At 47.3% G+C, this 119,999-nt stretch overlaps 1 protein-coding gene across 1 annotated transcript; it reads left to right on the plus strand.

Annotated features, from left to right (window-relative positions):
• Positions 1 to 53,128: 53,128 nt before the first annotated feature.
• LOC119397173 (protein argonaute-2-like) lies at positions 53,129 to 115,344 on the plus strand. Its single transcript, XM_037664612.2, has 9 exons — positions 53,129 to 53,451; positions 53,545 to 53,838; positions 74,224 to 74,574; positions 74,689 to 74,772; positions 79,858 to 79,993; positions 80,099 to 80,839; positions 93,448 to 93,873; positions 109,708 to 109,895; positions 115,260 to 115,344. Exons 1-9 carry the CDS (start codon positions 53,291 to 53,293, stop codon positions 115,342 to 115,344), a joined length of 2,466 nt encoding a protein of 821 aa, XP_037520540.1. The 5' UTR covers positions 53,129 to 53,290.
• The last annotated feature ends 4,655 nt before the right edge of the window (positions 115,345 to 119,999 follow it).

Raw genomic sequence — 119,999 nt, forward strand, 5'->3', positions numbered from 1 at the left:
GCTTGGGTGCTGGTACACTTTATCCTCTGCACCAAAGAGAACCAATGTCAAGGCGGACGATTAATACACAAAATTTGGCCAGGAGTTGTTCTCATGAACCTCTCTGATTTCTATGCTACAGCACATGATTTACGATCCTGTGGCTAGAAATGTTCCATCTTAGTGCGTGCAATTGCGATTATTGAATGAGCACTTTTCAATCTACATGACAGAAAGGCCCGCACGACATGTGTTCTTTGGCGTAGGTAAGCGTTTCTAACGTTTCGTCGAGAGCACGTTCTTTCTCGACTTGTCATTTTGTGACGATAATGGGGTAGCGTTATGACACCCGCACTTTTTTTTTCGCGCGGCAACCTGGGTGTCGTGAATAATCGGCCCACGTTCGTTAAAGCCAGGTCGTTACCTGGACACGTGCGCTCGTCGTAATGCTTCTGAAATACTCGCCAGAAAACAATTGACAATAATGTTACCAAAAACGAGCGCCCTTTCGGCGTATCGCTAGTGGCGGCGGCTCGCGCCGAAGCGAACTTACGCCATGCCACGCTTCCAGATGTGCAACAGGCTTATTTTTATTTTATCATCGGTGTTGTTTCTACGCCGATTTTGAGCTCACACCTCGTACTTCTGTTCCTTATCCTGTGCAAGGATCAGAGGCCACAAGCTACGACGGCGACACGATAAACACAGCATCGGTGTGTGCTCCTGTCGTTCCGTGAACATTGTATTGCAACGTGCCAAGCGGAACCAAATGGTCTGTTAGGGATTAGAGTTACGTTTGAACTTGAATATCACGGCACGGAAACCCGGGAGCCATCTTAAACACTAATGCGCGCACCTATCGCGCAGCCGGACAATGGCTACGTCTTCGCTCGTCTCCATTTACGTTTCTCCGATTATACTTCGACAGTTGTCCTAAATGTTAACGCTCTTTTATAGTGATTATTCCAAGAACCTCACCCGCCAGCTATAACAAGCATACAAAACAATTACCAATTTACACATGCTGCTTATGAACTGCATTGGCATTATTCTCATCGTCGGCGCTGCTGCGGAACGTCTCGTGGGCCGCCGCTGCTTGCTGTTTCAGCCATTTTGAAGCTGAAAGCTTAGCGATTATTTGTCAGCGCCTTTACACTCGAAAAGCGTTGCCCTGTTTTTTCCCGTGTACCGCGAAGAACAGCAATATCTTGTGAACCGAGCCATACGCTGCATACACCGCCGCGGAACCCCACACACCGGAAGGGCGGCGAAACGTCGCAGACGATAGACGGCGCTGCGGCGGTGGAGTGCTTTAAAAATGGCAGCCTCCTTGTGAATTGGTGTATAGATTGTGAGCAAAAAATGTCAGCAATAATAGATAAAGAAGCTTTCATTTTCATTTTAGCAGATATTCGCACCATACAGCCCCTGGGCCTTTATTCTGTGTAAAATATGTATGATTCCATTCATAATAAAGAGTAAATTGTTTGCAAACTTAGCAAATGAGCCCCCTTAATCGCGCTTAGGTAGCTTCGCACCATAAATTGTATGTGTTCAGGTACACATACTGCTGCTGCTGACATGTATACAAATACTTTAAACGATTATTTGTGTATTTGGAATGCCGAGCTTACGAGAAATTTAATAAGGCTTTAGACTTTGTCGTTTCCGTAGGCATAAGGAAAGGATTCGTTTTCCTAAAAGAGTCTACGTCTGCCTCAAGCGCATAACACACGCACAGGCCGTCAGCTTACATGAATTACATGCTTCCTTGTAAAATTTAGGCAACAACAGCAAATAGAAGCTGCCCAAGCTTCAAAAAAGAAAAGAAAAGAGAAAGCTCGCTTGCGTGCCTTATTTCCGACGTATCCGCGCACCACAATCGCTTTGTGTATAGCGCGTTTTCGCATGCTGCCAAGCTGCGCCGAGATTCGCAATGGCGGCCGTTGTAGCAGAGACACGCGCCTGTCCTCACCCTCAGCGGAGCGCGCGGGCATCAAGGCACCCTAACCGCTCGGGTCCCCTTTTTCGGAGGTGCACGGAGGTACGGGGGCGGAGTCACCTTTCTTTTTGTTGTTGTTCGTTTCCTGACGTCACTTCCGTTTCTTTTTTTTTCTTTTTCGCGTAGAGCGGCCAGGAGCGGCTGCATGTTTTCAAAAGTCTTTTTTTTCTTTTTGCGCGGGTAGGAACAACACTGTGCAGAGACCTTTAATCGCGATTTGGCTAACCTCAGAGCCAAACTCGATCCGTGTCGGCCCTGAGCGCGATCAAAAGTGAGTGTTCGTACGACACCGGTATTGGACGCGAGGCCCACCACTGGATACGCGGGCGCTGCAATCGCTGTGACGTGCAGAGTTGGATCACGTGGCCTCGCCTCGCTCTAGCGAAGGGAAGCGGACGGTTGAATTCGTTTGTTATAACAGCGATTTCGCGGCGTTTTCGCTTTTGAACAGCGTTGTTTTGCTTTCACTTCTTGTGTGTGGACCCCAAGAGACTACACAATCCAGAAAAGTGCAGTAAATATTGTCGGCGGCCTGGTACTCTTCTGCTCGGTGCCACAGTGCACTACGTACGCGAAGGGGCCAGGCGTGAGCTTTCACTTTGATCGCTACCCTGTTTTTCACGAGCATGATGCCGCTGTCACCTGTCTTTCTGTTTTGTTATTTCAAGTCTATGGTGTTAAAATGGACACCGACCACGAATATTCATAAAAGCAAGACGTCCCGGCTCCCGCACGGAGCCTTGTTCACAGTTACTAAATGAATGCGCAAGCAGTCCGGTTACGTATGTTTTAAATTTGACGTAAGCAACGTACGGACACGTCAGGAAGTTGTCGTCATGACGGTTAAGCGTGTGTGCCGTTGTCTAGATTGTCGGAGATTCAAGATAAAGCCGAGAAGTCCAGTTCTTTTGTCTTTCCGTTATCATTGCCTTATCCCGGTCTATTTCGTGGCCAGTTGCTTCTTGCGTGTTCGGCCAGTGCGTTCGATGAACCATTTCTTACGTCATACATGTGCTGCTTGAGTCTTTGCTGAAAGTTACCTGTCTCGCCGATGCAACTTCCACCACAGTTTGCGCCCCCCCCCCCCCCCCCTGCCCTCGTGTTCATTTTATTGTCCTCACGTCTTTTCCCGACCACACGCGCTTCCGTCAGACTCTCGACTTCAGCCCATGGTTTCCTTGCTTATAGATTATTTCTGTAAAATGAGCCCATAACCAGTGGCACTTATTCCTCTCTATAGATGTTCTTTTCACGCTACAGGCGAAAACATGGCCAGCTTCAAACACTGATTCACTTTCTCACAGTAGCCGCGAAGTGTCATACTGCTTACCAATGAAGCTTTATGAATGCTGGAAGCTGGTGTTTTCACTGCAACATAAAATTTCCATTTAGACCACGGTAAGCTACACCTTGCAGCATGGCCATTCAAGTGCGCAAGTAATACGGCTGGCCGCACACGGTGCATTTGCTATCGCAATCGAGCCCGATCGGGCCGGTATTTTTTATCGCGATTTTCCCCCTTTGTGCAAGCTGTGTAACGGAGTCAATTGTGGAAAATTTTCACTCCCGATGTGGCTCGGTGGCGATCGAACATGCACCGATACGTGTGACAAACCTTAGAAAATTCGTGCAATGAGAAGCAACAAATAGATTATTGAAATAATGCCGCAGACAAACCTCATGTGGAATGTTATCTAGCCACAACACTGAATGAGGCGCGCGCGTACATATGGCTCTCGTGCGTTGTCTCCAATCATACGAGAAAGGTTGCAGCTGCATGAATCTCTAATCATGCTGGATTGCTTCCCACAAAGCGGAGAAACCGTTGTCGTCGTGCGTCATAGGGCTATGTGCACTAAACAGGAATGTAAATTTGCCCATGGTTGTCGTGTCAACCGCGGCCCCTTTTTAAATGCAAACTTACCAATGAGTGAAGTTGCATGGTTACACGCATTTCTTGCAGCGAAAATATGTGTCATTGTCACAAGCACGCGCTAACAGGCCATTCGACGCAACGTTACCTTTTACAAAATCAGCGTGCGCGGCCCCTCGTAGCTTCCATATCGGTGGCCACAGCAGACGACGCCGGCAGTCAGGACGCTGTCTAAGGCATTATGAGGACGTAATATTTTTTTGTGAGCACTTATTTGGCATTTCGTATAGTCAGTGACGAAGCCGCGAGCAGTATTTTACGGTCTTCCTCAAAGTGAGGTACAACAACAATAATAAACAAGTAGACGCGGAAAGCGGCTGCGCGCTGAGCGGGAGGGGGCTGGCGGAGCAATCCAACCTTGCACGTCACAGGGATGCATCCGCATGACGGCGCCACGGTATGTCCTCGCGCCCAATATGACACGGTATGAAGCACGCTTGACGGCTCGCAGAAGTTCGAGCCATCGTGGTGTCCGCTGTTGTGACGGTGGATACGCAGGTCGTTGAAGGCGCACGTAATATTTCCAAGGTTATGTCGTGATCGACTGAAACATAAGCCTCCTGTGTTACCGAAGAATCTGACCTGGAAACTGGACTCGCTTGAGCGCTGGCCAGACGGTCGGCTGAGTTCTAGTAACGAACTCTGGAATATAAAACTGCTGAACGAGTTGGCTGGGTGAGTGGAGCATAGTTAATGCGCGCTAAATATGTTAATACTTTAATGAGGACGCGTCCAATGTCGACCGCATCCTGGATTATACGTTGCCGTCGTTCCAGTACCAAACAGCTACTGGTGGCCCGTGGGCTGGCCGTATGTCGTATCCAATCTTTACTCGCGCGTCGCAGGCGCACGAGTAATAAATAGAGCAATGTTGCAGGAACAAAAGCAACAAACCGTGTATCATTTTATCACCATAGAGAGAGGTATCACTGCCACCGTCATAACAGCCGACACCACGATGGCTCGAACTTCTGCGTGCCGTCGAGCTTGCTTTCACACCGTGCCATAATACCGGTGTCGCACGGACACTTTTGATCGCGATCGACAGCCAACGTATCCAGGATGCGGTCGACAGTTCGGTATTATTGAACTCAGCTGACGTCTGGCCAGCGCTCAAACGAGTCCAGTTTCCAGCTCAGATTCTTCGGGAACACAGGAGGCTTATGTTCAAGTCGATCACGACACCACCGTCATAACAGCGGTCACCACGATGGCTCGAACTTGTGCGAGCCGTCAAGCTTGCTTTCACACCGTGTCATATACCGGTGTCGTACGGACACTTTTTGATCGCAATCATGGCTGACACGGATCGAGTTTGGCTCTGAGGTTAGCCAAATCGCGATTAAACGATGAAACCATGCAGCCGACCTTGATGCAGCGATCAAATGTGCCCGTGTCAGCAGAGAACATCGTGTCAGCCTGTCGGCGCTGTCGGGTTAGTCGGCTCCATGCTCTGCAGTGTTGTCCCTCCTACCCGCACAAAAAAAAAACAAAAAGATAATGACTTCAGAAAACACACAGCCGCTCCACGCAAAAAAGAAAAAAGGGAAGTGACGTCAGGAAACGAACACAACAAAAAGGAAAAGTGACTCCGCCCCCGTACCTCAATGCACCCCCGTACCTCAATGCACCGCTCTAGAGTCACTAGAAAAATTTCAGAGTATCGCATCTGTTTTCCGCGCGCCGCCGCCGACGCGATTGGCTTACTCGCATCACGTGACCTCTCGCCGCCATATTCCTTCCAAGCGCTTTGGGTGCAGGCGCGTTGGATGCACAGCGCGGCCGGACATTTAGCAGTACGTACGGTCGCTAGAAGTACTTCGTCGCTTTTTTTAAACTCGTCATGCAGATGCCAGAGAGTAGCTCACCAGTAACCGAACGTTGCTGGTGAGCTACTCCGGGAATTTCGTATATTTTTGCATTCCGTGTGGGAAACGTTAACGTCAAAGAGGCGTCGTTGTATGTGGCTGCATAGTTGGTCGCGGAATGAATTCGCCCTGCTCGAAGAACACTCCTTTCTGCAGTGAACTACACAAAACATTTGCTGGAAAAGCTCTCATGCAACAGGATACTGTGAGTGAGTGAGAAATGGTCACAGCAAAAAAAAAAAAAAAGGCTTATCCTCCCACGCATTGAGGGAATCGATTTCATGCGAGCCCTAGATCTATACATACTGTGGTTGCAGTAGCATGCGCGTTAAAAAATTTTCAGGATGTGCTATTTCTGATGAAACAACTGAGGGTGACGTCAATCATTTTTGATGGCCTATTTTCTACGTATCTGTTAGGAAATGACAACGTATTGTCAAAATAAGATGCACCTTACCTACCGCACCGCTGATTCGCCCGTGCGTTCGGCTGCTGGCGTTTCCGAACCGAGGACAAATACTTCACGCACTAACTTCCACTTACCGTACACACACCACTTCTATTACCGATAACACCCAGCTGAACAGCAAGCATGGTGCGCAAATAAGGTATGCGTTAGCTATCAGTCGAAGGACGCAATGCTGAATGTTCTCGATGTTCGATAATGTTCTCGAATGCGCTATGAAGTGAACCTGAACACCGACTGCAAAGCTAGCGCAAACAGTCACACTCACCAAGTGTCGAAGTAAAGGGCATCTCGTATGGTCATTGCGCTAATGCAACTATAGAGCTCCGGACCTTCCAAACACATCCGGCCGTGAAACGAAAAGAGACCGATGAAGCCACGAAGAGAGTTCGTGAGCGCATGACAACATTCGCCCACGTTTCATTAGCTACACCGCTTACCGCGTAGTCGATTCATGACTGTCGATGACTCGAAATCACTTCTGATATCCTTTTGAAGAAACACACCCACACATATTGCGGTTACGCCGAGCGTAACACGGCATCGAGGCGAAAAGATCGGTTCGCATCTCAACACACGCTACCAACGCGCTGGACGGTCCTGAAGGGAATGGCCGCTGCTGCCCAATGTTGCCCGCGTGCAGCCTACCTTTGCGGTACTCTGAAATTTTCCTGTGATTCTAACCCGCCCCGGCCGTTGCGGAGGCTAGCGCGCGCAGGGAGCGCTTGGCTTCAGACTTACCGTGCCCTTTTCTGAAGTTACTCTGTATGATATGCATGGTACCAGTGCGATAGAAACGTGGTAGCAAGTATATATGTGACGACTCTGGTAAATTCAGCTTTTCAAAAGGGGTTGCGCGCACCGGTCATACGCCCGCTTCCGTTGCTCGGCAGAGCATCCACGCGGTTATAACAAAGCCCTTTTTTAGATTGCGAAGTATCTAAGGCGGAGCTCATATCGGTGGTGGTGGCGGTGGTGGTGGCGTGCGGCGTGACCACCCTTACTGCGCATGCGCATACCCTCCCCCACACACCTCTCCACTCCCCCTCACCATTCCCATGTCCTCTCTATCCCTTCCCCTCTCCCCCTTTCCCATACCCCTCTCCACGTTCCCTCTCCCTCCCTCTCTCTCATACCCCTCTCCACTTCCCTCTCCCCTCCCCTTTCCACTCTTCCTCTGAAAACGCGGGTTAGACATGCCGAAATTCTCTCCTGCGCAACGCCGCGATGAGCTCGAGCGCATGCGCGTCCCCTCCCCTTCTCTCTCCTCTCCTACGCTGCCCTCCTCTCGCCCGCCTGTCGACCGCGTTCCCCGCTCGCCCTGTGAGAATTACGGCCAGGCTAGATGGAAGATACGACGCGCGTAGCGTCCTCTTCGCGTTCCACGACGCAGAGGTCGGTAGACATGCCCAACGAACGCCAACGGAACGCGATCGTGCAAGTGCTCCGGCTCGCATCGCCTCAGGGTCCTCTTTAGCGGGAGATGGTGTAATTTTAGTTTTCTGTAACTTCGAGGAATAAGTAAGAGGATGAATATTCCATTTGGCTCGCACTCAGTAGGCGCGGCCGTATCCGTCACCGACCGGCTTAAGAAATGACGCAAAACTTATTCTTCGGGTAAAAATGGTTTAGGAAACGTTTATTTGAAATGCCGACCGTCGCTGTACTTGAAAATAACAAAGGAGGGATAATAATAAATAATAATAAACAATAATAATAATAATACAATAACAACAACAACAACAATAATAATAACAACAACAATAACAACTAATAATAATAATAATAATAATCAATCAATCATTTATTTAACGTGCCCAGGAACAACCGTGAGGTCTTTGTGAAGGCGCACGCAAAAAAAGAACAGTAACAATAAACAATACAATACAGACAGTCTTCAGAAATAAAAAGAGCAAAAACACGTAGACAAAAAAAATGAACACAAAAGGGGAGGAGTAAAATAAGACAATATGAGAAATATTGAAGGGGAATAAAAAATTAGATTGCACATATACAACTATGCGGAAAGACGAAGAAGGGAAGACTTCGTACATTGTGCCATACTATGTCAAAACAGTGCAAAGCTCGGATAAAAACAATGATTGTGAACTATGACAAACGTCAAAATCAAGAAAATTAATATTATAAGACTGTATTCTGTGAACGGTAGCTGTTGGCAGAAGCAGGCGGGTACATGAAACGGTCTGTTCTCTCTGGTCAACTTACGCAGAATTCGAAAATTAACACAATTGAGAAGTACAGGGCAGGATATGATACCGTGGCTAGCTTGTAAAGAAATAAGAGATCAGAACGATTTCGTCGGCAGTGAAGTGATAGGCAGTGATAATGATTCAGCAGTATTTGAACGAGATCCAGAGTCATTTTTAGCAAAGCGATGGTAGATATGCTGAGGAATTTTTTCTGGACCCGTTCAATGGTGTTACCGCTGGATTGAGCAATGCCATTCCATATCACGGACGCATACTCAAGTTGCGGAAGACATATTGCCGTGTACAATTTGTGTAGGGCCATGGGAGACCTGAATTCTCGAGATATTCTACAAACACATCCGAGAGAACGAAGGCCCCGCATAGCAGCACGCTTAACGTGAGAAGAAATGTTTAACGCGCTGTCAACAACAACACCAGGATCACTGATTTCATAAACCTTGCATAACGGCACAGAATTGACAGAGTATTGAAAGGACACGCTAGATGTTTTGCGAGTGATAGACATGGAGTTTGTCTTTGAGGTATTCAGAGAAAGGTTATTGCCGTTGCACAATTCGGAAAAACACAAATCTGACTGCAGTAAGCGACAGTCGTTAACTGAATGAATTTCCTTAAATATCTTGATGTCATCGGCATATAAGAGGAAAGAAGAATTACGAATGGCAAAAGAAACATCATTAACGAAAATAAAAATAGGAGTGGGCCTAATACCGACCCTTGAGGAACCCCACTAGTCACTTTACACAAAGAAGAGTTTGGCCATTTACGGCAACATAACAAGATCTATTGAGCAGATGACTGTGCAAGAGATTCACAATCGACAAGTCAACGTCAAAGTTCGCAAGTTTAACCATAATCAGTGTGTGGCTGACTACGTCATAAGCCTTGCTCAGGTCACAGTAGATTACGTCAACCTGTCCTCTCTGAGAAATAGGTGTGGAGGTCTGCGTCATGAAACTAGCAAGATTTGTGGTAGTTGAGCGGCCAGCAAGAAAACCATGTTGATTTGGTATCAATGAGTTTTTCACACTAAAAGACAATATTCTGTGAAGAGCCAGTTTGAAGATCTTTGATGTGGCACATAGTAGAGAAATCGGGCGATAATTAGAAACATCTGTCTTAGAGCCCGACTTAAATACTGGAAAAAAATCACGCCATATCCACGAAGTGAATGATGATGAGTGGGCGAAGCTCCGGAGGTAATCTGGTAAACCGCCAATCCCCGTAAATTTTGCCCACTCGACCATCATACAAAGACCTGACACACAAGCGCGGGGGTCCTCATATATGACGTTAAGCTCAGGGGAACGTTTATTGTCGGCGTTGCCGTTTTGCCTTTCGAGGGCGAGAGCGCCTTCACGATTGTTTTCATCCATGGCAGAAAGAGAATGTGTGGTCTGCAACACACTTATACTTCATGGTCATCAGCGTCATCGTTATCATGTGTAGTGGGTACATTCTACTATACTGGAACGCGCTTATTCTTCATGGTCATCAGTTGTCATCGTCATGGAACGCGCTTATACTTCATGGTCATCAGCGTCATCGTCATCGTTATCACGTGTAGTGGGTACATTTCACTATACTGGAACGCGCTTATTCTTCATGGTCATCAGTGGTCATCGTCATCTTTATCACATGGAGTGAATTCATCCCACTATGCGTGGCTACATACTAGATACTACAAAGGAGGGACAGGTCCACACCCTGAGGAGCTTCGCCCCTAAAACACGAGCAGTTTTCCACATGCTAGGAAATGTGGAAGTGTCCAGGCAGTTATTAAATATCGTAGTCAGTATTGGGACAAATATACTAGCATAAGCTTTTAGTATGGCGGAAGGGATGCAATCTGGGCCACATGATAAGGATGGTTTTAAGCGCTTAATGCATTCGCTGATAAGATTTTCATCCAGTGACAAAGCACTGGATGAGCTAACTGCTTTGGGCTGTTGTCTGATATCAGTGCTAGAGTCTGAGGCCTTATAAACGGATGAGAAATGTGTGGCAAAACAGTCAGCGACGGCATGCACTTCTACCCCATTTGAGTCTAGTAGTCTGAAGGACTGTCCACTTTTGCTAGACCGTTTACGCACATACTTCCAAAACTCAGCCGGCCTGTCAGAGGCGTTTTTTTTCTAAGAATTCAATATACGAACTATGATCCTGTTTATATCGGCGTTTAGAGAGAGTTCGAAAAAAGCTGAACTCTTCCTTCCACTCGCTGGAAGGAAGAGTTCCTGTGTGCGTGATCTTTATGCTTCAGTGCACTGATAAGTTCAGATGAGAACCAGCGGGGATATTTACGTTGTTTAGGTGTATGCTGGGGAATAAAATTAAGCATGCTGCTCAGTACAAGCTCCGTAAACCGATCAACCTGGTCATCAACATTAGGTTTGTCGGTAACCGGTGACCACTCAACGGTGGACAAGTGATAGAGGCCCGTGTAATCACCTCGCTTGAACGCAAATCTTGGAGATTTGTTTACGTAACTGCTGTAGCTCGTTGTTTCGGCTGATGCAGATAATCTTACGTTAAGTGGTGGGCGGAATTTGTCCGGACGTACAAGAGAGTTGGAGCGGAAAACTTCAAGGGGTTGATCGTTTGACACACACAGGTCTAAGACGTTGCCACTGGAATTGACGACTGAATTATTTTGCAGTAGGGAATTAAACGCCAGAAAGTCCAAGAGCAGGCTGCACTTTTTCTCTGTGAAATGATTGTGATGAGAAAAGGTAAGCGTGCTCCAGTCAATTCCAGGTGCATTGAAATCGCCAAGAACAATAATTCTGTGCCCATTATGAGAAGATATCACAGTTCAATAGAAGACATGACATCGTGAAACGAGGCAGGGGAAATACTGGGCGGTAAATAGAAGCATCCAATCAACAATTTTTCACGGCGCTCAAGGTTGATTTCTAGCCAGATCGATTCTTCGATAGTTTCTAGGTCTTTCCGTCTAACGGATTTCAGTGAATTGTCAATGGCAATCAGCACGCCATCGCCTTTCTGTTTGGTTTCACTGAATCTCGGTCACGGCGGAAGGTGGTGTAGGTTGTAGGTCGGGGGAAAAAAGTCCGATGAGGGAATTTCAGTGCCGAGCCAGGTTTCAGAAATAGCAATAATAGGAAAAAAAGACGAAAGAACATTAGAGAAAAACTCGAGTGTCTTGGTACGTGTTGTAGGCAAAAAAAGAAAAAAAGTAACTAAATACGTTACTCGTTACACTATAAAAAAGGAACGCGTTACCGCCCTACGTTACCTACACAAAAAATGTAACGCGTTACCGTTACCGTTACCGAAAAAAAGTAGCGGACGTTACCTCTGCCGTTACTCCGCAATCATAAATTTTAATCGATGTATCTTTGCTGCAGGAACCCACAATCACAATAATTTAAATCTGAAAAATTTTGTTTCACATAAAACTTCTAACCCAAACAACGAACATACCCGAAATGCTGATTTAACGAGTATTACTTGCACAAATGTACCGGACCTTAGCAATGGTATAGTGGCTTAAGGTTGCCTTTCGAGTTACGTGTGATGGCTTCTGACTCTGACACATGGTGAAGTCATTTTTCTCAATGTGACATTATGCAGAATATGAGATTGAATCATCAACGCTATTCGCAAAGAAAGCATCAATGAAATCTCAAGAAATTTGCAATAATTTGATGGTGTGGTGCTGATGGTGTGCTTCTGCTAGCAAAATAGATGCGCGAATTTTGTAGTAGTAAAGAAATGCTTAAATGGGCAAGTCACGTAAGAAATATCTGTGCATAAACATTTTTTGTTCACTTTAACCTGTATAATTGCCGCAAAAATTGCGAGCGTTTATGTGAGGGTGTTCAAGATCAGCCTCACTCACTCAGGAGTTCAATAACCAGAAACTTCGCTGCAGTTGCAGATAGAAAAAGCAAAATTTATTTTTAAAACAAAGTTGATAAGCCTTATCAACTTTGTAGCCTTGTACTTTGTAGTACTATAAAATGTCTACTATAAAATGTCATATTTAGACAAAACAGTTTTCAAAACAGTTTCCTTACAAGTAAACAATACTTCACTCTTTGTTGCGCACTTCATACACAAAATATCTTCTTTGTTGCGCAACACAAATATCTTCTTTGAACGATATATTTGTGTTTTACAACGTCGTGAACTTTCGAGAACGACAGGTAATGAAATTGGTCCCTCGGGATTGAATATGTTTGACATTTTTCCCTCGTAAATTATGCAGTTAATAAGGAAATTAAGTTCCTTTTCGGGCTACGGGCATGTGACATGCATAAAATATAAAATACTCAATCAAATCCAAAATATCTATTTTCGGATCCGTGTCGATCTCTCGTGGAATCACCCGTTCGCAATAACCTCGATTAGTATAATGTCTACCTGTAACCGTGATTAGCCGTAACCGTAGATTTTTTTTTTTTTTGCGTTACAAGAAAAAAATTCTACGTTTCGCGTCCCGCTCGCATTCTTTTTCAGGGTTTTCTTCCAGCCGGGGGTCACGCCCATTCTCCACAATAGGGCAGACTCTCGATCGGCAGCGCACCTGTAGACCGGTTGACGTTACCGGCTGTCGCTTGGATGGGCCAGAATTCCGCAGAAAGCCGCTTAAGACGACGGCGGGAGTTGTCGAATTCGATGCGGTGGTCGTTTACCATGCTATGCTCAGCCAGTGTGCTCCTTTGTCACGCGAACTTGCGGATATCGTTTTTTTGTTGTTGTTGTGTCGCCTCTCGGGGGAGCTTTGTTTCCCCCACTTTGTTTCCCCACAAAATTTCACGATTTCAGCACGTAGCACGTGGCGCTCTCTCTTTGGGCCTGTCCTTGGGCACGAAAAGGCGCAGGTGCCAGCAATCCAGCCCTTGCGCTCTCTCTTCTGGCGGCCTGTCCTTTGGGCAAAAAGGCGCAGGTGCCAGCAATCCACCTGCTGCAGTTTCTCACGAGGCTTTCATTAAGCTTTGTACAGTTGGCAAAACCTCCACACAAGAAGTCGGCGCGTGGCGAATTAAGAAATTGGTCCCCACAATTCACAAAAAAAAAAGCGATCCGCCTTTTCTTGGTCAGTGCTTTGTGTGGCGATGGCCCTCCAGTTGCCCCGAAGAAATTGGTCGAAAGAATTGTCCCACAATTCCACAAAAAAAAAAAGGGGCGAGCTTGCCTGCGCTTTCTTGGTCAACCCCAAGTGCCTGGCAGGCGGCCTGCCAGAGCCCCGTAACGAAAGAATGACACCACACGTCGAAAAATGTTAACGTAGCTCTGAGAAAACCGTTAACCCCAAGGTTGAAAAAGTAACAAATTGTAACGTGACACCACACGTTACTAAGAAAAATGTTAACCGAAAAAAGTAACGCCCGTTACGTTTCTAAATTGTTACGCCGTTATGTAAACTACCGCCAACACTCTTGGTACCAGACCCCGAGCATAACGGTAGGATATGTATACGTTACACGCACTTTCGACCGCCAGGCACTAGCTTGGTACGAGGGACCCCGAAGATTTTGTCATTGCGCAGTTCCCCATATGTCTACGTTACACGGCTTGACTTTCGATTCCAGGGCATCCGAGGGGCGACATCAGACAAGGGTCATGAAGCAGGGGTTGTAGCGCAGTTCCCCATGAAATGGCTTGAAGAGGCTTCGATATAGAGGGGCGACATAAGGGTCTGGAAATCTTGTTTGAAGTCGCCGGCAGGAAATGGGAGACATATCCAATGAAGCAATCATGTTTTTTGATATAGAATGAAGAATATGACAGGAATCTTGTTTGAAGTCGCCGGCAGGAAATGGGAGACATATCCAATGTAACAAAATGCAATATGTTTTTTGATGTCGTTGTGGCCGCAGTGGTGTCCGGGCTCAGCTACAGATAACAAAAATAGTGGTGTCTTTGGGCGTTGTGGCCGTTGTGGCCGCTGAATGCTCCAAACGATATAGTGGATGTCGGGTTTTTTTTTCTTACACCCTCAGCTCCAAACGAGGCGGGTTTTTTCTTTCTTACACCCTCAGTTACCGAGGCTGTCGCAGAAGAGGCTGTCGCAGGCATCACACTGACACGCTCGGACATGTCTACGTCACCTGGCGGCGAATTCGAAGAGATGAAAGAATGTTGGACAGAGGTTGTTCAGAGTACGCAGGTTGCTTGGAGGTCACAGATCGGCCAACGGTCACCTGCTCTGGACGGGTCACAGGTGCCTTTACTGACACGGCGGCCGTGCGGCGCGTGCGGCGGCCGTGCGGACCTCTGCACGAAGGGAGGCGACCACACGGGCTTGTTGTTCAACACCGCGGGAATGATCCTTACGGAGGCGCTCGTTTTCTTCGCGTAGTCGGGATACCTCGTCGCTGAGGAACGAGATTCCCTCCAACGCGTCGAGGAGGAGGCGGCGCAGCCCGGCGAGATCACCACCTGGAGGGGCGCACGTGGAGAGGGAACCGGTTTGACAGCTGCAGTGCTCACACGTTTAGAGCAACTTTCACAGCGGAAAAAGGGAAAAACTGCTGCTTACCGAAAAACGGGCAGGAGCATAGCAAGCATGCATCCCGACTGCGAGCCATAGTGCGGGACTCTAATGAACTGCACCGATTGCGGCGCGATCGAAACCCTGTGCCACCTATTGTTTGACTGTCCTTCTCTCAACACTGCGCGGAAGCGGCTCGCCATGAAGTACCGCCTCGTCGGACTGCCGTGTGCGACCCTACAGGACTTGCTCCATCCCACCGGCCACGTGCACCGTCGCCGATCAGCACCTTGCGGCCCTACTCGCTTTTCTCGAGGATGCCGGCCTAGTCGAACGAATTTTCTAGCCGCTCACCACGGTGACTCGGACGCCCGTTCTCCTGCCCCCCCCACCCCTCACTGTTTTTTCCACTCATACCTTTCTTTTTCTTCTTTTACCATACTCTTTTCACTCTCACTGTCCCTTTAATCCCCAATCCCCCGTGAGTGTATCGGTTGAGGTGTCCTCACTTGAGCGACAGTTATCGTGCACTCCACACCCAATTTCGATTTTCATTTCCTTCTTCCTTTTAAAAATCACCCCCCCCCCCCCCCATTGCTGCAAGCCGCCGAGTTGTCTTCGCTAGGCTTACCAGAACAACTGCTCAGATCACATAAATTGCAGCAAAATGAGCGCGATCCAGACTTCAGAAGTTGCAGCTCTTCATCAGGCCAGGTTACACACTTCGCATGAACACGTTTAGAGCAACTTTCACAGTGGAAAAACTGCTGCTTACCGAAAAACGGGCAGGAGCATAGCAAGCATGCATCCCGACTGCGAGCCATGGTGCGGGACTATATAATAATAATAATAATAATAATAATAATAATAATAATAATAATAATAATAATAATAATAATAATAATAATAATATAATAATAATAATAATTTTAATAATAATAATAATAATAATAATTTCGTCGGCTTGCCTAAAGGAGCAGAGTCTCGAGCTTTGGGTTCTTTGCGTGGTTTCTTTGCAAGGGGCACCGGGTACTATGAGAGGGACTTTAGGTACGACGGGTATCCTTCAAATACGGTTGTCACTAGGCCAGGAGCAAGTTTTCGAATTTTGCATCCTCTGACAAAGTCACTCAAAAGAAAATGCTTGCTGCGAACGACAGTGGAGGGAGACTTGACATTAATCACGTCATTTTCCCGTGAAACGATTTTCTGCCACTTCGCGTATAGTTCCTCATCAGCAGGGAATTGGTGAAATGACATGCCAGCAGTCTTTCCAGACCGCGACTTGCAAAATGGCACACAACAGTAATCCACGTGTGCGCTGTGCGAACGCTGCACCAGAAGACCAAGCACACACGAAGGTCACTTCACAAAAGCAGGCGCACGAACACGAAATATACATCGGGGAAACTCGCTGTGACACGTATATCTAAGTGCGGTGCGTACGGCAGCATGCTACTTTCCCAAATGACGCGACCGGTCGACGATACCAGGCTTCATGAAGTAACTTCGTGCATCAGTCATTTGGCATCCCCAACGCATAACCCTAACTAATCTACTGGAAGCCGTTCATAATAAAGCATCACGATTCATCTTATCATCATATTCGCGATTTCAAAGCGCTTCATCTTTGAAAGGAACGCTGAAGATGCCGCCGCTTGCTGTGCGCAAAAAATTCTCCAGATTATCTTTTTTCCACACCCTGTATCATAGTAACGCATCATTTGCCCGATCGCATATTTTACTGTCATGTCATACTTCTAGTCGCACCGATCATGCATGAAAAGTCACCACCATCCCAGTGGCTGGCCATAAGGATGATATTGCCCGTCCCATTGTAGAAACTGAGCACAAGGACGCACTCGGTGATATGTGCATCAGCATGGTCATCCAAAACCACGATATAGATATGAACGATGCCGTAGAGGTGCTGTCCGGAAATTTCGACCACCTGGGGTTCTCTAGCGTGCACCTAAATCTAAGCACACGGGCATCAAGCATTTTCGCCTCCATCGAATATAAGGCTATAAGGCCGTCAGGTCTTAAAAAAATATTGTTGTTGCTAGTATAGCGCTGCGTGTGCGTCTTCTTTTGCCAAGTGCCGAGAAAGGAAGACTGTACCCACACGCACCTGTGCTTCCTTCACCGCTTCCTACAACCGAAAGAAGTAATTAGCACGAGAAATTGGCCGGGCACAGCTGGTTTACAATACGAAACGCATGCGGCGCAATGGGCTTTGGGGGGTTAAAGTTCCTGGATACCCCTGGAAACGCGCGCGTTATCTGCGTGACATAGCATTCTTGATAGGAAAGTGGCGCGACCGGGTTATAGAGCCGGCGCCCGCACGGTGGTCGTTTGGGAGAGGAGATAGGTACGGTTTGGACACTTGAGAGAAGATATGAAGGAGAGTGTCGCTACTTTCTATATATCAAGGGACTTTATGGGGGGTTGGCTCGCAACGCCCTCACGCGGAGAACGCCGTCGTGAGTTTATAGAAAAAGTTCCACTGTTCCGTCGTGAGTTTATAGAAAAAGTGCGAGGCGGTAAATGCACGAGAACGATCCTCAGGTCAAGTGGGCATAAAGTCACGTGATCAAAGCGATAGCTCATCTAGGTACATCTTCACCTATAGTCGGGTACAACTTTAGAAAAAAGCGGCATTTGCACCTCAAAGGCGGATGCACACGCGCTTCCACCAATGGGCGCGCGCTCTAGACTGACGTCACGAGCCGGACGGCCGGTGACTCCGCTCAAGGAGAAGATGGCCGCCTGCGCTTCGAACTCGGCCGAGTCGCGTCAGCGGGATTATTTCTTTGCCGCGGAGGCAATCGGCTGCCGCGCTTCGGTCATATGGGCGGGGCCTCTCCTTTTTTCTAAAGTTGTACCCGACTATAGGAGCAGAGAGTGTGTCTAGGGACGGTTTAGGTACAACCACCGAACACGCGGAACACGTAGTACAATCGCGTGGTGCGTGATGGGTGTGTGTGAGAGGCATGAACGGGGTGGGCGTGTGTCCACAGCTTCCGAGCTAGTAAAGTTGCGTTAATTCGTTACCACTTAAAACGTGGCAGGCCGTTTCAAGCACGTCTTCATTAGCACTGAAACCGACTCTTGGGAAAAGAAATACAGGCAAGTGAGGTGTGAAAACGCAATGTGAAGTGCTAAATGTTGAGAAAGCGCCTATGACCAAATGTACTGGCAACAGCTAGGTTGAGGCATTTTCATTGGTGTCATGTGTGCTGACTCTACGTAGTTTCCGTGAATGGTTTGAGAAGTGTTTTGCGTTTTTTTTCCTTCATGGGGGGGGGGTATTGCATGAAGCTGCACACATTTTAAGTGTCCCGTAGAAATGCTTGTACGCAAGAAGAGTAGCTTGGGCTTGTTCGTGTACATACATAACGCAAGCGGAATAGCTCACACCGAGGCAGGGACGGTGTAAGCAAGTCGACACGAGAGCATGTGTTGTCTTGCTTGCTCCGTCGCTGTCTCAGTATGTGCTATTCCGCTTGCTCGTGCTAGGTCTAAGAGGTGCTAGCGCGCGCCCCGGCGCTTTCGCTGCCGTCCATCGAGAGCGTCCGACAGGAGAAAGAATCGCTCTCCGATAAGTCGGGAGACGGGAACGCGAGGCTCACTTGTTGCGGGATCGGCAGGAACTGTAGGTAAACTGGGAAAACTTGGCATCGCCTCATGGGGAATAATCGAGCTCTTGATTTCTCTCGTGGTTGACGCTGCACCGTTCCTAGAATTCCCAAGAAAGCGATGTTATACGGAGCGGTGACGTCTGCATCGAACTAGCCAATGAGAGCGAGGATCACCCTCCTGGAGTTACCGCTTCGCAGAAAAAGTTCCCTGCGGCTGCACAGGCCGTAAGGAAGGGAGCGAGCACGCGCCTCCAGACCGGCCGTACCCGCGCATTCTGCGAAAGGCAGCTGCGCACGTCTACCAGCCACCAGAGTAGTCTGGTCTCGCTCTCCGTTCTCCTTCTCCGTTTGAGCGGGGGACGTCACTAAGCTCTGCCTTTATCCGACGTATGAATGCCCTTTAGTCACAGCCGACACCCTCGCTTTCCCCCTAAAGCTTTCCCTTTCCCAAAGCTATTCACGCAGGCAGAAGTACCCGAGACATCGTGCGGATAGGTCAGCGCGAGCTTTTTCTCCTACATCCATTCCATGGTCGCCGTTTGAGACAGGCAACTTCGTGCACACAACCGACGGAACGAGGATGTACCTGGTCAGCGTGAGTACGCTTGTGCTGTTTAGCATGTTTCAACAACGGGGATGAGATTAATCTAGGTGATGCGAACCACGCAGATGAAGAAAGAAAAACGGAGAGCACGTTGTAAGCCTAATGTAAACAACGTTAGGCTTACTCACGGGACGGCTCCGCGCAAGGAGTAGAGACAAACGCTTAAGTTACCACAGATAATCTCCGTGGATCTCAACGAGGGCTTGGCTTGGCGTAGGAGAAGGAGACGCACCAGAGGCACAGCCAGTGTGTCGAGTCGATCGGCAACCTCGTAGGTGGCTGGGCCGGTGAAGATCAAGATGAGCGTTAGACGCGACGACTCGAGCACCATCAATCGAGGGAAGTCGAGAGGCGGTCGCATGGATGCCATCGCGTGTCCCAGGAGTATGCCATTCACTTGAGGTCTTTTCCTTGGGCAATGGCTATCGCGTTCTCAGTAGGCAGTGATGCAAGCTTCGTAGTGCTGTCGACACTGGCTTGTTCGCCTGAGCTACATTTCCGAGCGCCCTTGTCCGAACCGCAGGCTGGGGAGGCTTCCCATTTTTTTTTCAATTTCGCGTGTGCGCATATATGCGCACACATACACAATGTCCGCATAGCTCGTGCGCAGCTATCTCATTTGCGGCCGATAGCAGGATTGCTAGCAGGTAATGGTGTTTTCGTAGTGGTGTATTAATACAAGCCTTCGCAATTTCAAACGTGCGAATTTTTAGTAGATGCCTATTTTTGCTTTTGGATTGTAAGCCAAGTTCTCCAGTACGTATTGAATGTATGCAGTTCATTTCATGGTGTTATCTAAACAATATTGTGCAATCACTACATCGCATTGCTTCAAGGCTATGATTTTTTTTTAGTATGCTGTCATAAGGTGCACGTGGTGAATTTTTCGAAGGCAGGTTTGCCTCTTTACAGCAGTACGTAAAGTGAAGCGAGCATGAAAAAACCCGCGGAATGATGTGTAAACCTGGAAACATTCTCGCGAAGGCACGGTACTGCACCGCAAAGGTTTGCAAAAATCTGCAATTCACCCCTATTCAAAGGGGATGCTCCTAACATCCATCCTCGTTCGCCCTGCCTAAGCTTAAGCTGAGAGGCGACAATGAGGCGTGACACTCCCAAAAAGAATTAGATGTGTTCGCGGAAGTTCCCTAGATCTACAGGGGGTAAAAACACAAAGAGCGAGAAAGTGCTTGGCTGACCAAAAGAAAGAAAAGATCGGGGCAGCAATAGTTGGTACGTTGTTCCTCCTCACCCTCACTTGTCTCCCTGGGCGCCGCCATAATCCTCTCTGCGGGCAGTGGGCCAAATAGGCGTGAGCCCTCAAAAATGCACTGCCGAGGCTGTGACGTCAGCCTTTGTACTCCCGTGCAAGTGTTTTTTCTCTCGATGAGCTGTCGACACGTGCTTCTTGCCTCCATGCAAACTGAACTCTCGAAAATATTGTCCGCGCCAGCGCAATGTTGCTTTTTCTGTCCGCCAGGCTCTGCGTTCTGGCGCTTCAGTCGCACTGGAAAACTTCACAGCCCGGTGCCGATTGTTACACGGGCACGCTAACCTCAGGTTCGACGAACCTCAGTTGCAGCAAACAGCGGTCACATCCAGTTAGACGGAAAGCCTAACTGCAGTTATGCAACTAACCGTGGTTGCCCCAAACTGAGGTTGACATCAGTTAACGAAGCTAACAAAATCGCGGTATCCATGTTGGCGGTCCTAGGGAAAAATCTAGGGACTTTAGGCGGTCCTAGCCTAGGCAGCATGGTTCTAACGGATGCCGAAACGTCGTCCTAAAAGCGCGTCAACTGATCTGTCTCAACGCTAAAGTTGCTGATACATGAAACAGTACGGCAAAACAAATCATGCATCGCACATGGATAGACACGGTGATAGTAATATTCTAGGGACCGTAGCTATAGTAAACATACCAGGCAACGGATTGTCTTGGCTTTCGCGCCGACCGCAAGGTGACTTCGCCCATAGTTGCGAGCACCAGCCTAAACTTCTGCCAAACATTGCCAAATCACGTGTTGCAATAGGCTCGGAGACTGCAGGTGTAAACTAGAGTCACTGGAAAAATTTTCCAGAGACTAGTGTAAACGGGGAGTTGGCGCCACCTAATCAGCCTGTCAGCGTCTTTAGGCCTGTCACGTTTGCGGATTGGGGATTCTAGGTCGCTCTAGCCTCGGTAATCCGGCTGAAATAAGGTGATCGTAAGTGGCGCTCGCACTTCGGCTTATTTTGACTCGGCGGCTGGAGTCTCCGCGAAGCGGATATATCGCAAGTAGCCACGAACGAAGGTGGGTTTGCGAGATAGGGCCGTAAACGTAAAGCCTATCCAGCGAGTAGCTTACGTTCCGTAAAAATTCGCGCATGCGCAGATTGTATCCGGTATTCGGTAACACGGTAACGTAAATAAGTATACGTTACAAGCTAAAACTCCCTATTGCCACACCCCTTCGCTTACACCGGGATACTGCACACGCTAAATACCTGTCATGATTTTGCCGCAACGTATTTCAATAAAATCTAAATTAAACGTAGTTTAAATGCTGTTATCATCACCATTTAGTTTGCGCAAACATAAAGGTCTACGTACGTACGTAAAGGTTTACGTTTGGGGAGCTAAAAAGCTTTACTAAAACTCGAGTTCCGGTGAAACAGTAAACGTAATCCGGTAACGTAAAGAAGTATACGTTACAAGCTAAAACTCCCTAATACCGGGTTACCGGGCGATGGTGTCGACATCTTGTGACGCTTCGTGCAACCACAGTCATGAACACGTTTGTTTTCGCTTAGTGTTCTTGAGGGGAAAAATGATTAAAAGGGCAACTCATTCATAATTATGCCGCTGCAAGGCATTTACATTAGAAGTAGGATGTCCGATGTTTCTGCAATAACAATTTTGTGCTTACCTTGTGCACCTTGGCCCCGCTAGATGGCGCCACCTATCCAGCCTGTCAGCATCTTTAGGCCTCTCACGTTTGCGGATTCGTATTCTACTAGGCCACTCTAGCCTCGGTAATCCGGCTGAAATAAGGTGATCGTAAGTGGCGCTCGCACTTCGGCTTATTTTGACTCGGCGGCTGGAGTCTCCGCGAAGCGGATATCGCGATTAGCCACGAACTAAGGTGAATTTGCGAGATAGGGCTGTGAACGTAAAGCCTATCCGGCGAGTAGTTTAAATTCCATAAAGGTTCGCGCATGCGCAGATTCTATTCGGTATCCGGTAACATAAAGAAGTATATGTTCAAGGTAAAACTCCCTAATATGACGAACAAGAATCTCCACTGCTTCCATTAGGACGTACATCTCCAATAAAAGGCGATACGCGTATAGTTCTGGGTATTCGCCGTGGTAAACCGTCAGTGCATGTTCGGCAATGCTAAAACACGCTGGTAGCCATAGGCGTACCTACCGGGGGGCAAGGGGGGCGCTAGCCCCCCCCCACTGAGAAAAGTTAGGGTGGCGGAGCCCCCCCCACTTTCGACAGTGGTCACTGTCGGCTGGGCACTGGGAAACCATGAACTGAAGCGAACATTTACTTCTACACAGCAGTCACATAATTATACAGCGAAATATGTCCTGCACTTCTAATGTGGAGAATGTCTCCCGTGTGGTAGAGAACCTACGCACTGTAGGTTCTCTACACGTGCCTCAAACATTTTCACCGCTATCGAAAGTGCTGCCGCCGCCGCCGGGATTCGATCCCGCAATCTGGGTTTTCTGGACTAAGGAGGCTGAAGTGACAACTGGGCTAGTTGGTCTTGAGTCATTTCGAATTGACTTCTACAAGGCAAAATACAACTCGAACAGCAAAAAAGCACACACACGCAGCGCTGTTTATTTCTCTCCCTCTCTCTCAGCAAGGATGAGTTCACAGAGTTGCACACGCGCACTAACAGCTCAACATCGTTATACTACAAATGAAAATATTTATTATACTCATATGAATACATCTTGCCAGCTGCTATAAGTAGCCGCTGCCAATGTGATTGGCGGGTAGCCTTTTTGAATGGCATTCAGAATGAGACGCTGTCCGGCTATTCCAAAAAATGTTTAGGTATTGTTCAGCGTAGTAATGCGCTGTTTAGTGTGCGCACATAGTTTTAACACCACGAGATTTCACAGATTCGTAACGTCGCGTAACATGCACGCGATTTTAAGGCATAGCGAACATTTCTGACGAACGGCGAGGAAGCAATGACCAAACATATGCCGTATTGAATATATTTTTTTATGTAGTCATGCATGAGTGGCCATTACGCAATGCAAAATTTTCGGGTCCTTTGTTGCATCGCGTTACGAGCAGCTGCCATGTGTATGGCCCAGGAAATTCTGACCAATCATAAACAGCTAACGACCAATGCGGAAGGGAAAAAATGCGATGTATTTTAAAGTTATAGTCACCCACATTCTTTCCAAAGAAATCTTGTGCTTGCACAGTTTGCATAGGCGTACTTTTAGAGGGCGCAGGGCCTTCCAAGCAAAGTAGAAAAAAGCGAAGTACAATGAAGAAAAAGGCCAAACAGGACTAGCGCTGTTCAGCACTGGGTTTTGTTTTTTGCTTTGTCCTGTTTCGTCTTCCTTGTCTGCTGTTATTGCGCTATTTTCTACTTAAAGTTCGCACGTTCCAAGCAAAGTTGGAAATTACAATACGATGAGTATAAAGAGTGTACTGCGGCCCTAATACCACAAATTTTTACATAAAAAGAACTTGTGCTTGACACGTTAACAGTAATTGTTATATAATAATAGTAATAATACCAATGAGCCAGAAACACTACTTCGACTAGGAGCAAACAAGCAAAATATAAGATACGCAAACCTAAATATCTGCAAAAAAAATGTGTAGTACTAATTACGGAAAAGAAAATGTGCAGTCATTGTTGCCTACATTAAAAATACGCAATTATTAGTGAGCAGCTTCTAGACCTTCTCGACGAGACAAGCACTGGCGCTGTGCTTGTCTCATCTATTCTTTGTGGTCCGTCCTGGTTTGCGCTGAAGTTTTCATCAAGCATAAAACTGTGTGGGTAACGTATAAAACGCGTTGCTTGCAATAATATTACACGCAGAGCACGTATATGTATGGTTGTCCCAGTGCATGCTACGTAGAACTGACGATACTTTTTCTGTAATGATATTGAACACTACTAAACAAATTCTATCTCTGCATATGAAGAATCGCATCAGATTGAGTGCGAATGAAGTTCTCTCTCTCTCTCTCTCTCTCTCTATATATATATATATATATATATATATATATATATATATATATATATATATAATGTCCGCCTCCCCCCCCCCCCTACTCGCGAACCAGTTGGTACGCTACTGCTGGTAGCTCATGCGTAGTCTCACCTTTCAGCCAGCAAATCACGCACGTTTTTTTTTTGTGCACGCAGCACAAACACTGTGATCTACGCACTCACAGATCATCGCGTCAAAAAAAGTCATATCCTGATGTTCCGTCGACAACCGGTCACTGCAAGTGGCCCTGTTAGAGACACAACGTGCGCCAATGTTTTCGCAAACGAGATGCATCGTTATTCACACAGCACACACAATGTTGCCAGTTTCAACGTCCGCAAAGGTGAATCGATATCATCGCAGCCTTTCAACGCACACTACACGCCACAGTACACGTAGCACATTTTCGAAGACGATGCCGCTGTTCCTCGCACAGACCACCACGTGGGTTCACTTCTCCAGGATAAACAGCCAGCAGCGTGGCAAATTTTTCGTCACGCAGTCCACGACCCATATATATGTCCTTTGACACATACCACAAATAATCTTGGAACCGAAAGATGAAGGAAAAGGTTCAAAAAAAAAAAAAAAAACGTGCGCCAAACGCCGTGCGACTGTACCACGCTGAGCCGGCAGCGGGAGTGTTTTGCCAACCACCGCCATTGCACGTGCGCCCGGAGGTCACGTGACCTGACGTCACGAGGCGTGAGTGACGTAGGCAGTTAGAGGTCTATTTTCAAGCAGCGCTACTTTCCGTACGCGGAATGACGAATACTTTTGTGTCCTGTGAGATTTACACTCCTAGAGTGGACTATGACCGCTATGACCGCTATGACTTCCCCCCTTTTGGTGGTATGTAAGTGCCGCCATCTATGGACATAAAAAATTTCAAATCTGTGTTGCTTTGGAGCTGATGAGACCACTGAAGTGTTTTTACTATTATTACTTGGGCCTCTGACATCAAAATTGAAATCTCGATATGTTTGTGCTGTTCGTTTGGGGTGTTCGATTGTCCTGTACACGTGGGCACCAGACCTGTAGCCATGAAACTTTTTCGGGGACGGGGGCACTGGCTGATGGCCTTGACTATCCGAGAAAAGCACACATTTTCGTTATTTATTTTCCGTAAAACACCCGTCTTCGACAAAATTTCGGGCCTGGTAGGCACTCCTACGGGCCTGGTAGGCACTCGTTACCGATTACTGGTGGCAGTTTAACGTTCACTTGAAGATGTTGCAATTTGGTTTTAAGGTAAGCGTAAGCGCGAGTGCTCATTTGAGTTGGCAGCACCTCGCGTCCTCGCCACTAGTATGATTCAGAGAGGCAGGGGCGTAGCCAGAAATTTTTGTCGTGGGGAGGGGGGGTTCAACCAGACATATATATATATATATATATATATATATATATATATATATATATATATATATATATATATATATATATATATATATATATATATACGCAAGGAAAACTGAAAAATATCGAGGAGGTTTGAACCCCACTCCCTCTCCCCCCCCCCCCCCCTGGCTACGCCCCTGCAGAGAGGGGATCTCCAGCGACGTTGAAGGGGCGAAGCCACTGTTGTCGGCGTCATGGACAGGTCTGCGGGACGACTTACGCCCGACGGGGGCTATCGTTCCTCACTCCCTCTTTCTGCTATCAGGCTGTTCTCCAGGAGGTTCTGGCCCTCCTTGATTCTGGCCAACGTTTATAGAACTCATCGAGTGGCGCGCAACCGACTTCCGGTACAGATACCGCAGCAACAGGCTGTACGTAGCAGACGACGAAGCGCGAGTGAAGGCGGCGGACAGCTGCGATTGTTCGCGTAAGTGTTGAAATGCTTCACAACACAGTGCAAAAAACAATTATTTTTCCTTTTACGTAATCGTGTTAAGCAACACGATTGACAGCAACAATACTTGAGACCGGGTCTGCTCGTGTTCTGTGTTACGCGTGGGCACTGTGAGCACGGCCGGCGCTGCTGCTCTCATCATGCTCATTGCTAAAGGCATTAGAGTCGCTCAGTGGCGAAGTGCAATTTTTCAAATACCACGAGAGCTGATTTCACTAACCTTTCATGCCTGGCTACCGGAAAAGGCTGTAAAGGTTCTCAAGCATAACTTTTTGTTGGGCTAGTTGGTGCATGTTAATTAACGGCGTCAACGAGACGAACACAAGAAGTGACACGGACGAACGCCTACTGCAGGGGCGTAGCCAGAAATTTTTTTCGGGGGGGGGGGGGTTCAACCATACTTTATGTATGTTCGTGAGTGCGTTTGTATGTGTGCGTGCCTATATACGCAAGCAAAAATGAAAAATTGCGGGGGGGGGGGGTTGAACCCCCCAACCCCCCCCCCCCCCCTTGGCTACGCCCCTGGCCTACTGATAACGAATTTTTATTCGAAGAAAACAGGTATACATATAGGCTCAAACTTTGACAGCGCTAGTCACAGTGTGTACTTAGAAGCGATACCAGGGTGTGTCCAGGTAAGATAGAAAACGAGGTTCTTGTCAGCATTCCAGGTTTCGATTAAATTTACTGTAGGCGTAGGCATTAAACCCAGAACAACGGTTTCGAAGTTAGTTTCTGGAAAAACAATTTCGTGCCCGAAAAAAAATATAAATTTTGGCCGCAAAAAACAAAACAAGCTTTTCGGCCAATTTCGCGATTTTTGAATTTTGAGCGCACCTAGGGAAAAAAAACTGTGCACTTCTTGGTCACAATATTTATTCCCCTCAAAGGACAAGTGAAATAAAATCTTACGAGCCTAATATTTCCCTTGCTTGACGAAGCACTTTTGAAGAAAAAAATAACAAACAAATACCTGCATTTCAGGAATTTATTGCTGCAAACATGTTAGAGCGAGGATAAGAAAAATCGGTACATATTAATCCTTGAAGCAGCGCTAAAAGACAGATACTAAGAAGGAACAATCACACAGGACGTCTTCCTAGTTTTCTCGGTCTTTTAGCGCTGTTTCAAGGATGCATTAGTACCAACTAGCCCAACTTTCTATCCTGTTGCGGTACATATATTAACTTTGATATGAGCGCTCTCTTTTAAAATAATTTCCGTAGTTTTATCGCGCTCCGTTTTACTCAATAATTGGGTTGAAACGTGAGTGATTTACCAAAAACACTGAAGTTTGAAAATAGTTTTCTCAAAAAGGCCATTTAAATTTTTTTTTAAATCCCTCTGATTGATGTCATGGACGTTATCCACCATTCTGCATTAAAAAAAAAAAAAAACGTTGCATTATCTTGCTTGCTAACAAGTTATAATGCGTCAAATGTGACCAAGTCAGCCTAGCGGCCGCGCCGTTCGTTATGTGCTGAAAATCAGATATAAATTGTTCAAAATAATTGTACGCGACATAATCACTACGCAGCAACTGCACACACAAATGCGCAGCCAGGTGTCATGGTTCAGCAAGCGTATATCCGATTTTCAGCACCTAACGAACGGCGCGGCCGCTAGGCTGACTTGGTCACATTTGACGCATTATAACTTGTTAGCAAGCAAAATAATGCAACGTTTTTTTTATGCAAAATGGTAGATGACGTTCTTGACTTTAATCAGGAGGATTTAAAAAATTAAAAATGGCCTTTTTGTGAAAACTATTTTCAAACTTCGCCGTTTTTTGGTAAATCACTTACGTTTCAGCCCAACTATCGATTGAAGCGGAGCGCGATAAAGCCTCAAAAATTATTTTAAAAGAGAGCGCAGATATCAGAGTTAATTTGTACTGATGTTTATTATCCTCACTTTACCTTTTTCCAGCAATAAATTCCCGAAATACAGGTATTTCGCGCGATTTGCCATGTTTGTCAGTTTTTTCTTCAAAAGTGCTTCCACAAGCAAGAGAAATATTAGACTCATAAGATTGTACCTCTCTTGTTCTTTGAGGGGAGTAAATATTGTGACCAAGAAGTGCGCCGTTTTTTACCTAGGTGCGCTCAAAATTCAGAAATCGCGATATTGGCGGAAAAGTTTTTTTTTTTCGCGGCCAAAATTTATATATACGTGGCGTTTTATTTCAAAAAGAGCCAAATGCAGAGACCGAAACTGGGCTAAATTTCACGGGAGCGTAAAGCGCGCCTAAGTATCTTTAACTTCTAAAACAGTTGGAATCGAATGGGGAATTCCCGATTGATTGTGGTACTTGCGCGGAAACAAACGGGTACGAAGAAAGGTGTACACACGCCTGTCCGTGTGTACACGTTTCTTCGTCCCCGTTTGTTTCCGCGCAAGTACCACAATGAATTCGTTCCAACTAGGCCGGCTGGCAGTTTTGCTTGAATTCCTGATTGTAACGTGAACTAACACTACAGACTGGAGCGACGGCTGTGCCCTCCACAACATCCAAAACTGACTAAACAAGAAAGCGTGATCATCACACGCCTGCAAAACAAAACACACATAGGTGGAATATTAATGCACCGCCTCTACTCAACGAAACATATTCATGTGCCCGCTGTGCAGTGTACCGGACACCCTGGCACATTTGCTCCTGGAATGCGCGTGTCATGAAAACCGCGATATGCAACCGGAGACGGGCGTCAATCCAGCACTAAACACGAACGACGACCACCTAACCGAAACTTGGGAGGCCAAGCTCGCCCTCGAGGACATAGAAGACCAGCGACAACTTGTCACCAGGGCCAAGAGGGCAGTTGAAGCCAGAGGGTTCCTAGACTAGGGAGCCCTCCCACCTTAGGGTGATACCGAGACAGAGGCCCGCAGCCACCTCTACAATGCAGGCAGCGATAGCACACTTTCACAAAAAGAAAAGAAAATCATATAGAACACATATTCAGAATACAAATATATCCAAAAAATTTATACAATTTCATACAAAAAAACAGCCACATCAGTAAGAAATAATGAAGAAAGCAATATTTTTCTCCTATTTACTATGTGAGCATTGTGTTCGTGCAGAAGTTATCTGCAAATCAATTTGTAATTTATGAAATGAATTTAAAAGGGTTGGTAGCGTGTATGATATTCGCTGAATAGAATAATTTGCCCGCGCAGTGGCCACCGTCCACTGTTCTATGTGACGAGTGCCATATGAATGAGTGTTTTTAGCAAGATTAGATAACTCATGGAAAAACTAAGTTTTCCTTTATTTCTCGTTTAAACGCCAGACTTAACTTATAATTGTAAAGGTTAAACACACGGATGATATTTCCTTTCAAAAATAAATCTGAAGTATGGGAATGGGCCTTTTTCAGGAGGGTAGTCTGCACATGCGCGGCGGCGGTGACGACACGCCCGCCATGTTTCTTGAGGGTCACAGCGTGGCGACAGGAGCGGACTGAGCGCCACCTGGCGTGGAAGATTTGCAAATTTTCCTGAAAAATACCAGGCCTCCGAGAATATCTACCGGCACGCGGCGGGCAACTTCGGAGGTCATGGACCCTCAGTTTCGATTTCAGCGATCTCCACTAGAGGCGCTTTTCAGACCTGAAAAAGGCCCATTATAAGGTACATTGAAAAGTGCTCGTAGAAACTTTTTCTGCAGTATATGAAGTCTTTCAAGATTGGTATATCTCGGCGTACCCCATACCAAAAAACAATAATATAAGGAAGAAAAAAAGAGTGTATTGTAAACAAGAAGCTTTATTTTAAAAGGTAATATAAATCTGTGACGCGCCATCATAGCGACCACACGAGATAACTTCCCTAAAACCGATTCGATGTGTACATCCCAAAGCATATTTTGTGTTAACTCCCAGTATCTTACACTACTCACTATTTCGATTCTTTCATGTGCATAAAGGAGAGTGATGTGATCGCAGCTTATCTGCTTAGATTTCGGGCTGAAAATCACGGCGTTTGTCTTTTTTTGTATTAATTTGCAGAACGTTTGCTGCTGACCATTCTTGGAGAGCCTTCAGAGCAGTGTTGGCGTTGCTCTGAAGGCTACCAAGTTCAGGTGACGGAAAAAATAGACTAGCGTCGTCAGCGTACATGACGTATTCCGCATCACTGTAGATATTTACCAGGTCATTTATGTAAACTATAAAAAGAAATGGGCCGAGAATACTGCCTTGAACGCCTCTACTGACATGTTTTAAGTGAACGGCAATTTTCAATCTGAAAGTATTGATAGCGATGATCTAGGTAAGACTTCACGAGGTTTAAGCAGTGCCCGCGAATACCGTAAGTTTCAAGTTTTTCAAGTAATATGGAATGATGGATACAATCAAATGCTTTAGTGAAATCAATGTAAAGGCCGAGCACAAGATTATTGCTTTCAAATTGTGATAAAATGAATTCTTTTTGTTGTAGTAAGCCTAACTCAGTAGACAGGCGTTTCCTAAATCCAAATTGGGCTGTAGAGATAAGATTGTGCCTATAGAAAAATTTAGACATTTGCACATGTATAAGTTTCTCCAGCCCTTTAGATAATACTGGTAATATCGAAATAGGCCTATAATTCTTTATATCGTTTACGTCTCCTTTCTTAAAGGGCCCCTCATCAGGTCTGACAATTTTGAGCTAACGAGCGCAATGCATACACTGGGCGTTCACGATCACGTCTGCCAAAATTTGCAACGCTACGCGCCGCGGAAATGGGTCAAATTTCAAGGTAAACGCTGCTTGCCCTTCCTCTCGCGGGCGCGCGCTTTAGAGAATGAGGGGATGACGTACATGAGAAAATGGCCCTACGTAGATGGTAGTGCTGTGACGTCGCTCCTCTACGTAGACGACTGTGCTCTGACGTCGCCAACAGTAGCACGTGACACTGCGGTAATTATTTGACACGACATGTGTAGTTTGTGTAATTTGTTGCTTGAATAGATTAATAAAACTTGAGAGAAATAATAAGACAGGAGGAGGAGAGGTTGAGGAAAGGAAAAGGCGCAACTTCTGCAACCCTAATTGGGAGCACGGCTCAGACACACAAAGGGAATGTGTGCGTCTTTTTCATTTTTTCTTCGTGAATTGCAGCGAGATGCGGGGCTAATGTACCTCCCTTTCCCATGCGTTCGTGTCCCCGCGGTTAGCGCATCGAACAGACGCCAGCCCTGGAAACGAAAGTAATGTTCTGGCGCGTTCGAGCACTCATTATGCTCATTTATTCTACCGCGTCCAAGTAATCGTTAATGCGACACTGGCTCATGATACTGCCACTCTCCTGCCCGTAAAAATGTATCAACTTTCATGCCCGTCCCGCAAAAATAGGCAGTACACCACAGAGAACGCCGACAAAACGCCCACGGCTGCTACATAAAAAAAAAAAGGTAGCGGCCGTGCAACGCCGCTCGCGTGCTCGGGCTGGCTCGGGCACGTCATGCGCACATGACGTGTTCATGCGTATGTGTCAAGTGAAGAGGGCAGGGAAGGGATTTGGCTTGCTAAGGCTACACGGGGCGAGTGGCAAGGGTTTGAAACTCGCCTCCTCGCATCATGGTTTCGCGCCGCTACAAATTATTGTTTTTCTCAGCTCGTAATGAACCGATTTGAAAAATTCTTGCGGCATACTGCTCTTCATTCGGCACACAACTTGCAGCGTCTAACTAAAATTTGCTATGTGGCCTGGTGAGGGGCCCTTTAAAGAGCACAGAAACTCTTGCGATCTGCATCCTCCTGGGAAAGATAGCGCTTGACAAAGACAGATTAAAAATGTAGGTGAGATATGGACAAAGGATATCAAGCACATACTTGATTGGACGAACCTGCATGCCCTCAACATCGCAACTTGATTAAGTGAAAGAAAAACTGACAGTACTTCAGACTCTGTAAATGGGTGAAGGAAAAAGGAAGATGGATTCCTATCTGGCATAAATTTTGTAATATCAGCAGATGCACAAGAATTGAAATTGCTCACAAAATAATCATTAAATTTATTCGCCAAATCATCGCCCGATATTTCGCGGCCACCAGGAAATAGCTTTTCCACACGTGGAGACGATTTACGGCGATTTAAGATAGTATCAAAGTATTGAGGGACTATGATAGTATTAAGCTTTTGCCACAACATATTGGGTTTGTTCGAGCAGCTATCAAACTCGGCTCGAAAATAGCATTTTCTGTGCGATCTTAGTTCTCTGTTTAGCTTGCTTCTAAGTGATTTGTATTCTTTCAATATGCTTGGATCCTTACTTTAAAGGGGTACTGACACAAAATATCGCGGCCGAGATAGCCTGCTGGATCGATTCCCGTGTACGTGAGTGTACCATCAGCAAAATATCGACAGCGAATAAAGCTTGGAAGGTATTTTATATGAATTTTGAAGTTCGCGAGCGCGATCCAGCATTATAGGCCGCACCTGGTGCATTGACACCCTCGGAGGTGAGCCGAGGTGACCCCCCTACTTCCCCTACGTAACCGTTGCAGCCGGTACAAGTTATGATGACGTCATGGCCGCCATTTCTGTTTAGACGCGCCCGACGAATCGCTCCTCGCCAGCGGGTCAAACCTGAAGTGATTCGCCACGTCGAAAATTCCTTCCATCCCCGCCGCAAGAAAATCGTCGCCATCAGACCACGATGAGCCCGGCGACGACAGACCGCGCGGAAATGCGTCACTGTTCTGTGTGCTCACGTGACCGAGCGTTTCACTCGCTAGGTGGTGATAGTTGCACCCGGCAGCTGGTCGTTTTTGGAGCTCTGTCAAACCGAAACTGAGGCTGTGTCGGCAATGAGGAATGTAACTTAGCAACGTTGCTTGTTGGGCGAGTTGGAACGAGTCAGTCATAGCGTAGTTTAGCGCAAAAAACAGGCAACAGACGAGTCCTCCTTGTCCTCTCACTCGTCTGTTGCCTGTTTTTTGCGCTAAACTACGCTATGACTGGCAATGAGGAGCTTGTAATTAATTATCTGTCGCGCGCTGCAGCAAACGATGTGCCGTGTCATGACTAACAGGCCCCCAGCAACACGATGCAGCAAAAAAACGCGGGGCGAAAATTTTTGTGTCAGGACTCCTTTAATGAACTTGTGATAAAGCGCATTTTTACAGTTAATTTTTTGTAACAATTCAGGGGTTATCCATGGTTTTCTTACTTTTTTACCCAATTTAAACTTTTTTTTTTGTGGGAAGTGACGCTTATATACACAAGAAATCTCATCAATAAGTTTACTGTATGCAATGTCAACTTCACTTATTTTCAGAATTTGCGTAATATCGCTAAGTAGCAATTCAGATCTAAAATTATTCAAACCTGTTTGTGTAATATTTTGGAAAGAAACGTACCGATGCTTTTCATTTTCATTTCATTCACGAAATTTCGCTTTCTTAGCAGAGCAAATATGTGGAGGTGGTCGTTAAGGTCATACGATGTTACACCACTATTGGCATTTGTAGAATCGATATTAGTGATAAATAAATCTAGCAGTGTTTCGCTTTCAGTTGTTATCCTTGTCGGTACACGGATTAAATTTTCGCAACCGTTTGAAGTCAGCATGGTTAACATTGCTTTTTGTGGTGCAGAAATGGTCAACAAGTCAATATTGAAATCACCAGCAGACGCCAAATAATTGCCAGTTTCTGAAGCAAATGACAATAGCTGTTCATAAAAAGAAAAGAAACTAGAAAGATTTCCATTTGGTGGTCTATAGCAAACAGAAAACATACAGTCATTCACAAGAGCTGTTGTTATTTCAAAATCATCACAACAGATGCAAAAAATTGGAAAGCAGCTCGCAGTTTACGCGCTCCCTTAGCAACAGCATAACGCCACTGCCTCGACGATTAGTTCTGTTCACACAATACGATTGATTAGATGAAAATTTGAACAAATCACGATCATCCCTGCACCAAGTTTCTTTGAGCATTACTGCATCAAACAGAAAATGAAAACCATTGATAAAGTCATTTATATCTGCTTCCTTGCTGTGGAACGAGCGAACATTTAGATGAAGGCACTTCAAGGAAAGTGCGTGGTGTCTTGCCACAAAAGTATCTAACTCGTGCGGAGGAAAGGGATTTTGATGAGCTATTTTGAAGAATGGAATTATTCTAGATACAGTTAACAACTAGCAGGATTACACGGGAAAGTCGGACCTGTGACGCACTACTAGCACACAATCACCGTCGGCTTTGCGCAGCAGGATTTTGCCGTTCTTGTGCCATGCGTATTTGTACCCATGTTCTTTAGCCCTTTCCTTAGCCTCTCGAAGCACTTGCCGGCTTTGACTGGTGAAGTTCTCTTGGATGAACAGGTTGGATTTCTTTTCTCTCAGTTTTGACCGGTTATGCAGCCATTCGTCTCTAACAGATTGTCTGTTATACCGAACGATTATATACCTGGTGTTTTGCCAAATTTGCACGGGAGGCGGTGAATGGCAGCGACGTCTGTTGCTTCAAGTGCACGAACGTCATCATGCTGGCTACAGAATTTACCTTTGCAAGCAAATTTTCATTCAGAGACACCAACACCATGTATTTCCAAGTTTAACCTGCGGCTTCTCCACTCGAACTTATTTAAATCCGCCTCAAGTCTTTTTGTAGCATCATCACTAGTGCAGGTGTTCTGTTCAAGGAGTTCAATTGTTTTCCGTATTTCTTTTGTATCTTTTTCTTGCGCGGCAAGTCTTGTCAACATCTCATCGTACTTGTCCGACATGAGCTGTATCGACCGCTCGATGTTTGGCACTGTTTCCCTGAGCGGCAAGAACTCTTCTAACTTCTGACTTATACCACTGAGAATGGATCTGATGTCAACTTCAGCTTCAGACCTCCCTTCAGTGATCTCGACACTTTTTCCAGTGTCTTTGCACGTAGAGCAAACCCACTTTTGCTTAGCCGATTCAGACTTCTTTTTAAACTGTTTTTCTGATATGCCAGCACATGTTCCAATGTGAAAACAGTGGCTACACTCGCCACATGCCACCGACAATTCATCCGATTTAATGGCAACATTACATGTAGGGCATGCATTTAGTGTTGACATAGCAGCAGGAAATGTAGCACACAGAACAAATTTGATTCACTTGGCAGCAGCGGCGACACAGGAAACACGCTAAGAGCAAGAAATATTTTTTTTACGGGGCGTTGACTCACCTGCGCAGACAGACGAAAATGAGTAGATCTGCTAGTTCTGCCACCGCTGCTGCCAAAGAGCCGCTGTCATCAGGGTCGGTGATTTTATAGTGAAGTTCGGTGATGGCGGTGGCCCCCAGTGGTGAGATCGTCGGTAGCTTCAGATGGAGATAGCAGTTCAGCCGAGGAAATCGCAGCGTGAACATAGCACACGATGCGATGGAACTTGATAGCAGGAAGATGGGCACCACTCAGGCCACCGATAGGAAGACAGTGGTCGACGAAAAATCCATACGGTATTCAGATGACAGAGAACTTTGCGTTGAGCAAACGGTCCCGAAGGGTAGGGTAGTCGATCGCATTGAAGCAACGTGCGAAGTGGCGGTTCTACCAAGGCACTCAAGACGTCGGTCACTGATCAACATTCTTGCGTCGTAGGATTCCACTGAACGGCAAGGAAACAAGAAAAACCACGAGTAAGAAACGAAGTGAACAGGAAAGGTGCTGAGGTAAAACCAACGCAAATAAACGTTTATTTCTCTCTCTCTCTCTCTCAAAAAGGCAGTTTCTAATAAAGAAATGAGCCATATATCCTGCATCTGTTCCAATCAAACTGAGCCACACTCATTAAACCAGCGCTGCGTCAACAATCGTGACCAAAACAACCAACATGGTCTCATCCAATCTGTTTCATTTATGTCCTCGTAGCTTCGCTATCATGTTTACGTTCCACAGCTGTTTTTCTAGGGCAGGTTGGCACTTACTGAAGGACATGATGTTGTAGGGCAAAAATCGAATATAAAGAGTAAAAGGCCGACTTTCCTACTTCTTTTTGCCTCTTAATGTTTTCTTTTTTTTCGAGTTTAGCGCTACAGTATCATGTCGTCCTTTCACTGCGAGACGATATATTTGAAATAAAAGGCATATGAAATGAAGATAGTGGGAACCGGTCTATTCCTTGAAGATGAAGTGATCCGAAACGGCACGGCATAAAACGAGCTCAGAAAAGAAAAGCTGGAGCATTTTTCAAGCCACCCCCCCTCTTCGGCTGTAAATGGGCTTTGTTAAGCTGCCTCCCTTAAATATCCAAATATGGCTACCCTATTTTTGCTAAGAGATGTCGCAGAAGTGTGCAATATACGGTGCAAACGCAGGTCCCTTCCGTACGTCGGTCGGAATGCGCAAGAGGGAAAACTCGTTTGTTTCCAACGACTTTGTTCAGCACGGTACACGTTCAACCCTGTAGGTGGCGTCTTTTCCTTTGTCTGCTTACTTTAGAGCTTTTCAAGGGAGACGGGGAGCGCCTTCTTTTTGGATTGTGGCGTGGGAGTGCACGCTGAAGGCGCTGCCCCGACTGTGCATTCTTGGGAGTCACGCATATATATGCATAAAGTCCCCAGATTTTTCTCACTCAAAGAGAAAGAAATCTAGGGAGATTAATTTGCCACAGCCTGGGCTGGGCAAAGATACGTTGAAATTGTATCGCGATACAATACAAAATAGTCGGGCAAGAAGTATTAAAGTTACAAGATACTTCTGGGATTATTGTATTCGATACAATACTTACCCATTGTATCTTAACGTACTTCTATACATTTGCAAAGTTGCTATTATAGTTTATATAACGAAGCAGCAAACGCCTATGTACAAAAGTGCTTGAAAATTTCTCGACTGCGACCCACTTTGTTTGATTTGAATTAAATGTCATTTTGTACCCCGAAAGTTCTGTGTTTCTTTCTCAAAGTATATTAGTTTCATTCTGAAATAACCTATTGGGATATTTGTTTGGCTGCTTAACATGACAGCTCTTGATACGATGTGCTAGCAGTGGCTTTTTCTTGCCACTTTTGTCATTGGTTTGGGTCGGTGCTCAACTTGCCGACCAGCTGGCGGGTTGCCAACTGCTTACAAGAGCGTCAATTTGAAGCCTCCGGACGATGGCGCGAATGCCGCTGTGCCCACTTACCTTGTCCGTAAGCGTACTACCGTTTTCGAAATACCGGATCCCCTGACAGGTATAGAGCAGCAGCAACGCTGGTAACGATATTTTTTTTTGTGACGCACGGTGTATACATTGAGGACATAATGTGCAATCTTATAACACTTCTCCGAGAGGCCCCGCCACGGTGGTCTAGTGGTTATGGCGCTCGGCTGCTGACCCGAAGGTCGCAGGGTCTAATCCCGGCCGCGGCGGCTGCATTTTCAATGGAGGCGAAAATTTTTTAGGTCCGTGTACTTAAATTTAGGTGCACGTTAAAGAACCCCAGGTGGTCAAAATTTCCGGAGCCCTCCACTACCGCGTCCCTCATAATCATATAGTGGTTTTGGGACGTTAAACCCCAAATATTATTATTATTACTTCTCCAAGAGAAACTTGTGCCGCCCAGAAACGTCTCAGACGTATTGTAGTGGCACGAGGCGTCGCAGGATACCGCTGCCTTCTCTCTCTTGCTGCTTGTAGCTCCGTTTACTTGGTGATTTCTAACAGTAAAAAAAAAATAAAAAAATACGGTGATCTAAAAAAGGAAAACGTGTATATATCAGTCAAAAAGCAAGGCGGTTCTGTATCAGACAATCACAATGATTAAGTATACAGGGTGTTTCACGCAAGTAGAACCAAATATTTTAAAAAGTAGTTAACCGCGACTAAATGAAACCAACGGCACATCGTTCACCGTCACGTGGCACTCGTTATGGCATTTCTCATATTGCGCTTAATTAATGAGTTAACTCAGGTCAATTATGCAACATATTTAATATTCACTTTAGGGCCAAGTGCGTTTCGTCACGTCGTAGAGGGCATTCTAAAACGACAAATCCAATTTTTTGTGGCGATGCACATACCGTGTGGTGATTTTGTCCCGGCTTTTAAAGAAAACCTGCGAAATACGAAATAAAATGACTTTACTGCGCTCATGCGGTACTGCATTGAAGCGTTCTCAAATGTGCTTTGAGCGAAACAGCCGGCACGCGGACCGTCATCCTATCGCTTTTCAGGGACGATGGCGTTTCCTTGAAGTCTGCGGCCGTTAGAAATGCTGACACAGAGTGAAGCCGATGCCTATATCTATAGAGTAGGGGTGTGCGAATATGAATTTTTTCGAATACGAATCGAATATGAATATCCACCTTCGAATATCGAATCGAATATCGAATATCAAAGGAAATTAATGCCTCCACAGTAACGATATTTTATTTAACACGTAACTATTTGAAAAAAAAAAACCTTAACAGCCTGACTGGCAACACAACATACACTGCTATCTCCAGAACACAATGTCCAGGCTAGCACAACGCACATCACAACACAAGCAAATATACGGCACAATGAAAGTAATGACTAGATGTTTACATGAAGAAATACGAGTTGCTCCACATGATCAGGCAGCAGGCGCTCCCTTCCAACAGAGACAACCCCCCCCCGCCACTGAAAAGGCACGCTTGCTTGGAACAGAAGTGGCTGGTATAAGGAGGTACATGGGGCAAAGCTTTGCCAGACTGGGGTATCTGAAGGTGCCTACAGTCCGCCACCAGTCACATGGGTCACTGTCTTTCTTCAGAAGTGGTCCCGCATAGTGAACGAGTGGTAGTGCGGCACGTTACGGCCGCATAATATTGAAAATGTATGGTTACATGATCGCCAACAGCGCTGCACGTCGGAGATGCACCAGCAATAAATCATACGTATTGGGGCGCTCGTCGTAGGCAGATATCGTGCCTCCGTGTACTTATGATGTTTATCGCTCCTCTCGGCAACGTTTTTAGCTATACGAACGCAGCAGAAATGTGGAAGACGAGTTATTTTATGCATGATAATCGAATCGCATATTCGAATTTTTCGAATATTCGAAGTTATCGAATATTCGAAACTATTCGAATACACGATTTTCGAATCGAATACGAATATTTCGAATGTAATATTCGACGAATATTCGAAACTTTCGAATATTCGCACACCCCTACTATAGAGCCGCGGCCACTTGTTTCGTTATGGTCCACGCGTCGGTTGTTTCGCTCGAAGCACGTTTGAGAGCATGAGGATGAGGGCAGTTCCGTGGTCATATTTCGTATGCTTTCTTGAAACGCCAGACAAAAACACCAGGCAGCATTTACGTTGCCGAAAAATAATGAAGTGGATAAGTCGTTTTGGAATGCCCTCTACGGTGTGACGAGATGCACTTGGCCCTAAAGTAAGTATTAAAAATTTTGCATAAGTGATCTTAGTTAATTAACATATTAAGCGCAATATAAAAATACCCTAACGAGCAAACCATACGTCATTGATTTCATTCAGTTTAGGTTAACCACTTCCCTGTAAATATTTGGTTCTATTCACGTGAGACACCCTGTATAGACACGATACAGGCGGTACCCCTAAAAGATATGACCATTGAGCATGATGTACCGTCACCTTAGAAGTTAAGGTTAGACAATAGAAAACTGGGCGCCTATATAAATTAGCATAGAGTGGCTCGCAGGGACGCTCATTAAAAAGAACGGAGTAGAAGCTTGGTTTTACGTTTCTCGCATCCCCTTCCTAACATCTTTAAGATCAGAAATGTTGAAATTTCGCCTTGTTGGTACATGCCGACGAAGAAAAATCGCGCTGAATGAACGGGGACATAAGGAGAGGGCACACAGCGCAGCGCCTGTGTTGTGTGTCCTCTTCTTGCGTGTCCGTTCATTCAGCGCGATTTTTCGTCATTTTTAACACGATTTCTTATAATTGCCGTTATTATAATGCAAACCTATTTTTCTAAGTAGTAAGCAGAATTTTCGTTATACTCCGGGCACACCCAGATTATAATATATTCGTCTACAACATCGCCTTGACAAAACAGGAAGCATAAATGGAATATAGATATGCAAATAGCCGGAATGACGCAGACCGTTAAAAGATCAGAATAAACCCGAGTACTTATTTTAGCAGTAGGTAACAGAGGAGAGGGCATATATTGCAGTAAACAGACGGGCAAAAATTATATATACTATCGTATGTAAGTCAAACTTAGATCTACGAGATCTTTGTCAGGCGAGCGGACCTTAACCACATTATGTGGCAAAGCAAAAGTCACTCCCCTCCCCAGAGCCTTCGTAAACAATTAAGTAGTCAGGAGATGTGGGAGACTGCCATGCGCAGCTACAACCCCGCACTTCAGGAGGCTCTCCTGAGGTGGGCTGAGGTAATAGAGGAGGCCTACCGCGAGTAGGATCCCTCACCTTCATCTCGCAGCCCATTTCCCTTAAGATGGGATAAAGTTATTTCTCTCTCTCTCTCTCAAATCGCTGGTGTGTGAAAGCCTTGAGACGCAAAGCAACCTTACTATTGTATTCGTCAGATTTCGCAACGAAGCACCGCGCAAGAGAAATTTCGATAATGACACCATAGCGGCATAAGAATTTGCGCAAAAGACGTCGCGCGCATTGGAGTACGCAGAACAGTACAGTGGCTACGAGCAACTGTGGCGGCACTGACGGAACTCCACCCCTCCCCCCCCCCCAAAAAAAAAATATAAATAAATAAAAGAATAAAAGAATCGAGAAAAGGAAAGCTCGGCCGCGCGTAGACGTTCGCGGGCTTGTTTTTGCCGACGCGGCGCGAGCGCCGTCGCGTGACTAATCCACCAATAAGGACGCGCAGGGCCAATCACCTGCCCTCGCTGGGGGACTCTGGCAGAAACATAAAAGCATGTCGCTAACTTTAGTTTATTCAGGTGGCTTCGTGGCAGCGGTGTCAGCTTCTGAAGAGGAGTTCAACCAGCGATTATTGTATCGCATGGTCGTGTTGCGATAAGAGTATCTTGTATCTAAAGATACACGATACATGCTTCAATGTATCGGATATACAGATGCTGATACACGTCTTGCGAGACGTATCGCCATACAGACACAAGATACCCAAAGAGTATCTACATGTATCTTCGATACTGCCCAGCACTGAGTCACAGCCTAGAGGGGATTATGGCGGCATCCGGGGAGCCATCATTCAGAAGTAGACTGGCGCGGTGTGTGGCACTATAGTCAGGGATGAAATTAGCATTCATGGAACACGCACGTTAACTTCAGTCTAGGCTCTAACTTGCTGAAACAGATTCATACATCCGCGACTGTCTCCGGCTGCGCGCTAGCGCAACCAATCGTGGAGGCCACGATACGAAAACAAGCGGTGCATTCGTTTCTTAGCGCTCCGGAGGCTCTGAAAAATTCATCTTAAAAAGCAACTAAGCATTACTACTAAAACACGCGGGCCAATGAATGATAAGTAAGTTTCTGTATTATATGAACTAGAGGTGTGCACGGGCTCCGGGTAGCCCGAAAGCCCGAGCCCGACCCGGCCCGCGGGCCGGGCTCGGGCTACATGGAGTTTTATCGGGCCGGGCTTGGGCCCGGCGCAAAGCCCGACTCGAGCCCGAAATATATAAAATGAGCGGGAATTGTTTTCCAGCACGCATACAGCGCCTTTTCCGCGACTGCCCTTTACCGCTTTTCCTTTCAATTCGCTACTTTAAACAAAAGGGGAGCTCTCCGATTATCTCTCTATGGAATCGTCCGCCTGTCCATCTGAAGTTTTAGTCTTCTGGAAAAACAAGCAGCAGAGATATCCCAAGCTTGCCAGGCTGGCTGGCAAAAAAGATATTAGCAATTTCGGCGACGAGTGCAAGCAGCGAACGCAACTTCAGTTCGGCGGGCTACATAAAGCAAAAGCGCCGCACTTCGTTGAAGCCGGAATCGTGGGACTGCTTGCTGTTTTGCACGACAGTTTGTAATCTGTGCAATAGAGACTGTTCGTCGTGTGTCGTTTGGTCATATTCGATATGCTCAATAAAATGCCAAATTACTGGAAAACCATGTTTTGTTTTCGCAGCGAACCTTCAAAAATCCGGGCCGGGCCGGGCCGGGCCGGGCCGGGCCCGGGTTTGTGTTTTCGTTCATCGGGCCGGGCCGGGCGGGCTCGCAGCCCTTTGCCGTCGGGCTCGGGCGGGCCTTCGACAAAGTCAGTGGGCCCGGGCCGGGCTCGGGCTCGGACATACGGCCCGTGCACAGCTCTAATATGAACTGCTTATAAACCAACGTCTTTCATCGTAAACTTCGTCGCTGCCCCGCCACGGTGGCCTAGTGCTTATGCCACTCGACTGCTGACCCGAAGGTCGCGGGATCGAATCCCGGCCGCGGCGGCTGCATTTTCGGTGGAGGCGAAAATGTTTGAGGCCCGTGTACTTAGATTTAGGTGCACGTTAAAGAACCCCAGGTGGTCGAAATTTCCGGAGCCCTCCACTACGGCGTCCCTCATAACCATATCCTGGTTTCGGGACGTTAAACGCCAGATATTATTATTATTATTATTATTAAACTCCGTCGCTGCCTATCTGCCTTCGGTCAACACTGCCGATCATCGTCCGAGAGATAACCAATCGAGGACGAAGAAACGAACATTCAAATGTTAGTGGCAAGTTAAAGGGGTCGTGAAACGTCCTCCAAAAATTTTCAACTACGTGTGTATTCAGAATCCTGGCCGTCCATTTAGTACTATACATCGACTCGTTTGATGTCTGGGTTCGCTGAATTACTAAAAAAGCGCAATTTCGGTTTCCCCGCTCACGTTCCAGTCAACTGTGTAGCTGACGTCATTTTAAGACAGCCAATGAAAAGTATCTGTCGTTGACAAAACATGGCGACGCAGCGATGTTTTTGAGTTTTAGTTGACCGTGGTTCGTAGCATCATACTGTTTAGATTGTGGTGCCGGCAACACCATAACATCATGGACACACAGCGGGCGATGGCTGACCTTCCCGAACTACAGCGTCGTCTGCTAGAGCGGAGTCGGCTGTTAGGCTTTGAGCCGTACGCCGACGCACCCATGCGGGTGCGAGACCGGCCATCGTCAGAGCAAGACAGCGGCAGCGGCGACGACGGTGAAGAAGCCTGTGCCGTGGAGGCACCTGTATCGAGACCACGTGGAAAAACATGCGCTGGCGGAAGCCCCGACCATGACCTCACACCTCCTGAGCTTTTTCGGTGGTGCGTCGAGCAAGAGGTTCTGCGTCGGTACGGCGTCACGCTTGAGGCGAGCGTTTTTTGTGTCCAAACCGAGACTCCGAAGGACATTGAGGTTGGTTTGGTAGTCTTCTGGCAGAAAGTGGTCGGAACACACGAAACCACTCTCTGAGCCCAGACCATCGGGGCCATCGCGGTTGATAGCTCGAAGCCACACTGCTCTGCGCTGTGGCTCGCTGGGCAGCTTGTGAAAGCGAACGTTGTTTGCACTTTCATAAGTTGTGCGGCACTGTCTGACGACGCACACAGTTGGCATAGCGAGGACTAAGCCACCGAGAACACACAGTAGAACACAACTTGCGACGCGGCACTGACTGCACCGACCGAGCCCAGCAAACCGACGGGAAGGCATGGATACACACGTGAAAGAGCCCGGATGTACTTGAAAGCGGAACCGAGCAGATCACTCACTGTGATTGTACAGCTTAGAACTCAGAGCGCCAAAATAGCTCTGCTGCTTTTTCTTTTTTTAGTATCCTATAATTATATTACTTCAGAGCAAAATAAAGCGAACGCTCTCTTTGTAACTTCTCTTAACATGACGTATCACTGACGTCACATTTTAGTGCTTTTAGCGGCCGACGGTCGCGCATGGTCGCTAGCGATCTCCAAAGAACTGTGATTTCAAATGGGTGTCATTAATTACAGAATGGATATTGTGCCGAAATATTTCGGAATTGGTATGTCTAATCCGTATTAAACCGGGGAAAATTGCAACCGGGCAGTTTCATTTTCGTTTTATGACCCCTTTAATATGAGTGCCTAGCCTCAAGCGAGGGAATGAGGCAGTCCAACAGAAACCTCTGAGAGCACAGAAATGCCCGAAACACAGCCTTGGGGTGCTATGCATATGCTATGCTATGCGCCTAAGTTTGGCGAATCTCGGAATCTTTCCGAGCTCTGTCGACATCCCCTTTTGAACGAGCTAATAGTACGAAAATGCCAAATCCATCCCCCAACGCGCACTGCGTTCCATTGGTTACGACGGAACCATCAAGGACGGTCGACAAAGTTGGGTGGTGTCTTCAAACCAGAGGCATCTTCTTTCATTTGTTTGTCGTTCCACTGAGTGCAGAAGCGCACCCATGCAGGAAAAGCGTCAGAAACATTTACTAGCGATATTTTTTAGGGGTACGGGCTGTTTAAGATTATTTTCAAGCGTTTAATGTCTGCACTGAGTATCCTTTAGAATAAGCACCGTGGCCTCTGACATTAGTTCCGGCTGAGCGCCTTACAACACCGCGGCCGGAGCTAATCGCCGAGGCCACGTGTATAATCATCATGGTTCGCCTGTAGACAATGTTGCTCGGCCGGCGCGCGCCCTCTTCGGCCTCTTTTAACAGCGAAGCTGTTTAGCAAATCGTTCCTTGTCCGGCGAACCAAAAAACTATCATCATCATAAACGGGTATGTGCCACAGAAATTGGCTAAATCCCACTCACCACTAGTCAACTAAAAATGAAGAAGGCAACAGTTAGCCCAACAAATGGCTGCGAAGCGGCGGCGGTGAGCCGAAGATCCCGAGCACGTACAACGAGAGAATACTAGGGAACGGGAAAGGCAACGTCAGCTGCGAGAAGAGCCCAAAGCGATGGAAGGCCTGCGCTAACGTCTACGTGCCCGTAGATCTGAGGGGCGCAAACGCTTGGTTTCAGCGCGAGCTTCTGTCTCTGGAGTTTGGACATCCGTGTCGTGTCTGTCACTGTCTGCTTCTCTGCGCTGAGAATAAACGTAGAAACAGCCTAGCACCACCTAGCTAAAGCCTAGCAACGACATACAAGCGACCTATAAACAGCCTAGAAGCAACCATATAGTTCTCCAGAATCGTCGCCAGCTTCGCTGTTTCAAGCCTTGCACGGCTTAGTGCAAGTTTCGCCGATTTTTTTTTCATCGCCTGCTCACTCCCAAAGCACGTGCGTCTGGCTGATTAGCTAATTGGCTGGGCTGTACACCAAGCTAATTAAGTCAGCACATGCTATGAACAAGCTAATCAAGACAGGTCATGCTAAGACCAAGCTAATTAGGCCACATCTTACTAAGACAATGCTAATGAAGCCGTGTAAAGCTAAGACCGAGCTAATGAATACCATGCTACTTAGCAAGACACTCCTCAAAAAGACCGCCAAGTGTTCAGCGTGCGTAGTGGGTTTGAAAATAGAGGTGTGTGCCTAAGAAGATAACGTCATGTGCAGACGATGTGACGTCAGTTGACGTTAGTAGTCAACGTCATGTGCAGACGATGTCGAGGTGGAAATGAATAAAAAAAGGCAGCTGCCGAGAGTGAGCTCATGATGAGAGTCGTAGAGCTAGAGAATGCTTTGGCAACAGAAGCAACTGACTGAGGAAGTGCTACTAAAGATCAAGACAACAGGCAGTAGATGGTGGATTAGGGCGCCGACACCCATCACGGGAGAGGCCAATAGGAGATGACCATATGGCCTAGCTTTCGGGAGATAGTTTTGAGGGAGGACGGAGCTTCAGCCGTGGTTCACGCTGGTAACAAGGTCAGAAGCCAGCCGCTGGTCATTTGACCATCACATGCATGTCATCACATGCATGACCATCACATGCATGACCATCACATGCATGTCAGCAGGAAAGCTTGAGCACGTGGTTGTGCCGTCGACTCGAATTTGGTTAGATGCGCAGAGGCAATCAAGGTGAAGGGGATAAAAGAGTTTCGATAGGGACGTTCCCAGGATATAGCCGGGGCCTGTAGTAGGACAAGCAAGAGAACGCCTCGCAGTTAGAGGTAACGGACTCAACCTCGTGGTAATACTAGGTGCATACCAAAAACCTGACTCACAAATGGTTGCGGGATATCGCAACCATCTGCTTCGACTTCCGTTTCGACATGCCGTGCCGCCGTACAGACATTGTTGCCTGTGCCGTCGTTGTCTGCGTGTTCCACCTAGCAGTCGTCGTCCCGTTTTCTCACAAATGGCTTCATAACACCTTGGAGTGCTGTGCAGCTTAGTTGAATGACGAATGCAATCACTACAGCATTCTTACAAAAGGCGCGGACGGTCACTTCTTCATTCAAGTGGGATATACCTTCAGCCACATGCATGTTTCGCAGCGGTGTGTTTTCGCGCCTGTTTTGTGACATATGAAGATTGGTTGCACGCCATAGCGCCGTGAAATATTCGCCCGATGTAAGATTTCTTCATTTGTGTTCATGCGAACTCGTAAAATGATTTACTTTTGCGTTGCAAAGATACCTTTTCGGGTTTGATTTAGTGACAGTAAAGTGTTTATTACTGTAATAGTCAATAACTCTAACACTCTTTTAATTTTCTTTTACGCCTCTGAATCTTGCTTTACGTCAACTTTCGTTCCCTCGTGCTCTCTTTGTGCATCAAGGCGTGAAAGCAAAAACACAGCTGATGCCATATGTTAATATAACTCCAGGCTTTATTAACTCATGTCATCAGTCTTTGCATGACATGCATGTGATGGTCAACACAACCTGTGTGAATTTAGTTTTATTTATTTGGTTTGAATACATAGCAAACACGAAGACACAGAGGAACTAGGGTAGGAACAGGCTGACAACTGCCACCTAAAGGGGCATGACGCCTGCCTGCTCATTTGGGAAAGGGTAAACATAAGGGAAAGGAAGGTAAGGGCGAAAGAAAGCGGAAAGAAAATAGGAAAAAACGAAAAAAAAAAACAAATAACAAATACGTAAACACGAATAAGTGGTCACATGGAAAATGTCTATACGCGCGAGGTCAAATGGGTATTTTTTAAGAAAGTAGGTAGGGCTCGATGGGCCTGGTCACGCCGAGCAGCACAGCCTCCCGGGAACAGACAATCATCAATGTTCGTACACTTTAGACCAATAAGTCCATATTCCTTGATGAGCATAGAACTCTGTATTCATGCATTTCATCTGGAGTACACATCTTGCCTCACAGAGAAATAGAGTTATACAGCTACTCGTGATCTTCTGTGCCCGTTTATAAGGGAAGAAAAGGAAGGAGGAAATACCGATCAGATCAAGAATTCTCATCTAGAAGGTAACACTAACAGTAAGAAAATCCGGCAGATCCCACGCACCGTGGGAATCGATGTAATACGAAGTAGCCAGCAGAGAGCTGCATACATCGCCTTGTTTCTCTCTGAGGAAAATGGAGTCATTCACGTCATGCCATCTAGTTCACTATGTATCCCATGTTCGTGACGCATGCTTGTATGTACAATCTTTTATATACGAAACGTACATACATGATCTGTCATTTATGTTCGTCGTACACTTACGTCACGCAATACCAGTTTTGGTGTATATGAAGCCAGGGAAACGGCCGCGAGCGCACCATAAGCGTGGCATATAAATCATGCCCTCCACGACATGCATGTCATAATTTTCACGTTACCAACTGTCAATTATGTTCGTCATACAGTCACGTCACGAAATACCAATTTTGGTGCATATCAATCTCGCAAAACGGTCGCGAGCGGACCATGAGCATGGCATGTAAATCATGCTGTACATGACATGCATGTCATGGTTTTCATGTTACTTCTTGCCATTTATGTTCGTGATATAGTCACGTCTCGAAATGCCAGTTTTGGGGTATACCAAGCTACCGAACCGGCCGCTAGCGTACCACGAGCGTGGCATGTAAATCATGCTCTACATGACATTCATATCTTGTCATGTTACCACCCGTCATTTATGTTTGTCGTACAGTCAGGTCACGCAATACCAATTATGGTGTATATCAAGCTCGCGAAACGGCCGCGAGCGGACCATGAGCATGGCATGTAAATTATGCTGTACATGACATGCATGTCATGGTTTTCATGTTACCACCTGTGATTTATGTTCTTCATGCAGCCACGTCACGGAATACGAAATTTGGTACATGTCAGGATAGCGAAACGGCCGCAAGCTCACCATGAGCGTGGCATGTAAATCATGCCCTACACGACATGCATGTCCTGATTGTGATGTTACCACCTGTCATTTATGTTCGTCGTACAGTCACGCCAAGCAATACCACTTTTAGTGCAAATCAAGCCAGCGAACCGGCCGCTAGCGCACCATGAGCGTGGCTTTTAAATCATGCTCTACATGACATTCATGTCATGGTTTTCATGTTACCACCTGTAATTTATGTTCGTACAGTCACGTCGTGGGATACTAAATTTGGTACATGTCAAGATAGCGAAACTGGTGCAAGCGCACCATGAGCGGGGCATGTATGTCATGGAGCAAATGACATACGTCATGATTTTCATGATACCACATGTCATTAATGTTCGCCATACAGAAATGTCTCGTCGTATAAATTTTAGTATATATCCGTCTAATTAAATAGCCGCGAGCGCCCGGAGACCATGTCATATAAATCACGCTGTACATGACATGCGTGTCATGGTTTTCATGATAGGACCTGTCATTTATGTTTGTCATGCACTCTTGTCATATACCAATTTTGATATATATCAAATTAACGAAACGGCCGCAAGAGCACCAACACCGTGGCATGTAAATCATGCCACTCATGACATGCATATCATGATTTTTACGTTATGACCTGTCATTTATGTTCGTCATACAGTCATGTTATGCCATACCAATTTTGGTATACATACCATTAACGAAACGGCCAGGAGACCACAAAGTCGTAGGCGGCTAGATAGATAGATACATAGATAGATAGATAGATAGATAGACACATACGCTTAAATTTGCAGAAGTTCGCTAAGAAATGCTTCGAATTTGAAATTACACCATTTCCCGCTAAAGGGGACCATGAGGCGATGCCGTTAATTGGCGTTCGTTGGGCATGCTACCGACCTCGCGTCGTGGAACGCGAAGAGGAACACTACGCGCGTCTTGTCTTCCCTCTAGCCTGGCCGTTAATTCTCACAGGGCGAGCGGTGAACGCGGTCGACAGGCGCGCGAGAGGGCGGCAGCGTACGAGAGGAGAGAGAGGGGGAGGGGATGCGCATGCGCTGGTGCTCATCGTGTCGTTGCGCAGGAGAGGATTTCGGCATGTCTAGCCTGCGTTTCAGAGGAAGATTGGAGACGGGGATTATAGAGCAGGGGTGCAATAGCTGCGCCAATTGCGCCAATTTGATACAATTCCTTATTTTTGCGCGAAGCTGAGCCAAAACCGTGAACTTTGTTGAAATTGCGCCACGCTGCGCCAAAATTCCCGACCAGCTTCAAAATTTTCTCAGTTGCGCAAATTTTAGCGAGAAATGGAGGCCGCGTTGGTCATCTGCAGTGTGGGCATCATCGTCCAATACTTGCGTAGGCCCTACCCCCCCCCCCCTCGAAATAAATGAAAAAAAAAGTCACAATTTCACCGCAAGGACGAAGCAATGAATGCGATAGCAACAAATTGTAATGTTATACAAAGTGAGGCTGGCAGCAAACTCTTTTGTATCCGATCTCGCGTAACTCTACAAAACGTTGGTGTAAGAGAATACGTCCGCTCCAGGGAAAGATGCTCTTTCTGCACAGTGTCTTCGCATTGAGATTGCAGCACTGGAAGGGTATACGAGCCGCCCGCTGAAGGCTGCCGATAGCGCGCGCGCGCCAGCGATCGCGACCGCGTCTTTAGATTCAAAGTTTAAAGTTGCAGCTCGAGCGACACCCCCCCTCCCCCCTCGCGTCTTTTCATGCTCGTTTCCTGTCTGCTTCGATGGCAGGCCTCCCGAGCGGAGTGGTCTTATGGCATGCGCCCTCCGAGCGACAGGGATGGGCTGGCTCGTTTTATCTCTGCTTTAGCCGCGTACGTCGCCCGCACTCGCGCGCTTTTACCCGCGGTAGAGCATTATGCGCGGAGTGATGATAATAATTGGGACTTTATACGGGACATGACGGCAAAAACTCGTCGAGAGTGTCCATATAATTGCTATTGCAATAAAAAAGGGGAGCGGTACTCAAATTTCCTGATTCTTGTTTTATTGCGTGCAGAACGCTTTTTAAGCCACTTTTGCCGCAGTACACTTGTATCCTACGGAAAAGCGTACTGAGATTTTGAAGGAGCTATTATATTAGCTGTCAGGAACACAGCACATTTCGTTCCTTAATTACTCGTTCGTGCAGGCGCCGTGTAACTACGAGTGCTACCAGGCTAAAAATTATTGCCTATCATTTGGAGCTGCTGTGTGTGGCGTGTCTGCGGCAATAATAATAATAATAATAATAATAATAATAATAATAATAATAATAATAATAATAATAATAATAATAATGATAATGATAATGATAATGATAATAATAATAATAATAATAATGATAATGTGTTTTATTTCTTCAGATAATGCAGTACATGTGGCTAGGCCTGGCAAAGCCAATTGGTGGCTTGAGTGGCAGAGCCTGGCAGAAAGCAAAATAAACTGAACGCGTTACATGGTTGCAGTTCGTGGCATAAGAGGGACGTTAGGACAAAAAACAACGTGCACATTAGATTGAACGCAACAGGGCATAGAAGCGACAGTTATTACCATTATACAATAGTTACAAAACTTGAAAGTGAGCAAATGACAATAGTACAGCGCTGTTTCTTCAGCAAAGTACCACACTAGATGATTGTTCAGCAGCATGCTTACAAATGAGCGCATATGAAATAACACCACACAAACATTACATATATCGACAAATACGCCGTAGCAACGATAGACAAAAACGCACGCCAGTTTTCTTTTTTCGCCACTCCCACTTGCTCGTGCTTTGCGAATCTACCGAATTTCGAGGTTGCCAGGTTTTCAGGCCCACGTTAGCATTTGCGGTGCCTGTCGAATTATGCGACGGGCCATGCAAATGCTAATGTGGACTTAGTCATTGTTCGCACTGTGGGGTGGCTCAACACACTGCTTTTATTGAAGTAGCAGTGTGCACGTGCACTGTGCACAAGTTCGCTGATGTTGAATGGTTTGTACGTGTTTTTTGTTTTCTTTATAAAGTAAGCCTTCTTTGTGTTACTGCTTCAAATTTGGGATTTCGTGCTAAAAGGTGCAGGTTTTTTTTCGTAATCTGCTCCAAATAGGATTTTTGTGCTCCAAAAGCAACATTTTGCTGCTCCGAAAATTGCTCCAAATCCTATTGCGGCTGTTGTACCCCTGGTAGAGGGGAAGTGGAGAGAGGGAGAGTAGAGAGGAGTGGGGAGGGAAGTAGAGAGGGGAAAGGGGAGATGGGAAGTGGAGAGGAGGAGTGCAGAGGGTATGCGCATGCGCAGTAAGGGTGGTCACGCCGCACACCACCACCGGTTTGAACTGCGCTATAAGATGCTTCGCATCTAAAAAACCACGCATCTCCACGAAGTGAATCATGGCGAGTGGGCGAAGCTCTTGGTATCGTATGTGTGAGTAACCGTACGTTACCCGAGCGTTGCCCTATACAATGTAAATTGAGTGACATAAAGTGACATAAAGAGTCGACGACAAAGCTAGGTCCTAAGGTCCATAATGTCTACGTTGAAGTCGCCGACTAGTGTAAATGGTTTGTGCTTGTAGGTGTTTTACATTGTTTTGTGACAATTATGCTTGATATTAGTTTATTGTTAAATCTGATGTTTCAATTTTACATGGTGCTGTGCCGTGCGCACGGACTCCAAACGGACGGACAAAACATTGATAAATGTTACTAACAAAGTAATCGTGACAACAGTGAACTAGAATACATTTGTAGCGGCAAAAGCGAGGCGCTTTCTGTGAGGCTCTAGAAGTGGCCGCCACTGAAGGCGCTGGCGAAGCGACCGCGAGATGCTGCGGTGAGGGAAAACCTAATGGGGGCGAGGAGTTACGGAGTCGCCCTATATCGGATGCACCTCTCGCGTACTGGGTAGGATAACGTCGGCGCGCTCCTCATAGTTTTTGCTGTGGGCGCTCAGCGAAAACCCCACGCGGAAGCCCTGCTGGATATTACAGTAAATGCTATTAATAATATCTGGGGTTTAACGTCCCAAAACCACGATATGATTATGAGAGACGCCTTAGTGGAGGGCTCCGGAAATTTCGACCACCTGGGGTTCTTTAAAGTGCACCTAAATCTAGGTACACGGGCCTCAAACATTTTCGCCTCCATGGAAAATGCAGCCGCCGCGGCCGGGATTCGATCCCGCGACCTTCGGGTCAGCAGTCGAGCGCCATAACCACTTGACCACCGTGGCGGGGTCAGCAAATGCTATTGAAACGAGGGAAGTTTTTAGAGTCGCAATGATAATCTTGGACACAAAGAAAGCACAGAATAGTTTACATGCGCTATCTTTTTACAGACTATGTGCAGTGATCGCACATAAGAATACAGATTACAGAATATGTGCAGGATCGGCAGCATTGGCATTTAGCACTCTGCTAGTCAGAGTCACTAAGGGAAATTTTGTCCATCGAGAGACCACGTAACGGACGCGGAAACGTCACGATAACGGGCTCGAGCACGTGACTGTTGTCTGTGGGTTGCATTGAGGTTTGACAAGTTCTTGCTGCTTTTATGCCCCCAGCCATCGTTCACAATCTCTCACTGCTTGTGCGCCGCGCGTTGTCCCTCAGTTAGTCGAGTGAGCATACTCAGCAATGCGGCTCGTTTCTGGGTTGCACGTCACGTAAGTTTACTGCGCTGTTGGTTTCCCCCGTTAGTCCGAATCCGTAATGTACAGTGCAGCGAATTGCTTCCCGTGCAGCACCTGCGCCACCTGGCGGCGGCGGAGGAGGATGCCCCGGAGGGTCGCTACATGCCCCACGCCTTGGGGCCCTGGTCACGCCCCGCAATGTTGCCCCCGTGCTCCTAGGTACTCCAGCCTCCGCCCCCCTGGCAGCGGCCACGCCAAGTGCCCTCGTTCCCGTCCAGATGCCCCAATTCAATGCCTGTCGGTCGCCTCTCAGGCCGGGCACCATGGGACGCCCCCTAATGCTTCGGGCCAACCACTTCGCGATCAACATCCCTGGCGGGTGTCTGCAACACTACGACGTCACCATCACGCCCGACAACTGTCCACTCGGAGTCAATCGGTGGGTTGCTTCCTCTGGGCATTTCGCTCACGTCAGGACTGTAGGAATTTGTGGAAATAATCCTGCTAACAAGAGTCCTCGCCTTTTCTGCAGGGAGGTAGTAGAGATGATGGTCCAGTCGTATTCCGGGATATTTGGCAACCTGAAGCCGGTGTTTGACGGCCGCAAGACCATGTACACGACCATTTGCCTGCCCTTTGGCAAGGACCTCGTCGAGATGCAGGTGACCCTTCCAGGCAGGGACCGTGTGTTCCTGGTCGCCATCAAGTGGGTCACATATGTCAGCTTTAGCGCACTCAAGGAAGCGCTTACCTACCACACTCGCGACGTCCCCATGGACGCTGTCCAGGCACTCGATGTGATCTTCAGGCAACTGCCTTCCATGATGTAAGTGTCTCTCTTTGTCACAACAGTTTAGTATTTAAATAGCACGCTTAAGCAGTAAGGAAACACTTTAGTTTCTATGGAGAATCGTTTTAACCATTGGTACATTTTAACTAGGTTTAACTGCGGAGTAGATGAACTCGAAGTGACAGTGGAAATTTGTTCGTCTTATTATGAGTTACGCTTATGAGAAGCGCTCTCAAAAAAGACCTGTTAATATTTCAAGCGCATCTCAACACTTCAATTTTGCATGCGTATATATTATGAGTTCTTGGTTGGGCAGATGTTTATTTGGCCCGAAGACCCGGCAGCGAACAGGCACGATCAACCCAAACATAATGATGATACACGACGAAGATGAGGATGCATAACCAAATGCATTATGATGATGATAGTGTACACATGAAGAAGATGTGTATAATAAATGCCCACACTAATTCCCCCGACGTGAAAGCGGCCAGCCTGGCCGCTGCAGGTCAAGAAGACGAGGAACGTCGCATGAAGGGCTTGATGCGGGAGACGGGGACAACCTCGGTAGTACGGTAACGGCGGTCTGCTGGGGTTACAAGGGGCGTCACGCGATAATTCACAGGTGAAGTCTGTTCCAGAACTATGTACGGCCCGATAAGCCGTGGCTGAAACTTCTCACACAAAACAGGTGTGCGAAGAGGCGTCAAGAGCAGTACCTCGTCACCGAGTCGTAAAGAGACAGCACGATGCGCTTCATCATAAACAATCTTCCTGTCTTGCTGTCTGGTTTCGGTATTCAGGCGAGCACACTGGCAGCATTGGGCGAATCGTGAAACGTATTCCTCGGAAGAGGATGGCGACGGATTTACGTTGGAGGTAAAGAAAGAAACGTCCAGAAGGGAAGTAGGGGAACGTCCGTAAACCAGGTAAAACGGTGAATAGCCGGTTGTCCGCTGAATGGCCGTGTTATAGGCGAAAGTGACGAATGGTAATATCGCGTCCCAGTTTTTGTAGTCTGGTTGATTACAGGCGGTGATCATGTCGGCAAGTGTTTAATGAAATCGCTCGGTCAGGCCGTTAGTATGAGGATGGTAATTAGAAGCGGTCTTGTGAGTGATGCCGGAGGCTCGGAGAAGTTCGTTCACTAGTTGAGAGAGGAATGCCTTTCCACGGTCACTGATCAGAACACGTGGAGCGCCATGGCGCAGTATAATGGCTTGGAGAACGAAATCGGCAATTTCAGAAGCAGAACCAGTAGTCACAGAAGATGTCTCAGCGTAGCGGGTCAATTGGTCCACAGCTGTCACGATCTATCGTTTGCCGGCGGCAATGACTGGAAGGGGGGCAAAAAGCTCGACACCTACAACTTCAATTGGTGTCGCCGAACACGGACGAGGCTGTAGTTTACCGGCAAGAGAAGATGTTGGGAGTTTTCGACTTTGACAGATAGTGCAGGACCGGACGCACCTGGCTACGCTAGTAGTAATGCCAGGCCAATAAAAACGACTTCTAAGGCGGCCGTAGGTTTTATGAAAACCGAGATGACCTACAGTCGGATCATCACGGAAGGCTGTAAGGATGTGAGAGCGGAGAGAGCGAGGTAGAACAGCGACCCTGCGCTGACCGTCAGGATGGTAAATTCGGGGGAGTTGTCGAGGTTAAATTGCGAGAGTTGGCGACGTAGCCGCGCGTTAAGTGGACAGGAAGTTCCAGAGAGATGGCCCATGATCCGTCGACAGTACTGGTCAGCCAGCTGGCGAGAGGCAAATTCTTGGTCGTTGTCCGGAGGCAGGTGGTCTATAGAGGCCAGAGAGGGAACCGATGTAAAAGGGGGCTCGCAGTTTTTGTTATGCGAAGCGGTTGCGTAAGCGCAGAGCGGGGCCGTAGGTAGCGGGTAGCGAGAAAGAGCGTCGGCGTCTTGGATGTTTTTTGCCACACTTGTAGATGATATGGAACTCGTACTCCTGAAGACGAAGAATCCAGCGACCGAGGCGTCGCGATAAGTTCTTGAGTGTGGAAAGCCAGCATAACGCGTGGTGGTCCGTAACAATGGTAAAATGACGGCCGTGCAGATAGGGACGAAACTTCTGCACCGACCAGATGACGGCCAGACATTCCTGCTCGGTGATCATGTAGTTCCTCTCGGCTGCAGAGAGTACGCGGCTGGCGTATGCAACAACTCGCTCTCGCGAAGAGTTGTCGCGTTGCAGAAGAACGGCGCCTAAACCGCGGCCGCTAGCGTCTGTGTGCAGGACAGTCGGAGCGGCCTCGTCAAAATGGGAAAGAACAGGGTCGGTCGTGAGGGCACCCTTCAACATGTCAAAAGCCGATTCACATTCCTGAGACCACTCAAAGGGCATACCGGAGACAAGTAGCTTGTCTAGTGGTGCAGCTATGGAGGCAAATTTTCGTATAAATCGACGAAAATAAGACGTGAGGCCAAGGAAACTTCGTAAGTCTTTAGGCTTCTCAGGGCGAGGAAAGCGAAGCACCGCAGCGGTTTTGTCGGGGTCAGGGCGCATTCAGTCCTTGCTCACGACATGACCGAGGAATTTGATGGATTTGCTAGCGAAATGGAATTTCTTGGTGTTAATTTGAAGACCAGCATCCGCGAGGCACGTCAGGACTTCATCCAAGTGTTGCAGGTGTTGAGGAAACGTTGATGAAAGGACAGCAATGTCATCTAGGTAGCACAGGCAAGTCTTCCATTTCAGGCCACGCAGCACGGTGTCAACCATACGCTCAAAAGTCGCGGGTGCGTTGCATAGCCCGAAAGGCATCACGTTGAACGCATATAGGCCGTCCGGGGTGGCAAACGCTGTTTTAAATGTGAAGCATTTCTTAGCGAACTTCTGCGAGTATGAGCGTATCTATCTATCTATCTATCTATCTATCTATCTATCTATCTATCTATCTATCTATCTATCTATCTATCTATCTATCTATCTATCTATCTATCTATCTATCTATCTATCTATCTATCTATCTATCTATCTATCTATCTAGCCGCCTACGACTTTGTGCTCTCCTGGCCGTTTCGTTAATCGGATGTATACCAAAATTGGTATGGAATAACATGAGCGTATTACAAACACAAATGACAGGTCATAACATGAAAATCATGACATGCATGTCATGAACAGCATGATTTACATCCCACGGCCTTGGGGCTCTTGCGGCCATTCCGTTAATTTCATATATACCAAAACTGGTATGACGTGACAAGAGTTCATGGCGAACATAATGACAGGTCCTAACGTGCAAATCATGACACGCATGTCATGTGCGGCATGATTTACATGACATGGTCTCGGGGCGCTCGCGGCCGTTTAAATGAATAGATATATACGAAAACTGGTATGACGAGACATTTCTACATGACAAACATAACTGACACGTGGTAACATGAAAATCATGACACGCGTGTCATGCACGTCATGATTTACATGCCACGCTCATGACGCACTCGCGGCCGTTTCGCTAGGTTGATATACACCAAAATTGTTATTGCGCGATGTGACTGTATGAAGAACATGAATAACAGGTGGTAACATGAAAACCATGACATGCATGTCATATATGTCATGATTTACATGCCACGCTCATGGTGCATTCGCGGCCGTTTCGCTGGCTTGATATACACCAAAATTGGTAATGCGCGATGTGACTGTACGAAGAACATGAATAACAGGTGGTGACATGAAAACCATGACATGCACGTCATGTATGTCATGATTTACATGCCACGCTCATGACGCACTCGCGGCCGTTTCGCTAGGTTGATATACACCAAAATTAGTATTGCGCGATGTGACTGTATCAAGAACATGAATAACATGTGGTAACATGAAAACCATGATATGCATGTCATGATTTACATGCCACGCTCATGGTGCATTCGCGGCCGTTTCGCTGGCTTGATATACACCAAAATTAGTATTGCGCGATGTGACTGTATCAAGAACATGAATAACATGTGGTAACATGAAAACCATGATATGCATGTCATGATTTACATGCCACGCTCATGGTGCATTCGCGGCCGTTTCGCTGGCTTGATATACACCAAAATTGGTATTGCGCGGTGTGACTGTATGAAGAACATGAATAACAGGTGGTAACATGAAAACCATGACATGCATGTCGTGTATGTCATGATTTACATGCCACGCTCATGGTGCATTCGCGGCCGTTTCGCGGGCTCAACATACACCAAAATTGGTATTGCACGACGCGACTGTATGACGAACGTAAATTAGAGGTGGTAACATGAAAATCATGACATACGTGTCATGTACGACATGATTTACATGGCATGCTCATGGTGCGCTCGCGGTCGTTTCGCTAGATTGATATGCACCAAAATTGGTATTGCGCGATGTGACTGTATCAAGAACATGAATCGCAGGTGGTAACATGAAAACCATCACATGCATGTCATGATTTACATGCCACGCTCATGGTGCATTCACGGACGTTTCACTAGCTTGATATACACCAAAATTGGCATTGCGTGACGCGAATGTGTGCCGAACGTAAATGACAGGTGGTAACATGAACACCATGACATGCATGTCGTGTATGTCATGATTTACATGCCACGCGCATGGTGGACTAGCGGCCATTTAGCTCGTTTGATATACACCAAAATTGGTATTGTGCGATGTGACTGTATGACGAACATAAATGACAGGTCCTAACATGCGAATTGTGTTATGCATGTCTTGTACGGTATGACTTACATGACATTGTTATGGTGCGCTTCCGGCCGTTTCGATGACTGGATATATACCAAAATTGGTATTGCATGACAGGAGTGCGTGATGAACATAAATCACCGGTCATGCAGTGTATGTACCAGAATATACGTTTCATTGGCATGGTATATACCACGTTGTGCATGCACGCGTGCATGGCAAACATGCGATACAGGGTGAACTAGATGCCATGGCATGAATGATTTCATTCGGCTTCAAAATAAACAAAGCGATGTATGCTGCTCTTTGCTGGCTGCTTCGCATTACATCGATTCCCCCAGTGCGTGGGATCTGCCGGATTTTTTTCTTTGTCATCTTCGTGCATGGGGATTTGCCAGTAGCCGGAACGCAAGTCGAGGCTCTAAAAGTATTCCGCAGCTTGTAAGGAATCAAAAGCGTCGTCAATGCGCGGCATAGGGTACACGTCCTTCCTAGTGATCTTATTGAGCGCCCGGTAATCTACGCAAAAGCGTACAGAACCATCCTTCTTCCGCACCAGAACAACGGGAAACGACCAAGGGCTGGCTGAGGGGCGGATTATGTCCCGTTGCAGCATGTCGGCTACGTTTTCTTCGATGATTTTTCGCTCGGCTAGAGACACGCGGTACGGGCGGCGGTGCACAATGGATGTTCCGTCAGTCTGAATGCGATGTGCTGCAGCGGTAGTTTGGCCCAAGGTGGACGAATAGGCATCGAAAGAGGTTGCGTGCTTGTTCAACAAAGCAAGCAGCTGCTGCTCCTGCGAATCTGTCAAGTCACTGCTGATGACTACTGTAAGGGCGGAGGAAGAAGTACGATAGAGTACTTCTTCCTCAGGATCGGCAACGCATGCTACCGTGGTGCCCCGCGGAAGTAAAATGTTTTCCGATGTTGCGTTCGTGGCGGCGACGAGAGCTCAACGATTGTGGAAGCGGACGACACCCGATGCAAGAGCTATGCCTTTACTAAGGCAACGGGGTGACGGCGTGACCAATACGTCACCAGAGTCGACGTCGTTAGACACAACCGTTACAATTCGCTGTTCACGTTGTGGCAGCTCGGTATCTGTAGCAGCGACGAGGCGAAGTGGCTTGTAGATGTGGTCGCCGAGCGAGTAGTCTGTGCTAAAGCCCCTGGGTGATTCCACGTAAGATCGAACAATCGATGGCTGCTCGACCTCTCAAATTTATTTCAAAATTTTATATATTATTGCCTGATGAGTGGAAAGAAGAGATCCGCAATTTGTTTTGCCGCCAAAAATTTTTTCGAATCACAGGAAATCAATAATGACGAAGAGGTGGAGTGGAGCGCTCATCCACTCTGCTGTTTTGGCCAACTTTCGTTATGAATTGCACAAAATATATTAAAGTTAGGTAGCTGAAATTTCTTTAACCAAATATATGCATGTTTTTGCTTCTGCTCAGCTATTTTTAGTTTTGTTGTGTAGTGTAGATGTTTTTATAAAAAACCTCAAAATTGGCCCAGGAAACGTTATTTTCTTTACTTTGAAGGTCTTTATCTCGAAAAATCCTTGTAGCAGAGCGACAAAAATTGCGCATTACGTTCTTCTTATGGTTATCTACCACACTGCCAAATCTTATATTTATATAACTTTTCAGTAAAGAGATATGATCGGGCTAAGTTAAAGAAAACACCGGACAATGAAAACTTCTGACGACAATTAAAAAAAACCCCATTTTTTATATTTCTTAAACTTTGTCCACTTATTCTCCTCCACATCAGCTTTCATAATCATTGAAATCATGTTGCATAATGTCGTTGCACTAATAGTTACGACCCCTCCAATGAGACCCTTAGGCAAGGATTGGCAATTCCGACTTCTTGCCCAGCAAGTGTATAAAATGCAGGCAGGATTGAATTGCTTTTTATTAAAAGGCCAGCAGGTACCGAAAAAGGTGTCGCCGGCATTGAAGACGTTAATTTTGAAATTATGTCGTCAATGCAGCAGCCACGAGCGCGGGGCTCCCGAGCAGGCGCGCGTGATAAGAGACGGCGCAGTGAGAGCTCGTTTTCGCGTCCTCAGACCGATTGAGTTCGAAACAGCAATACCTCTGGGGTGACTTGAACGCACGTACACCGGTAGTCGCAGTGATGTGGTTAACGACATCGATTTCTTTTTCAGGGGGCATAAGAATGTCATCGTTAAACTGTGCGTTCCGTGAAGATTTTTCATTGCAGTGGTAGCAAAAGCACGCGTAGCACAAGTAGTGCGTCTCACTGGCAGTCACTGATCTTTCGGGCGTTAAACGTTTCTTCAAAGCGTATATGCCTAGGTCGGTAACTCTGCGAAATTTTGGCTTCTTTGCAATAATTAAAGGAGTACTGACACGATTTTGAGACATCGCAAAAGGGACATTTTTTGCTTCGTTGGTGTGCAGTGTCAACGCTGTCCACACGCTGGAGTGGGAGAACACGTATAAAATATTTTAACTCTACTTTGAAGTTTTCGTCGCTGAGCATCTGCAAGCCAGCTCCACTGCAAGGACATTATCCCGACGAGTCAAGACAGTTCCCCCGAGTATGCGAGTTCTGTGTCCTGCATGCAGCCTAAATCGCAGAAATCACTGTCAGGGTCACAGGACGACAATTCACTCATCATTGTTTATGTGCACCACGAGCAGATGACGAATTTGTTGCTAGTACGTCGCGAGTTTCTGTATCTCCGTGACGTCACGCTGCTATGAAACGACACTGAGAAGCCACCCCCTTGATATCTAAACCGAAAGTGTCTTTTTAAGGTAGCGCTAATTAAAATATATACGATGCATTCCCAGGCACCACAATAGTCGTTTTAGGTTTCTCGACACCAGTATTTTTATTTAGAGCAACAACCGAAATTTTTAAAAATTGGTGTCAGTACTCCTTTAAGCTTCTTGTGCTTCGAAAGGTAGTCTCCACAATACACTCATTCCGAGCTATACTTTCTCGCCATGAGACGCACAGGAGGAGTAGAGTAAGAGCAAAGCACAAGAACCATCCGCGCCGAATGAAGTGTGAACAGCGCTCTGAACGCGCGGCTAGTTCAGGCCGTCTGCTGCCGACATCTAAGATAGGCAAGCGCATCCGGTTACCGATAGTTTTGCTTTTCTTTCCTTTGACATTCCGTATTTTGCTTTGCCACTGGAGCGCCACGTTAATGCTTTCCACTGATCGCAACTGGCGCAGCGCAGTTTCTCTGGCAGCAGCGTGCGTGAAGCGAGCGCTCATAGCTCCCTTATACACCTTTTCAAATTCTCACGCCAGGGAGGCGCCATATTGAAATGCGCGCCGTCTAACGTGCAAGATTGGCGAAATCGCCATCTTGGGCTGCGCGTACTCGAACCGGCGCGCTATCTGTTGGTGTGAGGTCCCTGCTAAAGCCTGTGTTTGCTGACTTTTCGTTTCTTTAAGCTGTTTTGTTTGGTATCGTCGCTGCCATTGACTTATTTGTCGCTGTCTGAACCGTTCAGCGGCGCGCATTCGCCCGTGCGACGCAAGAATTAGCTCCGCGTCAGCGAACTGCAGTGCTTCGTCGTCGGTACCAGTAGCAGCCAGCGTAGTACCAGGTCGATCACGGCGTGAAGTGTTAATAATCGGTAACTAGAGCGTTCTTGCAGCTGTCTACCGCTTTCCATTATTGGCGTACTAAATGTCTACGGATTATCCATCAGTTTCAACCTCCGCGCATACTCGTTCGCGGCGCGAAAGTTTGCCAGCTGTAAACTGTAAACACCGCACAATCCTTCTCCACAGATACAGTTGACCTACATTCACCCCAACGACGTCGAAGACTAGGCCGAGGAGACCTGTGAGTGGCCAGAAATACCGCGAGCGAACATTGTTTATATCTCGTTGAGGCGAATGCGTGGGTTCTTCGCCAGGTGTGCAACTACGAGGCACTGGAGTCGCGCAGCTACGTGCAGTTTGACTGTGTAGGTCAGTCGCTGGCGCACAGTGTGAAGGAAAAAGTCGTGCTGGTGAAGGGGAATGTGACATCGTCGCAAGCCATGGACAGTAGGCCCCATCGCGCGTGGGTTTCCGCGAGGCCGTCCGCTGAAGTACGGCGCGCGCAGGCTGCACATGCGTAACCAGGCAAGGCGGAGTTTGCAGCCGTGTCGGCCGCTGTGTTATGGACGATATGAAGTGTGAATCCGCAACATTCTCACGAGTTAGTAGGTGAGTCATCAGTGGCTTGCGTACCTTTCTTTCCTATCTAGGATGCTGCTTGGGAACGTTGTTCTCGTCTTTTTTCTTGCCGCCAACGAAACACCGGGAACAGAGGCGTGACCAGGGCGACACGCGCAAGTTAATTCTTACTATTTAGTGAAGCCACCCACTGCTGCCGCAATTCAGGCGACGAAGGAAAACGATGCAGCGCGAACATGCCACGCTTGCACTCATCGCGTGGCGTACATGCGCTGCGGACACACGATTGCACCTTAAATATTTCTCTTCCGCTGCTTGTTCGTTCACCCGTACACGACACAGTGATGACCAGATGACTTGCTATGCGAATGCAGTAAATTTTCTGCCATGGTAGTCACTTCGTATCGGACACAGGCGCATAACACAGTCACACAAACGCGTACCGAAGCAACACACACACAGCACTGGTGCAGCCCAAAGCACGGAAGTTTTTTCCGATTTACCGACGCCACCCATTTCTCCTGCAATTCCGGCGACGACGGAAAGTGATACAGCGAGAACATGTCACGCTTGCAATCCTCGCGCGGCGTGCTGTGCTGCGGGCACACAATCACGCCTAAAATGTTCCTTTTCCGCTGATTGTTCGTGCACCCGTGCACGACACAGTGATGGCCAGACGATCGGTTCTTTGAATACGCACCATTTCCGGCCATGACAATCGCTTTTTATAGCAAAGAAGGGCCTAATTCACACACAACATCCAAACGTACCAAGCGTACAGATACAACATGCGCAGCCCAAAGCGCGATGGCAACACTGAAAACATACTCTCGACCCCTGCAGCGCACTGGTGCGAGCATGGGTGCGAGGGTGCTCCTGTGAAAAGGTGTATAGAGTTCTCATCTTGCTTCCATCTCCGCCTTGTTATCGGTGCCTAGCTGCGATGCGAACAGAGGGCGGATAGAATAGCGAAGCTCTAGTGCACTTGCGTTCAAGTCACCGGAGAGGCGTTGCTGTTTCGAACTCAATCGGTCAGAGGACGCGAAAACGAGCTCTCACTGCGCCGTCTCTTACAACGAGCATGTCGGGTGCACGCGCCTGCTCGGTAGCCCCGCGCTCGTGGCCGCTGCAGTGACGAAATAATTTCAAAATTAACGTCTTCAGTGCCGGCGACACCTTTTTCGGTACCTGCTGGCCTTTTAATAAAAAGCAATTCAATCCTGCCTGCATTTTATACACTTTCTAGGCAAGAAGTCGGAATTGCCAATCCTTGCCTAAGGGTCTCATTGGAGGGGTCGTAACTAATAGTGCAACGACATTATGCAGCATGTTTTCAATGATTATGAAAGCTGATGTGGAGGAGAATAAGTGGACAAAGTTTAAAAAATATAAAAAATGGGGTTTTTTTTAATTGTCGTCAGAAGTTTTCATTGTCCGGTGTTTTCTTTAACTTAGCCCGATCATATCTCTTTACTGAAAAGTTATATAAATATAAGATTTGGCAGTGTGGTAGATAACCATACGAAGAACGTAATGCGCAATTTTTGTCGCTCTGCTACAAGGAGTTTTCGAGATAAAGGCCTTCAAAGTAAAGAAAATAACGTTTCCTGGGCCAAATTTGAGGTCTTTTATAAAAACATCTACACTACACAACAAAACTAAAAATACCTGAGCAGAAGCAAAAACATGCATATATTTAGTTAAAGAAATCTCAGCTACCTAACTTTAATATATTTTGTGCAATTCATAACGAAAGTTGGCCAAAAAAGCAGAGCGGATGAGCGCTCCACTCCACCTCTTCGTCATTATTGATTTCCTGTACGTAGCGTGTATTAGCGCGGCACATAAAAGAAAGGGACAGGACACAGACGTAGAGATAGGAAGGCGCTAAACTTCCAACTGTTTATTTCATGCCAATCACACCCAGTTTATACATCCGCGAGAAAGCACAACTCATCTTGCACGTGTTCTCAAACCAAGGAACGTCATCTCCTTTTCCGAGAAGGAAATCGATGACGAGCTAATAAACAGTTGGAAGTTTAGCGCCTACCTATCTCTACGTCTGTGTCCTGTCCCTTTCTTTTATGTGCCGCGCTAATACACGCTACGTTCACGGATGACCAACTCGCCCGATCAGCAACCCTTCTGATTTCCTGTGCTTCGAAAAAATTTTTGGCGGCAAAACAAATTGCGGATCTCTTCTTTCCACTCATCAGGCAATAATATATAAAATTTTGAAATAAATTTGAGAGGTCGACCAGCCATCGATTGTTCGATCTTACGTGCAATCACCCCCCTATACTTCGTAAAGGTACCGCCATCTGCTCTCCCCTCCGCCGCCTCCTCTCCTGCGCGTCTTTCGCGTGCGACGGCGGCGCCCCCTCGAACGCGCCACGCGGACGCGTGAAGCTTTCAGGCCGGTTGCGCGCTGGCGCTGCCACTTTAGCCACAGCCTTTCTAGTCCTGTCGTGGCCGCGTGCCATGTCTCGCATACGGCTGTGTGTAATGATTCTCTTTATTTCTGCGTTCGTTTTCTCAGTTGGTGCGGGTGTGCGCACCATCTAATTCCCTTATAGCGCGCCAGAAGAGCTGCTGAAAGCCATGTACAATTTGTAGCAAATTGCACGTCGTTTTTACGGTTCTTTTCGGACCGTAGCGTTTCCCTGTGTCTGGCGCGGATATCGGTAATTGGGTTTACTTAAAAAAGGTTGACATAAAATTCTGTAAACACGACGCGCTATTTATTGCATCGGTAAGAAATATTGACATGACAGCTGTGATGTCAAGCCACGCCGTTTGGGAAGGAATAGTTCCCGTGCGTATAAACTATCTCCATCATATATAACTGCAGCAATGCCTGCAATTCCCATGAAGGTGCTCGATCAAAACTTCATGACATTTCACATATGTTACTTCTCCTCGGCCCGCCCGCCGCGGTGATGTAGCGGTTTCGGCGCTCGCCTGCTGATCCGAAGGTCGCGTGTTCGATCCCGGCCGCGGCGGTGGGAATTCGGTAGAGGTGAAATGCTAGAGGCCCCGCGTACTGTGCCATGTCAGTGCACGTTAAAGAACGCCAGATGGTAAAAATTTCCGGAGCCCTACGCTATACGGTGTGCCTCGTAATCATAGCGTGGTTCTTGCTCGTAAAACCACATGTATCGTTATTATCTCCTTTGCCCAATGACTTGTGCTCGCAGTACGCCGTTCTGGGACATTTGGCCTGAGCGGAGCAGCTTGCACCCATTGCCGTATGCATGACGCTTGTATGTTAACTGACAATAAATGAAGTTATTAAACCAATAAGCGAAGATTTAAAACGAGTATGCTAAAACCAACGACATTAACCCACTCATTCTATTGAAGTGTCGAATTTCAAATGGACATCTTCAGCGGCTGCAGCTCGATTAAAGATCCCACTCAACGAGCATACCTTTCTGAAACATGTTTTTATTGCCGTACGTTTATGCAATGCAAGATATTTTGCAAAAGTACCGCGCAGGTGATATATGCCATTTGTAGCGTATTGAAAGTTATGCGCTAGATGTGTGACGCGATAATTCATGACGAAACGCCGGCTGACGAGCAGCGGTCCGCTGAACTAAAGCCCCGCTCATGTTCCGAATTTGCAGAAAGGTCTGACTGTCACCCAGAAGTGGTTCGCCAAAGTAGACAATATGATGGAGGAGCTGCACGTAAATGCACGGCTTTCGATAAATTGTGCGCGCTAGGTCCCTTTTTATTGCTATCGCACTTTCATTCCGACGCTCGCTCTGTCTTCGTCCTCCATCCACACATCACAGTGAAAGGTTAGTAGAATGTGTGGAACACAACCTAGTGTTGCAGTGCACGACACTCGTTCTTTCAGACTTAATGATACGTGAGGTATTACGTGCCAAAACCGCGGTATGATTGTGAGGCATGCTGTAGTTGAGGGCTCTGGAAATTTCTACCATCTGGTGTTCAAGACAGTCACTTGCTCGAGCAAGTGACTGTCTTGGTGCATGACAAATTACACAAAATTTCGCGTGACATTAAGTAAGTAATAGGCCACATATGTCACACGGCAAAGCAAGACGCCTGTCAAGAGTTAAAACGCACGGGCACATACCCCGCAAAGCCGCGCCGATCTTGGCTCGAAGTTTGCTCGACCTATTGTGTGGAGCCAGACTTTGCGCCGACCTGCAATATCTCTTCCGCGAGGAATGGCAGAAAACATTTTCCCTTGGGTGTCACGGTTATGGCAGCCAAACGCACAGCAACCCGCCATCGCGACGAAACGAGCGAGACGCACACGTGCACTCCACACTTCGCGCACGTCACATGGGGCAAACACACAGCACATGGCACGTTGGAGCGTTCAACATGGCGCTGAGAGGCGAAGGAAACAAAATACCGAGAAAGAGGGCGCGCGTTACCACGTGACCGCAGCCGCCCTATCAGAGGCGCGGAGAGGAGGAAGCGGCGTAGATCAAGAGAAAGCTGTACTTTTCCGAAGGTATAGGGGCTTTAGTCTGTGCCGGTAAGGTGGACGATACGTTGGCCACAACAAATAGCCGCGGAAGCAGACGACAGAAAATCCCATCCTAAAATGAGTTGGTGAGAGCACGGGTACAGCACAGTATGTGGTGAAGAATGTCATCGATTAGCACGCGGTCAGTACACAGAGCGGAAGGGCGAATTGTGTTCCCCTGGGCTGCAACCAGTGTAGGTCCATCGTAAGGCGTCATCACTTTCCTGAGACGGGCACACAAATCAGCACGAAGAACAGAAAACGTAGCACCAGTGTCCACCAAGGCATCGACGCGCACTGCTTCAACTATTACAGAAATCATATTGCAAGGGCGTGCTGGAGGAATTTAGTCCTGTATGTGAATGCAGTTTTTCCTCCAAAAACTGCATCGCTTAGTTTTCCGGACGGTGGTCAGTGGTGAGGGAGGCATGCAGGCCGAAGCGGAGACGAGGAGCGACGGAAAGGCGAAGGTGAACGGCGTCTGGTTGACCGATAACTATTGCGCACTTCACTCGATGCGGGCGGAGATAGACACCGACGGGGAGGTGACGACGCGGCCTTGGTAAAAGGCTCCTCCGGGAAGTCACGCTCGCACATGTATCTTCGACGCTCGTCTTGCTGGCGCTTGCAGCAAAAGCGTGAGATGTGGCCGCGATAGCCGCAATAATAGCACGTAGGGCTAGATGATTGCCAAGGCGGGTAGTAGGGAGGGTTTGGGGCCCCGGGTGATAGTTCAGTCAAATGGGCAGACGAGGGCTCAAGCGGCGGTGACGGGAAGCTCGCGGGGGTCGCGGCAGCAACCGATGCATATGTTGATGGCTGCAACGTCGAGTTGGCGTTCCCTAAAGGTGTGGCAGCAACTTGCGGGAATGTTGGTAGGAGGCTAGAGGCAGCGGGTTGAATGTGCACCGAGTGGGTCAAGGACGCTACCTCCCCCCCTGATGACATCACGCAAGGCTGCGCCGGAAGGCTGACTGGGACACAGTGTAGACACTGAGAATCCCATTGATCGCAATTCTTCACGTATCAGTGCCCTTATCATGCCTCGTAGGTTTGCGCCCGCCGTAGAACGTGTTTCGTCACTGTCCGGTGGGAGGCGAACAGACTCGAGTTCGTCGAGGCGCTGACACGTTGTGACAACTTCAGCAACGGTAGCCGGATTCTTGATGGCAAGAGCATAGAATGCGACAGTTGCAATACCCTTGAGAATGTGGCGTACCCTGTCCGACTCTGACATTGATGCATTGACACGTCGGCAGAGCGCAAGAACATCCCCGATGTAGGACGTGTACGACTCGCCGAGATGTTGTTTCCGAGCCTCGAGGGTTTTCTTGGCGAGAGCTGACCGAACGGCCGGTGTGCCAAAGACTTGGCGCAGCTGTTCTTTGAAGGTAGCCCAGTCGGGGATGTCCATCAGGTGGTTAAAGAACCACGTCTTCGCCACACCCGTAAGGTAGAAGGAGACGTGAGTTAGGTTGTAGGTGTCGTCCCACCGATTAGCAGAACTGACACGCTCGAAATCGTCCAGCCAGTCCTCCACATCTTCTCCGCGCAGACCAGCGAAGAGGTGAGGCTCGCGCTAGGGGCTGTTTACGACGTGAGAAGGCGTGGCTTGCGGTGCCAGAGTGGGGACAGTAGCAGCACCGACCTGCTCGTGCAGTGACATATTGCCGAACAGCTGGCTCAAACGGCGACCTGAGCGAAGCTCCAGGAGGTAGAGCGGACGAGTAGAGGACGGGGGATCCAGAAGCAACCTCCACCAAGTATGAGGTCTTGGTTGGGCAGACTTTTATTTGGCCCGAAGACCCGGCAGCGAACAGGCACGATCAACCCACACTGATGACGATGATACACGACGAAAATGAGGATGCATAACCAAATGCATTATGATGATGATAGTGTACACATGAAGAAGATGTGTATAATAAATGCCCACAATATAGACGCATTTAGAAGAAACGCGCGCACGAGCGTACATAAAAGTATAATTGAAACACCCCCTCCACCCCTAAAAAAATTTCTGGCTACGCCCCTGCATCTCAAACATGTTTTTTAGAATAGTAAATGAAGTACGCTTACCACGGGATTTAATAACAAAACCCCTTTTATTTTGATCGAATTCACAGGAAACCTCAAGTACCGTATTTACTGGAATTAAACGGGCACTCAATTTCACGAGTTCGACATATAAAAAAGGCGCCTTAATGCATTGTTATAAAAGCAACACTATGACATTGCCCAATGCTGTCAACTAGAAAAAAGAATGGAAAGGCAAGTGCAATTCACCTTCAAAGAAATGGAAATTTAATCTTCTGGCGGTTCATTTTCTTCTGTAATGCTGCTTTTCTGGCTTTAGTATAATTTCTGGTTTAGTCAATCATTTCATTTCTAACTTTAGCCAATCATTTTCATTTCATTTTCATTTCTAGCTTTAGTCAATATAATTCCTAGCTATAGTCAATCTTTAGAAAATTTCTGCGGAGAGATTACACATAGAGGGCTTGTAGTGGATGGCGCAAATTGCTGCAGAGACAGTCAATGTTGCCCACTTCCGTGTCGCCTCTCTGGTGCTCGCAGCTGGCGAGGTCATTTCTGTTTTCCCACACATTTGTCATCACCGTTGCACAATTTGCAGTAGAAATGCAGGGGCCCTCTTTTACTGGCTGATTTCCATCAGCTTCCCATTTGGCCAAATAGTTTAACAGCGCGGCTGTTTAAGCCGGTAGTCAGTCTGTACACAGCGAACAGAAAACTACCATCATGAATCGGCACGCACTCTCTTCGTGCCCTTCTTCTTCTTCGTCCTCTTCTTCATCTTCGCTGCCAGAACAGGTGCGCCGATTTGTCCAGCGTGGGATGCAATAACTGAGATAGAGAAATTCTGGGCGAAAATAATTAGTGGGTGAGGCGGAATTACTGCTCGGAAAAGCTGCTCGTCAAAGCTGATAAAAGTGCTATTAAGATAAGTTTAGATTAAGATAGTGTTTAGGGTGGTAAGGACGTGCATTGACGAAAATGGATTGATTGCTTTCCAGAACGCAGTTGGTATCTCGGTGGAACATTTTTTAACTCTTTTAGAAACCTATTTCAATAGCACTTTGATCAACTTTTACGAGCAGCTTTTTCTGCAGAAGCGTGCCATCTGCATCGGGTCTGGCGCTCGTTTGCTGACCCGAAGGTCGCGGCATCGAATCCCGGCCGCGGCTGCTGCTGCATTTTCGATGGACGCGAAAATGTTTGAGGCTCGTGTACTTGGATTTAGGTGCACGTTAAAGAACCCCAGGTGGTCAAAATTTCCGGAGTCCTTCACTACGGCATCTCTCATAATCATACTCGTATAGTGGTTTTGGTACGCTAAACCGCAGATATTATTATCTGTATCGGGTCGTGTATTGCACCGCTACTGTGTAATCTATCTTTAGGTTCTATTGACAAGGCGCTCGAGGAGGCCTTTCGAAGCAATGCGTGTTTAAACATTTTTATAGTTTTTAATATATATGGATGATTTTTCAGTAGTTTTTAACGGGCAAGGAACTTTTAACTACCTGTGATGCCATTCTAGATATCTTCAGACGACCCGGCAAAGGGCTCTCGTTTACTCACGAAGTTCCACTTGAGAATCTCCTGCGTGTTTTAGACTTAACTATTTCGTTTGCTAATAGTCATGCCTACTGGCAGTATTTTCCTCGGGCACAGAAGGGTTTTGTGCCATATGCCTCATCCCAGTTAAAGATTGTTAAAAGGGGAGTTGCTATGCCCTGTTTAGAATCGGCCCTCAGGAAGTCGTGCGTTTACAAAATGCAGGATGCATTTGACAGTCAGATTTCCCGTCTCAAGACGGCTAGGTTCTAGTGAAGCAGAACTATCGGTAAATTGGCTATCGATAGCATCGATAGTTCTTTTGAAACTATCGATAGTGTAAACAAACTATCGATAGCGCTACTATCCACAAACTATCGATAGTGCAATCCGTAGTACCATCGGTAATATTGCTAGCGATATTACTGCGACGCGTGTTTATTGCTTTGTTTCGACGTATTCGGGTTTCACCAACAAAGACTGTCAGCAACGTTTAACGAAGACCGCGCCGCAATGCTTTAGAAGCTTCGCGTTTGCTTGAGATTATTCTGTTATGATAACGCGTCGGACGCGAATAGTCAAGTTCATTGGCGAGCTTACGCGAGCACCAGCGATAACGCTGGAAGGTTCGATGACTGATGCGTAAACCCGACGCGTTCCACCGATGATCAGATTACTTGAAGGCCGCCTACTGTTATCGCCGCTCTCAGTGCGCAGCGTATATCGCTTGTATTTTGAGTTTTGATTTTCTGGGCACAGGTTCGCCCAAAGAAAGAGCTCCGTATTTTCCATGCTTGCTGCAGCATTCTTCACCGTAACAGCCACGTGACAATACCATCGATAGTGGTGTGAATAATGATGCTGTTGCTGGCCGGCTACATTGCCAAAGTATTTGCAATAGATCTCCTACTATCAGCTTCGCTTAAATTATGACCAGTTTCTTGCGAGAGAAATAAATTACTTTCGCAGTGAAAATGGCGGAAGATGTCCATCAAGAAAATCATATTCAGAAGTAACCAGTCTAACAGGGCTTCTTGATTATATATATATATATATATATATATATATATATATATATATATATATATATATATATATATATATATATATATATATATATATATATATATATATATATTTCTTTTTAATCACGAAATGCAATATAAATTTGAGGCCGCGCAGTTTAAACCACATGTAACGGCTTCCTTTCTGCTACAGCTGAACAGTTTGACTGTGTAGCAAAGCACTCTGGTGAACAAAATCATGTCAACTTTCTTGCCCTTCAGCCTGCTCCTCCGGCTTCCCTATGTACCACGCGCGCGGGGAAGCAAGTTTATGCTGCAATGAGCTCGCGTTATTTATTTTATACTATCGATGGTATACCATTGAGTTCACTATCGGTAGCATTTTTTTGCCATCAATAGTTCGATAGTGACTCAACTATCGACAGTATGCATAGTTCTGCATCACTACTGGGCTCCCTGACTCGATGGTGACGCCAGTGGCGGAAACTCTCCTGCAGAAAGTTAAAGGTTCAAGGAGTGAGGCAAGGACGAGGACGACCACTTTTTACGTAAGACCTGGAGTGTACGTAAGGTTAGCCACAACCTAAGGAAGGTAGCAGGCAGATATGGTGTCCCCCTTGTTTTTTAGGCGCTTTTCAAGCTGGCGCGGCTCTGCCCCTGTACCTAAACGAAGGCACGGCTGTAGTAAGAACCCTGCACAGCTGTATGCTGAATGCTCCACAGGAGTTCTGTATGAGATCCCCGTGACGTGCGGCAAGTCCTACATAGTTAATGAGAACTAACAGGCAATGATGTCAAGGAAAGTATAGGAGATATTATTTGTAGTAATTATGATATAAATGTGAAGAAAGTATAGTGGACGAAAAGATATTACGTAACAATATTACGTAAGTTCCAAGAAAGGATGTTAAAAATTTTACACCCTAATGTTTATAATGCTGTTGCGCGAGTTGGTGATGATGCACATGCGGCATTTTTAGCGCTTGTGTGGTATTTTTCTGAAATAGATCTGTTGAGTGTTCACCCAGTTCACTGTCTTATCTTCCATCAAGTTTTCTTTATTTCCGTCTTAGCGCTGAAAATTCCCTAGGTGGCAAAAGTGCCGCTTTTATCGGCGGACCTTTCTTTTTCGATTATCTGGCTCCCGTCTTCCGCGGCTCAATTGACTTCACGTCCTTGCGCCAGGAAGTGCTTCGTTTTGTTTATTCTTTTTTTTTTTGCTTTCCCTCTCAATTGAATCACGTGCCAAAACTGCTATGCTCGCTTCGCAGAATCACCATTGTTGGTGATCACTGCGAAGGTTCTTAAAGGGACCGACAACCAACTTTTGTGGTACCCGTTTTCTTGAGTGCAATGGGTACCTTAGCGGTCAGAGCTTCTAATCACGGAGTGGTAACGCGGAGAACGCCGTAAAGCATTTGTAATCAGAGTTTTTCGATATTATGCAGTCTCAATATCACATGCTACAAATAGTGAGATGTGAGCGCGATAGCGATTATACGCCAGCAGTGGTGACAAGTTATGCCCTAAGTATGAAAAGGCAATGTTACGTTTGCAAAGCCTGCGGTACCGCGACTACTGCTTTCTAGCCTGTTAAATTATTTTACAATAGTTATAGCGTTTTTCTGGGGCTTCTTATAGAAGTACTTTGGCCGTACACAGGTCGCTTTATCACATTTTAGTCAAGCCAATCCGAGCTAAGCCTTCGAAAACCAAACAAGTGGTAGGATACACCAGCAGTGCTGTTCATGAAGTGGTAGCAATCCTCCACAGAACAGTAAGTCGATGGCATTTTGCGAGCAGCAGCTCCAACTCGCGTGCTACTCTCCAAAATTCCGATACGACGAGAGCAGACGAGAGTCGAGCTACGCGGGAAACGCCGCCGGACGCCTCGCGCATGCGTCGCAGCCTCCGTTTCACTGGAAGCCACGAAAGCAGCGCCGCATCTCATGCTTTACTTCTTTTACCTTAGAAACAAACGGGAATTGACAATAACATACATATTCAAATTTTCAGCCGCCGTTCTGGTGCGTGTAAAAGCATTAGACTACGTACAACAAAGTGCTTAAGACTGCATACGTCTGGTTCATGGCGCTCGCGCTAGGCTGCGCGACATACCGGTTTTTGTTACTTTTAAACGCGATTTAAAAATATAAATCCTACTCAGATCGCGAAAAGTGTTCTGGAATCTGTCACTATAATTCACGGCCTTTTCATTTCCACCAGGATCTAATCACCCGTTCTGGCCAGTTGTCGGTCCCTTTAACATAATAGTGCCTGTAAGGCAGTTCGTCTTAAGCGGATACTTTTTTAACTTCGTCTATAAAAAAAAAAACTAAGACGTTCTTATGCTGTTCTGTATATGAGAGAATTCGTCTTAACGGACCTAATCTCAACAGGAGTTCTCTGTATCGCTGTTTAGGTACACGCCCGTGGGCCGGTCCTTCTTTTCTCCGGAAGGCTACATCGCGGCACCGTTGGGCGAAGGACGAGAGGCGTGGCATGGATACCACCAGAGCGTGGAGCTGTCCAAGGGGAAGCCGACGCTAAACGTCGATGTGTCGGCGACGGCCTTCTACAAGGCCCAGACGGTCATCGACTTCATGTGCGAGGTGCTACATCTGCACAACGTCAGTCAACGCCCTCTCACGGACTCCCAGCGATTTGAGCTCACCAAGGAGATCAAGGGCCTCAAGATTGAGGTCACCCACGGCCGCACGCCCCGCAAGTACCGCGTCTGCGACGTCACCCCCATGACTGCCCATCGCCAGACGTGAGTGCATTTCACGCATTGATTACGCTTCAAAGACATGAGCTCTTGGCTTGTCTATGTATTACAAGAGGCGACCGGAGTTCAGTGAAGCCGGTGTTGTAATTTTTTTTCCAGGTTTCCGTGGCAGTTGGAGAATGGCGTAACAGTCGTTTGTACAGTGGCCGAGTATTTCCTGAGGAGGTACGAGATGAAACTGAGGTAAGCACGACTACATCGCTGCACTCAACGCTAGGAAAGTGCTGGAAAACTTAGGTTGAAGCGTCGTTTCTGGTGGTTGATTCGAATAACAGAATTGAATGCAAGGGTCACCGGTGCAATCGTGCTCGTGTTTGATCCCTCGGTGTATCACTTGGCAGGTGCATCGATTTAATTCTGATCTTTGGGAGGTTCACTTCGTGCTGACTTCGCTTTTTTTACCCCTTAGCAAGTTTTGTTTTTATATTTCAAGAATTTTCTCCCTCTTCTTTTGGCTCTTTTTTAGAATTAACATTGAATATTTCAGGTCTCTAAAGCAAGTTCTTGCTGTTCAAAAACTGAGTCACATATTAGGTAAAGTTTGCACGAGTAAGCTTATTGTTAATTGCCACGTGCACAGACAGCGACGAGGCACACACACAGAAAAAAAAAAGGCGCTACCGAACACCAACGCGTAACGCACACAACTGCGGCGGCAGTGAAGCCAGCTGAGAGCTGCCGTTTGCTTGGCACAAATTTAGACTGCAGCGCCCTCACACTCCCTAGCAGCAAATCGCGCCCGCCTCGAAAGGAGGAGTTCGGACGCTGAAAAAGTATCTATAAACTCATCTTTAAAAGGCGCGAAAAAAACCACAACGGACAGGTAGGAAGGAGACAGGACGACGCGCTTCTAGTAACAGAAGCTTTAATCAAAAATAGAAAGAAGATATACACACACATTACAAAAAACAAGAAAAAAAGAACCAGACTACCGCAGAATGAATATTGTTGGGAAACAGGTGTCTCAGCTTGCGACTGCTTCTGCGCAGAGCTGATAGACGGAGCGATCAAGGCGACGGTGAGTTAAGGCAAATTTATATACATATATACAGAGGCGTCACATATTCGGCGCTGGGGCCGACAGCTTATCGGGCTCGCACAGCGGTGCGACGACGACCCGGGACTTCTTCGTTCGCTGTCTCGCTGTCTCCGCGCAGCTTGGTTCTTTTATAGCCCTGGGCGATCGCTTGCATCAGCCAGGAGCGAAGCCTCCAATCAGGAACCGCCGTTGGTCGCTGGCTCGAACCGGATCCGCGGGGAGGAGGGCTTGCCGCACGTTGCGGGAGAGATTTCCGTCGGTTGCGTCAGGCGCAGAGCCGGAGTTGCCGGGGATTGCGTAAGGCTCCCGCCTCGTTGCATCAGCTGGTGTTGACGCTGGTTGAGTCAGCCTCATCGCCGGAGTTGCCGGGGATTGCGTAAGACTCCCGCTTCGTTTCATCAGCGGGTGTCGACGCTGGTTGCGTCAGACGTTTTACCAGCTTGAATTCCTTGTCGAAGCAAGGAAGTTTGGGTTGGGAGCCCTGGCATAACAATATGCATATAAAAGATAAAACACCAGGCACGTTTTTTGTCACCAGCTTAAGTTATATCAAGGTAATCTACCTCTCGGCTTGATAGCGCTACGGACGGACAGCTTATACAAGAAACACCCGATTTAGAAATATAGGCGGCTTCCACAATTTCACGAGTCATTTGAACTCGGCTCGAAAACAAAATAGCTGCTTCTTTAAACAAAGGAAGACACCCACAAGCATGACAATGCGCAGATGAGTGTGAAAGCTTGTCGGTCTTCAACGACCTTTCATGTTCACGCAAGCGTATGTTTACACACCGTCCAGTTGTTTGTCCGATGTATGTCCGTTTGCAAGTTGTAGGTATGTTATATACTACACCAACGCGGCAGGGCACATAGGTATTCACATGTTTTACACGGCAACGACCATATTCAGAGCATCTCCGAGCAAACGGACATACATCGGACAAACTGGACGGTGTGTAAACATACGCTTGCGTGAACATGAAAGGTCGTTGAAGACCGACAAGCTTTCACACTTATCTGCGCATTGTCATGCTTGTGGGTGTCTTTGTTTAAAGAAGCAGCTATTTTGTTTTCGAACCGAGTTCAAAGGACTCGTGAAATTGTGGAAGCCGCCTATATTTCTAAATCGGGTGTTTCTTGTATAAGCTGTCCGTCCGTAGCGCTATCAAGCCGAGAGGTAGATTACCTTGATATAACTTAAGCTGGTGACAAAAAACGTGCCTGGTGTTTTATCTTTTATATAGCATATTCATTCTGCGGTGGTCTGGTTCTTTTTTTCTTGTTTTTTGTAATGTGTGTGTATATCTTCTTTCGTTTTTTGATTAAAGCTTCAGTTGCTAGAAGCGCGTCGTCCTGTCTCCTTCCTACCTGTCCGTTGTTTTTTTCGCGCCTTTTAAAGATGAACTTCAACCAACTCGCCCAACTGTCCCTGCTAATTCAGTATCTATAAACGTTGTTTTGGGCATCATCATTCAGTCCAATCCAAACGCCCAGACCCTAACCCTAACCGCACCATTAAAGAAAAGAAAAAAAAGTTCGGCAGATCCTACGATTTGTAAATCGGTTTCATGCGAAGCAGAGTACTTCTATGCTGCATTTTATGGCTTTGAGCCAAGCGTTACGAAGTGGATCGACGTGCTTTTGTATGTGTAGTAGCTGTGTGTACATTGTGGTTATTACCAGGCACGTCGACAACACTGGCGTTTTAAGGGTAACTTATGGTGCGATCTAACGACAGCCCTCACGTTAGAGTACATACGTCAGTATTATCGAAACTAAATGCAATTTATGGTGCAATCATGCGAATATCATACGTTACTTTCGTCAATGTATTCCTCCGGGTTCGAGCGATGCTTAAATATACCTTGCTAAATCATAGGAATACAAATGTAATGCACATTAGACGGCAATAAAAGTGTAGCCGACATTGGTACCACAAACGTTAATCTGATATGACGAACGTATCGTAGTATAGTACATATGTAGTGTTCATTGCGGTCTTGTAAAATTAGATAGCCAGCACCACAACCACAATTGACGCTGCACCAACATTACGCCTGTCTAGGCGGTTTTTCCAAACCAGTTCATCGACCTGGCGTGGTTTGTGGTAGAATACCTGATTGCCACGCAGGGTTCGGTTCCTGCTGGGATCGTAATTTTCATTCTTTCTATTCGTCGGGTCAACGCTGCCGATGTCGGTGTTTCTTGACGCTCTCGCATGCAAATTACCAATGTCTGTTCTCGCCGTTCCTGGGTCGATAAAAACTATCAATCACCTGTGGCGCATGCCCGTATACCGCGGCCCATGGTAAACCGGTATGTGCTATACGTGCCTGGAGGAAAGAGTGACGACGTACGCGACAGGGTTTTCACGTTATGCATGTCATGACCCGACAGTCATATTCGTCAAATCATCTTACTTTCCCATGGTACTTTCGGTCTACACCAAGTTAAGGAGATAGATAGATAGATAGATAGATAGATAGATAGATAGATAGATAGATAGATAGATAGATAGATAGATAGATAGATAGATAGATAGATAGATAGATAGATAGATAGATAGATAGATAGATAGATAGATAGATAGATACGCTGAAAGTGCCGGAGGTTCACCAAGAAATGCGTCGCACTTAAAATACAGTAGTTCTAAAATTTCCTGGCCTTCTTCTATCGCGTGCAAAACTCTTAAGCCACTTTCGCCGCAATACAACGGTATCTTGCGAAAAGGCGAACTAAGATTTAAAAGGGGCTATTAGTACTGGCTGTCACAGGACACAACACAATTTGTTCCTTGATTACTCATGTATGCACGTGCCGTAGCATTACTAGTACTAGAATGATCGCTGACGTCTAAAAATTACTGGCAATCATTCAGAGCTGTGTACGACGGTTCTGCCGCCCTGACAAATAATATAAAAAAACGTATGCCTGATTTCATTTTTCACCTCCCTCACTCGCTCCAGCTGTACGAATCTCCCGAATTTCGGTCGCGGGATCCAATCCCGGTCGCGGCGGCCGCATTTTCGATGGAGGCGAAGATGCTTCAGACCTATGTACTTAGATTTACGTTAAGGAACCCCTGGTGGTCGAAATTTCCGGAGTCCTCCACTACGGCGTCCCTCATAATGATAGGGTGGTTTTGGGACGTTAAACCCCAACAATTAATATTAACCTCCCGAATTTCGAGCTTGCCAGGTTAGCAGGTCAACATCAGCATTGGCAGCGCCTGTCAAATGATTTGACAGGCGCTGCAAACGTTAATGTGGACTTCGTAATTGTTTGCACTGTGGGGTGATTCAGCACACTGCTTTTATTCATATAACTGTGCTCAGTGGACTGTGCACGAGTTAACTGATGTGTAATGGTTTACACATATTTCTTTTTCTAAAAGTGAGTCTTTTTTGTTGTTATACTGCTCCAAATTTAGTATTTCGTGCTAGAAAATGGAGGTTTTCCGTGACCTGCTCCTAATATGGATTTTCGTGCTCTGAAAGCAACATTTTGCTGCTCCAAAAATTCGTCCAAAGCCTATTTCGGCTCTTGCACCCCTGGCCGTAATTCAAGTAGTCGCCGTGTTGCATGCGATCTTAGACCGCAGCTGTTTTGCTTCTTTGTTTATTGCGATTGCAATTATATGGACACTCCAGGCCATTTTTTGCCGTCGCCGTCATCTTCCATATAAAGTCCCAATTGCATAACATTGCCCCGTGCGTCATACGTTCTATGTGCGAAGGAAAGCGCGCGAGCGCTGCCGACGAACGGGGCTCAAGCAGAGATGGGACGAGCCGGCCGTTTCGTTCGCGCGAAAGGCGCATGGAGATCGGACGGCACGAAGGTCGTTGCAGCGGCCGCGTTTCCTTACGGAAGCGTCTTGTTTGAGTGCCAGGTTAAAGGCGTGAGCTTACTTGGTATAGAATTCGAGTCTGTTGCTATTTCACTGATTCGCCCTTGCGGCGAAACTTTTTTGTTCACCTTTAGCTTTTTTTTACTTAATAATTACTACGCTTCAACTAAATATCTAAACCACTGTTACGTAAAAGCTACTATATCCGTGTGAGATTCCACAGCCATATGACTAAAAAGCTAATAATGGCAGCCGATTATTCTGTTCATTATCCGACTTCGTGTGTCATTGAGGTGCTGGCGGTATGCTTGGTTTCATAGACAGCTAACCAGAGCGCTCTGTTTCTTCAAGATGTCCTAGAGCAGTGAACGTGTTTGTGCAGGTGCCCGCAGCTTCCCTGCCTTCAAGTAGGTCCGGAGCACAGGAAAGCCTACCTGCCCCTCGAGGTCTGCAATATTGTGGCTGGTCAGAGGTGCACCAAAAAGCTCACTGACATGCAGACATCGATAATGATTAGAGTAAGTAGGAATGTTGCACCTTAGGAGCAATGCATGTTTTCAACAACGGGCATGCTTAAGAAATCCGGTGGGCAGGCATTCAAGTGTGCTTTCATTGCGGTGCAGGAAAGTGCGCTGTCCGCCCCGGACCGGGAGGACCAAATCAGCAACCTGGTGCGCCACCCGAACTTCAGCATGGACCCGTACGCGCAGGAGTTTGATGTTTCTATCAGCGACACTATGATGAAGGTGAAGGGCCGCGTCCTGCCTCCTCCAAGGCTGTTGTGTGGAGGCTCGACCCAGCGGCAGGTGGTACCCAGGCGGGGGGTGTGGGACATGCGGGACAAAGAGTTCTACCTGAGCGCCGAGTTAAAGACCTGGGCCCTCACCTGCTTTGCTTCACCGCGAAGGTGCGCAGAGGATACGCTGCGCATCTTCACCAAGCAGCTGCACACTATCGCCAATGGCACTGGCATGCGCATGAATGACCAGCCCTGCGCCTACGAGTATGCCAGGGAGACCGACGAGGTCGAGGCCGTGTTCCGACGCCTCATGTCCGACTTCCCGGGTCTGCAGCTCGTCGTCGTCGTGCTGCCCGGCAAGACACCCATTTACGCCGAGGTCAAGCGAGTCGGGGACACGGTGCTGGGCATGGCCACGCAGTGCGTCGACGTGAAAAACGTCACGAGAACGACCACGCAGGCTCTGTCCAATATGTGCCTCAAGATCAACTGCAAGCTGGGCGGCATCAACTCCATCATCGATCCCGGAACGCGACCCAAGGTGTTCGAAGAGCCGGTCATCTTCATCGGCGCCAGCGTCACTCGCTCGCCGCCTAGCGACAACAGGAAGTTCTCCATTGCGGCGGTCAGTATGCGTGCTTGGATCCTTCCCAGGTGAAAATATTGCAACTGGAAACAACTGGCCCCAACTGGGACCAGTTCAACTGGTTTATGGTCAAATTCCCAGTTGGGACCCACTGGCAACTGGTCCCAACTGGGAATTTGACCATAAACCACTTCACCTGGTCCCAGTTATTTCCAGTTGCAACTGGGACCAGTTGACAGTGGGTCCCAGCGGGGGCCAGTGGCTCTTACTGAGATCTCAATAAGAGCCAGTTGCCCGTTGCAAATGGTGTCCCATTAGGAACTACTGTCTGAAGCTGGTCCCATTAAAAATTAAACCTGATGTCATAGGCGTATCTACCGAGGGGGGGCGGCAAGGGGGGGGGGGGGGGGGGGCTGAGCCCCCCACTTTTGTGAGCGTTCGCTTCCGGCAGCGCAGTGGCAAACCAACTATGACGAAGTTTTCGTTCGACACAACTGTCAAAAAATTAGATTATGAGATTTAAAAGTACCCCCAGCTTCTGCAGCGAATATCGTCTTCCGTGCCTCACCACGCCGGACCGTAGATTCTGTGCAACGCTTTGATACCTTGCGCTCTTGCATTGTGGAGGAGGCTACAGCTGAGCAGGGGCTCTCAGGCGTCAGAGTCTTCCGTCCTTTATTTATTCCGTTCTACCTGATATCAAATTTGCATTACCGCCGACGCAAGCTAGGGCGGGAACCAGCAGCATTTATGAAGATTTCAGTCAATAAATGTTACTGCAGTTCACAGGAAATGCACCTGTTTTTTTCTTCGAAAACGTACAGCATTGCCTGCCATATCCCCTTGGTGGAAGTGAGTCGATGAGCGCGCAGATGCGCGAGTGTTACTTGGGCAGAGCTGACGCGGAGCGGCGGTGGATGAAGATTCCGCCTGTGTTTCCGAATTAATATTATTCGCCTGTCTGATCGTACCGTAGCTTGCAACAACCTTAGTAGCTTAGATTTGGGCGATAAAAAAAACGCATCCTCAACAAAACGAGTTTACGGAACGATGCCGTATACGCGCACGAACGGTTCAACACCATTATATAAGCCCTGCAATTATTTATTTTGCGCAAATAAATCTATTCTCACCGCCTGCTACGACTATACCCTCTGCTAAGCCATCGTCGCGATGCCATCTTCTCTTTCGTTCGGAACAAGACGAAATAAATCAAGTTTTGCTTGACATATCAACACTTAGGGTGACTGCCGGTTGGGCATGTTGGTAAAGGTTCACGATGAAACAGGCGCATAAGCACGAAGACTCAGAAAAGAGACAAGACGGAGCGCTTCTCTTCCTTTTTTATCACATCAATGCACGTCACCGCAAACCTGTTATTATCAGAAACAGTGTGAATCAGCTAAACACCGCTATGATAACCGATGGCATACAGCAGGTAAGCACGTGTTAACCACCAAAAGAAAAAACAAGAAAAGAAAATACAGATACAGAGAAGGCAGAGACATCCTATTTGAATTTTACGAAACCTAGAATATACGTGGAGGTACATACATAGAACGAAGTTTTTTATGGGTGCAGGTAAACAGGTCAATGTTTGCAGATGTGTACGCGTTTAAAAGGGAAGGACGTGTATGTTGGAGGCGCTCTTTCCCGGTATTTATGCGTGCTGTTGGCACCAACCAGTTTTCGGGTTGCCTAAAAGGGTAACTCGCGTTCTTTTCTTCCAAATAAAAAAGCCGGCAGATCCCACGCATTGTGGGAATCGATGTAATGCGAAGCAGCCAGCAAAGAGCTGCATACATCGTCTTGTATGTCATTGAGGAAAATGCGTGTCATGGTTTTCATGTTAACTCCTATTATTTATGTTTGTCACACAGTAACGTCGCGCAATACCAACTTGGGGGTCGATCAACCTAGAGAAACGGCCTCCAGGGCACCATGAGCGTGGCATCTAAGTCATGCTGTACATGACATGTGTGTCATGACTTTCATGTTAACTCGTGTTTTTTGTGTTCGTCACACAGTCACGTCGCAAGATACCAATTTCGGTGTATATCAAGCTAGCGAAACGGCCGCCAGCGCACCATGAGCGTGGCACGTAAGTCATGCTGTACATGACATGCGTGTCATGATTTTCATGATAACTCGTGTTATTTATGTTCGTCACACAGTCACGTCGCAAGATACCAATTTTGGTGTATATCAACCTACTGAAACGGCCGTCAGCGCCCCATGAGCGTGGCACGTAAGTCATGCTGTACATGACATGCGTGTCATGATTTTCATGTCAACTCGTGTTATTTATGTTCGTCACACGGTCACGTCGCAAGATACCAATTTTGGTGTATATCAATCTAGCGAAACGGCCGCCAGCGCCCCATGAGCGTGGCACGTAAGTCATGCTGTACATGACATGCGTGTCACGATTTTCATGATAACTCGTGTTATTTATGTTCCTCACACGGTCACGTCGCAAGATACCAATTTCGGTGCATATCAATCTAGCGAAACGGCCGCCAGCGCCCCATGAGCCTGGCACGTAAGTCATGCTGTACACGACATGCGTGTCATGATTTTCATGATAACTCGTGTTATTTATGTTCGTCACACGGTCACGTCGCAAGATACCAATTTCGGTGCATATCAATCTAGCGAAACGGCCGCCAGCGCCCCATGAGCGTGGCACGTAAGTCATGCTGTACATTACATGCGTGTCGTGATTTTCATGATAACTCGTGTTATTTATGTTCGTCACACGGTCACGTCGCAAGATACCAATTTCGGTGTATATCAAGCTAGCGAAACGGCCGCCAGCGCACCATGAGCGTAGCATGTAAATCATGCTGTACATGACATTCGTGTCATGATTTTCATGTTATGACTTGTCATTTATGTTCGTCATACAGTCATGTTACGCCATACCAATTTTGGTGCACATTCGATTAACCAAGCGACCAGGAGAGCACAAAGTCGTAGGCGGCTAGATAGATAGATAGATAGATAGATAGATAGATAGATAGATAGATAGATAGATAGATAGATAGATAGATAGATAGATAGATAGATAGATACGGTCAAAGTCGCAGAAGTTCGCTAAGAAATGCTTCGCATTTAAAATGACCGAGTCATGTTACGTCCAAGAAGGCAAATTCAGAATCTGTTAGCAGAATAGACGCCTGGCTGACGCACTTATCGCCTCCTTTCTCAATTCGAAACGCTTCAATTATTTCTCTCGTTCGCTTCTCGTGCTTGTCAAGTATTTCTGTGTCACAAAATTGTCGATTATTTCTGTTCCTGCGCTCCGTCTTGTGTCCTTTCTCAGTCTTCGTGCTTATTGCGCTTGTTTCATCATGAATATAAACACTAATGCGCGGTTTAGTGCGTACTCGTAATTCTGACGTCGCCAGTTTCGCGGTTTTGTGGCGTTGCGTGACAGGAAAGCTATTTTAGCGCCGACCAACGATGAATAACCAAGAGCGAAGAAGTAATGGCAAGGAAAGGCAGTATCAGAAATAATTTAGTACCTTGATCTTCTACCTAACAATACGTGGGGAGTCATTTAGCGATGGGACGTTTTAGCGCCTTTGGTTGCATCGCGTTACGAACAGGCGCTGTGGGCATGACGCAGAAGACTTAGACCGATCATAAACAGCAATTGCCTTATACGAGACAGAAAAAAAAAACGGACAACTTTGTTGTTATGCCAGTCCAGATCTAGTCGATGCAAGTGTGAGGTTCTGACGCTTGCATAGCCATGTTTACTGAGAGGAAGAGTTGTAAGGGCACACTTGCCCTCCTTGGCCCCGCTCTCAGAAATAAAAGGTGAAAATGCAACGCCGAAGGTGCCATTCGTTGACCTTTATAATCTTTTAGTTCCCATTCAATACTTTTTCCGTAAAATCATATCGACGAAGCTTGCTCTTCTTGCTCATGAGGTTAATTACAAAACTCAATGTCACAAAGTGGCACACGGCCTATTTTTAGACTTCTCCAAAGCCGTTCGCTTCGTCAACCACAACGTTTTGTTAAGAATGTTGCAATTTTATGGTACTGGATGCATAGCAAGTTTTTGAACCTCATCGTATTTACAACGTGGAACTCAGATTGTAATATTTGCAGGTGAATTCTCAGATGGGCAGTACCTCACAGGGAAGCGCTTTGTGACCTGTCCGTTTACACTCGCTATTTACCATATCCTAAACATTGATAGCAAAGCTAGATTTGTAATCTATGCAGATGGCGCGGCTTTATCTTTTCTTAGAAATTAAGGTTCAGGGCTAGTAACAAGGGTTAACACACCCAAACTGGTATTAATCTGCCTTGACGAACACATGATATGTGACTTAGAATAACAGAGAGCTGAGCTAGTTGGTAAGTATTCATTCTAAAAAGACAGGGCGTGCAAACACGGACACAAGAAAGAAGTCAGGACACCACAAACGCCGACTAACAACTGAAGAGACGCACAACGGCTGAAAAGAAAGAAGGCACAAAAACTGGTGTCCTGACTTCTTTCTTGTGTCCGTGTTTGCACGCCCTGTCTTTTTAGACATGATATGTGATAAACACATCACGAGTATGATGAGTAAACTCTGTAAAAGGATTGGTATTTTACGCCAAAAAATTTTGTGTGCCCTACATCAGTCGGCGCGCTTCTGCACAAGGCACGTTTTTACAAAATAAATATTTCGCATTGCTCATTCGAGCAATAACCACCATAAAATTATTACCAAGTGGCACTGTTTCAAAACCGCATAGTTTATGGAATATGAAATGGTTCCTACATACCCTTTTAAGTGGCCTTTTTATAATAAACCCTGCACCATTTAGGTTAATTCCATCTACACTGATAATGTTCCAGAAATTACAAAGTTGGGCTAGTTGATAATATTACTGAATATATTAACAATAATTATAACATGGCAGAATCACTAGCTGGACTAAAAGCACACAAAACAAAATGTAGAGGCAAACCTCTAGACTGGCAAGTAAAGTATGTCAGTACTAATTGAGGAAAACCTAGGCTACAGTTTTTGTTACCTCTGTTATTAAACACAATTAAATGTAACAACCTATTGATAGAAAAGAAATGTCACCAATTTATCTACGAAATGTACTACTCAGAGCGACACAAGTAACATATGCTCATATGTAAGCATTCTTGCAGTCACTTTAAAATGCGTTGCTGGGCTAGCTGGTGCATGGATAAATTCTAAGAAAGCGGCTCATCAAAAGACAAGTAGAAGAGAGGGCGATCAAGTTCACTTGTTGCCCCATCTCCCGTGCTAGTCTCTTCCTGCGCTTCTCTCCATGTATTTGTCACTTTTTGAAAATTCTTAATAGTTAATGTTTAAACAGCCGTGGCTGGAAATACTTCTTATATTTGCTTTTAAGACGCAAAGGAACACAAGCACAAGGAAGGACATGGGACAGAGCGCCCCCCGTGTCCTTTCTTGTGATTGTGCTCCTTCGTGCTGGAAAGCAAACTTGAACGTACACCAACAAAATTTCTCTAAAAGATACTCCTTACTTTTGTGATACGGATGTGTATGCTTGTTCTGAGGCATGACATGTAAAATGTATTGTCCTTTTTATCATGTTGCTGCCGTCTGCATATATATATATATATATATATATGTGTGTGTGTGTGTGTGTGTGTGTGTGTGTGTGTGTGTGTGTGTGTGTGTGTGTGTGCTTCGAGGGCCCCCATCGTAGCAATGAAGAGAAGGCTGCAGAGCCAAACTATGCATTGCTACCGCTGAAGAAAAATGGCCCACAATCGCGTCCTTGTTTTCTGCGCGAGAATTAGGCAAAACAACATTGCCCTATTTTCTATGGGACACTACCTTCGGAACAACGGTGGTCCTGCTCTCGAGGTAATCTACAAGGCCCTTCAGTTCCGGGTCGGATCGCTGTCGTTCGGCGAAGTCGTCGGCACTTATGGCTCCCAAGAAGCTGTCATCATCCGGGTCTTCGGGCGGTGGTGGGTCGACGGGGGCACGAGACAGGCAGTCGGCGTCGGAGTGTTTTCTTCCGGACTTGTACGCGACGGAAATGTCAAACTCTTGAAGTCTTAGGCTCCACCGTGCGAGGCGACCTGAAGGGTCCTTCAAGTTAGCTAGCCAACACAAGGGGTGATGGTCGCTCACAACTTTGAAGGGCCTGCCGTAGAGGTAGGGGCGAAACTGACGTAGACCAGATGATGGCGAGGCACTCCTTTTCTGTTGTGGAATAGTTGGCCTCTGCCTTAGACCGCGACCGGCTAGCATAACTGATAACCCTTTCCAGTCCACCCGTCCGCTGCACAAGGACGGCGCCGAGTCCTACGCTGCTTGCACCGGTGTGAATCTCCGTATCGGCGTATTCGTCGAAATGCGCAAGTATCGGAGGTGTCTGCAGGCGTCGTTTCAGTTCATGAAATGCTTCGACTTGCGCTGTTTGCCACCTGAATTCGACGTCGGTCTTCGTGAGCTGCGTTAGTGGCTCGGCTATCCGTGAAAAGTCTTTGACAAAGCGTCTGTAATAGGCGCACAAGCCGAGAAATCGGCGCACGGCCTTCTTGTCGGTGGGTGGCGGGAAAGCGGCGATGGCAGCTGTCTTCTGCGAGTCTGGAAGCACTCTAGTCTTGCTGATCACGTGGCCCAAAAACAAAAGCTCCTGGTACGCGAAGCGGCACTTTTCTGGCTTCAGGGTGAGCCCGGAGTTCTTGATTGCTTGAAGTACGGATTGAAGTCTCTGGAGGTGTTCGTCGAAGTTCGAGGAAAACACAACGACGTCGTCCAAGTAAACAAGGCAAGTCTGCCACTTCGAGCCAGCTAATACAGTATCCATGACTCGTTGGAAAGTCGCAGGTGCCGAGCAAAGACCAAATGGCATGACCTTGAACTCGAACAGGCCGTCCGGTGTTATGAAGGCAGTCTTTTATCGGTCCCTCTCGTCGACTTCGATTTGCCAGTAGCCGGTCTTGAGGTCCATCGAAGAAAAGTACTTCGCGTTGTGGAGTCGATCTAGGGCGTCGTCTATACGTGGGAGAGGGTACACGTCCTTTTTCGTGATTTTGTTCAGGCGACGATAATCGACGCAGAAACGTAGGGTCCCATCCTTCTTCTTCACTAACACCACGGGTGACGCCCACGGACTCTTTGAAAGCTGGATGATGTCGTCGCGTAGCATTTCGTCGACTTGTTTCTTTATGGCCTCACGTTTTCGCGTCGAAACTCTGTACGGGCTCTGACGAAGTGGCCTGGTACTTTCTTCTGTTATGATGCGATGTCTTGCGATTGGTGTCTGCCGAAGTCTGGACGACGATGAAAAGCAGTCCTTGTATTGCAGGAGCAGGGTTTTGAGCTGGTCTTGCTTGACCTTCGGAAGGCTCGGGTTGACGTCGAAATCTGGTTCGGGACCTCGACTCGTCGAAGCAGGTTCGGCAGCATCGAAGAGGACGAAAGCATCGCTGGCGGCTACACATTCGTCGATGTAGGCGACCGTCGTACCAATGTTGAGGTGCCGATATTCGTGGCTGAAGTTTGTCAGCACTACCTTTGCTTTACCGCCACGCAGCTCGGCGATACCTCGTGCGACGAAAATTTGACGGTTCAGGAGTAGGTGCCGATCGCCCTCGATCACGCCTTCAAGGTACGCAGGTTTTTCGGTGCCGATGGAAATAATGATGCTGGAACGCGGCGGAATGGTCACCTGCTCTTCTATCACATTCAATGCATGGTTCCCTGGCGTCGCGCGGGGCGGGAGCGCTTTGTCTGAGGTTAGTGTTATCGACTCAGACCTCAGGTCGATGACGTCGCCGTGGTCACTTAGGAAGTCCATTCCAAGCATCACATTCCTGGAGCAGGTTTGTAGGATTACAAAGCACGCAGGATAAGTCCGGTTATTGATGGTGACTCGCCGTGCACACACCAATCGGCGTTATCAAGTGGCCTCCAGCTGTGCGGATTTCGGGTCCACTCCAAGCGGTATTTACTTTCTTCAGCTTGGTGGCGAATGGCCCACTGACGACGGAATAGTCGGCCCCACTGTCGACGAGAGCGGTGACGTTGTGGCCGTCGATGACAACGTCGAGGTCGCTAGTTCGTCGTCTTGCGTTGCGGTTGGGTCGCGGCGTCGGGTCACGGCTGCGTCGGTATGTTCCGCTACTTCCATGTTGCGTCGTCGGGTCTTCTTCGGTCCACGAAGTTTCGTCGGCAGGGCTTCGTCTGCTTCGCGTCGTGTTCTGCAGGTCTCGTCGCGTTGTCGTCGGCGACCGCCGCGGAGGATCTTCGGCATTTCGTCGTACAGCAACCGCACCTCCATCGGTTGCTGCCCTTAGTTTCCCGGATACGGGCTAGGCGACCGGCCCCGGTTTGGGCCAGTGTACTGCCGGCGGTGCGGTGACATGTAGCGGACCGGCGAAGGCGAGCGGGTAGGTCGTCGTTCTTGCCACCGTGTTCCGGTGAGGTAGTCGTCGATGTCGCGAGGCCGTTCGCCTGGCTGCGGGCGCGGCGCGTTGACAGCGAATCCTCGAAGCCCCATCTGTCGGTACTGACAGCGGCGGTACGTGTGGCCGGCCTCCCCGCAGTGGTAGCAGAGCAGGCGGTTGTCAGGGGCGCGTGTATCGCTGGCCGGCTGGCGGGCGGTATGACGTCGGTGCTAGCGGCGGTGGTGCCTGGTGGCGGAACTGTTGTGGCGGTGCGGCGTCTTGACGTGGGCAAGGAGGGCGGGCGTTGCGTCGGGCTGCAGCAGCATAGCTCACTGCTTGGAGCTGCGGCGGTGCCGGCTGAGGAACACCCAGTGACTGTTGGATCTCTTCGCGTACAACGTCAGCAATCGACGTCTCCTCGGGCGGTGGCAAAGGTGCGAGCTTTCGCAGCTCCTCTCGCACGATGGCTCGGATCGTGTCACGCAGGTCGTCGGAGCAGAGTGGTTGAACGTCTGCGTATGCTGGCGTCGAGCGGCGATTGAATTGTCGGGTGCGCATCTCCAGCTTCTTTTCAATTCGTCGTGGCTTCGGAGATGAATTCCTGGACAGTACTCGGTGGGTTCCGCATCAGACCCGCGAACAGCTCCTGCTTTACTCCTCGCATGAGGAAGCGAACTTTCTTGTCTTCCGGCATTTCGGGGTCGGCGTGGCGGAAGAGTCTGGTCATTTCTTCTGTGAAGAGCACCACGTTTTCGTTTGGGAGCTGGACACGGGTTTCCAGTAGAGCTTCGGCCCTCTCCTTGCTGACGACTCTTGTAAACGTGGCGAGTAACCTGGTGCGAAAAATGTCCCACGTTGTCAGGGTTCGCTCTTGGTTCTCGAAGCAGGTCCGCGCGGCGTCTTCCAAGGCGAAGTATACGTGCCGTAGCTTGTCCTCAATGGTCCATTTATTGAAGACGGCGACGCGGTCGTACGCTTCCAGCCAGCTTTCCGGGTCTTCAAATGACGATCCGCGGAACGTTGGCGGCTCCCTGCATTGTTGTATTACGACTGCCGCGGGCGATGGTACAAGGGCTGTCCTCGTTGCCGCCGTCGTGGTCATGGCCTGTGTCTTCCGGGTCTTATCAGGTAGAAGCCCGTACTCTGGTGCTAGACCTCGTTGTCTGCGGCTGGCTCGCTGTTCGGGGTTGGCGTCGACATCTTCTTTGCGACTTGGACTGGGTTCATGGCTTGACGGGGGCATCCGGAACATGAAGGAAGAGCACCTTCACCAGATGTCACGGGGTCGTAACGTGCACGAAGACCGCAGGAGACGTGTCCGAGATGAAAGTCTTTATTCGGCCGAACTTGTGGCCGAGAAACGGAAAGGTTATTTACAGCAATACACACTGTATGCACTGATAGCGGCGAACAGAGCGTCGACGGTCGATCAACTGACAAGCGGTGAAGCGCGTCGGCATTTATACACGTACCGTCGAATATTCCAGCGTTATCGCTGGTTGTCGCGCAAACTCTGGAATAAGCTCGAGTGTTCGCGTCTTGCGCGAAATCTTAACAAAACGATCTACAATGATCCCGAAGGTTCTCGAACAATGAGGCGCGGTTCGCGCTGAGCGTTGCTGACAGTCTTTGTGGCCGAAAACCGAATTGCGAAAAGTGATCAGCTCCCTCGATATAGCTTCCGATGTGCACCGACTAATTTACTCGTGCGCCTGCCCTGTCCGCGTATTGTGGACCCGTCGGTCTACACTGGCTCAAATGGCCGCTGATGCCGCCTGCCATCCAGCGGAAGTTCAACACCCGCTGCCTCTACTTCGTTTTTCCCCAAAGGACAGCTTGCTCCTGCACAAAGAGACCCTCCGGCGCTCCACGCGTGCACTTATTCCTCCGCGTGGATCGGAGCTTCCCGGCGGCTTAACTCGCCGAGAGGGGGTTGCGCTCAGGAGGATTCGTGTAGGCGCCGCGTTGACTCCTGCCATCCGGGCTGCATTGACATCCGGTGCACAGCCTACCCCACCGACATGCCCCTTCTGCGTTGCTCCAGCCACAGAGGCAACGATCGATCACCTACGAGGCCTTTACTACTGCCCCGGTCGACCACCCGACTTTAACGCGCTGGACGCACGGGCCTTTGCATCGACCGCTCCTGGCCTTTATCAGCGAAACTGAACTCTTTCTTTTTATTTAACTTATGCCGTAGGGCATACTGGCGCCAATAAAAAAAAAAAAACCGAATACAGCAAAAGCGATAAAGCAACGCACATGGCAATATTCCCTCATACGATTTCATTGTCTTGACCATTTTATTTGAGCCTGCATCGACTTCTAATGAATGTACGTGCAATTTCTCTGCATAGAAATCTTGCATAACACTTCACTAAAAGGCATAGTAAACTTCATTTCGCTGTGTTGAACAGGTTCACCGTACTCGGAGCACAACGGAGGCTTTTACGAAAAAAAAAAAAAAAAACGCTGTTTTTGGCTCAAACTGTTTTTATTGCCATCAGATAAGACTTGAGACTAGGCGGTAATGCTAGGTGTAATCGTAAATCGGAGAACGTAAGCTTTCGAAAGCAACACAATTCACATCTGTCCAATGAGCGCATCTAGCGCAGTGCGTCAGTAAACAATGGCTGAAATGCGGAGCGCGTGCCGTCGGAGTGGGACGGTGCCACCTTAAAGGAGTACTGAAACAAAAATTTTGGCCACACGTTTTTTTGCTGCATTGTGTTGCGGGGGGCCTGTTAGTCATAACACGGCACATCGTTTGCTGCAGCTCGTGACGAATAATTAATTACATGCTCCTCATTACCGACCAGTGTCAGTTTCGTTTTCAAAAATGACACGCCTCCGGGTACGACTATCACCACCTAGCGGGTGCAGCGCTCGATCACGTCAGCACACAGAACGGTGACGTACTTCCGCGCGGTTCGCGAGCGGCCGCCGAGAGTAGGCTGCTGGAGCGAACGCGGCAAAAAAAAAAAAGAAAAAAAAGATCGTGCCGTAAAACGCACCAACAAATTCACTGATTGCCGTACAGGTGTGGTGTTAAGGTTCCTTATAGCTGCGACCACTCCCACGTAGGACAGACGGGCCACCGTGCTAGAGATTATTGGAACATAAAGAGATCGCTAACTGGAGGCTCACCTCTTAATCTTTCTTTACATTGCTGAGAATGTAAATGCACGTCGATGTTTGATGATGAATGCGCAGTTTTGTACTGACACAGGAATGAAGAAACGCGTTCAATGATTGAGGCATGGCATATCGATAGCAGTGATAGCGCATGCGTGAAGTTTGATTGGTGGGGAATAAGAAATCAAATGCCTTAACAGTTATCTGTCATGTGCCCCACACGTGCCGGATTGATAGGTTCGCCTATTGCAGGGGCATGCGCAGCTAAGTTTTCGTTTCTTTTTTTTTTGTTCGCCGTTGTGCGCCTTTGCAGTTGTTAGTCGGCGTTTGTGGTGTGTTCTTCCTTATGTCCGTGTTTGCATCCCTGTCTTTTAGAATGAATTCAGTGTTCCAGTTCATATTTAATACATCTTGGTGATATCGGCACGCGATAATACGCATGCTGCTTAACTGCTACACCCGATGCATATCCACTCGGTAATACTGACGCTGCACTGTGTTAATCCTTTCGAATTTCATGCGTAGAGATACAGGCAGATAATTCCGGATGTGTGCAGTATTTACGGCGTAACAATAGTCAAGAAGCGGTGACGTGTTTTTTTCGTTTCGTGGTCCCACCTAGAGTTACTGTATATGCTACCTTTAGGTAGCAGAGTTGCGCATCTGTCTTCTAACGCCGCTAGCAATCGTGCATTGCGGAGAAGCTGCCGCTTGGGCCAATCGTTTTTATTTCTTGACGCCTCCGCTGCAGCGAACTGAATTAACACTAGCCATCGACAGCCAATGTTTATCGCCGGTTTTCGACACGCCAGACGGGTTAATCGGCGACACGGCAGGCATGTCGCCTGCAAAAATGAAGTGCGACCTCACCGCATAGCTGTGGTTGCTAGCCGGACCTATGCGCTACTCTGCTACCTAAAGGTAGCATATACAGTGACTCTAGTCCCACCGATACCACAGCTATGGCCACAGCGCCAACGAGCAGCAGGCGAGCTAACAGCCGGCTCGCTCGGCGTACACACTTTTCCCATAGTGCTCCACGCGCCCACGGGGCGCTCTGGGATAGCTTGAAAAAGGTCTGTTGGCGCTGTTGCAGGTGGTGGGCAGCGTGGACGGTCACCCGAGCCGATACGCGGCCACCCTGCGAGTACAGCAGCACGACCAAGAGATCATACAGGACCTCGCATCAATGGTTAAGGAGCTGCTGCTCCTCTTCTACAAGTCTACGAAAATGAAGCCAGTGCGCATCGTCATCTACAGAGACGCCGTCTCTGAGGGCCAGTTTGGGCACTTGCTGACCCAAGAAATACTGGCGGTTCGCGAGGCGTGCCTCAGGATCGAAACGAGCTACAAGCCGGGAATCACGCTTGTCGCCGTTCAAAGGCGCCACCACACGCGCTTCTTCTGCGCCGACAAGAAGGGGCCGCCTGGCGGCAACATTCCTGCCGGCACCACGGTCGACACGGACGTCACGCACCCCTTGCGGTTCGACTTCTACCTCTGCTCTCATACGGGCATCCAGGTGAGCTTCTCCATTGTCTGTTTTTCCAGCCGGTGGACGCATTAGGCCACGCCCAAATAGTGACTGCCCAAGGGTCACAACGAGCTCGGCAGTATGTAGGCCAACGCCCGTGGCCGTTCGAAAAATGGCCAGCCCGACGTCGGCAAATTGGTTGGGGCCGATGTCGTTTTTTGCAAGTGGCCGGGCTGTTTGCCGACCATCGGCAGCTGGACGGTCAACGGCGTCGGGCCGACGTCGCGAACTCAGTAGTGCCTACCTCGGGCCGCACGTGACCCGAGCACTTGCCAACGATGGCAAAAGCACGGCAAATGTTCTTTTGTCGTTATTCACCGCTAAATATTCTGAATTTAGTTTATGCAAGTATATAATATTTCGATCGCAGAGGGGGTAATCTTTTTTTTTTTTTGGAGATAAGCAATATTCAATTTCCTTTGGCTTGTTTATTACGCAACGCTTTACGCAAACGAAAATTGGCAACATTTTCGCTGAATCAATGCTTCAAATGATGACAAGTAATAATAACGAAATAATTTTGCACAAATACGCTTGCTTGCATTGTTAAAGACCCAATTATACTTGAATGTACACACCGTGACCCTAAAATTGACAAACACACCTGCTGCTGATACTTTATGAAATATTGGCATCCACCCACGCAAGCGCTTCGATCAATAAAAAAAATCAGACGGATACAAGTATAGTTTTAGAGATCACAATATATGTCTTTCGGTCGAGGTGCCACGCGTAGTGTCGTCTTCCGTTTCTGTCGCCTCCTGTTATGACCACCGTCTCTGTCGCTCGAGCCAATGAGCCACGGCTTTTCATCCAGTGGCCAGCGATGCTTCCGGGAAGCGGCTCCGAACGGATAAACCGTCTAATGGAACAAGTTGTGAACCCATAGTTACGATAAGAACACAAACAGTTTCCTGACGAAGCGCTACATTTTTAATACATCAATAACACTGTTATTTTGCAAGATCCGCGAGATAGATATCTAGTTGTTAATCTAAGTTCCACTTTGTCGTGACGAACACACACTACATGCATATATGCGTAAGTTGTCCAGGTAATTAGGGCACCTACGCCGCAAGTTACGTAATATTGAGAAGAGCTATAAGGTGGGCTAGTTTGTGTTGATTCATCTTCAAAGGTGCGTTTAGTGAACACAAACGACACAAACGAAAAAGTACAGGACATAAGGCAACGAGCGCAAACTACCAACTGGTTTATTGTCTGAAAAAACGTAGCCCCAAGAAAGGGGTGTGTCAAACGAGCATGCGCAGATGCTCATAGGAAGGCAAACAGGGCAGGGCGATAATGAGCGGGGGGGGGGGGGTACGGCGGCAACATGTGTTAGTGCCCCTTCTATCGTCCTTACAGCGGCTGAGGTAGATTTTGCGAAAATTACAAGCTAATTTTGATTCGATCTTGCTTCTTCGGATCGCGTTCCCTCCTTACCCTCCTTTTTCACCTTTTCCTTTCTTCCGTACCCCCTCCCCCCTGCTCATTATCGCCCTGCCCCGTTTGCCTTCTTATGAGCATCTGCGCATGCTCGTTTGACACACCCCTTTCTTGGGGCTACGTTTTTTCAGACAATAAACCAGTTGGTAGTTTGCGCTCGTTGACTTATGTCCTGTACTTTTTCGTTTGTGTCGTTTGTGTTCACTAAGCGCACCTTTGAAGATGAATACGTAATTTTATTAACGATATTCGTAAACTAACGTTTTCGTACCTAACGTATTCGTACCTAACGTTCGTTCGACCTCAGCTTAGCTTTGTGCACGAGACGCAAGCCTGCCGTGTCACATGTGAATTACATGCATATGCGAATTAGTTTTGCTGCCGATCAGAGATTATAAAACATTTCATTTTTTTTCTTTTCAATTGATATTGACGGCTATTTTCAATATTCAAGCTATCGAGTGGGACGCCCAAGGGGCGGACGCCGCCGCCGAAAAACGACAGAGTCAACGATGCGACCAAAAGATATGCGAGCAGTTAGCATGTGTGGCAGGAGAGGAGAGCGTCTCTCGCCCGAAAGTGAAGAAGAACAAGCGCACCCATAGGGAAACTACGTGGACACTGCCATGCGGCAATGCCGCCACGGGTCTCGTGAAATGCATTGAGACGCTCGCTTACGATAGTTTGCAATCTCGGTTTTGGTTCCATGCGCGCGCAGTTTGGAATTTCGGAGTGTCCGACGTCGTTATTCTTTTTATCGCTACCACCGTTATCTAGGTTACATTTATTAATGGCCAATATGAGATTTTTTTTTTATCATGAGAATACACGAGATTGCAAGAATTCTTCGCGAGCCGTCATTGTAGCTGCCCTCTAGGCAATGCGCAAGTCCGGAAAATAGACGGCAGACGTCTTGTGATGTTTATTTTCCACAGTAAAAAAAAAGCGACAAATAAAAAAAACACAGTCACTACCTATTGAAGGCAACCAGTTCTCTTGCGTTGTTGCCACAGCAAAGTACAGAGCGGTTGTTGCCACGCGAAGCTCCACTGGTCTACGTCAGCTGAAAAAAAAAAATCGAAATTTGAAAACTACGAGAAGACGCGAAAGGCCACAGCTGTTTAACGCGTGGAATTAGAAACAGTTGCAATATTCTTTTACAAACGTCCCATTCTGAGGATTGCTCTATGCTTTCATTATAGAAAGCGTTACATTACACGACCTCATTCTATGCGCCTTCAAACCAACGAGCACGCATATCTAAGTTCCGGCATCCGCGATAGAATGTACCGTAGTACTGCCCCAACCCGTACGTTATCACAGATGAAACGTTGTACAAGAGCTCGAAATAAATGCGCGAGGCGAAACCTTTTTCCATCGCGCCGAAGCGAGAATTTTCGAGGCACGCGGTACTTATCTTCGCGCTTCTGCAAGTTATCTTGCGCCAGGCGTTTTAAAAACGTGAGCGACGCGCGTTATCGCTTGATCGCTTGAAACGCTCGTTGCGTTTTCAACACGCTAGTCCATTTGTTTACACCGAACTATCGTCATCTGATAACGCGAGTGCAAAAAGAAATGCGCATCTGGGGATATTAAAATCGTCACGAACCTTTCATAAGTTTACGTCGAAGCGCCCGAAGCCTAATTACGCGTTAGCGCGGGCAACAACCTTACTACGCAGTACATCGAGGGACATAAAAGTGAGGGTTCTCACCTTGCTGTCGACCAGGGTTGCCACTGACTTTCGAGTCAAAGTTGCCAAACGACGAAGAAAAAGTCGCCTTTTTTTCACAAATTTCGCCAAAAATGACGCCACTCTAGATATGGGCGGCGTACCTAGCACTAAGAATTTCCTATTACTTATAGCCCCGTAGAATACAGTACCACCCAAAAACCTTCCATTATAATGACGTTTTTCAATGCCACTCGCATTGCCCGCTTCACCATGGGAGTGCTTGGTGCGCCTGGTGCCGCAAGGCTTACCACCCATTAGGAATGGAACGCTCATGATATCCATGCCCGTTCTTTCAAAGGTAAAGGTGTGGTAAACCTTGTGTGAAAACCATGAAAGCGTTGTTGGTAGACCGCCTCCAGACAGAAATCTTACAGGAACTGGTCATTAGTGAGGTCTATACCCTTTCAGTCTGAACCAGTCGCCACACAAGCGCAAGCTTAAGTGTGGCGCCAACGCATTCTTGATGACAGCTGCGCACGTGGTACGGTGCATTCAATTTTTCGTCCTATTCTTCAAGCACAATTTCACCGAGCTTGTCAACCGCACTTATAGATGCGTGTGTAGCTGTGTACAATGCAATTCGAACTTCGCGCCTTGCTTCGTCAAAAGTTGGCTTGCTAACCTGAGTAAGCACTGCTTGAGCTGCCTGCTGTGCGGCAGGCCCAACATAATCATTATGTTTCTTAGCGTGCCTCAGGAGATCCGCGTATTGAGGCCTCAATATGCAGCAGCAGCAGTATTTGCACTTTGCCGCTTGTCCTTGTTGTGTCGACGATATCCTATCTGGAAAACATTTCGTAAGCAAACAAATAAACACCTATTGCCTTAAATGCGCAAACTGTGCTTAGAAAAGATAATGCCGCTGCGACTGGTGCCGCTCAACTTGGCCAAATAATAAATTTCCTCACTCGCTTTACAACATCGCAAGAGTGTGTCATGTGTGGCTTGTGTTAATACAAAAACTACGAAAAGCAGCCTGTGGCAACTGAGTGAGGCAGCCCGACCCTCACGTTCCTAAATACGATACGATCATCCTTCAAGACTGACACTCAAGACTGACTACGACGTTCACAATACACACACCTTCAAGTTATTGGTCCCAGAGCCATTCATCACGAAATTTTCTTTTCGCATCTTCCCATGTTGTTTCCCTGAGCATGAGAGATGGGTCGAGAGAATACAGTCGATGGTGTGTGAAGTGTGATCTTTACCACTTTTGCAATGTCATGTTCTGCGCCAGCTTACTTAGGCATCGAGCCGCGTCAATCCTGGATAACGGTATAGAAATAAGGTTTGACTGCGGCTACTACCTGTTCTTTCCCGGGAGGAATATACAGTGTTGTGCCGTCTGCGTCTGGGTGTAGCATTCACCAACGCCTACTCATTTAAAGGACCCCTCACCAGGTTTGACAATTTTGAGCTAACGAGCGCAATGCATACACCGGGCATTCACGATCACGTCTGCCAAAATTTGCAACGCTACGCGCTGCGGAAATGGGTCAAATTTCAAGGTGAACGCTGCTTGCCCTTCCTATAGCGGGCGCGCGCTTTAGAGGATGAGGGGATGACGTACATGAGAAAATGGCCTACGTAGATGGTACTGCTGTGACGTCGCTCCTCTACGTAGACGACTGTGCTCTGACGTCGCCAAGAGTAGCACGTGACGCTGCGATAATTATTTGACACGACATGTGTAGTTTGTATATTTGTTGCTTGAATAGATTAATAAAACTTCCGAGAAATAATGAGCCACGCAAAGGGAATGTGTGCGTCTTTTGCATTTTTTTTCGTGAATTGCAGCGAGATGCGGGGCTTATGTGCCTCGCTTTCCCATGCGTTCGTGTCCCCGTGGTTAACGCATTGAGCAGACGCCAGCCCTTGAAACGAAAGTAATGTTCTGGCGCGTATGAGCGCTCATTATGCTGATTTATTCTACCGCGTCCAAGTAAACGTTAATGCGGCACTGGCTCATGATACCGCCACTCTCGTGCCCGTACAAATGTTTCAACTGTCATGCGCGTCCCGCAGAAACAGGCAGTACACCACAGAGAACGCCGACAAAACGCCCATGGCCGCTACATAAAAAAAAATTATAGCATATCCACGGGTGAATGATGAAGAGCTTGGGCGAAGCTCCTGAAGCAATCATGTGTACACCTTGAAATGTTCAGTGGTTTCGCCCAGGAGTAATCAAAGCGATACGCCGCTATGATTATTTTTCCTTTTTGGTATTTTAACACGAAAGTTTTATGCCGGGATCCACCAAGTACATCCGTCACGGATATGACGTTGATAAAATGGACGCCAACGGGTGAGAAAGAAAAACCAAGAAAAAGATACCCCGCTGGGAATCGAACCCACGACATTGCGGCCGCGACGGCTAGCGCCCGACGCCCTACCGACCAAGCTAACTCGGGAGATGCGAGACACGGTGCGAACGCGCCTTATATCTTTCACACCTTCTCTTTCGCGGCGGGCGGAGCGGGGCGGTGCCGCCGTCTGTGAGATGTGAAAAGAAGTAATACTTCACGATCGACACTTACTAGCGCTTACTCCGAGATTGCACGCGATATCGGAGGTCATGGTTACAGCGTCTCGATACCAGCGGGTAGACTGGCCGCGCTGGCATCGCCGAGGCACCCTTGACGCAATTACGTTGGTTAAGGTCTTTCTTTGCCTTTCGCTTCGTGTTAGCGTGCGTCGGCTCATCGGAGTAGTGCAGCTTCCACGTGCACCAACGGGATTTCTCCGCCGCCGACTGCTTCAATTGCGAGAGCACCGACTAACAAAACTGCTGCAATACGCGTTGCAGAAAGGACGCGATTTCGACGGGCGAATGTCGTGCCTTGGTGGAGCGAGAGCAGCGCCTGTGAGACAGAAACCAGCGGGACGCACGCGTTTGCGGCTCAGGCTACGAACCTCTACCTCCCGTGTTGCTGAAGCGCAGTGTGTTTTAGTGTATGCATGAGCACAGGCGTCGGCTACCCATTACTAGAAAGCCCACACCGTGCTGTTTCTCTCCTTAATTGACGACGCTTTGATAAAGTGCATACCGGGTACCAGTGTTGATTATGAGCTTGTTGATATCATCCTTACGCGGGATTCACGATTCGCTGTGTCCAAATATATGTTTACACCGTCAGCTACCACAACGGTTTAATCATAATCATGCAATATAACATACGTGGACGTGAGAAAGAGACAGAGAGAGGGGGAAGAACTTTATTGAGACCCTGAGGAAATAAATCATGATGACTGAGGGGCGCGAGAAAACGGCACACAACGAAAAGAAGTACACGGGACAACGCGCTTTAACAAATACCAACTCGCCCAACTTTTACCATACTTAGTATAAATGAATCATTGGCTTATGGGCTCCCTTGGCAACCAATGCAAGTGCACTTGCGAGGAACCCACTACGCTATAAATTATCATAATTTCTGTGAAGCAGGGAAGCAGCCATTGTGCCATTTTTTTGCCATTCAACGGAGAGCCATGGTACCCGCTAAAAACATGTAAGGCATTATGCGCACTTTGTTGATGCTGTGCCTGATGACGATGAAGAATTATGGCGGAGCCCTTTTTAATGGATTGGAGGCATTCAACAACCTACTCGTTGCGCAATTCGCATTGTGTGAGGCGTGGTTACAGAATTGACGTCGTGTGACACCTGTTTGTTATTTCACCCTTCTATTACGCTATATATGACATAGAGTAGTGTGGTTCCTTCCGTATGTGAAGCCTGTATAGCGTCTTTTTGCAAGGAAGTTTAAGCACCGGAATGGATCAGTGGTAGAACACTATGCTCCCACGCAGAGGAGAGGGCCCAGGTTCGAACCCCGTTCCATCCTGAAAATTTTTTCGCATTTCGTTTTTTTTTTGCTTATTTCGCGCGATAGTGGTTACGGACACCGGCGGCGGCGGCGGCTGACAACTACGGCGCCAAAAAACGGCCGTTGAAATGATCTTATAACAGCTGTCGCTGTAAAAAAGACATAAATGCTCTGCATGACAGCTTCTGTGGCGCTCGGAACCTGCTTCGGAAACGCACGCGTGTTATTTCAACGTTTAACGTGCTCCGGGCTCGTTAAAATTATTGTCCCTTTAGTTTGATAATTGATGAGCATCTTAGCCCACAAATGTTAACAATTTAACGGTTCAAGCGAGCGCCGAGTTCGGTTTCAGGCGCCCGCAATATGCACGGGAGCGAGCGGCGTGTCGTCTGCAATCGCTGCTCCTTGGACCCCTCGAGAGGGCGCGCGTGTAGTTGTCGCCACCTTTAAAAATACAGGGACCTTAACTACGGCTGGCCTGACGTACACACGACCTCTCTGTCTGGCCAAAAACCGCTTGCTCGGTGTTACACCGGCCTGCTACTTCGTGCCTGCGTCGGCGGCCAAGTTAGTGCCGGTGCAGTGAGCCATATGTGCCGTTGTGGTCAGCAGCTTAGGTGGGCCCGTCTGCTGATCATGCATTCACGGTCAATTGGGTCTGAACCGCACCTGTAACCGAGCAAGGGGAGACATTGGCCAAAAAGCGATGGTCGGCCACGTTTGCTTGGGTGATTGCACGGAATAAATCTCCCAGCTGCGACGAAAAAAAAAAAGAGCAGTAAGGAAGGCAGTCTCTTTGTTAAAGGAGCACTGACATCAAATTTCAAGATCGAGATGTGCCCATCATTCGATCGCTTGGTATGCATAGGTCTTCTTGGCCAAATTTGAACGGCATCCGTCGCGTGGAAGTTATTTTAATTCGATGTCAAACAGCGTAGGAGAAAAAACAAAAAATCGGCTGCCCTGCAACATCAACACTAGTGCTACGTGTTCGGTGTGATACATTGCGCAAAAATCACCCTGAGTGACGATACGCTAGTAACAATGACGTCGACGATCTCTGAGTGTGTTTGGAGAGCCATGCTTTCACTCTCTTTGCTGTGTCGAAGCGTGCGGCGTGCGTTTGCGGGGCGCACATGCACAATACGACGACTGGCACCCGGCGAGGCCTATTGTTCCGCACCCCTCTCGCTTTGTTGTCGGGCTGCACTCGAGGTAGTTTTCGTGAGGGGTCACGCGCTTAACAGGTTTAACCCATACCGAGGCACCCACATACTTTCAATCTCTACCGCGCGCGGGGCCCCGATTTGAAAACCGCGCTTTCTACGTCACCACAGCTTGAGTGCACGTGGTCTTTGACGCTCCCCGCATGGGTCGCTAGTTTCTTGTGGTTTTTAGGCGGGCGTATTGAAGTGACGCTAAAATGGTCACAATTAACTACGCTAGAATTAGTTATACGATACGCTGAGCATTTACGATTTAACTTAGGGATTACCAGACCCAAAGCTACAAATTACAGTAAAAAAGTCACCAACAAAAATTTTGCTGTCAGGGGTCCTTTAAGTTACTATGCGCTAGCTAGCCAGCCGATGCCAGATATTATGAAATCGACTTGTCTGTAGGTGGTGTTGGCCTAAATAGTCTCTTTAATGGATTTTCTCCTGTTTGCTTGACATGGCGGGAACGTGCGTGCGACATTAGAACTTCAGCACATAACAAAGCAGAAAACTGGGCGAGTTGGTATGCATTCATCGTCACAGGATAGCGCGCACTTACAACGGGGACAAAGGGAGAAGAACACAGTTAAAGGTCCTACATTTTCGACACACCTTGGCATGCATTGCAGGGACTGCGGGTGCTCCGCGGATTTCACAGGCACCACAGTTTTATTCCGTCACAAGGACAAGACTAAAAGGGAGATCTGTGAGGCTTTCCAAACCAAAAAAACGCCAGGCCTGCGCTGAAACCGCAGCACAGTCACAGCGAAAGCTGGAAGAGCGGCGTTTCTAGAGCCCGTTGCAAGCTCTGTTGGGGCTACAATACAACTAGACTAGAAAGGTACCCACTACGCCATAAATCACAATTTTTGTGAAGTTGGGAAGCACCTACTAAGCCATTATTCGTCATTCTGCAGAGAAGCGAGGCAACAGCTACACGTCTGTAAGGCATTATGTGCACTTTGTGACGATGAAGAATTATGGCTCAGCCATTTGTAATGGGTTGGAAGCTTTAAACGGCCCACCAGTTATGTAATTTGCATTGGGTGACGCCCGCTCGCTATTTCCCTCTCCCGTCATGCTGTATAACATACGTTGACGTGGGAGAGATACGGGGGGGGGGGAATAACTTTACTGAGACCCCGAGGAAACAGATCATGCGCTCATGGGCTTCCTTGCCAACCAATCCAAGTGCACTTGCGAGGAACCCACTATGCTATAAAGCATTGTAATTTTACTGAGACCCCGAGGAAATGGATCTGCGCTTAAAGGCTTCCTTGGCAACCAATACAAGTGCACTTGCGAGGAACCCACTACGCTCTAAATCATTCTAATTTTTGAGATGTAGGGCAGCAGGCACTGTGCCATTTTTCGTCATTTTACAGATCTGTGGTACCTGCTAAACGCATGTAAGTCATTATGCGCACTTTGTTGATGCTGTGCCTGATGACGACGAAGAATTATGGCAGTGATCTTTGTAATGGGTTGGAAGCATTTCACAACCTACTCGTTGCGCAATTCGCATTGTGTGATGCCTCGTTACAGAATTCGCGTTGTGCGACGCTTGGTGCTTATTTTACTCTTCTACCACACTATATTGCATGTGCTAATGTGGTTCCTTCCCGACATGAAGCCTGTGTAGGACCTTCTTCCAAAGCAGTTTCCTTTTTCCGAAGCGGTCCGCCATTTTCACGCCGGCTCCGATCTAGGGGCGCATTGACGGCGCGTGTGTGAGCGGTTCGCAGGCTGTACGGAGGCTTTGCGTAGACTATAATACTCCGGAAATGCATCAATGTGTTATGCTGGTTTATTAAATCTTATTTTTGATAGTTTACTGTCTAACAGCACTATGAAATTCGCCGCTTCACGCGATGATATGCTGCTGCCTGAAACCATCTTTAAACGCCCTGTGACCGCTTGTTGGCGTGATAGTTTCTTTACATTAAAACGGAAACGGCGTCGTTTGACACCGGCTGATCTTGCTCTGCGGGTGTAAAATAACGCGTTGCTTAGGCTTTAGTGTAGAGCAATGGGTAATTGAGGTTCGAATCTCCGTATATTACTTGGCATTTCCGCTCTTCAGGAAGATTTGCTCGGCGAAGCTGTGCTGGTTCAAAACAGTCATTATGCAGCAATGATGATAAAGTTACTTGAGGAAATGTCTACAGTAAAGGTAACCAATTAATAAATGACCAATGAATACGTGATTGCTGTCAGTATTTTGATCCAATTGCATATCTTTATCTATTATCATTTAATTGTCACACGTATTTGGCAGAACTCCTGAGGCAAAAGATAATAAGCTAGCAAAATGACAATTTAATAAATTTCAACACATAAAATAGCCATGTCCCTCTCCGGCTCTACTTGACAACCGAAGAAAAAAAAAGCAGAATATACATTACATAGAGAAACGAAAATGTATCAGTTGTGCCTAATACACCAACACACGATTTCTGTGTTCACTGCAGGCTCACTCCTGCACATGTCTTGCTTGCATACCCGTACCTATTAGCTTCCTTCGCCGCGACTTGACGCAGGTGCACGCGCAGCCTCAGCCTCGCGGAGTTTGGAATTAGCAGCTTTTCCACAGCTTCTTCGTGTCGCTGACAGCATCCTGCCAAGTTCGGCCGCGGAACCTTGTTTAGGTATGCAGTCACAACCTTCAGGGGTGATTTCATCGAAAATACGCTCTCGGTCCAACCGGCAACACATTACCATAACTAGAGAAGACAGCGCGCAGCATGCCGTCCCAGCCTACGAAAAGAAACAGCTTCGGTAGTCTTCCACGTCACGTGCAAGTTTGCGTGCGCTGAGTACGAATTAGGATTCCGAACTCTATTTCTAAAACTGGTACAGACACGCGTAGAACTTTACAATGGGATTTGTTTTCTGAATGCTTTACACTCACAGCTAAGAGTTACCGTAACTTGTAAATTACTTCGTACGCTGTATCTCATCAAGAAACATCCTCCCGAACGCGATGTATGAGGGCAGATCTTTCAGTCACCACCCTCGTGCTACAAAAATATTGCAGAATACAGAAATATTTTGAGGGAATTGCGTAATACTCACAATTCACAGGGACGAAGTGTTTGTAGGCTGCCAATTGTCGCGATTGATCTTAGCCACCGAGACAGTTCTCTTTTTGGGTCCTTCGGTAAGTTGAACAGTCGCCAACCATTGCTCGAGTGGTTTGAGCACAGTGGCACACAGCCAGTGACGTAGGCAGAAATGTTTTTCCGGGCGGGGGGGGGGGGGACCTTTTTGTGTCATTTGTGTTCTGTATCCCATGAGGAGATAATTCTTGGGGGGGGGGGGGGGGGTGGAGGGGGGCACGAGCACGGTGTGCCCCCCCCCCCCCCCCCCCTCTCTGGCTACGCCACTGCATAAAGGAGCCAGGCATTTCGCGTGAAAGCGCTCAAAGAACGCCGTAGTTAAGCCCGCATCAAATTCCTGCCAACTACCGCCACGTTGTAGCCGCGTCTCGACAAGCGCGCTCGGCGTGAAAATGGCGGACAGCACTACGAAAACTGGTTTTGGCGACAGGAGCTCAGGACTTCAAAGGATGTCTCCACTCTCTACGGAGGGGGGGGGGGGGGGGTGATTCTTAAAAGGAAGAAGGAAATGAAAATGAAAATTGGGTGTAGAGTGCACGATAACTGTCTCTCAAGTGAGGACACCTCAACCGATACACTCACGGGGGACCGGGGATTGAGGGGACAGTGAGAGTGAAAAGAGATGGTAAAAGAAGAAAAAAAAAGAAAAAAAAGAAAGGTATGAGTGGGAAAAAAAAGGTGAGGGGGGGGGGGGGGGGGGGGGGGGGGCAGGAGAACGGGCGTCCGAGTCACCGTGGTGAGCGGCTAGAAAATTCGTTCGACTATACTCGGCGACAACTTATCTTGGTATTGGAGCGAAGGCTACGGAGGCGGGGCATCCGCACATTTGTGTTACTACGCAAGTAGTTCGGCATCTTGCAGCCGATTTCAGTTCCAGTTTCGGTTTCGCATGCTCGCATCGCTAGAGCGTTTAGCACCATGTCTACATGCAGAATGGGAACATCAGTGTGCGTAGATGCATCTACCTACTGTACTGTATATTGTCACAGGGTTGTTACGTTGACGAAGGCAGCAGTGGGTGTGTCGAAGATGAAACTCTTTATTTGGCCGAACTTGTGGGCGGGAAACGAGTCAGTCAGAGCGTCGTCCGTCAATAATTCTGACAAGTCGTAAAGCGTGTCGGCTTTTATACATGTTCTATCGAATGTTCCAGTGCTATAGCTGGTGGCCACGTAATCTCTGACTATTAGCGTACCGCGCGCAATCTTAACAGAAAGATCTAAAACAATCGTGGCGCTTCTGGAACATCGCATCGCGGTCTGCGCGGAGCATTCCAAACAGTCTTTGCGGGTGAAGCCCGAAGACAACAAAATAAGACACATGGGAATATGATGAACGCCACCAAGCGCACACCGCAACCTGAATGCGGCGTTTGCTGGATTGTAACGCGATCACGACGATTGCAACGCGAGAGGCGACTTTAGTAGCAAAAATTTGGAGAAAAAGCTCGCATTGTATTCGAATAAATCGGAATGCAAGTACCATGATGCCGCTGAATTGGGTTTAGATTTAAAGAGAGCTCACGCTTAATGAAAAAGAGACTGACGCAGATTATTTTATCAAGTTTCGCTGGTCACACACTTTCACAGAGCGTAGTTTCTCGGCCGTAGGTATTTCATTGCGCATGAAGTAGCTGTGCACTTTGCGCCGCAATGCTGCCAACGCACACGTGTAATAGCGCAGCAGCCGCGTCTTGCCGGTGATGCTCTTCTCAGTTTGGCCCGAGAAATTCAATTTCTTGCGCTTCGGGGAGGCAAGTGGGGCCCGCAGAGCTTCAGCCTTGATACGTTCGCTCACTCACTCCGGTGAGCTCGGTGACAGTCCGGCACACTGCATTTGCAGACAAGTCACGCTGACGGCGCCTCACTCCAGTGATGACATTGCAGATAACTTGCGTGGTCTGGTTGATAGCCACTTTCTGTCACATTTAGAGTACAGCTTCTTCGGAGAACGAAACGGCGAGTTTGCGGCCGCACACGGTTCAGGCCAACGGTTCAGGGGGCATCGCGGACGCCATGTTTACTGAGACTCTGAGAGAGCAGGCGTGAGGAAAATGTGGTGCAGGCGTGAGGAAAACGTGGTGCTGTCCAAAAAATAAAGACAGAAAAAAACTGGAAGTTTACAATAACATTTTTTTTCACGAATGGCTTCCCATACTCGTTCTCTTTTTATAATGAGGAAATCTTTATTTATTCTAGCTAGGTAACTTTTCGAATTAGAAAATAAATATAAGTACTATTTCATGGCGCGCGCGCATGCAGGCACATTGGCTCTGTAGCTTCCACAGTGGTGCCAAGAAAAGTTGTCGCGGAGTATAGGCCGGCATCCTCGAGAAAAGCGAGTAGGGCCGCAAGGGCTGATCGGCGACGGTGCACGTGGCCGGTGGGATGGAGCAAGTCCTGTAGGGTCGCACACGGCAGTCCGACGAGTCGGTACTTCATGACGAGCCGCTTCCGCGCAGTTATACGGAGGAGGACATCGAGGGCGGCACTCGGGCGAGGGGGACATCGAGGCACTCTAGAAGCACCGGTTCAGCAAGTGCCGGTGCAGCCGCGACACTACTGACACTACCACGCGGCGGCTGCCACCAAAACGAAGATGCAGTTGCAGGCAGTGTTGGTCGAACAGTCGACGCGGCGTGTATCGCTGGTGTTGTTTACCAAAAACACTGCCGCGGCGGCACTCTTCGTAGCTGCCGTATGGATCTGCTCGACTCTGCAGCGACGACGATTCCGACAACGGCGACCCTCACAACCACAACGACTCCGAGGATGATTTTGACGGTGTATGTGCTTTGGTCGCCAGCATATGTTGGTACGTGAAGATGTAACTCCTGTTCCCGGGTACGAGAATGTCGTCGGCAGGTTCTATCAGTGTGATTTGAAGAGACTGTTCAGACTATCTAGAGAGACGTTTTACTGGTTCAATAGAAAATTTCGCTGGTTTCGACCTTCTATTAAAGTGCGTGCGAGGCAGGGGCGTAGCCAGGGGGGAGGGGGGTAGGCACACCGGGCCCGTGCCCCCCCCCCCCCCCCCGAAATTTCTTTGGCCATGGCATACGAGCTCAAAATGACACTCGATCACAACTGCCTGCCCGACCCGCACTTCAGATCAAAAAGGTGCCCCCCCCCCCCCCCGCCCCGAAAAAAAATTTCTGGCTACGCCCCTGGTGCGAGGCCATACAAAAAAAAAAAACGAAATTATCTGGGGTCCTTTGGCCGACGCTAAAACGGCTTAACGCGAAAGTTCAGTTCAGTTATCCAGGAAAGTGTACGCTCGCAAATTTGTGCTCAAAGAATTTTATTGTCGTCACTTTTTTCCACGCTAGACTATAGAACGAATGTGCAATTCTTGTAGACCATTAAGACACATGTATACGCACGCTCGCATGATGAATACATTTTTAAACTCAAAAGTTTTTCACGATTTCGCAAAGGCGAACTGAGAGCGCAGCTCACGAGTCGTGCCACATCTTTATTACTTTTTTTTTGTGTACCATTCATATTGCCGTCAAGTACGGTGAACTTTTCTACTCACGAGACATGTAAAAATATCCGCCTTAATAGCTGCCGAAAAGACGTGGCTAAGATTGCCCGTCGGAGTCAGCTGACAACAACACGCAGCGTCGTCTGCTCCAAGCTTGGGAGGAGGAAGGGGCGCACGCCATGCTGCACTTCTTTGCACCTCCTCTTGAGCGAGTGCAGGCCGGCAGAGAACTCGTGCAGAACTACGCTTGCACTATGGTGGCTAGAATACTTTCACCTTGACAAAACGAGGGAACCGGTGGAGCGGGCGCGCGCGGCACCAGCAAAACGAGGAGGACGGTGCTGCACCCGTTGAACTGGTGCCGCAGGTGCAGCCAAATTGAAGAGACCTTACGTTAACCACGCAAACACGGTAACACTAAATCTGAAAAATAGCATGCGTACGGTAAACGCTACGGGTCGCTTAGAGTACTGCGCATGCGCATTTCGATCCCGCTATTCCGCTAAGCCCGCTAAACTAAAACTCTCTAATGAAACGATGGCAATTTTCGCTGTGCATAGCTCTCTCTCCACACACACACACACACACACACACGCACGCATATATATATAATTCTATAAAGTGGACGGGGGGATGGCCGCCGCGGTAGCTCAGTTGGTACAGCATCGGACGCGTTATTCGAAGGTCGCAGGTTCGGTCCCTGCCCACGGCAAGCTATCTTTCCGTCCACTTTTCTTTCTTCACATTTACCTTACATTTACTAAAAACATCCCCTATACTTTCCTTGGCATTATTGTCTGTTAGTGCTCAATAATATTGTGTATAACAAAGAAAACGAGCCCTTAAAATTAACACTTCTTTCCGCCGACGGTCACTTTTCGCGTCAGATAAGCCATCTAGGGCTTTCTCCTTAGAATATATGTTGTAGTAAAGCAAACGTATATCGTTGCTTTCACGTTGCTAAACCGCTTGTTGTGACGCAGGGGACGAGCCGCCCATCGTACTACCGCATGCTGTGGGACGACAACTGCCTCTCTCCAGATGAGCTGCACAATCTCACCTACCAGCTGTGCCACACGTACTTGCGCTCCACGCGCTCAGTTTCGGTACCCGCGCCGACTTACTACGCGCAGCTGGTGGGTCACCGTGCCCGATACCACGTTACCAACAGGTATGCCCCTTTGATCTACCTCGTTTAACCCAATGTTACACCACGTTCCCACTAGGCTACGGCATTTCAATGGTCCCTTAGATTCCCGTAAGACAAAGCCTCGCTAGAAATATGTGGGATCAGTTTGGGTGCTACTGTAACAGTGTGCAAAATTGAGCTAGTTCGTTTAACTTCATTGTTTAAAGAGCGCAAAAAGACGAAGACCTGTGTCCTGTGAAGTCCTATGTAGTCCTCCTTCTCGTGCCTTCGTCTTTTTGCGCTTTTTGAACAATGGAGTGCTACTGTATGTGGTTGTTGGTATGTCATGTTCGTATGCTTAGGTGGTGTGTTCACCTATGGCGGCGACTTGTTTTTCAACAATAATAAATTTTTTGCTCCGGTGCATAATTACTACGCGTCGACTAAAAACCATGAAATAACACCCAGTAGGGGAAGTGCCGCCTTTCGGCCGGCGGCCGCCATTGAGCTCCCAACGCCTCGTTGCGGCTGGTTGAGAGAGATGCGTGCACGGCGTTTTTTGGGGCACACTGATCGGGTGTCGCGTGTCTCATTGCACGAACCGCTCACCGAATGACGGGAAGATGTTCCGAACTGCACTGTTCAGTGTGGTAATAACTTCTGTATACAAGCGGTGAGGCTCATATCTTGTGAAGAGAACATTTAAAGGCATCACATCCTAGACAGGCAATATGTTCACCCTGATTTTCCTTCTAAACACTGATACAGAATATTTAATCAAAAAGACTAAATGCAGTGTGCAGGCATGCCAGAGACACAAGGATTCGCTGGAAAACGTGTTGATATCCAGTTGTAGAAGAATTTCAATTTTCTTTTCTGAATTTGAATTCATTTACACGGACGTTGTCTGGGATGAAGGGGCTAAAGGCAGATGCAAATGCCCCACAAAGCCCCCCCCCCCTACTCATACATTGCTCGGGGGTGGAAAACCACGTAAACATAATGTAACAATACAGAAACAAGAAAAGATCAAAATGTATCCAAGAGGCAATCAAATATACGAAAGTAAGATGGTTAGGTTTTATACATAGTATAGTAATGCATAACAAGGAAATATTTTTACAAGCAATAATGCTAATCGATGTAACGGAAACAGTATACAAGAAATGGAAAAAAAAGAACTAAAGCAAATACTAAACGATATCAAGACTGCAAGGGAAGCTGCATATCGTATGAGGAGTGTCAACAGCTAAGCAAAAGGTAATCTTTAACCTTTTTCCTCAGTCTGTATGCCAAACTGCAATCCTGAATCATATTCAAATCAAAGTACCTAGGATACTTTGAAACGGCCAATGTTACGCGCACAGTTCTTCGTTTCCTTACGGCACAGTTGAGGCATGCGCCAAGAACCGAAGGCAGGCTAGCAATTGAGAAGGCGATGTGCACGGGGCCCGATTAGGCTATCGCGTTCTACTCTTGAAGGGGAAGCTCAAGCGTCCTCGATATTTTTCATCCCTTCAAGCTTCCGTCTTTCCACGAACTGCGCTTTTTGTTATTTATGAAGTCTTTCAAAGATACGACAAAAACAAGCTATCACATCTGAAATTGCTATTTATTGAATGCAATTTGTTTTCTCATTGTTCAGAAGCCGCGTGGCCGCTTCATTTTAACGAGATCGATGCCAGGTTTAAAATAATGACCACTTTACAAAATATTCCTACGTAAAACATGCTATACAGCATTTCATAGTTTATATCTTCGCGAGTGTCACGATTTAATGCCATAGAAACCATATGCGAAGCACCAAATATTCTGATATGCATTCGATGATTTTTTACCCCATCTGCAGATTTGTAGTAAGGTAAAAGAAACCAAAACAAAATGCAGAATAACTGTCTAAGCACTTTGCTTAGCAGAATACGGCCGCAAAATCAAATAATTTGCAACGATAATCAACGTACAGGCCGTTTCACATGTACACATTTTTTTAACATTAACATTACAAAAAAGGCAATCTATGTTTAAGCATGCCATCAATCGCTCTGCATGACGATGAAATTTGTATCCTCAATCGTTTCATCACATAAGGAAAAAAAATGTGTGCAAGTGATCATCGTTTCGTAACCGTTTCTAATCTTTAGAGCAACACATGTCTATGTATCCTGTCGGCTATCAATGATGTAGGAGCACGTGGTACTTGGTGAAGGTTTAAATAGTGTGTGTTCTTTCTAATAAAGTTAGTTGTGAGAAGGCGCTCTGTGGTGTGTAGTCTTTCCTTTGTCCCTTGTTTTTGCGCCGCCCGTTTTGAACATTTATAACCAATTCCAACTTGCCCAGGCATCAACTCTTAAGCTGTAGTCGCCTTCCGGGAACGGGCCGTCAAGAATGTACGGAATCAGTACGTCGTCTTTGATTGCCCTTTACCTTTCAGCGGTGAACTTGCCTTCGAGGCATATCAGTGGGCCAAGGCCATCTTTGCCGAACACTCACACCAGTGCGTCCGAACACTCATACCAGTGCGTCCGAACACTCACACCAGTGCGTCCGAACACACACGCTAGTGCGACCGAACACAGACACCAAGCCCACACACTCACACCAGTGCGTCCGCTCGCGGTGAATCGCTGGAGGTACCACGGCATGTACGTGGGACAAAGAAAGAAGCATATATGGAGTACCGATATTTTACATTAGGTAATCAGATTGTCTAAAGAACATCATGCCTGCGCGGAACACATAGCAGAATCAAAGCGAAAGCTGGAGGAGCGGTGTTTCTAGAGCCCTTTGCAAACTCTCTTGGGACTACTACGAGTACAGTTCCAAGGTACCCTCTACACGAAAAATCATAATTTTCTCAAGTAGGGAAGTACCCAATATGCCAATGTTCATCATTCTGCCGAGAAACGATGTACCCACTACGCTTCTGGAAGGCATGTGCACTTTCCTGATGCTGTGACTTATGACGACGAATAATTATTCCTGAGCTTTTTGCAATGGGTGGGAAGGTTTAAACGCCCCACGGTTAAACTTCAATACTCACAGGAAAAAAATTGTCTCATCGCGGTGCACTGACTCATTTATTAAGCAAACATGTTGCCAAATATAGTTGCATTATTTTATTCTTAAATGGAGCAATACTTGAAAAATTATTCTTCTCCCCGAAGCAAAAATAATTAGGCTGAACCCGCGTGCGAGGCATGGCAACCCACATATTACGAACTAGTATCTTTATAGTATGGATGAATCGCAAATGATTCTAGAGAATAACTTACCGTGTCCTTACAGTGCGCCAAACTCGTTCTCGCTGGTCGCCAGTGGTAGTAAAGATACATTGATCGCTGAGGACAACGCTCTTCCATTGCTCCACAGTCCAGCATTGGTGTCGTTGCGCAAAATCGAGCCGCTTTGCTTTGTTTGTGGCCATAAGCAAGGGCTTTTGGGCAGCTGATCTACTCCTTAGGCCGGCTTCATTTAGCCGCCGACTCACAGCAGACGTTGAAGCCCTCACCTGTAGGCTTTGTCGAAGTTCTTGAAGCGACGCACGGGGGGCACCCTCAGCAGTCGCAAGAATACACAAGTCATCATCCTCCGTTGTGGCTCTTGGTGGACGTCCGCGAGGCGCATCCCTGATCTGTCCTTCTTTCTTGTAGGCTTGCAGAATCCTATTGACCGCTTTAAGAGACCGCCCTGTCGTCTCTGCTATGCTTTTTTTTTAGTGTAGTTTATAAAAAACAATTCAATCACATTCAGTCACTCTTTTTCTGGCATACAGGCTTGGCGAACAAGGCGAACAACGCAGTACTGCACCGTCCACTGGAATGAGGTAAGACAGGAGAGCCCCAACTTTATTCAGATCAATCCGTATCCTGTAAACTTGCGTGTGTCTGCAGAGAGCCGCGCCGTTTCACCAGTGACCGAAGGAACATTACATTACATACTGGCTTTTCAAGATTGCTGTTCTATTTTAAGCAGTTTAAAGAGCGCCAAATCACCGCCAAGCCCCCATCGTCCACGAATGAGACATGCTGCGACTGAATACATCGCTGGCACTTTACGCTCACTGCCCTCCAGAATGAGCACTGTCATCGCTGCCGCTGGGCACATGACGAGGTAGTAAGTGAAGTTCGAAGCGTGATGCGTGCATTTGGGCACCGGCGAGCGAGTCCTGTCTGGTGAAACGAAATGTCGTCGAAAAGAAGCACGTCCAAGCCGTTGTCTTAAACTAAAGCATCCTTGTATTCTTGCCCATTTGTTTTACGGTGTCAGACCCGCATTGCTGCATGGCAGTTACTGTTTAGTGCTTTGTTTTTCTTTAGCGTCAAATAAAGACCGCGCACAGTGCGCACTCATTAGAGTCTTTTAGCAAGTTACGGAAATGCGGTACGCAAATACGGTAAGGCAGTACGGTAGCGTTTCTCCTTTCCCACTGGTTGTGCTTTGGCCGCTCAACGACCGGGAAAGGAGGAGCGGTACCGTACTGCCTTACCGTATTTGCGTACCGCATTTCCGTAACTTGCTAAAAGACTCTATTCTGATGCCTTTTTCGTCGCAGCGTGTTGCGGTAGCACACACAGTGAAGTAATATACGTGCGCGCACGCATTCAGTACGACAGCGTTTCGAAAGAGCAAACAAACTATGGTGCCAAGTAATGTTTCTAGAACCCCGTTATCGCCAATAAAGGCTGAGAGGTTGGTGTCGCACTACGTTTAGTGCAAAATATCGGCGCAGTTCCAGCAGTAACGTTGAAATCCGCGGGCTTCCCGGCAATGCGGCCAGCGCGCGCCGCAGTAGCAGACAACGCGGTTCAACACTGCTGATGTCGAGCGTCTGCGCACGCGCGAGCTGCTGCCGGCACGCGACTGCAGCGCTCGCCGCATCGCGATGCCATGCGCTCCGAGACTTCCGCTAAGTGTGAAACAGCCTGTACGTGCTTTACTCAATCTAAACTTCAACATAGTGTACTCAAGCTAAACATAAAAATGTACCATACATGGTACGTTTTGTAGTATAATTTTGGACTATCTCACAGAAAAAAAAAGTATAAATGACGTTTGAACCTACAACGAAGCAATAAAAGCGGCTGGAATGTATTGGCTGGGTGGTCGTGGCGCTCGAGTGCCGATCCTGAGGACCCATCCGCGGCGGCTGGGTTTCGATAAAGGTGATACGATTAATACCGCGTACCAGTGCTCTATCGGTGCACGTTAATCGGTGCACACGGCGGTGGAGGGGGAGCGCGCATCGAGACACCCTATTTGTAATAAGGAGAAAATGGGCCCCTGAATTACTTCTTTGGGGCTTATCGGGTCACACAACCATTTCTATAATGTGGCTGTTATTATTGACACTGCACAGCGATATTGTGTCTAGATGCTTTACAATAGTGTCTTCTCTTACCTGTGCAGCCATGAAGGCAACGGGGACGTCCAGGAGGCGGTGGCACTTCCGACCATCCATCCTCATACGTGCAACACAATGTACTTCATTTGAGCTTCATCATCATCATCACCACCATTATCCTTATCAGCATCATCATCATCAGCCTGTGTACTCCCACTGCAGGGCAGAGGCCTCTCCCATGTTCCGCCAATCAACCCGGTCCTGTGCTTTCTGCTGCCACGCTATACCTACAAACTTCTTCATCTCATCTTCCCACCTAATTTTCTGTCTCCCCCTCATGCGTTTGCCATCTTTTCGAATCCAGTCAGTTGCCCTTAATGACCACCGGTTATCCATCCTGCCGACGTGCTACGTGCCCGGCCCATATCCATTTCTTCTTGATTTCAACTATGATATCCTTAACCCCCGTTTGTTCCCTGACCCACTCTGCTCTCTTCCAAAAAACGGCAGGAAGTGGAAGATGGAAGCTGCGATGAAAAAATCCGTAAAACAGGGGGTGGATGCTCGAGCCAACGTTTCGACAAGTGGACTTGTCTTCTTCAAGGCTGGAACTGATTTCCTTAGCTATCGTGTGTATATGCTTCGTGCCCTCTCCAAAAGAGGGGAGAAGAGGTGGGGGGGGAGAGGCCACTGCGACGATTGGGTGAGTCATAGGGACGGAAAAAAAAAAAGGGGGGGGGGGGGAGGACGGGAGGGTGTACGTTTCACTGAATGATTGTCAATGGAAGCACGTGGCATTTTAACAATAGTAGGTTCGAAAGCTTAGAAGAAGGGATTAACTCTCATTCGTTTTCGTTGTGTATGTACCATATCGATATGGTATGGTACATACACAACGAAAACGAATGAGAGTTAATCCCTTCTTCTAAGCTTTCGAACCTACTATTGTTAAAATGCCACGTGCTTCCATTGACAATCATTCAGTGAAACGTACACCCTCCCGTCCTCCCCCCCCCCCCTTTTTTTTTTTTCCGTCCCTATGACTCACCCAATCGTCGCAGTGGCCTCTCCCCCCCACCCCTTCTCCCCTCTTTTGGAGAGGGCACGAAGCATATACACACGATAGCTAAGGAAATCAGTTCCAGCCTTGAAGAAGACAAGTCCACTTGTCGAAACGTTGGCTCGAGCATCCACCCCCTGTTTTACGGATTTTTTCATCTGCTCTCTTCCTGTCTCTTAAGGTTACACCTATCATTCTTTCCATCGCTCGCTGCGTCGTCCTCAATTTAAGTTGAACCCTCTTTGTAAGTCTCCAGGTTTCTGCTCCGTAGGTAAGTACCGGTAAGATGCAGTTGTTATATACCTTCCTCTTGAGGTATAGTGGTAGACTACCATTCATGATTTGATAATGCTTGGCGAATGAGCCCCATCCCATCCTTATTCTTCTGGTTATTTCACTCTCATGGTTCGGCCCGCGGTTACTACCTGTCCTAAGTAGACGTACTCGTTTACAATTTCCAGTGTCTCACCCCCTATCGCAAAGCGCTGTTCTCGGCCAAGATTGTTCCATATTACTTTAGTTTTATGCATATTAATTTTCAGAGCTATTCTTCTACTTTCCATATCCAGTTCAGTAATAATGAGCTGTAATTCGTCTCCCGCGTTACTCATCAATGCATTGTCATCAGCGAATCGCAGGTTACTGAGATACTCTCCATTAACTCTTATCCCTAATTCTTCCCAATCTAGGGCCCTGAAAAGCTCCTGCAAGCACGCGTTGAATAGCATTGGAGAGATCGTGTGTCCCTGCCGTACGCCCTTCTTTATTGGGATTCTGTCGCTTTCTTTATGGAGGACTATAGTGGCTGTGGATCCGCTGTAGATTTCTTCCATTATGTTTATATAGGCTTCGTCGATGCCCTGATTCCGCAGTGCCTGCTTGACTGCTGATGTCTCCACCGAATCAAATGCCTTCTCGTAATCTATGAAGGCTATGTATAGGGGTTGGTTGTATTCCGCGCATTTCTCTATCACCTGATTGATAGTGTGAAAATGTCTATTGTTGAGAAGCCTGTACGAAATCCTGCCTGGTCCTTTGGTTGATTGAACTCTAATGTCTTAATAATTCTGTTCGCAATTACTTTTGTAAATAGCTTGTAGACAACGGACAGTAAGCTGATGGGCCTGTAATTTTTCTGGTCCTTGATGTCCCCTTTCTTATGGATCAAGATGATGTTGGCATTCTTCCAAGATTCTGGTATCCTCCCCGTCGAGGGACACTTCATATACAGGGTGGCCAGTTTTTCTAACATAATCTCTCCACCGTCTTTCAACAGGTCTGATGTTATTTTGCCTCTTTGCATTCCCTTTAGGGCTATATTTACTTCTCCTATCAATACTGGTGGTATGTCAGATTTCTCTGGGCTATTACTGCTTCTAACGTTATCATGCTGACTGTCTCGGCTGCTGTACAGATCTCTGTAGAACTCTTCCGCTACCTCAGCTATTCTATCCCTATTGGTTGTGACCTTGCCTTCCTTGTCCATTAATGGATACATCTGATTTTTGCCTATGCACAGTTTTGTCTTCATAGCTTTGAGGCTTCTTCCGTTCTTTTGTGCATGCTCAATTCTCTCCATAATATACTTTCTTATGTCGGCTACTTTACGCCTATTGATTAACTTCGAAAGCTCCGCCAGCTCTATTTTGTCTGTTGCATTTGAGGTTTTCATGTCTTGACGTTTCTTAATGGTTTTTTCGTCTCATGGGATAGCTTACCGGTGTCCAGTCGAACGACTGTACCCCCGACTTCCACTGCACACTCCTTAATGATACTAGTCATATTATGATTCATTGCGTCAACGCTAAGGTCGGTTTCCTCGGTTAAAGCCGCGTACCTACTCTGAGGTGAAACTCTGCATTCCTGTACTTTCCCTCTCAGAGCTAGTTCATTAATCGGCTTCTTGCGTATCAGTTTCTGCCGTTCCTTCCTCAAGTCTAGTTGGATTCTAGATCTTACACTCTTAGAAAAAAAGTTAGTAAATGGTTAGTAAATGCTTGCATTCACTAGTTTCGAGCGTATTTTACTACCTTCGCGAAATTTTTTTACTAGCCAGCAGTTAGTAAAGGTCGTAAAGTGCTGCCTTCACTAACCAGAAAGCTTACTTGGTGTTTTTAACTAGTTGAGTAGCCACACCAGTGTTCCGCGGGTGCATAGCTGGTAGCGCGACGAAGACAGAGAACCACACGGGACAAGTATACTATAAGCCTCAATCAAATTATCTTATCTTTTTTGCAAGTCCTTCTTTCTATTTTTTTATTCTCTTCTTTTTTTGTCACATGAGGCGTGCGCAGGATTCCCCTTTGGGGGGGGTGGGGGGGGAGGGGGGTCGAATGTTCATCGCAGCGCACCTCCCCCTATTAAGGCAATGTATAGGGCAGAATTTGCGCCCCCAATCATCAGTGACTAGAGCGAGCAGTAAATGCCCCCCCCCCCCCTCCCCCCACCGCCGTGGATGCACCCCCCTGTAAAAAGTTCTGCGGACGTCCTTGGGCACAAATGAAGTGCTTATCGCGTAAGAGACAGGCGAAACCCCCCCCCCCCCCCGCCCCCATATTCTGTTGGTTGTGTATTTTACCGAAAATGACTAATAAAAATGGGTGTTTTCAAGGCCTTCAGCAAGTGCCCCCCCCCCCCCCCCCGAAAAATAAAAAAAATTCCTGGCTACAGGCCTGGTAAGGGATGCATTTTCAAAATTGGTGGCAAATTGTCTTTTTGTTCCAGATGATGCTCATGAGCATTGCATTCATGTCGCTAGCAATGCTCGAGCAATATTGAATCAAGTCAATTCACGAACACTGACAAGCGTTAACTTTATTGGTAATCGAGTGGTGGTTATTTTTAATTGGCTTGATAAGAAAGTATTTTTTGTAGCCAAGTGATCCTTTAGTGTTGCTTACAAATGTATTCCTATATCTTGTTTCTGAGATCAATGTATGTAAATAAAATCTTCCATTGCAGAAAGTGTTTGGCAACAGAATTATCTTGGTTATTGCTAATAAACTGTTATACTGTAGGTGCTCAAGAATAACTGTCTGTGACTGAAGAATGCTGCATGGAATGCAGGTAATGAAGCGTCATTTCGACAAAGATATTTTACATAACACCCACAAGATCACTAATTGATAATTAAACTAAATTATGGGTTATGTAACAGCACTGGATGGCACCTAAGGCGTAATAATAATATCTGGGGTTTTATCATAAAACTACGATATGATTATGAGACACACCGTAGTGGAGGCCTCTGGAAATTTTGACCATCTGGTGTTCTTAAACATGCACCCAAGGGCATCGGCAGCATTTTGTCTAGGGGGGTGCAAACCTGTATAGAATCTTAGTCGGGGGGGGGGGGGGGGTGTTGCTGGTGTAGCTTGGGTAGGGGTAAGTACTAGAGTGGCTTGAGGGAGGCAAATGCTCCTTTTGCACCCCCATGCCAATGCCCATGCATGCACCTGAATCTAAGTACACAGGCCCCAAGCAATTTAACCTCCATTGAGCATTTCCGACCGTGGCGGGTTTACATTACACCTAAAGCTTGTAAATGCTTTAAAGCGTGCCTATCTGCTGAAATTCTTAGGCTTTTTGTTGCAACAAAGATAAACCGACGAAACTAAAGCATACACAAGTACACAAAGTCCATGTCTGGCCGATTCACTAAAGCTTTTAGGCTAAGCAGCATTCTGGACCATTTCTGATGTAATTATTTATTTAACACAGAATGAGTAACACGGTATGATATTAC

The sequence above is a fragment of the Rhipicephalus sanguineus genome, chromosome 6 (assembly GCF_013339695.2).
Source record: "Rhipicephalus sanguineus isolate Rsan-2018 chromosome 6, BIME_Rsan_1.4, whole genome shotgun sequence".
NCBI lineage: Eukaryota > Metazoa > Arthropoda > Arachnida > Ixodida > Ixodidae > Rhipicephalus > Rhipicephalus sanguineus.

What these genes read in the sequence shown, in the direction of transcription:
- LOC119397173 (XM_037664612.2), top strand. Translation starts at nt 53,291, where the DNA reads ATGCCCCAATTCAATGCCTGTCGGTCGCCTCTCAGGCCGGGCACCATG. An exon ending in ATGACTGCCCATCGCCAGAC is followed by an intron (nt 74,575 to 74,688) that starts GTGAGTGCATTT and finishes TTTTTTTTCCAG; the next exon opens with GTTTCCGTGGCAGTTGGAGA. An exon ending in GGAAGTTCTCCATTGCGGCG is followed by an intron (nt 80,840 to 93,447) that starts GTCAGTATGCGT and finishes GCGCTGTTGCAG; the next exon opens with GTGGTGGGCAGCGTGGACGG.